Below are 144179 nucleotides of genomic sequence, written 5' to 3' on the forward strand. Positions count from 1 at the left end.
ACATGATTCAGCAATAGGGGAGGAAGGTGAGCTAGCACACTTAGCTCTATTTGCTGAATCTGAATCAATGAGCTTGGAGGAAGCAATGAATGACACAAAGTGGACTGATGCTATGAAAGAAGAGCTGAAAGCTATTGAAAAGAATAATACATGGCAACTTGTGCCTCTGCCTGCTAAGAAAAAACCTATTGCAGTAAAATGGGTTTATAAGGTACAAAAGAATCCGAAAGGAGAGATTTCCAAGTATAAGGCCAGGCTAGTGGCAAAGGGATTCTTGCAAAAGGCTGGCATTGATTTTAAGGAGGTGTTTGCACCTGTTGCAAGAATGGAGACAGTGAGAATTATTACTGCTATAGCAAGTCAAAAAGGGTGGCATATGCACCATATGGATGTGAAATCAACCTTCTTGAATGGTCCTTTAGAAGAGGAGGTTTATGTGAGTCAACCACCTGGGTTTGAAATAAAAGGAAGTGAAGAGAAGGTGTACAGATTGAATAAGGCTTTGTATGGCTTAAAGCAGGCCCCTAGAGCCTGGAACAGGCGCATTGATGGCTTTCTAATGAAGCTTGGATTCCTCAAATGTACAACTGAGCATGGTGTTTATATAAAGGGCAACAATACTACTAACTTGACTTGCTTGTGACAGGAAATAATGAGACTGAAATTGCCAACTTTAAAGGAGAGATGATGAGAGAATTCGAAATGACTGATTTGGACCTTATTTCTTATTTTCTTGGAATTGAATTCAAGAGAACTGATGAGGGAGTGATCATGCATCAAGGGAGGTATGCAAGAGATGTACTGAAGAAGTTCAGAATGGTTGACTGCAATTCTGCAGACACACCCACTGCCACTGGTGTGAACTTGGTGAAAGATCCTAATGAAGAAGAAGTAGATGTAACTTTGTATAGACAAATGGTGGGCTCACTGAGGTATCTTTGTTGTACTAGACCTGACTTATTGTATGCTGTTGGCTTAATTAGTAGATATATGGAGAATCCTAAACTTTCTGACTTCCGTGCTGCCAAGAGAATAATGAGGTATGTGAAAGGTACTCTCGATTATGGTATTCTATTTCCCAGTGCTGCCAAAAAATGTAATGTTCTGGGATATAGTGATTCTGATTGGTGTAGAGATAAGAGTGATAGGAAGAGCACAACAGGTTATGTGTTCTTCTATGGTGATGCCCCAATCTCGTGGAGCTCAAAGAAGGAACAAGTGGTGGCTCTCTCCTCATGTGAGGCAAAATACATTGCAGCTGCTATGGCAGCATGTCAAGCTCAATGGCTTGATAATATTTTTGGTGAACTTAAGATGAAGGAAAATGGTGCTATTACACTGATGGTGGACAACAAATCTGCCATCAATCTAGCTAAACACCCAGTTGCTCATGGGAGGAGCAAACACATTGAAACACGATTTCATTTCCTTAGAGAGCAAGTGACAAAAGGCAAGCTAAGTGTTAAGTATTGTCCAACTACCGTGCAAGTAGCAGACATATTCACTAAACCATTGAAGATTGATCGGTTCAAAGAGTTAAGGAGCAGATTGGGAGTGATTGAAGTGCAGTGAAGATCTCTGTTAAGTGCTGTGAGAGTGTTGTATCTGTGATTTGTTGTTTTTTTATACTGTTATTGTAATGTTGAGTTTAAAGGATAGATACAGAATTAAAGGAGAGTATTAGAGAAAGGGGTAATTCTGTCTTTACTGATATAAGTAGGGGAATAAGTGTAATTTCACAATAAGGGAAGCATTTTTGTTATGAGATAAACACTTTTCCGTTTCTGTAAAGAAAGCAATTTTCGTTATTCTGTTTTTCTTCCATCTCTTTCTTGCTCATCTTCTCCATTTTTCTTGGTGAGTTTCTTGGTGAGTTTGTGTGTGTGATTCAAGTTTCCATTGCTTGATGTGTGCTAGATTAATGTTCTAGATCCAACAAGCTTTAGGTGTGGGGAAGCATTTGGAGTTTGTTTCATGCAGTACAACAATGTAATTATGCTATGCTGCAAGATTGGATGAGAAACTTTGAAATGAGGATTCCTCTTCTTGAGGATGGAATCAAGTTGCTTGTGTATGTAGGGGAAAAAGATCTCATATGCAATTGGCTTGGTGAATCTACTAATTTATTTATTTGAAACAAAATGGTTTTAGTGTTGGAAAAGCTATATGTGATTATAAATTAGGAGGAATGCTAGTAATTCTCTTTTGACACTCTCTTTCTTTCTATTACTGTTTACTATTGACCAAAATTTACTGAAAATAAATAATTTTGATTAGTATCAGTTCTAAATTGGAAAGAAAGGTCATTAAATGGAAAATGAAATTCATTAAAATTAATAATTTTCAATAAATTTTAACTAATCATAAAAATAGTAGTGTTTGAAAGAAAGTGTCAAGGAAAAGTATCGTTTACATTCATCATAAATCATATGTTAGATTGAATTTATGATGTGATTCATTTGATAAGGAATTCAAGGTGGGTACATGCAATGAAGTGGTCAGGCCAAAAGGCCTTTCGAACATCTCCTACAATGAAATTTGTAGTTGATGGTGCAGAAGCAGGGTCTCTTAATAGCTATGGACCTCTCTCTTTCCTCAAGGTTTGTGTTCTGGTTGTATTCTTGAGTTTTCTTATCGGTGTAAATAAGAAATAATGTCAAAGTTTATAATAATTCACGCAAGCACTGATTGCATTCTTGAGTGTGACGTGTTATTTTTACTTTTGGTGACTTTGTTTATGTTTATGTGATACTTTAACAGGTACATAAGGCTGGGCACTTGGTCCCTATGGATCAACCTAATGCTGCACTTCAGATGTTGAAAAGCTCGATGGGAGGGAAACTGAGCGAAACAAAAGTCGATAATTAAAGTTACTCAATTTTATAATTATATATTCATTCATTTCAAAGCCTAAACTAAACATCCCCTGAAATGGATAGTGATCACAATTATTTTTGTGTACAAGACTTCGTGCATATATTTGGAGGATTGAAATTATATTTTTTTTCTGAAACATTTCTGAGATTCCTGATCTTTATACTTGTGTTAACGATTTGTGCAAGGTTCACCATTTTGGTATTTACTTCATACAATAAAATTCCATTCTAGAATAAAAAAATTAAACATATTTAGAATTATCCCAAGTGAATAATGTGAGATTGAATCCTTTGATATTGTAAACAAGAAGTAAAACATCGCCAAAAAATAAAACAGAACATGCCGTTCAATTGAACTGGACCGTAGATAAATCGTGATTTTACCACAAGTGAAGTCATATGTTATTAAGAAATATGGAGCTTTTATTCTTTTTATGATTTATAATGCTCATGCTCCTCATGTTTGAGACTTTCCAATGGTTTCATAAGTTTTTGACTTAAATATAATTTTGGATCTTTTTTTTAAAATTAGTAATTAGTTTTTTCTATTTTAAAGTAAAGATATTTGATTATCATATTTTAAAAAATCTATAATTTTAATTTAATTTTTAATTTTATCAACCTATTTCTTCTCATGTGTTTCTAATGGTATCTCTCTGTCACTTTCTTGTCAAACCAGAAGAATTTATTTCTTATTACATGTGTTTGATATTAAAAATATTCTTAAAACTCATTTGTTTAAGAACAAAATACTATACCTTAATTATTGTTATAATTTTATACATTTTTAAAGTGAAAATAAATTTAGTCAATTAAATTATAAGTATTTTGAATATATATATATATATATATATATATATATATATATATAAAAGTTTATCATTCATACAATATAAATAGTAACATATTTTTATGCAATTTTATTTTAATTTTAAAAATTTTGAAATTGCTTTTAAGTTGAATTATTGTATGAAATTATTTTCTCAATTTGGTTACTCCTTAAATTGTTATTTAACCTGTGTGATTTATGTACTAAATACTTTAGAGGAGTACATACTAGCAACAACTTTTCTAACATTCTATTTATAAGAAATACTTTTTTTATGAGTTACATTTCTCATATTGAGAATCTCTCTTAAATTCGAAAAAATTTACGATTTCTGATAAGTTCTAGCCATAGAAAGAGTATTATATATATAAAAAAGTCTTAAAAAGAGTATTGTTAGCATTCCTGAAATGTGCCTTAAAAAAATCCTGAAATACAAATAATAAATGTACAATGTTATCTTAATTTAAAATCAATATATTTTCAATAATATTTAAAATATATCATTTAAATTAATAATTGGTAATTATATACTTGTGTTGTAAAATAAAAATAAATGTGTAAGATCTCTTAATTTATTATAAAAAATGGAAATATATTAATGGTAACTGGTATCTTAATTTAAAATAATCTTAATTATATTGATTAAAATATATATTTTTGACTGAATATATTGATTAAAATATATATTAGTCACAGACTCGGACATGAGATTTTTTTCACTGTACATGAGATTTTTTGTGTCCTAGAAAACTGAGAAAATGATCTCATAATCATTTAAATATTATCTTTTTAAAAAAAATTCAGCTACCTAATCTCTCTAGGGTGAAGACACTGAATGCTTGTAAGTTATTTATAAATTTTTTACCGAGATCATTACCGATTTAAATCTATCTATATTTTTGTAAGATATGAATTTCATCCTTACTAATTGAAATATCATTTGTTGATTGTCCTTCTTGTTTTTTCATAATAATTTTTTTTTAAAAAGTATTTTTAATAAAAATTAAGATAAGACTATTTAATCTACCTTATGACATATATCACAAATAGAATTTTAACAATTTTAATAGGAATAGTTATATTATTCTATAAATTATAAAGGCATTAAAAAAACAATGAAATGTTCTAAAAAAAATTAATATTATAAAGTTTGACTTTGATTTAATTGTTAAAATGTCTGTAATAACTTTCCATCAAGACCATAATAATTACTAGCATCATATTTTAGATAAGTTTTAAGATGTTGACAATATAATTTCAAGTTCTGATTAGAGAATGATTAAAATCTTTCAACGTTAAACAAAAATGTAAATTTTTTTTCGTATTTGTTATACGGCTCTAATCTTCCTATTAGATGTTCATTATCTTAGAATTATGAGTATTTTTTTTTACTATTACCGGTTCATTTTGTTAAAATTATGTCTATTTTTTTTAAATAAGATAAATTTTAGTTGAAAAATGGAAACATCATTCATTAGTGATGAGTTGACTAATGATCAACGATTATTTTATTTGATATAATAATTTTTTATATAATTTGAGTTTTAATTATATCACTTTTATTTTAATATTTATGAAGTTACATAAAGATACGCCTCTAAAAATGAAATCCTAGGTGGGCAGTGGCGCACCTTGCCGCCCTCAGCGCCGCGTCAGTGTGTGTTACTATGTTGGTTAAGAGTATTTTAAAAATTTCTTAACTGAAAATTTTAAGTTATTTTTCATGGTCTTTTATATTACTTTTTTTTATATTTAAAATATTAATAAAAAATTCATATACAATTTTATTCTAATGATAAAAAAATTTAAATTTTTTTTATTTTTATATTTTTTATTTTCACTTAATTATGGTGTTATTATGCATAAAAAATATTATTTTTAATTGTTAAGAAACAATTTCTTATCTAAAATAGATATCTTATTTTAAAGAAATTCTCCTCAACTGCTCTCCAATAAAAACGAAACTTAAAAAAAACAGTTTTTTAAGAAATCTTTAAGAAAACCATTAGAGATGCTATGCTCTGACATGTTAGTCTGTTAGGTACGTAACATATGTCTGGCAAAATTTTATTAAATTATAACAAAACAAAATTTAAATTAAATAATATATCCGCTATGTCTTTTATGAATCTTTTATATATTTAATTTACAATTTTTTAAAAATATTTAAATATTTGTTCTGATTAATTTATAATAATATTTGTTGGGGGTAAATGTTACTTATTAATTAATTCAATTTTTTTAATTTAATTTATAATAAATTAAAACTATATCAGTCAAAAAATAAATAAATTAAAAACTGTGGTTTATAAAAAATATTAAAACTTTATATATTGTATTAAATTTTAATTATATAATATAATTACGTTGTAAAATGAAAACAACTTTTTAAAACTAAATATGTGACTATAACTTTAAATGAGAATGTATTGGTCATAATTACTAAAATCATATGCGAGATTTCTTATAATTTTCAATGGGATGGAGGGCTATAAATTAATTATTTAGAAACGCAGACATCATGGCATCGTCACCAACCTTCTCCAAAGTCTCTCTGCTCTTGTTGGTGTCACTTTCTTTCTCCTATGCAACTTCTGGCTTCAACCATGAGCATGCTTACCCACCACAATCACAAGCAGAGATGCTCACAAGAAACCTTAACCTATTCCCAAAGGACCCAGTTAACATTATTAAAGGTGATTTTGATAGTTTTGTACCAGGAAAGATAGTGGAGAAGAAGTTCTCGCTTCTTGGTCATTCTGGGCCTTCTATTCAACACCTTGGTCACCATGCTGGCCACTATTCCCTTCCTCATTCCAAAGCTGCAAGGTAATTCCTTTTGAACTACTCATAGTTTTAGGTGAAAAAATAAGAACAAAAAAAAGAAACCAATTTTTTCATAAGTTAAAGTGAGTTTTTTATTTATTTATTATCATTAGTTAATTTGTAGGTATTTTCTCAATCTTTTAAAAAAATTACATGAGAGAACTTCTATAAATTAATTTATGGTGAACTTATTTTAATTTATGAAAAAGCTCATTCTTTTTCTCTTCTTAATTTTCCCTTAGAAGTACTTTAATAAAAAATAAATCCAAACATGTCCTTCTCATCTAATTAATATCATTATCACTTCCTCACCAATGAGAAGTCTGGAATGGCAAAGTGATGTCATTCAGAGTAAATGTCTTGTGATGACTAAAAAAGTGCTTTGCAACTAAGAAAAACTCTTTTTCTTCTTAGTGATATTAAAGTCGGCGATTGTTGCATCGCTTTCTTTTCTTTTTTTTTTTAATGGAAATATTCTGGATTTCGTTGCATCGAAAAATTCTGTACATCAGCATGGAGAAGAATGGTCACTTGGTATGGTGCATCTTCCACCCAGTATTTTTCCAGAAAATCATAAGCCAAATTTGCTAATATATATATATATATATATATATACTATTCCCCGCCCACTTTATAAACATATCAAAAGTTTTAAAATGCTCATTCAACACTGTACAATTCTCCAGAATATCGTGGAAATAAGATCTAGGACGTGTCTTCATCCTCTGCCACTGTTGGCATATCTATTAAGCAATCTGTCTCAATTATTGTTTTTATGGGTGAAATCTGTCTCAATTATAATAGGCAAATACATCTACTTCCATTTTTTTTAAGTACAATTTTTTCTATATATATATATATATTTGATATGACTTAAATGATTTTTTTAAATCTTATTATTCTTTTCACATTGTTCGCATGTTTTTTCTCCATGACAATACACTCCTTCCAAGACAAAACACTCCCCTTTAAAATGCATAGCCCATCTATGCCAAAAAGCCTTAGCTACTATTAATATTGGTTTACTCACCATTATTTTCTTTTGTGTGTATTTTTTTGACAAATTATTTTGTGTACTGTTACTCGATCTTTACATATTCAAAGTCGGTACTGGTCTTTTTTTCAGAAGAAGTCAGTACAGATCTTAAGTAGTCATAAATTGTCCTACAAACAATATGCTTGTAGATATAATTTTGAAAATCTTGATCAATATCACAATATTTTTATATGAAAAAAGTCTTTTATTTTTTTAACTTCTAATGGAATACCTGCAAGTTGATCAACATCCTAATATAATTTTATAAAGGGGTCAAATTAACATACAAGCTAATCAATGTAACTTATAAATTACTAAAATATTTTATCAAACACACTCTTAATATTATATTTGTTGTTGAATTTGGATCTAAATTTAATTATGATTACACACCCATTGTTGGTTTGAAGTTTGTGAATTAATTCAAGTTCTGTATTTTGATTTTGATTTAATTAATATAAAATTTGTCCTTTTAATTACTCGCTAATAGATGATCCTGATTTGAATTGCCATATGCAGAATGTTCTACTTTTTCTTTGAATCACGGAACAATAAGGATGATCCTGTAGTGATATGGTTGACTGGAGGACCAGGGTGTGGAAGTGAATTAGCTTTGTTTTATGAGAATGGTCCTTTTCATATTGCCAATAACTTGTCTCTTACATGGAATGATTACGGCTGGGACCAGGTAAAAATCAATTTTCATGTTTCCTTCAGGGAAAGGGTGACACAAAAATTGCTCTTTTATTCTTATCAAGAAGTTGCTTTTCTCATTTTGCAGGCATCAAATATTTTATTTGTTGACCAACCCACTGGGACAGGGTTTAGTTACTCTTCTGATGATAGTGACATTCGTCATGATGAAGCCAGCATTAGCAACGATTTATATGACTTCTTGCAGGTAATAATTATTTGAATGCAAGATAACATCTTATTGTGTATAATTAAGATTCACTCAACTCAATTAATTTTAATATAATGGCAGGAGTTTTTCAAGGCTCATCCTAAGTTCGTTAAGAATGACTTTTATATTACCGGAGAATCATACGCTGGACACTATATTCCGGCTCTTGCATCCCGGATAATCCAAGGAAATAAAGAAAATCAAGGAATTTATATAAATCTCAAGGTCTTAACACTGTTTCTAATTAATATAATTTATTTATATTATGACCGAGTAAGATTGATTAACTAATTACTTTTTCTTGCTTTTGCTTGTATTGATTCATTTGATAATACAACAGGGTTTAGCCATTGGTAATGGGGCAACAAATCCTGCAATTCAATACCAAGCATATCCAGATTTTGCATTAGACAACAAAATAATTACAAAGGCTAATTACGATGAAATCAACAAGTTAATCCCAGATTGTGAACAAGCCGCTAAAACTTGTGGTACAACTTCCCCCGAGTTCTTTTTCCCTTTTTATTAATTAGTGTATGTTGTTTCACTTTGTGATGTTGTTTATGTATGATTTTTCAGAAACTCAAGGTGGACAAAGTTGCGCGATCGCATTTAATACTTGCCAAAAAATATTCTACCATATCCTGGACTTTGCTCCCGGCATTAACGTAAGCAATCATTTAAAGAACATTACTTTTTTATTACTACTTAACTGTTTGATAAAAATGGTGAAGTTCAGTTTACTTATTGCATTGTGCTGATACACAAAGTGCAGTACTATGACATCAGAAAAAAATGTAAGGGAGATTGGTGCTATGACTTTCGAAACGTGGAGACTCTGTTAAACCTACCGAAAGTAAAGAGTGTTATAGGGGTGTCAAATGACTTGCAGTATGTTTCATGCAGTAAAAGAGTGCATGAGGCTATGATGCAAGACTATATGAGAAACATGGAAGTGGAGATTCCTTCTCTTCTTGAGGACGGAATCAAGTTGCTTGTGTATGTAGGGGAAGAAGATCTCATATGCAATTGGCTTGGTGAGCCTACTAATTCATTTAATTGAAACACAATTGTTTTTGTGTTGGAAAAGCTATATGTAATTATGGATTACAAGATATGCTAGTGACTCTCTAATATTCTCTTCTCTAATGTTGTCTACTATTGACTGAAATTTATTAAAAATAAACAATTTTGATTTGCCTCACTTTTAAATCAGGAGTAAAAGTCATTAAATAAAAAATAAGACTTACCAAAATGGACGATTTTTAATAAATTTCGACTAATCATAAAAAAGGTGCTTGAGAGAGAATGTCAGAGAGAATGCCGCTATCATTTATCATAAATTATGTGTTAGATTGAATTTTTGATGCGGTCCATTTGATAGGGAATTCAAGGTGGGTACATGCAATGAAGTGGTCAGGCAAAAAGGCCTTTGGAAAATCTCCTACAGTGAAATTTGTGGTTGATGGTTCAAAAGCAGGGTCTCTTAATAGCTATGGACCTCTTTCTTTCCTCAAGGTTTGTGTTCAGGCTTGTATTCTTGAGTTGTGTGACACAGTTAATTTCACTTTTGGTGACTTTGTTTATGTGATACTACAACAGGTACATGAGGCTGGACACTTGGTCCCTATGGATCAACCAAAAGCTGCACTTCAGATGTTGCAAAGTTGGATGGCAGGGAAACTGACATAAACAAAAGGAGAGACAATTAATGTCGCTCAAAATTCTATACATTCACCTCAAAACCAAAACCAGACATCCTCTGAACATGGATAGTGATCACAATTATTTTGGCTACATGACTTGGTTTGTTTTTGGAGGGTGGAGTTTATATTTTTTTCTGAACCTTTCTGAAATTCCTGATATTTATACTCAAGTTAACGGTTTGTGCAATGCTCACCATTTTCGTATTTACTTTATACAAGAAAATGTGATCACTTCTAGAATAAACAATTAAACATGTTCATGTTCAGCACTATTACAAGTGAATGATGTGGGATTCAATCCTTTCTGACATCGTAAATTGGCAGTAAAACATGATCAAAAACTAAAACAAAAAAGCTATTCAAATGGACTGGACTGTGGATGAGTTGTGATTCTACCAAAAGTGAAGTCTTATATATTATTCAGAATTAAGTAATATGGAGTTAATATTCGTTTCTGACTAGCCAGCCAAGTCCATAGTTGAGACTTTTTGCCCAACCGTCTGATATTTTTTTATTTGAAGGAAAAAGACTTAGTTCATCTCATTGGTAATTAAGTGACAAATACAAGAAGGAATAATTAAATACGTGGTTATGGAACCGTCTTGATTTTTATTAGTCACAAGAAATATGAGTCTTCTTTAATTTTCATCCATCTCTCTGTTTTGTCTCAACTTTTTTAATTACAAAATTTTTTAATTTAATTTTCATCTATATGGCATCCTCACATCCTATGTTACTCAAAATCTCTATAAACTTAACTAATTAATTTTTCTAAAAATAATATTGGAGACCTAAAATTATTTCATAATATACAGAAAAAATGATATGATTTTTAAGTTGTTTGATAAGAAAAAATAAAAAAAATAAAAAAAATTATTGTTTAATTACGAACAAAAAATTATGTAAAAACTAAAAGAAAAAAAAGTTGTATATAAAGTAACTTAACATGTAACTGCAATGCACAGCTGCACTCAAGAGAAAGAGAATTCATGAGAAAAATTATACATCTCTTTTTTTGTACATCTCTGTCTTTGACAATAAAATTATGGGATTATTCATATCACCCTACATTACCTTTTCTAGGAGGAAAAAAAGAATAGGATTCATTGAAAGCATAGCGCAAATGATTCAAGGCTAAAGAAAGCTTATATCTTCGAGTACATCTAAGGAATTTAATGACAAGGGGCAACACTACGTCATCTTAGGAGAAGTTATATTAATGTTTAGGAGGAACTCTTATATGCACTAGAATTTCTCACATCGTGGATAACTAGGACACATAGTATAATTGGATGAAACAATGCTCAAATTCAAATCAGAATATAATTAACAAACAATCGTGGATAACTAGGACACATAGGTTGTAATTACGTACCTTCACGAATTATAATTGTGTATTTTTATAAATAAACAAACAATTGAATTCCCACAATGGGAAAATATTATAACACAATGTTATATATATATATATATATATATATATATATATATATATATATATATATATATATATATATATATATAAGGTAAATATACTATAAATTATTCGATTATTTAGCATATAAATTTAAATGAGAATATATTGATTATAATCACTTTCATTTAGCATAATCTTAATTATCTCATCGAGTGAAACATATAGCATGAGAACTTGGTGGAAAGGCTTTGCATTGCACGTCACGTACTATATATTCACAGTCATTGCCTAAGCCTTTTCAACAAATGCAAACGACATGGCATTGGCATCATCACCATCCCTCTCCAAAGTTTATCTGTTTCTTGTGTTGCTTTTGTTCATGTCAGTTTCTTCTTCTTATGCAACTTCTCGCTTCACCCATAAGCGTGACTACCCAACACAATCACAAGCAGAAAAACTCATAAGAAGCCTTAACCTATTACCAAAGGACTCAGTTAACATTGTAAAAGGTGACCATGTTGGTTTTGTCCCAGGAAAGATCGTGGAGAAGAAGTTCTCGCTATTTTGTGATTCTGGGCCTTCTATTGAAGACCTTGGTCACCATGCTGGCTACTATTCACTTCCTCATTCCAAAGCTGCTAGGTAAAATATCACATCCTTCTTATATTCATTATATCATTTTCTTCATTCCAATGATGAGTTTGTAAATGGTATCAAAGTTCTATGCAAGACCGGTCTGATCGATCGAAAATGAGACCTAAAACAAAAATTGTTAGACATTTTTTTTTACTTCGATCAAAGAGAAAAAAGTGATAGTCTAATATTTAAGTTTGAGTTGTCTTATCCTTGGGTCGATCTGATGCTAGAGAAAGTGTGATCATGTGATTAGTCAAAAGTGTTTTGCAAAAAAAGAAAAAGAAAAACTCTTTTTCTTCAATCATGCTATGACAAAGTTCAGTGTTATTTTTTTGTTGTTGATAAAAAAAATTGATGCATAAGAAAATATGTTGTTGATAAATTTGAGGTCAACGATCTTGTTTTATCAGCCGAGGTCAACGATCTTGTTGCACTGGTTTTCCTCGTAGCTACCATCATATTGGTTTACTCACCGTTATTTGTTCGATCGTGAAATAGTGAGTACATAGCTTAAGGAATCACAAATTGTCCTACGAGCAATATTCTTGTGGATATATAATTTAATTTTTCCGTACACGTAATATCATTATATCACATAACTTATATAATTTTATAAGGTTTTCTCATTGAAATTATCCGTGAATTTGGAAATAATTATAAATTTAATTATTAATACGCTTCCATTATTGATTTGGAATTGGGTTAATTAATTCAAGTTCTATATTTTTATTTAAATTAATCAATTCATTTAAATTTTGTCTTTTTAATTACTCGCTAATATGTGGCCCTGATATGAATTGCCATGCCATCTACTATACATGAAATGCAGGATGTTCTACTTTTTCTTTGATTTAATGTATTTTGATTTTGATTTAATTAATATAAAATTTGTCCTTTTAATTACTCGCTAATAGGTGATCCTGATTTGAATTGCCATATGCAGAATGTTCTACTTTTTCTTTGAATCACGGAACAATAAGGATGATCCTGTAGTGATATGGTTGACTGGAGGACCAGGGTGTGGAAGTGAATTAGCTTTGTTTTATGAGAATGGTCCTTTTCATATTGCCAATAACTTGTCTCTTACATGGAATGATTACGGCTGGGACCAGGTAAAAATTTTCATGTTTCCTTTATGGAAAGGGTGACACCAAAATTGTTTTCTTATTCGTTTCAACAATTTTTTTTTTCTTATTTTGCAGGCATCAAATATTTTATTTGTTGACCAACCTACGGGTACAGGTTTCAGTTACTCTTCTGAGGAAAGTGACATTCGTCATGATGAAACAGGAATTAGCAATGACTTATATGACTTCTTGCAGGTAACAATTAATTATAATCTACTAATCTCCCTTCTCAATTTCATCTCATTTATCCGAATACAAGATAATTAATATCTTGTTGTGTATAAAATAAGATCCAATAAATTAATTTGATTTACTACTAATGGCAGGAGTTTTTCAAGGCGCATCCTGAGTTTGTTAAGAATGATTTTTATATTACTGGAGAATCATACGCTGGGCACTATGTTCCGGCACTTGCATCCCGGGTTAACCAAGGAAATAAACAAAATCAAGGAATCCATATAAACCTCAAGGTCTTACACTATTTATATAATGACACATTATAGTTGATTAATTAATGGTTTTTCTTGCTTTTCCTTGTATTAATTCATATGATATAACAACAGGGTTTTGCTATTGGTAATGGATTAACAAATCCTGCAATTCAATACCAAGCTTACCCAGATTTTGCATTAGACAATGGAATAATTACAAATGCTGAGTACGATAACATCAGCAAGTTAATCCCAGGGTGTGAACAAGCTGCTAAAACTTGCGGTACAAGTTTCCCCTTTTCACTTACGCACACCCCTTTTTTGTTAATGTATTTGGTTTCACTTTGTCATATTCTTTGTGTTTGATTTTTTAGAAAATCAAGGTGGACAAAGTTGCGCGACTGCGTTATATATTTGTCAAAACATATTTAGTCTTATCCTGGATTATGCTGGCAACATTAATGTAAGTAATAATGAAAGAACAATACATTTTTTTATTCCTACTTATTAAGTGTTGGATAAAAATGGTGAAGTTCAGTTTACTAATTGCACTGTGCTGATACACAAAGTGCAGTACTATGACATCAGAAAGAAGTGTGTGGGAGAATTGTGCTATGACTTCGGTAACGTGGAGGAGTTTTTAAACCAGAAGAAAGTGAAGAGTGCTTTAGGTGTGAGGGATGACTTGCAGTATGTTTTATGCAGTACAACAGTTCATGCTGCTATGCTTCAAGATTGGATGAGAAACATGGAAGTGGGGATTCCTTCTCTTCTTGAGGATGGAATCAAGTTGCTTGTGTATGCAGGGGAAGAAGATCTCATATGCAATTGGCTTGGTGAGCCTACTACTTAATTTATTTGGAAAATTGGAACATAATTGTTTTTTGTGTTGAAAAAACTATCTAGTATATGTTAGATTTAATTTTTGATGTGGTTTTCGTTTGGCAGGGAATTCAAGGTGGGCTCATGCCATGGAGTGGTCAGGCCAAAAGGCCTTTGGAACATCTTCTACAGTGAAATTTGTGGTTGATGGTGTAGAAGCAGGGTCTCTTAATAGCTATGGACCTCTCTCTTTTCTCAAGGTTTGTGTTATTGTGCTCAGGGTTGTATTCTTGAGTGTCATGGCGTCTGACACTGTTAATATTTCTTTTGGTAACTCTTTGATGGGGTAATGGTACATGAACACTTTATTACTTTTAGATTAGATAAGATAACTCATTAATAGTTTTATTTTTTTATCTACCTCTTCTTATCACATCATATCATTTATCATGGTATCATACTTTGTTTCTTTTCCCTTTTTATCTCTCATGTCAACTATAGTGTGATTTATCCATCATTCTCCATTTTTATGTGCTACTACAAACAGGTGCATGGGGCTGGGCACATGGTCCCTATGGATCAACCAAAAGTTGCACTTCAAATGTTGAAAAGCTGGATGGGAGGGAAATTGAATGCCTCCTTCTATTAGTTTTGTGGAATTATTATATTATTAAATTGTAATATTTTGTAAAATTATTATATTATTAAGTTGTAATATTGATAGACCAATTTAATATTCAATTATATCATTAAATAACTAATTTGACATTAGTTATAAAGTTAATGTATCGATTTTTCATTAAGTTGTATGCGAGATATAATAGTTTTATTTTATTTTTATATATTTAGAGATTAAATTTTAATTTTAATTTTTTTTAAAATTAAATTATTATCAATTTACATATTCAGGAATTAAAATAATCATTTATTCAATTCACACCTATGAAATGAGCTGTAAATTTCACACAATAAAAAAGATCATGTAAATTTAGTCTAATTGTTTGTACAATGATGTGGCTTACATGTGTACATGAGAAGTGTCATATATATGCAAAATGCGTCATGTAAGCAAACATATTAAGTTTAACAGAAACAATTTAACAGTGGGATGAAATTGATAAACATTTTTCACTTCTCTCTGAGCCAATTTTTTTAATTTTATTATTTTTAGGGATTAAATTTACATTTTTTTTATTTTGATAAACAAATTCGCTATTTACAAAAAAAAAAATATGAAAGATAAGAATAAGGATCAGAGGAGGAAAATAAATAATAAAAAAAATACACATCAAACCGCATGAGTTTAAAGTTTAATAAAGTTTTAGCAGACACTCCCATCTAACCTTTGGCTGATCCGAAGTTGAAGATATTCTCCACCTGGGTGTCTGCTGTGTGCTGTTACTGTAGCTCCTATTCAATCTCTCTTAGTTCAACCTTCCTGTTGCATGGTTCACTTTCCCATTTCAATCTCGTTTTTCCTTATATATAAATATTTTTATTCTTTTCCATTCACTTTCACTTCAATTTTTTCTCCATGAAAAAGAAAAACAATATTGTAAATATTATCAATTGGATAAAAGTGACTGAAAATAATGGAATTCAACTTCTTTCACTGATTTGAACAGGCTACGGTTTTGGTTGGGAAAGTTATTCGGAGTTAAATTCGTTGTCATTAGCATATTGCGTGAGTTTTATCGTTGCCCCCTTCCAAGCGTGTTCGTTTCTCTGCGTAGTTAATAAAGTTTCAATTTTTTTCTCCCGTTTACTTTACCAGTGATTTAGCTTAGCGAATGACCTTGGGTGGGAGATAGGTCTTCTAGATTCGTCTTTCGTATTAAGGATTTTTCTCTGAAGGCTGTGATCTTATGGAGCCTGACAGGTATGCATTCCTTCTTAATCAGTTATGTATATGTTCTTTCTTAAAAAAATTGCATCTTTCCACGCAAATTATAATATAACATTATGTGAACTTTTGTATATTTGCATCAGTAGTTTTTATCGTTGTTGTTGGTATTGCCAATGCTATTTTGTGTGCAGTAAATTATCTTTAGGTATGAAGTTATAACCTGTTTGCTTTTCTTCAACTTCTCATTCAAGAATAAATTGCAATGTTCATGGAGCCATGGATTTGTTTTCTAATGTAATAAGGCTTTAAGAGATGTGTGGTAACATTTATTGATTGAAAGATTAACTTGGTAGTCTTTTTTTCTGAATAAAAACTTGAAGCTATCTCTGCTATTTGGTTGTTGCTTGCTATTCCACCCTTTTCATTAAATTGAGATGTGCAACTTTGACTTTCACTTGTTATGAATTGGTGGAAATTATACCTAGTGACCACATAAGATTAGGTATTCCCTGCCTTTTGTCATGCCCCCATCATGTTATTAAGTCGATAATTGGATACAACAATCTCAAAAACACAGTTAAGAACACACTTTTTTCTGTTTAGAAAATAACATGTTGCGCATGCACAACCTATAACGGTTGAGACAATTGAATGACTCTTCTTAAGCATGATTTGTTTCGTATTATAAATACTTGTTTCATTATACTCATGATTGTTTACCAGGTTAAATTCCCCAACCACATTTGAGATGCCATTGGAGGTTATGGGCCATGAGTTGCAGTTTTCTCAGGTATTATACTGTTTTTAAAACGTGTTTTGAGGAGGGTGTTCTTTTCTGCAATAGGCCAATTGAACTTTAGTTTTGTTATCTTTTTGCACATCCAAAAAACTGTCTCCTTTTAGAAAATTCTAGGTGGGTAAGCATCTTTTAGGAAGTGGAGAGCCCAACCCAAAAAACTAGTTCATTAGGTGGGAGAACCTCAAGGCTTGAGTACTACATCAAGTAGTTTATTCTACTCAATGTGGAACTTCAAACATTGCCACCCCCTTTAAGGGCTGACTCAGTATTTGGTTTGCACCTTAATCCAGCCTATAGGTAGGCCTTTCCGTGGCCTGATTCTCAACAAGAGCACCAATTATTAGGACTTAAGCACAAGAGGAGAGCCCAACCCAAAAGACTAATTCATTAGATGGAAGAACCTCAAGGCTTAAGTACCACATCAAGTAGTTTATCCTACTCAATGTGAGACTCCTAATAGCATCACAAAGAGTGGATAATTTCAGTATGATGATGATAGTTCACTGGTGCACCAAGGACATTCAATGTGCATTACAGACTTGAACTTTCTGTTTATTAGCAAGTATTCCCAAAATATTTGTGAGAAAGAAGAACCAGTCAGATAAAGGGCAAACGCAATGGCAATATGCAGTAGAGATGATGAACTGTGTTAGAAATTTTTGAAATCATGACTGACCAATGTGCCTACAAATTATTATATGTTGACTGAGATCTTCTCTTATTGCTCAGCTTCTAGACATTGGCTTGACTATGATTTATTGAAGACTAATACTTTCTGATATTTTTAATGTTTGCTGTCTTTTCTTTCTTACATATGTTTATATCAAATCTCTGGCAATTCAATTTTTGTTTTCTATAGGATCCCAATTCCAAGCACTTAGGGACTACAGTATGGGATGCATCACTTGTGTTTGCCAAGTTTCTTGTAAGTTGTGTGCTCCTCACAATCACATGCTCTGGAATGTCCTGTTACTCTTTTCATGAATGAGAAAGTTTATTAGACCCTAAGTGTATTTTTACGCAAATGTAGAATTTAACAGATTTATTCAATTATTCCTTAGATTCTCAATTATTAAAGCATAGATGATGTGTACCTTGTAATTTTTGCAGTGTACATGAAAACTAGATGTCCAGACAGATAAACCTTGGACTTGAACTTACTCTTGAAACTGTGCATGAATAAAATTTGACATGAATGCATATAAATCACCTTTATTGCCATAGCTCTTTGCTTTCAAAAAGTAATGGGAAGAGAAAACTTAAATGACATGAATGAAAACAAGTCACATTTTCTCTCTTTGTTGGGGACATGATCTTAAGCTTAGGTTAGATCCTTTGAAGATGAACTAGGACATGAAATTCTTTATCTTGTAATATTCTAAATTCACATTATCTTGATTTCTTAGGGTGCATCTTATATTGTTTCAGGAACGGAATTGCAGAAAGGGAAGGTTTTCCCCAGCTAAACTTAAAGGAAAACGTGTAATTGAACTAGGAGCTGGTTGTGGTGTTTCTGGTATTGGTGAGTTTTAAAACTAGTGTTAACATTTTGTTTATTGAATCAATTTACTTTTCCTATATGCACTTCTTGTTGAAATTGGTCTATTTTTACCCCACTTTCAGTACTTAAGTTGGGGGGTGATGCCTAGTCTGATTTACAGTTCCATTGCAGGCATGGCTTTGCTGGGGTGTGATGTTATAGTGACAGACCAAAAGGAGGTTTTGCCATTGTTACAGAGAAATGTTGAGCGTAATATTTCACGGATCATGCAAAAGAATCCTGGTTTGATTTGAAACTTTTGAGCCATCCTCAATTCCTCATTGACATTTGTTATATATATTTTATTTATTTATTTATTTTAAATTCTTTCTATATTTTTTAATTGTCATTGTACTTATATTTGGTGATTCTGTCTGGATTTGAATGATAGTAAATGGTATCTTACTTGGAAATCAATTGTTTTTAGATTCATTTGGTTCGATCAAGGTGGCTGAGCTTCAGTGGGGAGATGAGAGTCATATTAAGGCAGTTGGTCCTCCATTTGACTACATCATTGGCACTGATGTTGTAAGTGTAGAACAGGCGTTTCTGCAAACAATGTGAAGTGAATGTCACTGAACAGTTAACTCTTTAAAAAAAATAACTCATTAACAACGTACCAATTTAATTCCTAAAATTACAAGCACCAAGCAATTTAGTCTTTGAAATTACAAAAACGTGATTTTAATCTCTGAAATTTTCAAACATTGGTTATTTTAGCCCTTAGTCAATTTAATCCTTCAAATTCAAAAAATATCATTTTGGTTTTAAAATTACTAAACAACGGTCATTTTAGTACTTATTGTACTTGCAGGGACCTAAATGATCACCATTTGGTAATTTTAAGTATTGAAATGATATTTTTGTAATTTCGAGGACTAAATTGACTAGTGCCCATACCTTTCTAGGGACTATTTTGTTATATTACTCACAAATTGATTGTCATTCTGTCCTCAGTGGAACATTATGTTACTATTTGTTGTGCTGTATTTCTTTGAAGGTTTATGTAGAGCATCTATTGGAGCCTCTATTACAGACAATTCTTGCTTTATCTGGACCAAGGACTACAACTATGGTACCTTGTTCAACTTTTCTATTAAATTATGCACTGATTTTTCATAGTAAAGTTGGATAATTTCACTTATTTCCTATTTTATTTTGAATTTATAAATGAAGTTGGGGTATGAGATCCGCTCCACGAGTGTCCATGAGAAGATGCTTCAGATGTGGAAAAGAAACTTTGACGTCAAGACTGTTGCGAAGTCCAAGGTAAGCTATTCTTAGGGGTTGTGGCTATCACTGATATAAGTCTTGGATTAGCATTTAGCAATATTATTTTCGGTTATGTTAACAAATAGGTGAGTTTGGTTAACTAGTTGGAATCACACTGAAGGCTTCACTTTATGCAGATGGATGAAACATTTCAACATCCAAGTATTCAACTCTTCATTATGGGATTTAAACAATCAGCCGAGTGCACAGAGAACCCAGGTCAGGCAACTGTTGAAAAAGTTGATGTGGAAACTGTTGTGGAGGATGAAAGCAGTGAGGGAAATGTTGTAGTAGAAGGATCTGGTCTCGTTGAAGAAAATGTGGGGGATCACAGTAAGCCAATCTCTCAAAATGCAAAGCTTAGTGAGTGGGAAGCCAGAAGGTATGGAGCAATGGCTGCTAGGGTTTTGAAAGATGTAAAAATATCTTGATTTTGAGAGTTGGTCTGGGAGATATATTGTCATAGTAAATACATCATGATATATTAGCCACATGTTTTTTTTCGTATTGGTTTTAACAATCTTTAAAGAGAGAATTATGCGTAGGTTACACTTTAGTGAGCTTTTAATGAGCGTTAAACCTTTTTCTTAATACAAATTTCTTGAGCATGGATTTCAGAACCCCTGACAGATTAAGAGCTAGATGTAACACTGGAACGAAGTTAGAATCATATTATCGGTTACAATAAATGTTTCTGCATCAAATGGCACATTGTAAGTCCGTTTGCTTGTGGTAGTTTTTTTTTCCCATGATAACATTGATGCAAAGTATTTACTAGTTTTATTAATATCTAATTTTTACTAGTTTTGCTAATAGCTAATTTTTGCCAATGAGGTAGTTTAACACCTTATAACATAGGTCATATATGGCCTAGAGCAACTTTATTAGTTAAAATAATATAAATTGTCATTGATTTAAAGTTCTAAGCACCAAAATGATCATTTATTGTTGGCATATGTGAAATCCTCAAATGTAATAGGAAAGTTCTCTAATAAAAAGTTCTCATAAAAAACTTTCTCATAGTCACAGTAGGAGACACTATATGGCGGAGACAGTGTTCGCAATTTTTAGATGTAACATGAAGAGAAAAAAAGTATAAATAAGTGTAATAAAATATAAAATATGATGTTAGTTGCTTAAAAAAGTTGTACAAACTATTACAGCTCTCTGATTTAATAGATCTTTTAATCAAGATATGTTTGGATAAGCAGGAAAATAATTGCCACGTAAAATTTTGTTTTTGCCCTCTTCTGATAGTTATTCCATGGGCTTCGATAGCTAGGAGCTATTATTCTTGTTTTTCTCTCCACAGGCAATAGCATCCAAAAATGAATGATGCATTAGGTTAGGTAGCTTAAATATAATTTTTGTTTCTGTAAAGGACAATTATATGTGTACATCTCTAACAGAAATCCTCTATTAATACCTAATATTTTTTTTTTTATCTTTCTTTTCATATTATATCATCTATCATACTACTTAGTATGTTGATTTAAGAAAGAAAGTGAAAAAGGTGAAATAAAGGAAAGGAAAAGAAAAAGAGTAGAAAATGAATAAAAAGTAAAATGATTTTTATTTTGTTTATTAGGAAAGAAAGAAAACAAGTATGTGAATAAAATGATATAAATACCATAACAAAAAATAAGAAGTAAAGTAAATAGGAGTATTGTTGCAATTGTATAAAAAAAGTTTCTTTCTCCTTTTTCCACCCAAATTGGGTGGACAACTTCCTACCCTTTAATTACTGCTCCAAACAAAGTATCAAGTGAGTTTTTATGTTCTTTTCAATTCAGTCGCTCCACTTTTATGCCAACCAAACAAAGGCTTACAAATTTGTACGAGGCAGTCTCATGCTATACTTTAACTATTTTTTATTTATTTTAATAGTTTCTTTAAGAAATTAGTTTAAAAGTACATTATTAAAAAAAAATTACACAACTACACGAATCGAGATACTTAAATTTAGAAACTAAATTTAAATGTTAAAATTCTTCAATCTCATAAGTTTAAACGAAAGTTAATAAGGTGCAATAGTTTAATCTCACAAGTCTAAACTAAATTCAATATACTAAAATATTTCAATTCTATATATTTAAACAAGGGCATTTGAGTAATATTATTATAATGGATACCACAAGACGGGTACTTTGATACATGTTTCATCCACGTTTAGTAACAAGTATAAAAATATCTGTTTAAATTATCCGTAGATTTAATTATCCATATTTTATCTAATTTTATCTGTGGCCCGTAGATACTCATTTAATATATCTGCGAGTGTGAATATTTTTATCATCCTAGCCATACTATCCAAAGAAATTTGTCTAATGGTCACCAAATTAGTCTGCAAGATAAGAATGTGTACAAAAATACTCTCAAGTGATATATCTTACTTTGAATCCAATGAAAAAATCATGGAAAGAAGTATGATTTAATTTTTTTGAGGAAAAATTGTATGATTCAGAGTAAAATACTTAGAACTCCTTGGAGTTTGTTCTTATTATACTTAATATATCTGTATCTTATCACATTACTTTGAGCCGTGGAAGGGGAGTCAGATGTAACATGTTTTACGTCTAAAATAATTAGAATTTTTTTTTTGTAGGATTAAAAAACAGACAAATGTTGTATATAATACGAGCAAACCTCGTAAGGATCCATGTAATTTATTCTATAATTTATACTACATTTTTTCTTTTTTTGGCAATACATTCTACTGATTGTTTTAATTTATGAAACAAAAAGTGAATTTTGTTAATACACAATTAAAATAAGCTAATCAAATAATGAACCTTATTTTTTAAAACCAAATAATGAACCAGCCTATTTAAAAATATTTATTATTATAACTTTTCAAAATAAAATATTTATTCCAAAAGTAATTTTTGTGAAGTTTTCGAAACACCTCGTTTTCCATAACTAGTCAGACTTAGGCAGTTTGAATCAACGAAACTGATTGTTCTGACAGAAAACAAGGCATAAAAAGATAGATGGGTGATTATGAATTGCAGTGCATTTGGCAATAGCTGATGAACCGGGGGGTCCAATCATAAGATTAACGTGATAGACCAGACAACAGATATATAATATAACTGTTAACTTATCAATCAAGGCAAAGGAAGGAAGAAGTGAAGAAGGACCATGAAATTGCTGTCAAAATTAAGTGTCAACAGCACCAAATCATTACCCTTTTTCTTTGATTCTTGCGTCTGTTTGTTAGCGATGCCTTGTCTTCTTTATACCACTCCATTGCCCACCTAGTTTCAAAATTTTCAAAGTAGGAAACCAATCTCCACCAACCTCATCAAACAAATGGAAAATTTGTAATCCAATGGTAAATAATAAAGGGTCTGACACTTTGACTAACTCATGTCCTTAAAATATTAATTAAAAAAATATTTTAAAAATCATATGAAAGTGTAAATAATATTATAATTTTACGTATTTTAATGAAAAAAAAATATTTTTTTAATTTCTTAATAAAGCTTCAAATGTATTGCTTAGCACTTGCCAATAATAATTGTAGTTAATTTCATTGTTTAATCTCTCACAAGTAAGAGAAACAAAAGATAGGTCAACGGTTATAATGAACATGGAAATTAAACCTAGCTAGCTAGCAGTTTTCAATTTGTTATCTACTTGAAGTGACTGATTCAGGATTGGTTACTGTTAATGGAGTGTGCGTGCATGCACGTGTGAATGAGTGAGTCTGAGCCATCAGCAACCCTTGTCCCGAGAAACTCGTCCACGGGCTCAAAAAACAAAAGTTGTAATGTTAATGAAAATGAGAGAATATTAATTATAATTAAGGGGAGATTAAAATAATATGTAATGTTAAGTAACAATAAAAAATAAATTATTGACACTAATAATACAAAGATTTAGTTAAGATATTGGGATAATTTTGTCCTCTTTCAATCGACATGGGATATCTTTGTCCATCGTATCTCAGTGTAGTTACTAGTTAGGACCCTTTTTGACTTTTTCTCTCCTGTTCTTTTCTTTCTATTTCACTTTCACAAAACCTCATCTTCATTTTCTATTCCACAGTGCACTTCGCCCCATAACTCTAAATTAAATTAATCTCTCCCTGATTGGATTGAGAGACATGTCTAATCTTTGATTTAGAATAAAAAAAATTATAATAAAACTATAAATTAAAGAATTGCACAATAGTTTTTTTTTTCTTTTTAATTATGTTATTGATACGAAATATTTATTTACTTTATTGATGATTAATTTTTATTAAAAAAATTGCATGACCTTTAGTGAATTTTTCTTTTTTAATCATATTTTTTCCTATTCACAACATACTAATTTTTCACAACATACTAATTCTTAAGATGATTGAGTCCAATGTCACTCAAACCAACCACTTGGTACAAACCTTTGGTTTTATATATAAGGCTCTAACACAACTTTTAAGTTTTCATGTTGCTATATTGTAAGTTTAATTGGCTAATTAATTAGTAGAATGAAATATAATTTCCATCCCCCTATTTTCTTAAATATGTGATCTTAGTTTTTCTTATCTTTTAATTTAATTGAGACATTTTATTTTTCACTTTTAAAAAGTTGTAATTTTAATCTCCAATTTTAATCCTTATAACTGATTTCAAACATTGATATGTATATTCTGTAAATATTATTGACACAAATCTATTTATTATCCAGGTGACAAATGTTTTCTTTAAATTATTTAATTTCTAACAAACTTAATTTATTAAAAAAATAGTTTAAAAAAGTACATAGTTAAGTCTTAAATTGAAAAAAAAGACTAAAATTTTAGATTTTTTAAAAAAATGGGAGACGAAATTTTTCAATTAAAAATAAAGAGATTAAAATTATGAATTTTTAAAAAATAAAGAGATTAAAATTATGAATTTTTAAAAAATAAGTGACATAATATCTCAATATAAAAATAGAATAACTAAAATGATCAATTTAAAAAAAATAAAAATTGCATTTTATTCTTATTAGTAGAAGTGTCACTCATAATTAAACGCAAAAACTGCTCATCATAAAACCGCGGCTAAACCGAGTTGTGTAAGAGAACGAAATTGATACTACAAATTATTTGGAAAACGTTAATAGGGGTTGATGTTATTATCTGCTTGCATCATGTTTTCTATGGAGACTATTCAAACAAGTCGTGTATTTTGGAAGAATTGATGGAACATTAGAACTTTCCGTCATTATAATATACCCGCATCTACTTGGTGCTATAGACATACAATACATTTGTGAAAAAAGATTGTATGACAAAGAGAGAGATAAGATAAGAGGGACAAGTGTATAAAATAAATGATATGATGAAAAGAAATAAAAAATATTATATAATAAGAATTTAATACTCTTACTAACACTATAACATACTCTTACATCATCATCCAATTACAAATTATCGATAATATATCTTTTATAAGAATTATCATAAAAATTAACAATCTTATTATATAAGATAAAATATGATTAGACGATGGTGTAAAAAATTTTACACTTATATCACCCTTTTTCTCATATAATAATATATGTAATTTTTTTAAAGATTATATATTATCATATGCTTAATGAATTAAACGTCATATACTTACGTTATCATCAAATCATAAATTATTGTTTAAATTACTTTAAAATAATTATTTGAAAAATTAACAAATTTATCACATATGATAAATTATAATTAAATGATTCTGTAAATTTTTTTACACAGTCTATATATAACTTTTTTTTACACGTTTAATTTCTATTATATCTTATTTTTACTCTTTTTTCTTATTTATCACCTTTTTTCTTTTACTTTTTTTTCTCTCTTTCTTTATTTTCTTTTCAATTGTATACCCAAAAATAAAATAGATCATGTATGCCTTTAACATTTTTTAAATTTGTATGTTGCACATGCATTTGAGCAGTACAGAGCAGGGAAGGGAAGAGGCTTGCAGAGTCCAGACACTAAATAGAATATATATATATATATATAATCCTTGTCACATCATCCATCATAATTAGCACAAAAAAAGAAAGCATATACATCATAATCATATACCAACCAAACTTGGTGAACTAAAAACTTGCCTACCTCCGTGGCTCCTTCTATAATTTGATTACTTGATTCTTCCAAATATTCATCCTACAAAGTTCAACCCATGCGATGCATCGAACGTCTTTGTACTGAGCAATTGTTGGTCAAGTATGATCTATATTATCATAAGCACATGCGTGTATTCATGATAGTCATACAATGTTTGTTTGACGCATTTTAAATAATAAGTGAGTGCTATATATAAAACTGACATAATATATAGTTCCTCATCGAGAAAGACCTTTTTTTTTTATACTCTACATTTAATAAATTTCTGTCTCTCAGAAAAGAAAACTAATTAAACAAGCTAAACAAATAAATTGTTAGTGTGAGTAATATTAAATTTGATTACTTTAAATAAGATTTTGAATTCGAATGAATGAAAAAAATATGAATAAAAAGAAAAAAATTCATTAAAAAAAACCAATCAGATTTTTTTATCGAATATCAGCTATTAATAAAGTCGATCAATATTTCGTACTAATGATAACAAAAAATAGATATTTTACGTGTTTATTATAACTTTATATAATATTATCAATTATTTTACTTTCGTTTTAGTTTATATTATATTATCGATCAGCACCAAGCAGGAGGGGATTTAAAAATTAGGGCACGGGTACAAACAAGTGCAAACGAAAAGGTACTAAATTAATAAAGCTACACTGCTTGATCGATTTCATTTTCACTTTAGTCAAATTAATGAATGGATATATTATGCGAGACGATTACAGCTTACACAAAATTTTCCAGCTCAGTTTGCCAACAACGTTGAAAAAGGAGAAGTATCATTTGCTGTTTTAGAGTCAATTTAAGCAAGACCATGACACTTGTTCTTTCAATTGACTTCAAAGCATCCCTTGCCCAATTATCAATATAAAAGAGCAGCACAAGTAATGTCATATTTCAGTGTTTGAAATCTCGGTGGTTCAAAGCATCCATTGTCAACAAAGATACAATGATTCTACACAATTCTTTACACCCGTAATGATTTTTAGATCACACTACATTCAATTGTATATATAAGACCATTTACATTATTTCACAAGAATTAATAATTTTAGCTAGAAATATTAAATTTATCAACAATTTATAAAATTTTAACAATTATTTTTTTATTTCTCATATGTATTCTCCTTCAAAGACAATTTTACTTAAAGCATGGTCAAATGAGTACCTCTATTGAACTGAACCCTCATTGATCTAAAATAACCTTTAAAACCACTAAAATTCTTTTTTTTTTTTTTTTTTTTGCATGTACAATGGTTGTAATTAAGTTCGAACCTATGATCTGAATCTTACATACTACTCCAACCCCCCACAACTAGGTATGGGTTCACTACTAGAAAGAACAACTTTAACATTGTTAACTTAACATCGGTTTTTAATAAAATTGATGTTAAAAAAAGAACGGTTGCAAACTCATAAATAACATGAGGTCATTAACATTGATTTTCCAAAATTGATGTTGTGTTTTAACCCAAATAAATTAAAACCCTAAACTCTTTTCACGCTCTTTGTTCAATCCCCAAACCCTTCACTGGAGCTCACCACTCTGTTAGACAAGTGGCCTCAGAAATTTTAAGAAGGGGGGGTTGAATTAAGATTTTGTTGACTTTTCCTAATTGAAAATTTCCCTTTCTTAGATATTTCCTAGATTCAATTATTTCTTTAATTGTAAGTTACTCGAATAACAAATAAGGAGAAGTAAACTTAAAGAAATATAAACACAACAGAAAGTAAAAGAGATTAAGGAAAGAGAGAATGCAAAACCGGATTTATACTGGTTCGGCCATAATCCGTGCCTACGTCCAGTCCCCAAGCAACCCGCTTGAGATTTTCACTATCCTTGTAAAATCCTTTACAAGCAATGAACCACAAAGGACTTCCCTCCTTTGTGTTTAGTGATTACAACCAAAAAGTTATTCTCACTTCTTGCAATGAACCCCAAGGAATGTTGGTCCCTTGTGTCCAGTGATAACAACCAAGAAGTTATACCCACTTCTTGCAATGAACCCAAAAGACGTTGGTCTTTTGTGTCCAGTACAACCAAGAAGCAAATCCTGCTTCTTGCAATGAATCCAAGGAACGTTGGTCCCTTGTGTTCAGTGTTTGCAACCAAGAAGACCTTCTCTTGAAAATAATCACCAATAGTAGGTCTCTTGAAAAGCTTTTTGTAAGAATGGAGGAGAAGAAGAAAATAGAATAGAATAACACAAGTTTTTTCCCAATGAACTTTTCTTGACAAAACAAGTATTGAACAAAAACTCTTAGAAAGATATTGAGAATAATCATTATGAAATTCGTGTGATGGTCACATATTTATAGCCATTTGATGGCTCTTGGAGAAACCATGTTAAAAGTTGTGACTCTTGACAATTTCTTCAAAACTAGTCACTTTAAAAGTTGTGACTCTCTTCAAAACTAGTCATTTTAAAAGTTGTGATTCTTGGCAAATTCTTCAAAAACCAGTCACTGATAATCGATTACCATTATAGGATTACACACCAACAGTTGTGACTCTTCATGTTTAGATTTGAAAACCAACGTTTAGAAATACTGGTAATCGATTACAAATGTTGTGTAATCGATTACACAAGTTTGAAAATGTTTAATCATAAGTTGTGACTTTTGAGATTTGAAATTTAACGTTCAAAAACATTGGTAATCGATTACATGTCCATGGTAATCGATAACTACTTTGTAAAACAGTTATAAAACTGTTTTGGACTTCTGGTAGTCGATTACTGCCTTATGGTAATCGATTACCAGAGAGTAAAAACTCTGGTAAAAAAATTTTCTTTAAAAAATTCTTTTGGACAAATTGTGCTATTCAATCTTTTCTTTGAAAAATTCTTTTTATACTTATCTTGATGCTTTTCTTGAGGTTCTTGCATATCTTGAGTCTTCTCTTGAATCTTCTTAATTCTTTAATCTTGTTTGAATGGATCTTTAATAATCTTTGACATCATCAAAATAATCTTGGAAGCTTTGCTTCTACACACTCTCATCATTGTACTCTCACTCGCGACGCTCCTTAGCCTCACCACTATCACTAGCGATGATCCTTAGCCCTAACTCCCTTGCCCACTGCGCTGCCATAGCTGCGAGGAATTGTCCACCATTTTGTTATATCTTTCTCGCCACATTACCCGCTGTTCTGTTCTTTCTTTCTCGCTGCTCACTGTTGCTCAAGTTCCTTTTTTTTTTCATTCACGGCTGCCTTTGCTCTTTATTTTGTTCATTCTGTAGATTGTTATGTCCCTAGTGTTCACAAGTCCTCCTTTGCTTCTTGTTGTGGTAAAAAGGAGGAACTCAGAGCAGAGCAAGCACAAAGGCACGTTTCGAGTTCGAAAAGTGAGGAGCAAGCACTTAGTGTTCACGAGTTCTTTTGATTTGAGGTATATTTGTTTGATGGTGCTCTGTGGTTGTGAGTGTGATTTTTATGTGTTACTGTTGATGAATGTCATTCTTGTATGACTATGGCTATAGCTTTTTCGATTCTACATGTACTCCAAAGGCTAAACTTGTAAATCATGAAGATTTTGATGATATAAAAAAGATCAAGCCTTGGATAATGCTTGTCATCATCAAAAGGGGGGAGAATGTAAATCATGCAGGTTTTGATGATATCAAAAAGAATTTACTTGACAAAGGGGGAGAATGTGAATCTTGCAAGCTTTGATGATGTCGAGAAGAAATCACATGTTTGTCATCATCAAAAAGGGGGAGAATGTGAATGTATGTATACATGATTTTGATGATGCCAAAGAAGAATCAAACAAGGCTGCTTCAAATGATAAGCATTTGCTTCAAGAATAATTCAAGAGTGCTTCAACAAGCAAAGCCATGTTTCAAGATTCATTAAAGACCAAGCCTTGCCTTAAAACAAAGTGCTTTCAAGACATTCAAGGCTCTGGTAATCGATTACCAGGAAGTGTAATCGATTACCAGAAGACAGGGTTGAGAAATAGCTGTTGAAAAATGTTTTGAATTTGAATTTTCAACATGTAATCGATTACCATATGTCTGTAATCGATTACCAGCAACGAAACTTTGGAAATTCAAATTCAAAAGTCATAACCCTTCAAATTATAACTGTGTAATCGATTACACAAACATTGTAATCGATTACCAGTGGAAATTTTTCAGAAAATCTGCCAACAGTCACATCTTTTCATTAGATTTGTGAATGGCCATCAAAGGCCTATAAATAGGTGACTTGGGCACGAATTTTATGCAGAGAGTTTTGCTTGGCAAAAATGTCTTATCCTTTCAAAAGACAATGAGAGAGATTCCAAAAGAACTTCATTGTCAAATGCTCTCTCAAAATAAATCCTTGGCCAAACACTTGCAAAATCTATAAGGATTCCTACATGATCTTTATTGTAATATTCTTCTCTTGAAGAGAGAATTATTCTTCCATTCTTTTTATTCAATGAGATTGGTTAAGAGACTGTGAGTCTCTTGTTGTAAAGGATTCCTGAACACAAGGGATGGGTTATCCCTGTGTGGTTCAGACTTTGTAATGGATTTTACAAAGATAGTGGAAATCTCAAGTGGGTTGCTTGAGTACTGGACGTAGGCACGGGAAGTGGTCGGACCAGTATAAAATTGTGTTTGCATTCTCTCTTCCCTTATCTCATTTATGTTATTGCAATCAATTTTGCCTTGCATGTTTATAGAACATTATTAAATTGATTGTTGTTGCTTCTTCTGCATTCTAAGCATATCCCTCTTAAGATTATTGAGGCCACAAGTCCAACAGCTGGTGGAATTCATCTCATCGCTTTCATGTGATGTACTTGAAGATCAATGCGAAATACTGCCGAAATTTCATCAAATCTAAGAAAAGAAAGTTCACCTTTTACATATGAATGTACTATAAAAAAATTTCTTCCTGAATGGGATAGGGCCACATCTTTAATGAAAAAGTAAGGTTTTCATGCATCTAATAAACTTTGTGAGTATCATATAGTTATTAGATGGATTGAAGTTGGATGAATGCAAGTCCCATAAGCCCTATGTATGAGGAAGGCATTGAACAGTTCTTGGAATTCACCTCTAAAAGAATTCGACTAGATGAGGATGGAAAATATTTTTGTTCTTGTATAAACTATTTGAATGAGAGACAACAAGTACTCAACAACATACGAGAACATCTACTATATGCTGGGATTAAAAAGAATTATACAACATGAATATGACATGGTGAATTGATAGACATGTTGAGGGGATCACTTAGAGGAAATGATTTGTGATCTTGGACAAGAGTCTTTTCAGCAAGCACATGCCCCTATGTATGATACATTGGAAAGTGATTCCAAAAGGCCTTTGTATCTGAGGTGCAAGAATTCATTGACATTGTTGTTAGCGGTGTTAAGTCTGGTTAATGTGAAAGCCAGATATAGGTGAGGGGGACAAAAGTTTCACTTCACTGTTTCAGGCACTACAAGACATGCTTCCAAAGGAAAACACGATGCCAAAAAGTTACTATTAGGCGAAGAAGATATTATGTATGATGGGTATGAAGTATCAGAAAACACATGCATGCCCTAATGATTGCATACTCTTTGGTTGTGCATGAAACAAAAATACATGATGTTGTCTATGATGATATCCAACCCAAGATAGCCAGGAAATGACATCGATGTTTATCTCAGTTCAGTGATTGAAGACATGAAAATTTTGTAGGACGAAGGGGTTGTTATGTATGATGGATATCGAAATGAGACATTCAAGTTGCGTGCAATGCTATTTTGTACCATTAATGAATTTTCAACATATGGGAATTTGAGTGGATATAGTGTTAAGGGGCATCGTGTTAGATCAAGTGGCCTCGGAATAATTAAGAAGGGGGAGTTGAATTAATTATTAATGTGTCTTGGCTAATTAAAAATTTATCCTTCTTAATGTTACTAGATTCAACTAGGCTTTACTACTAAGTTAAGAAAGTAAAGAACAAAACCAATAACTTAACCAAAAGTAAAAGCGGCAATTAAAAGTACACAGTGAAAATTAAAAAGTGTAGGAAGAAGAAGACAAACACAAGATTTATACTGGTTCAGCCACAACCCGTGCCTACATCCAGTCCCTAAGAAACCAACGGTTCTTGAGATTTCTTTCAACCTTGTAAAATCCTTTACAAGCCAAAGATCCACAAGGGATGTACCCTCCCTTGTTCTCTTTGAACAACCAAGTGGATGTACCCTTCACTTGAACTGACCCACAAGAGATGTACTCTCTCTTGTTCTCAGTATAACAACCCAAGTAGATGTACCCTCTACTTGTACCACAAAGGATGTATCCTCCAATGTGTTAGGACAAATAATTGTTAGGCGATTAGTCCCTTGAATTCTCTGTGAGTGGGATACAAAAGATATCTCAGGCAGTTAGTCCTTCGAAATCTTTTGTATAAAAGGAAAGGGAAAAAGATATCTCAGGCGGTTAGTCCTTTGAAATCTTTTGTCAAGAGGGAGAAGTGAATGAAGAAAAAGAATAACACAAGTTTTTGGTCAATGAACTTTTCTTGAAAGAGAAAGTATTGAACAAAAAATCTTGGAAAGATGAAGAGAAATGAATGAAAGAAATCAGTCTTAGTTGTATTTGAAATTCGTGCCACGGTCACATATTTATAATCATTTGATGACTCAAGTTAAAGTTTGTGACTCTTGGCAATTTCTTTAAAACTAGTCACCTTTTAAAAATTGTGACTCTTTTGAAAACTAGTCACTTAAAAAGTTGTGACTTTTGAAAAAATCTTCAGAAACAAGTCACTTTAAGAATTGTGACTTTTGGAAATTTATTTTTCAAAATCAGTCGCTGGTAATCGATTACCATTAAGAATAGTGTAATCGATTACACATCAAAAGATGTGACTCTTCATGTTTAAATTTGAAAATCAAAACGTTTAGAAACACTGGTAATCGATTACAAATATTGTGTAATCGATTACACAAGTTTAAAATGATTTGAAAATGTTTTATCACTAGTTGTGACTCTTGAAATTTGAAATCTAACGTTTTAAAACATTGATAATCGATTACATGATTATGATAATCGATTACAGCTTTGTAAATCGGTTTTGAAAACAATGCTAGCTACTGGTAATCGATTACTACCTTCTGGTAATCGATTATCATAGAGTAAAACTCTTTGGTAAAAGATTTTGTGAAAAATTCTTGTGCTACTCAATGTTTTGAAAAACTTTTTTAGTACTTATCTTTATTGAGTCTTCTCTTGATTCTTGAATCTTGAGTCTTAAATCTTGATTCTTGAAACTTGATTATTCTTGAATCTTGATTCTTTGAAACTTGATTCTTGAAGCTTTTTGACACCTGATTCTTTGAAACTTGCTTAACTCTTGATTCTTTGGCATCATCAAAATAATCTTGGAAGTCATTGCTTCCACACATCGTGCATGCCCTATTTGTGAAGAAGACATAAGTTACACACAACTGAAACATGGCAGAAAAACACTATACACTCGACATCGACATTTTCTGAAACCTTTTTATCATTCCCGGTGATTGAAAAAGCTTTTAATGAAAGTTAAGAGTATGAAATTGTGCCACTACCATTAACTAGTCAACAGGTTCTTGGGCGGGTTGAGGATATCAATACTATATTTGGAAAGACCCAAAAGAAGGGAAAAAGTAAAACTTGCATATGGAAGAAGAGGTCGATATTGTTTGATCTTCCATGCTGGTCTAATCTAGATGTCATACATTCTATTAAATGTTATGCATGTCGAGAAAAATGTGTGTGATAGTGTCATCGAAACATTTTTTAAGATTCAAGGCAAGACAAATGATGATTTGAATACTCATCAAGATCTAGCTGAGATGGGTATACGAGACCAGTTTCATCCAAGGTCCGATGGTAAGAAAATATACTTGCCTCCAGCATGTCATACTTTGTCAAGAAAGGAGAAGATAAGCTTTTGTCAATGTTTGCACAATGTCAAAGTGCCACAGGGATTCTCTTCAATTATTAAGAGTCTTGTACAGTTGAAAGATCTAAAGTTAGTTGGCTTAAAGTCTCATGATTCACATCTCGATGCAACAACTGTTAGCCATGGCGATACGAGAAATTTTACATAACAAAGTCAAGCATGCTATAACTCGCCTGTGCTTTTTCTTCAATGTCATATGTAGCAAAATCATTTATGCTCTTAAGTTAGATGAGCTGGAAAACAATGCCGCTATTATCTTGTGTTAGTTAGAGATGTATTTTCCTCCTTCATTTTTTGACATCATGGTTCACTTAATTGTTCATCTGGTGAGGGAAATAAAATGTTGTGGTCCTGTTTATTTGTAGTGAATGTACTCGGTTGAACAATACATGAAGATCTTAAAAGGGTATACACTTAAGTATCTATTGTTGAAAGGTACATTGCAGAAGAAGCTATTGAGTTTTGTTCAGAGTACATTGAAAAGGCAAAACCTGTTGGGCTTCCCAAGTCTCGACATGACAAAAGAGTGAGAGGTAAGGGTTCAAGAGGACTGTATGGTATCACTCCAAGTCTAAAAGAATTGCAATAAGCTCATTTGTATATACTGAATAACAGTAATTAAGTTATGCCATACATAGTCCGTCATGAAGCTTTAGTCAAGGAAAGTAACCTAAAAATGACCAAGAATAGGATGTTGAAAGAGCATAACAAGACTTTCCTAAATTGGTTTAAAGATGCAATCTTTGGTTACAATAATGCTTCAGAAACATTAAGGAAGTTAACAGATAGACCTAAAAGAAATGTTATAACTTGGGAAGGATATGATATCAACAAGTATTTGTTCTACACGAAATTACAAGACGATGAGAGTACAATGCAAAACAGTGGGGTTAGTCTAAGGGCTGAATCTCAACACTTTACTACTGTTCATGATGACAATCTTCATGTAGCTTCCATGCATTACTTTAGAGTCATTGATGAAATCTGGGAGCTTAATTATGTAAAATTCATTGTTTGTGATTTCAAGTGTAAGTGGATTTAACAATATCGGTGTGCGAACCAATGATTTTGGATTTACTTTGGTAGATTTGAAGAAATTCGCTTATCAGAATGAGCCTTTCATCATGGCAGAACAAGCTAAATATGTGTTTTATGTTCAAGATCCTTGTAATGAAAGATGGTCAGTGGTTCTACATGAAAAAATAATTGGTGTTAATGTTGAAGATGATGATTCAATTACATCGTATATTGTAATTTGTTTTATATTTACTTACTTTCATAATTTCAATTACATAACTTAATATACTTTTGAGTTGACTTTAATTAATGTTATTTTTTAACAGGCACTTGGCTACACCACCCAACTCCCCTCCTTGTCCTCTTGAGTCAGCAACACCTTCATTGTCTACGTCATAGAAGAGAAGAAAAGCAATACAACTTAGATCATTGGCTACTAGACTAGTTTGGGGCGGAGAGACCAGTGATTCATGTGGATCCTGCCACTGGGAAAGCCGATGGTCCTCGTAAAAAGAAATTACGAATGTATTTGGGGATCATCGCTCGCGATAAGGTGGATGTTACAATTGATAATTGGAAACAAGTCCATGTAGCTCAAAAGGATTTGATTTGGGAGGATATTCAGGTATTTCAACTAAATGGTAAATGTTAAATGTTGTTGTAATTGGTTGTACTAAAAATCTTAAATTGTAATTGACTGACTATAAAATGTATTTATTGTATCGTAGGCTGAATTTGATATTCCTGAAGCATCCGATTTGAGAACAAAGAAAAAAATACTTCAAACTGTAGGAAAGTAGAGGAGGCAATTTAAGTCAAATTTGACCTCCAAATCGGCTCTGACAATTGATAAGGAGGGCAAGGATGATAAAGTTTGTGAAAGTATGACATAAGCAAAGAGAAGTGGAACCAGTTTTGTCAAAGTCGTAGAGACCCGTCATGGGAGGTTAGTTGATTTTCATTGTTTTTTAAACTTCATATTTACGCATTATTGTCAAGCCTATTAAGTTAGCCTTATTTTTAATTGTTACAGGATGTTCGAAAGAAGGCACAGACCATTCAGAAACAAAACACTGCCTTTCACGTGTTGTCCTATGTGGGTTATTATTTTCTAGAAGAAAAGTTTATGGAGGACAAGAAAAAGAAACAATTGGAGGAAATAGCACAATTTGGGATCACGAACACTATCATTGATCCTTCATCTGCCATTAGACGACACATGAAGTGAAATATGACTTGCACGAAAAAATCTAGTCAAATGATGTCTAAGGCAACAAAGGAAATTGCAGATAGCATTGTAAGTGACTTTCCTTTTTCAGTGGTCATTTTTTATAATAATTCTTGGATCAGTAAACCAAATTTGTTTCATCTATTGACTACAGGATTCCCTAGAAAAGCAGGTCTCACAGGGAAGCTTTGTTGCCCATGGATAACAAGATGTACTGACTGTTGCCATTGGGTGACCACAACACCTTGGTCGTGTCCATGTCACGATTAAACAATACTTTGGACTGACTTCAAGGAGCTCCCGCACGTTTATGTCCATGGCTCCTGAAGACCTGGAGTAATTGACACAAAAAATCAGGGACTAACTAGAAGAGTTGATCACAAAAAAAGTGACTTGACAACTAATGTTGTCCTTCAGCCAGATGGAGTCGCAAATATAATCGCAGGGACTCACGCTACCTCCTAAGCCTGAGGTTGGTCCTTCTGTTACTCGTGTCAACACAAAGGAAAGTTGTGTCAATCCCTCAGGACAGGACCTAGACACGGGTGACTCAAAGAAATGTGGGTTATATGTCGATGAGAATCCTCTCGATCTGGTTTCCCTTGGAAGAGTTTATGAGGGGTTGACAATTGTCCACAACATCCCTTTATGCAATGATCAAGTGAAGGTCGGTGTTGAGGAAGTTCAAGATGCTGATGATCGTGTTCCTGTACCCACTCAAGAGTTTCAATTAGTGGGGCATGCACTTAACACCTCTCTTGCTTGGGCGACACATCTTGTAAAGTCTTTTTTAGAACATGTATTTCATTTTGTTGTTTTTAATAATTATTAAAAAATAATTTGTTTCAAATAAAGTGTTCACTATCATTCAATTATGTTTATTAACTGTGTAAGATAAATAGAGAGCTGAGGGACCAACGAAACTATAGATAGGTTGATCCTGATGTTGATCCTCTATACCTAATGACATTGACACTCTCGCAGCTTTTTCTCAAGTCGTTGCAAGTGTCATGGGATGCTACCGTGTTTGGGATGTATAATGATAACTTTCCCTTGTACATAAAGCCTAAAGATCTTTCTGAAATAACACACGGTGGTCAATGTCTTAGCATCTCTGTTATACAATTGTAGATTCTTTAAGTCACTTTATATTACTGTATATTAGCTAACTGATTATTTTAAATTCATATACAATTTACTTTATTTTAACCACAATGGGAATCTAATTGAGACAAATGTGCGAGCGGGGAATGCCTCTGTGTATTGATTCCTTGAGCCACAATTCATACAGAGATTTGGGCAATCACAATTTGAATTAGAAGATTATATTAAGAAATTGATGCAGAATTCACAGAGAGATATTTACCTAGGAGCTTACTTGAATGGGTAAGTTAAATTGAAAAAATTAATTTAAATAATGTATGCACTATAATAAATTAATGCTCTCCAATGCAATGCACATTGGCAAATGATGGTTATATGTTCTAAGGACAATGTTGTCATCTGGTTTTATTCTTTGCACAGTAGGTTCGACAACTATTTGAAATGAATTATTAATAGGTCAGTTGTATTTTGTAATACATTTACTTTATGATTAGTATTTGACATCAATATTTTAGTTGTACAATACGCATGTATGTTTCTCTTAATCAGTGCTTTGAAGAGATTCAATGATAGTCAAGGAAGTAAATCCAAGGCTGTTGCTAGATGAATTGTAGTTAAAGTAAGTCATTTAAATAATGTTTAATGCCTTAAAAATTAAATTTATTATTTTGTACACTAATTTTTGGTTAACTTTGAATATCTAAATATTCTATTCAATTTAGTGTAATAAGCAAAAAGGAAACACTGAGTGCGAGGACTAAGTAATGCATTGGATGTCAACGATAGTCCTAGAAGGTTTCAACGATAATTTGGAAACGGTAATTGTTTGCTTCAAAACTAATTCAATTTGTTATAATTGTTATAATTTATACTTATTAACTTATGTTTTATTATATCATGCAATATTTTACTGATCCAAGACCATTAAAACTAGAAAGAATGAAGGCAATTCACATTTAGTGGGCAAGATATTATTTAAAAGTTAAAAATGAAATACTAGGTGTTTAAGTAATTTTAGAATTGTAGAGTTATGTTAATTTAGATCAGATTACAAGTGATTTTATGTATTGACTTTCATTACTTTAACTATTTCTTTTAATTGATACTAAATATTCAATTATTATGGATAAAATTTGAACTGCATGATAAAAACTATTTAAAAAATGTCTGGAGTGGTTATATTTTTCAATATACAGACTAATTTGGGGTAAGTTATTTTTATGAAGATGATAATGATTAATATTTGTTTGATATATAGTGTAAGTGTGCGAAATTAATTTGAATAAGATGGATAAAAGTCAATTTTACCCTTTTGTTGTTTTCTTACCTGTGATCCACAAACCATTTGTCTAAGGTATTAGTGTCATTTTATAACTATATTAATTTTTTTTCTCATTTCATTCCTACCAAATAATTTAATAATATTATGTTTTATTTTATTTATAATCTATTTCTTGTAAACCAAAAAACTTAATATTTTATTTTATATTTACTCTATTTTTTTCAGATTATATCTTCTATTTGTATCTACTTTATTTATCTTCTAAAAAAACCTTTATCTCTCTTACTTGATTAATTAACGTGTATCTATTTAAGGATATTTTTATAAGAAAAACAACTAATGCAATAAATAATTTTTAAGAAGCCTTGTAAAAACTAAACTATTTTTTTAAAGATTATCATAAAAAGAACCACGGGTATAATATATAAATTATACCTAATCATCGAAGCAAATAACATGACACTTTCCACGTGATGAATTGTTAATTACTCTTTGGATAAACAATTCATATGTCTCTCCATAATTGAATCGTGAGATGATCATATGGCCCATTAATATTAAAAAAATTCACGGGGGAGGGAAAAAGACAAAGGAAAGAGATTTTGCTTGACGGGAACAGTAGGAAATATGAGCAAAATAATCCTTGTATTTATCTTTAGATGTCAAATCGTATAGTCCTTACTAATTAAATGTTTTTAGCGTGGAAAAGAGAAAAAAGGATTTAGGGTCGATCGTTTTTCATTATCAGTAAATAAATATATTTAGGGTCGATCGTAGCATGCTTGTGCCTGTGTGTGCACAATAATATTTATGGGTGTATAAACTACAACATTTGTTTATTATTATTTTAGGCAACAATAAAAAAAAAAAAACGAACAGAGATGAAAAAATTGTTTAAATCGTGAATTGACCATGATTTTTCAAGTGCCTTTTTAGTAGTTGTAGCTTATTCTAATGTACCACAATTTTTTTTAAGCCAGTATGGAGTATTTTAGACCATAAATTATTTTTTTTTCATTGTGGACAAACAGAATGAGCTTGTGATGATTAGAAATAGTAATGTAACCATTGCCTGAACGTTTAAGTTATGATTTTTTAGATGTTATCAAACACGTGATATGCTTAAACCATGGTTATAAAAGTGCGACCATATTATTAGATTATATCACAGGATCACTGAAACATTTTTGGGTACAGAAGCAAGAGACTAATTCATAGCCGACATGCCTATATGTTCTACTAAATAAATCTATTGTGTTTTCAGCTTGGAAAGCTAGAAGAAAATTGAGTATAGTTAACCGTGATAAAAAAAAGAAGAAGAAGAAGAAGAAGAAATTGGATCGGTGGGTGCAAGCATGATGAATTGACTTTATGCAGGTTCATTATGATCTGGGGATGATTATATTTAGAAGGTGAAAAGTTTCATTTCTATTGATATGAAGACAATGATTGCCTTATAATTGTTAGATATAAGTCAACGATTTTTGTTACTGTGAAGAAGCACTATATAAAGTAATATATAATATATATAGCTAGAAGTGAGAATAAAATGCAGGCATTATATGAGGATAATAAGTTAGTTACTAAAAGAGATGGGAAACTTTAAAGCCAGCATATATATCTTCCTAAATCCCTGTCTGCCAACGGAGATTATTGTGTTGCTTTAAATCATTTAATATGTTTACTTTATGGCAGCCACTGAGACACTTTCTTCTTGTCTACATTCAATGATTCAAGTAAAATCAATTGGCAAATTAAAAAGCAGTCATGCAACCTACCAACAATATTTTGACAAAAAATATATAGTATACCTTTTTTATAGATAAAAATATATAGTATACTATGTTTAATATAAATAATTAATTACAATAATCTTCTTCTCGAAATATGGAGGAAAGTTTCATTTCCAATTTTTTTAACTGACTTAATTTGTTATGCTTCATAAAATGAAGAGAAATACCAATCTTCAGCACGAATTTATTGTACAAAAATTACCAACCAAGAAAACTCGGCATATGACTACTCCAAATCAGCATTAATTGGGTAGCTTTATTCTTTTTTTAAATAAAAAAAACACGCATTTAATCGTGTTAAAAATACATGAATCTTGGTGGGTTGGAGTGTTTTTATTGTTTTAGATGTTGGATTGTGTAAGAAAACATATTTTCAAAGCTTGAAATAGTCGTTCAGGACAGATTCCGCCAAAGAGATACAAATTCTGATCGTTTTCTAAATGAATGATTAAATTAAATAAAAATCTAAAGAATTAAATTGAAACCTAAATTACAGTTTTTAATTGGCAAAAAGGTTTTTTTAATAAAAAGGAACTCACTAATTTGCACAATATATGTCAATTAGGAGATAAAAAATTAATTTAATGATAAAGAAAAAAGAAAATGAGAGATTGTGTTCCCACTAACAAAGTAACAATTAACATTTGTCATACAAAAATAAAATATGCCAAAGAAACCTAAATTAAAGCTAGAGAATGAAATAATCCAAATTCATTTAATTAAAATGTATAAACTCTTGAATTTTTTTTTTCATCTAAAGACGGATGAAAACTTAATGTGTTTTAAAAAAATTATAATTAAATTTTATTTAAATATGATTTTAAATATCAAGTCATAGTTGAAATAAAAATAAAAATATTTTTTATTAAATCAATTAAGTAATTCATTTTAATATTATAAATTTGACTCTTCATTCTTGAATGGGAGTATTCTCACTCAAAAATTCGTTTTTTTATTAAGTCATGTGACTTCTCAAACATTTAATATTTAATTTTATTATTTATTTGTATTTTTCTTTTTAAATACTTTATGTAATTGTAATTTGATTTAAACTTTAAATCTTGATGCATTCTATCAAATGAAAGATATTTTCATTTTTAGATAGACTAAATTTTAAATTTTTTATAATAATTATAACTTTTTTACGCATTATAATATTATATCTTGAAATATGACGTTTCTTAATTCAAATATTTTTTTTCATCATTTTTAATTTTTAAAAATATAATTGCTTTAATTTATTATTATAACTTGCTCATTATTAATAGCAAAATTTTATTATTCTTATGAATTTATTTTTTAAGTTTTATTTAAATCAAAATATCAGTATAATACAGAAAAACTTCATATTGATTGACTAACCCAAAATGGTATGTGAGATTATGACAGAGTGCATTTGCTTCGATTCTGATGGATAGAGGGTGCAGAAAACATACATATCTCTATATGAATCATGCATATTTAATTGATATGCATGATCATAACAATTTTCAAAATAATTAATCAAGGACATGCAGAGTACTTCTGAACTTTTTACCCAAAAAATAAAAAAAATAAAAAATTACCTAAATAATATAATCCAAAAATTATGTCCTACAATGGTCTTCTAGTGATTGTGGTATGAGTTCTACTAGGAGAGTCAGCATGTGTTCTTTTAACCATTTTAGTTTAAGTGTTGATCCCACCAATGTATTCTTTAGAGGAACAACACTTATATATTATGCGCACATCTTTTCCCAATCATATTATGTTGGGGTAATAATTGGTCTACCACCAACGCATATATCCAATTGAAGAGTAACATCTTCCTAGGTGATTGTGCATTCACCAACAGGAAGATGAAATGTGTGTGACTCGGGTCTTCACCTTTCAACCAAAGCAGTCACTAAAGCGTCATCAATTTTAACTTGCTCGAGCTTTGCAACATTTGAAAACTAAGTTTGAACCAAGAAAGGTTAAATTCTGGGATCTGGAGAGGGCATTGCCTAAGCATATGACTGGATTGCATCGTTTGTTACCTAAAGAAATCAAAATAATAACAACATCATTATTTCTGAATCATAACATAATTAACATTCAATTAAACATAATGCATTACATACTTCTCCATATCTATGAAGGTGTTGTTTCAAAAGAAGAGGAGCAGTTGTAGATGTCATGGTTTAGGCTTTGGTGTTAACGTCAAGAAGTTAAAGAGGGATATATGAGAATGACAAAAAGTGAGTCTATGAGTTAGTGTATATGATGAAAATACATGCATTGTATTTATAGAAAAAGTTTAGCAGTAACACAGCTCATTCAGTGATATCTAGGCTGTTTATTTTGTCGGTGGGATCTAGGTTGTTAAACGTGTGTTGCTCCAATTGGTGATATCTACACAGTTCATTTTGTTAGTGGGATCTTGGCCGCTTAACATGCATTGCTCCAATTGGTGATATCTAGGTCGTTGATTTTGTTGGTGGGATCTAGACTGTTTAACATTCGTTGCTCCAATCGATGATACCTAGGTCGTTGATTTTGTCGGTGGGATGTTGGCCATTCAACATTCGTTTCTCAAATCGGTGATGTCTAGGCTGTTGATTTTATAGGTGGGATCTTGGCCATTCTTTTTCAACTGTATTTGACAAGTCATTAAACATTATAAATGTGGTCTGCAGTAAGATAGTTTGATCCATCACCTCAATCATAAACCTTTATGCAACCCTAAACCCTAAACCATGGCTTCATCAATAGTCAATGCAATTATGTATTATGATGGTGTCATCATAACAACTAAACATAGTTCAACGTTTTTAAGCGGTTCACCAAAGATCGTTCAACTTGACAACAAAATATCATTTGATGCCTTGAAGCAAGCTGTTGGAAATAGGATTAGTCTACCAAATCGTCAAGTGGTCAAGGATATACATTTTCGATTATCTGTATCATTTGTGGATGATTGAATGAACAATAAACCCTCTGACCCTGGACTTAAGAGGAGACAAAACATCTTTTCTCTTATGTTACATGTTTTCTTCTTTTTCTCTCACTCTCAGGTCCAACTTATTTCAAACCCTCATCTATTCACGTCAGGGAATCCAATTTATTTCATAACCTCATCTATTCATATCAAGGAATCCAATGCTTCAGAGCCTCATCTACTCATGTCAGGGAATCCAATGCTTTAGACAATCATCTATTCACATCAAGGAATCTAATGCTCCAAGCCCTAACCCTTACCCTGACCCTAGGTTATAATCCCTTAACCCTAACCCTTATATACAAAACTCATATCCACCTTCGCTTAACACATCTACACAACACTTCCTTGTTCTATTACTTTCTTCCAAGTTTGCAAACACAAAACCTCTATCAAATTTATTTCTTTGTTCTTTGTCTATTACACAATAAGTCTTCCTCATTTGTCAAATGGTTAGTACACTACGATGGTCAAATAATCAAAACAGATGAAAGGGATATGTTTCAAAGCTCTCACCCATTGTTCTTTGAAACAAAGCAATGCCTCACACTTGAGGCCTTGAAAATAAAAATCCACGAAAGGCTCTATCTTCAACCATAGGACAAAGTATGCAATATTTCATTCTGATACCCACAAGTAGTAGGGCACAAAATGCTAAAATTTATAGCAGTACAACTTGTTGACAACGAAGACATGAAAGGTATGATTTCAGTTATTCGCCAAATTAAGATTCTTCAATATTGTGAATTATATGCAAATGTCGAGCACAATACAGTTCCCACCCCAAAACCTAAACTAGTATCTCATCAACCACAATATTATCCTCAGTTCCATTATTCACACACATCCGATGCAACCTAAGGCACTTTTACTTTAACCCAACCAAAACAAAATATATTTGAACCAAACACATCTTCTTTTACCCAATTTCTTTTTGCACCATTTCCAACAATTTTTTTGACTCACAACCATTTTATGCTACTGAGGATCAACTGCACTCACACTTCAGTAAAGCCTTTCTCATCAACCCGACCAAACAAGCCTGAGTTTACAACAGAGCCAGGCTTACCTAACAAAGAACTCTGTCCATTTAGTGAGGATGAAGACGAAGTTCTACATAATCAAACCCAGGAGGACGATGATGAGGAAGAAGTCGATCCTGTTTCACCAACACATTCGTATCACCATGCTACATACCACCACACATGCAAAATTTTGAAGAATCTAATTTTCAAGATTTTGAATATGGTCATAGCTTGGATCGCGAAGAAGTCCAACATCTAGTGGGGACTCTCTTTGAATGGATGTGTTTCCTAACAAAACAAGAAGTATAACATGCTTTGCAACAGTGTCGTGTGAGCAAAGGAGCTAACTATAAGACACAACTATCAAACCAAACAAAGCTAATTGTCATTTGTGCTTGGAGGTGCAGAGCCTCATACATTCTTGCAAGTAAGCAGTGGGAAATAAGAAAGCTATGTGAACCCCATACATGTTCAAATCCTTCAATCTCACAAGATCATGCAAAGCTATCGTATTTGCTCATCAATAAAAGCATTCATGACTTGATTGAAAATGAACCATCAACTTCAGTGCTAGCCTTGATAGCACACACCAAAAGCATTGAACAATACACCACCACATACTGCAAAGCATGGTTGGCAAAGTAAAAGGCTATTGAAAACATTTACATCAACTAGGAAAGATCCTATCATGATCTACCGAGATTGTTGTAAGCTATGTAGCCATTTTTTCCTGGCATGGTGGTGGAGAAGGAAACATCGCCAATGTCAGCAGAAGGAGGTCAACCAGTAGAAGTTTTTGTCATGTTCTATCGTCTTTTTTGAAGTTTCAGACCGTGTATCAGTGGATTTCAATATTGCAATCCCATAGTTCAGGTCGATGGAATATGGTTGTACGATAAGTACAAGGGGACCTTACTTGTGGCAGTTGCATAAGATATCAACAATAAAATTCTTCCAATAGCCTTTGTTGTTCTTGAGAATGAATTAATGGGAGCATGGTTATTCTTCCTCCAAAATCTAAAAAGGCATGTCACCCCACAACATGGTTTGTGTTTGATTTCAGTCAGACACGAGTCAATCAAAAATGCCTATTCAAGATGTGATAGTGGATGGACGACACAAAATTCTATGTATGTGTTCTGTATTCGACACATTGCACAAAATTACATAGAGAGGTACAAGAACAACCCCATCAAGAAATTAATTATCAATATGGGTGAGTGTCAAATTTATTTCTCTTCATATTAAATATCACTTCATTTTGTATTTTTCACAATATTGTAATTGTATGTTTATAACTACTCAACATATGCAAGGATGGAGCATGCGTTCAATCACTAATACAACATTTTAAGGGAGGAAACAAATGTTGACCGAGCAATTAATTGGCTCAGCGAGATTCCGCAAGAAAAATGGACTCTCGCATGGGATGATGGCCGACGATGGAGGCACATGACCACCAATCTTATTGAGTCGATTCATTTGGTACTCAAGAAATCTGCTAAGAGGCGCGCTAGTAAAATCAACATATGTAAGGTGCATGTAATGCATTATTTAACAAAAAAGGAGGGAAGCCACAACAATGCTTGCATCTGACCAAGTTTATACGAAAGTAATAAACAAGGTCATCGAAGACGCACAGAGAAAGGAAAACACTCACACTGTTCTTGAGATCGATCGACGCGACACACGATTCTTGACCCATGAGACAAAAAACCCGAGAGAGGTTCGATTTGCTGGAGATTTCACAGTTAGGCTAGATGAAAGGTGGTGTGAATGTGGCAAATTCCAAAAATTACACATACCTTGTTCTTATGTTGTTGCTGCTTGTAAGCACGCTCATCATGAGTACAAAAACTACATACATCTTGTGTATGCATTGGAAAGTGTCTCCAACTTATATAGATGATTGTTTGGAGAATTGCGCAACAAAACCTATTGGCCATAGTGTCACGAGTCAATGATTTCCCCCAACCTAGAAAAGAAAAGAAGTACTAAGGGTCGTCATATCTCCTCTCGTATGCACACCGAAATGGATATCCAAGAACCGAGTCAACAAAGCAATTTTCCATGTGTCGCATCCCAGGTCATTCAAAGAAAAATTACCCTCACAGTGTAAGTTCAAGCCAACAACGTTCAATGTATGTCATATTGTTTGTATTTTTTAAATTTTGTTGTATTAATTCAAATTTAAATATTTTAGTTCAATTTAACTTGTTTCTATATTTTTAATCTTCTTTATTGCTCGTTTGCTACATTTTCTTTTTATTTTTATTATCATTTATATTTTTTCCACTTATTTTTAATAAGCTAAATGTTTTTATTAAATTAAAATTTTAAAATAAAATAAAATTTATTTTATCATTGACTTAAATAGTTTTCTAATTTAAAAAGTAACTTTTAAAATTCTATTAAATGTTAGTCTCTTTTCAGTAATTCAAAACATTTGATATGTAAAATATGATAAGTGATATCATTTGATAGGAAAAAATATTTAATGAACATTTACAATGTTATCATTACACATCTGGGGAGAGAGAAAAATAATTATAAAAAAATATAACTTTTATAGGATTTATGATATGATAACCAAGGAAACACGTAAAAAAATAAAATATGTTAATAAATAAGTAAAAAATGTAAGGATTGAGTTTAGTCTATTATGAGTTATAGATTTTATTTTTAGCATTGATTTAATTTATTTAAAAGTTTAACTTGGTCTATTAATCAATTTAAAGATGTACATTCAAGGTTTTACATAAGCCTAGATAAATTATATTTTTTTTATAAATTAATATGTATAAATTAGTAAGCTAAACAAATTAAAACACTATTTTTTTTATAAAAAAATTGTAACAAAAAATATATTTTTTTTAAAAAAACGAAAACAAAGAGTTAATTTTTTAAAATGTAACAAAAAATTGGAAAACTATTTAAAAAAAAAACAAAATAAAAAAAAACTGAAATAAGTAACAAAGAAAACACATTTTCAATTATTTTTTAAAAAAACCCTTACGATATGGGTTCCAGATATAATAAAGTTGTTTTAGAAAGAAAAAAAAAACATGTGAAATCGTTTCCTTTCACAATGAAAAAAAAAAATAGAACGAAAGTAAGAAACCAGCTTGGGAAACTAATTTCTCACTTTGTATAATAATTTGTATGTAAATAATTTTTAGATTGTATTATTTAAATAATTTTATTATTATTGGGATGAAAAATTCGAGAACTCCTTGCTATAACTGTTACAATATATACGTCGGCAATGACACAACTGAACAGTTCATTAAATAAATAAATAAAAATACTGTAAAGCGGAAAGCTTCTACTGTCATCTTAATAATGTGACTTCTAGAATCTTTGAGGGTGTCGAAGTAATTATATTTCATAAAAAAATAAACCAAAAAGTAGTACTACGTACTATATGTCTAAGCAATATCCATAAGAATCCAAGCAAGTTTAGATGAAATTATTTCTAAAAATTATAATCTAATCAATATAAAAATTTTATTGTTACTATTTAAATGTATTTAGTAATCTAAATTGTAATTAAAAATCGTAACACCAAGTACAAAAGAAATAATATTTGCATGATAAATAAAATTGAGACTGTTATTGCCAAATAGTGATCGGACACTAGATGATATGTGTTTGAATAATTTACTTTTATACTTTGATATAAAATAAATGATGAAAAATTGAGTAAAACAGCAAGAAATTATGTATGTTAATTCATCACTAGGATGTAGGCTCGTGAATATGAAGCATCTCAGGGTCTACGAAATCCAAATGTGTAGGGTCTTACCTCGATGTCCTTAGGTCTCTATTCCTATGTGTCGCAAAGCAACGCGAGGCTCCCCAGTAGTAATGATACAATGTGGCAGGACGTATCCGAGAGAATTGTTTTGCCTAATTTTCACAATATTGGCTAGCTAGGTAGCAATATGAATATGATGTATCATTACTAAAAAATATGGTGTACATGCTACCATTGTGTTGATTAGTCAATCCCAGATACCTGATCAAATGAATCTAACGGCAAAGAATCTGATTCATTGGGCCCATGCAACTCTGAAAGGTTATGACCATCCTCATCTATGACATTTAACATCGATCATGCAACAGTACACCATCTTAGATGCTCAACAGTTAACACTGCTTTCTTCTCCAACACCAATTGATATGATTAACTAAGAGTGCAACCAGATACATTTATTTATATTTTACCAAATTATTAATGTCAAATTGCCGTGCCCAATTCTTTTTTTTCTTCATTCTATTGTGCAGAGGGATAAAGTTTTGTAATGCACACAATGCATTGGTTGCACTTGTGCATACTACTAAATACCCCATGTGATGTACATTAAATATATATAAATGCAGAATGGAAAATTTAGGAATTGTTATATTATCTTTTAATAAATTTTTTTAAAATAATTTACTTAAGATATTTGTTTTCTATTTTTAGGAAACTTATTTGTGATTTGTCCTTAAAATATGTTATCATGAAATATTCTTTGTTTAATTTGTCTTGATTATGATTTCATAATTGGCGTCGGATTAGGATTTTACATTTAATAAAGATTTATTTATAATTTTTATTATATTTGGAAATATAAATACTCTTTATAACCTTCTAAGTTCTGGCTCAACTTAATTAGAGTATATTTATAAAATCCTAGCTAGAGGAAATACTCTTCTATAAAAGTAATAATTGTCCTAGATAGTTCTTTTGAATCAGCAATTGCCTTAGTATTCTAACTGATACTAAGAGGGTCTAACTTTTTTTTTTTTAAAGAAAAGGATCTAACTAAATTGATTAAATAAGATGTATGGATTGGGGGTTATATAAACTCTTAATATCTGTTTTTTGTTTTTATGGATATATAATAAAAAAGTATTCTAAGTGAGAAATTGTTAAGTTTATTGTTTACCAACCATCCACACAAGAATCTCATTTACGTACATAATAATAAGTGTAGGAATTTTCTATTAAAAAAAAGTGTAGGAATTGAGGGTAATAAATAAACGAAAACCTCACTCCCAAATTCCAAATTTTAAAATTTAAATCGGTGTAAATTGAGATGGTGGGATATCTTTTCTATGCTGTTTTTTTAGTGTATCCTTCGATGGGTTTGGATCCTTTTCAGCACCTTTTTCCTTCATTCCTCTCCATCCTTTTTTTTTCTCTTCTTTGTTTTTCCTTTTAACTTTAATCCCACACTTTTTATTTATTTTCTTTATTTTTTGGCTGCTGCACAAGTGGGAGCGAGAGAGAATAATCCAATTTGATCCTTCCATGCACTCAATAGTCTAGAGGCTAATTTTTCATAATACAACATTACTAAAAGTGATAATTATTTTTATTAATATTGTTTTTTTGTATACACATAAATCTTAATATCAAACTCAAACATCGTGTTTTAAAGGGTCCAAATTCCTTTTATTCAACCAACTCATGTTGATATTATTCAAACCCATTAATTTTATGAATATTCAGGTGCGCCCTTTATTCAACGCATCCTTCAGCTAGATATATGGATTTAGTGAATGAGGTTTGATCTTTTAGTTAATTTATATAAATTTGTTTGTAGGTCTTTAGCTATATATATACACTTTATTGATAGTCTAGCTAAATACACCTGGCCTTTTACTTTTTGCAATGTGTCAATGCATAATATGCATTAATTACCAAATAATACTAACAATTAAATAGTTAAATAATAAAAGCAGAAGAAAACTAGGCCAATCGTGATATTGGTCCTAGTGTTTGGAAAGTGTCACAATTCTGATAGCTGTACCCATCAATTCATTAGTCCTGTTGTGTGTTGTCTTTCTTTCTGTATTGCATACATTGGATGCTTTCTCTTTAGAGAAGAGGAAGAAGAGATTCAGAGAATGAGTGAGTCTTCAACGTTGAAGATTAGAAAGTTCTCTCTGACTCTTAGTACCCTTCTTAAATATACTTAATTTTTAACAGTGCGTTGAAATGTAAACAAAATTTTGTACTACTATATTTTAATTTAATTTTCTGTCCATATGCTTTCATTTGACTTGTGTGCATGGCTCTCTCTCTGTCTCCTAAATGATAAAAGTAATATTTTTTTAACTGTCCAAAAACCGGGGTCCTTATTTATAAGGCACAAGCGCTACCCACCAAAGCTTCATTCAGATTAGAAAGTGAGAGTTTGGATTCTCAAAGACAGATTGAGATTTTACACAGAGAGAGAGAGAGAGAGAGAGAGAGAGAGAGAGAGAGAGAGAGAGAGAGATGGGAAGAGCTCCATGTTGTGACAAGGCAAGTGTTAAGAGAGGGCCATGGTCACCAGAAGAAGACACAAAGCTGAAGGAGTACATAGAGAAGCATGGAACTGGAGGGAACTGGATTGCTCTTCCTCAGAAAGCTGGTAATTAAGCTAATGTTATGATTTTATTAAAAAAGAATGCTTAAATGTGCTTTTGTGAGATCTCTTATATATGTGTAAATGTTTATGATCAGGACTTAAGAGATGTGGAAAAAGTTGTAGATTGAGATGGCTCAACTATCTCAGGCCTAACATTAAGCATGGAGATTTCTCAGATGAGGAAGACAGAATAATTTGCAGCCTTTATGTGAATATTGGAAGCAGGTATAATAGTTACCAACATTTAATGCAACAACACTATTAATAGTGCTGAACAATTATTTTTAGCATTTTCTCACCAATCTAAGCATAGAGATTTTCCTAGCCTCTTTTTTTTTTCTCCTTTAATCGCCATCAAACACTTGCTCCGGAGAAACACTGATAAAGTTTCTATTAGTGTAGCTAAAAGAGGTAAATAATAATAATAAATGAGAGAAAAAGAGCAATAAAAACTAGTCCTTTTTTATAAAAAAAAATACCCCTTTTTTCAAATAAAAAACCTTGATTGTTGTTCAGAATCTGCCTAGCACTTCCTCATGCATGCCAAGTTGATCCAACACCAGTATCCACTATCTCTAATTAAGATATTGAGTAAATAACTTTTGTTAGTTGGAAGCTTAATTAATAACATAACCCATTAGGATATACCTAGTGATATGAAATGTTTGAATAACTTATACAGCTTACACAAGGTCTTAAGTTCAAACTATGTACAGAAAAAAACTGAACTAACTTTCATGTATTTATTAACAGGTGGTCAATTATAGCTGCTCAGTTACCAGGAAGGACAGACAATGATATCAAGAACTACTGGAACACAAAGTTGAAGAAAAAACTCATGGGTTTGCTTCCTCTTTCTCATCACAGAAAACAACCTTCATTTCCATCCTCTTTTACCCTTCAAAACCCTCCACTCTCTCCTTCAGCTCACCAACTGTACGGAGAGTACTGCACCTACACCCCAACAACAACCACATCTTTCACAAGTAATATTGAACCACCCTTTTCCCTTCCTTCAAGTAACTATGCAAGCACAAGTGACATAACTACCTCAGTTTCTCACCCCTTTTACCAAAACCAAGACTCCATGCAATGCTATTACCCAATTATGAGAGACAACAGCAGCAACAACAACAACAACATGCTTATGTTTGGAAGCGAAGGAAGTTGCAGTACTTCCTCTGATGGAAGCTGCACTAATCAAGGCAGAGAAATTATCAAGCAAGAAGAAAGAATTGGCTGCCACAGCTACAACAATAATAATGATAACTTTATGCTTAGTCACAGCAACAACATTAATGATGGAGAAAAGTCATGTGCTGCTGGTGAGTGGTTTAGCCAAACACTACTAGCACCGTTGGGTTATGATATTGAGGATATTAAGCAATTGATTAGTAGCAGCAGTAGCACTACTATCTTCAATAATGTTGATGAAAACAAGACAGAAGAGAAGGCCATGTACTACTACTACTACTAGTGACTGCAAACTGATTATGATGATGATGATGACTGAATCTGACTACTGGTAAAAAAATATGATGATGGAGAAAGGGTATGTTGATGTTGGTGTGGCAAAGATTCAGAAGAAAAAAAAATTGATGAGATTTTTCTGGGGTTCTGCGTTCTTTGATGAAACATTTCTTGTTTTGACAGTACATGGTAAAAGCTTCTTTATATTTTGTATATATCTTCTCGGAAAGGGTGATGATGATTATGATGACGACGAAGAACATGATGTTAGATTATTTTTTTGTTAATTAAGTATTCTCTCCAATCAGATATTAATGTTGTGAAAAACAGCCAATGTCAATTCAAATTATTTTATATTAGGGATTATATATATATATATATATATATATATATATATATGTATATATATATGTATATATATAACATAGTTTAGTGTGTTAAGTACTACTACTACGCATTGTTATAAATTAATCTATATCTTCTTGATATGTATTATGTAATTATATATGAGAATTTGTGAATTTGTTATCTGTCAGAGACTGCATTATTGAGATGAGCAGTCCGTTGAAGAATCATTTGCAAAGAGTGATGAAGATGGCTACGTTTGCAATGAAAACCTCAATTTTTCTTAGCACTAATAATAAATGGAAAGCTATGATATATGGCCAACAAAAGAAAGAGACTATGATGCTAGGGAAATTTTGTTGTCTTGTGTGGAAGTCTGGGTGCTCACTAACTTGAAATTATGTAATAAATTATTAGCCGTTTTGAACAAGTTTCTTTTGATTAGTGTGTCTGACGACAACAAAGGCGGCAAAAACCATGAAAACTTGTTTCCTTTAGTTCCTGCGAAATAGAAGCCATTGTTGACAATTTCACCCAGATTTTTCACTTTAGTTTATCTAAAAATTAAAAATAAAAGGAAAAAAAAAGCATATACCCTTAGAGTGCACAATAATTGTATAGTACTGTCATTTAATAAAAACATACCATAAATATTTGTTAATTTTAATAATAATAAAAAAAAAACTTCATAGCCCATTGCTGAGAGGCTCTTCGCTATGCGAAGGTATGGGGGAGGGATATATTGTACGCCTTACCCTTGCATATGCAAAGAGGCTGTTTCCGAATTCGAAACCATGACCAACAAGTCACGAAGGCACAACTTTAACGTTGCACCAGGGCTCGCCCTCATTAATTTTAATCATAGTTAATTAAATAAATCATACTAATAATAATTTATATATGATTAAATGATTTGGTGTAAAATTATTTTTCATCATTAATATATAATCATTAAATTCTGAAAACAAATATTAAGTTTTCTTCTTTCTTTTTTTTTTTTCTTTATTAAAAAGTAAAGAGAACATGTATTCACAGTATAAAGAATTTTTACATCTCCAATTAATCATATATCATGCACCATGATAAATTTGTTGTATGTCTTTTACATCAACTAATTTAAAATTTATACTCAACGTAATTTTTTATTAATTGACAGTAATGTAAAAAAATTATACTATAATACATAGAAAATAAACTTTTTTAAATTAGTTATGCGTTTTTCTCATAGAAAGATTTTAAAATTTTACTTGAATTTGATGGTTAAACTGTGCTTTTAATCTTTACAACTGATATTCAGCTTTAATTTAGTTCTTATATAAAATATTGTTAATTAGCCAGGTTCAATTTATAATTATTTTAAATCAACCCACTATCTTATATTATATATAAAATTGTTTGTTTACCAACATTACATTGGTTCAAGTAGAATTATGTTGGGGTCCTTTAAACAAAATTTTGATTCGGGTCTTGTAAATAAAAAATATAATAATAATCAAAACGGATGATTGAATAAATTTTCCAATAAAGAAATAAGCAGTAGATATTTTGCAAATTAAACAAAAAAATTGTTTATTTAATGTTTAATACATTAAAGCATATGGATCACATAAAAAATGTGTAACATACATAAAGATTAGAAACAATGTAATTCTGGTCCATGATATTTTTGCTTTTGTTTCCATGTTTTACGTAAACTATATGTCAATTAATTTTATGATATATTAGCAATAGATGATAGGGAGGAAATTGATTAAAAAACGATAATACAAACAAACAAGAACTTAATTGAAAAACATTTTTTTTATAAACGATTAAATTAAAGAAATGAAAAATTGCATAAAGAGAGGCATAATATATTTTAATTGAATTTAATAATATAATTAATTATTTTTTTATCAACAAATATAAATTATTAGTTTTTATTAGCACATTTAAATCACATATAGTGGCAAAAAATAACGTATTAAATCTAAATGGACCCCATGTATATACATGAACCCTCCCCTAGTTGGTGCTATTCCTTTTGTTTTTTTTTTAAATGAAAGAAATGCAAGATTATTAAATAACAAAATCAAGCTCCACAAAAGTACTTATATTTATATATCTTATTATATCATCTTTATAGGTTATTTATCACTCTCAATATATAGTATAATATTTTTTATTATCATATTATTGATATTTTCAGTAAAATTATGATTAATTTATTGAACATCTTTGATATGATTTTATTCTTTTAATGATGTTTTTTTTTAATGTAAGACTCTAATTTGAAATCTTAGATAAGGAGATCAAATGCAGTGATGATTCTCGACAATTGCACACATGTGCAGTTGTGCGTCAATTAGAAACAAATATACAAGTATAACACTAATTAAAGTTAATTATAATGATCTAATTATTAATTAATATTTGTGTATGGTTTCATTTAAGAAAAATAATAATTAATAAAGCATGAAGCGTGCAATTGGCAAATCATGTACAGGAACAAGATTGACGATAATATGTTGGCTTGTTTCGAAGGCATTGGGGATTGGGAACGTATATAGTACAGAACAGGAACAGCATACGTTTGTAGAAGCGACAAAATTTAATTTTTATAGAATTTGTTTTTTAGTTTAAATAATACTACTGTAAACTTTTCCTTTAAATCTGTAAATTAGTTCATTAAAGAGCCTTAATTACTTTTTTTTTTATCATAGATTACACCACATTGACTCAAAAAAAAAAAAAAAGATTACACTGCATTGACCTTCTATTTTGTTTTATATGGGAACGCATACAAATTAAATTATGATGTCAGAGAAGAGTCACAATACCGACATCAAAATTCAAAACTCAAATTCTACATGTGAACCGTAAATTCGACCTCGATATGTATTAAGTGATTAACATATTCCATTTTAAATTCAATCAATTAATTAATTAATAGTAATGAATTATTAAGAAGTTATTAGTTGTCAACCAACGAAAATGATTTACATAACAGAATAGCCGTTTTAGGTCTTAAACATCCAGCTGGTGGACTTTGATTGGCTATTGTCTGCAACCAAGATAGAAGAACAGTCACCACAATCACATTATTTGAGCTATTTTATTTTATTCATTGGACTTATATATTTTTCACTTGAATTGTTTCTACCTGTTCATGGAATATTTTCCACAAACCATAATTTGAATAAGGAACAAAGTGGAAAATAATGTAAAGCCATAATAGACTGTGTAATGTAAACCAAGAGACATTTTAAGGATTCTTATTCAAATAAAATTATATGTTCATACGTATTAGTTAAAAAGCAAACCAAGCACAATTTGACTAATTAATCGTTTCATATTTCTGTGACGATCGACGACTTTATCGAAGTCTAGAATGTTAAAAGAAATCTCTCGTTGAGTATTGGAAATAGACAGACATTATATTATCTGCATTTTTTCTTTCTTCACTAAAGCTAGGTTTTAATATTAATTGTTATGGTAATGCAGAAAGGATAAGGAATTTTAATATTAGAAAACCAATATTAAAACTACATTACTAGACGTCAAGTTAGGGGAAACTATTTTGGACTCAACTCGAGATCTAGGCCTAAAGGTAGCCCAACCCGCGCAAAGGGCCCAATTCAAGAATATTATTCGTTCTGGTTTGACTACAAATTTTTCATTCTTCACGGTAAGCATGAAAAATACTATTACATATTATATATAATATATTTTCATATAATATGTCCTATATATATATATATATATATATATATATATATATATATAAAGAATCACAGCATGATCCTTTTTATTCACTCTGGTTTTACTACAAATTTTGCGTTCTTCACGGGAAGCTACATCAGTGGAGAGATGAAAATGTATCACAGAAGAGCCGGGCCAGCAACAAAAAAAATAAGAGAAGATTTCATAGCAGAAAGCATGTAGCAACAGTGCAACATTATATATAGAACAGCCATGGACCAGAGTACCAATAGGGAAGACAAAAACCAAATTGTATTCCAAAAAAATTTAGCAGTGAAGAGACCCCTTTGAAGATGCCAGCAATACAGCAATATGCTACAACCAGCTTCACCAAAGAGTTGCAAACAGAGATGACAATTGGAAGGATCTGAATAGGATCCTATAGTACCGTCTTCATATTTACATTAAAAAATAATATCAGTACCCTCCCATACTCGCACAGATAATATATTAATTACTATTTTGTAACATATATTAATTATATATGATATGTGCAACCCGTACTGGTACCCACTACCCACATCCATATTCACATAAATTTGTGTGTATATATTTATCTCATACTTAGCTTCAATATTATAGATAATTATCTGTTCCGTTCAGCTTGTAAATATTTTTGTAGATGTCTGCGGAATCTAGATACATTTTGTCATCTCTAGTTGCAAACAAGTGTTTACATGGAAAAGGATTATTCTAAAGTGAGCTTGCTTCTAATTCTAAAGTAAGCAAGTGTGTAAGACTTTATGTGTAATCATACATCTATTGTTAATAAAGTGCAACACGATCTTAATCCACTATGATGTGTTTGGGAATTGGATTTTGGATGGAAATAGAGAGGAGGACAAGTTTTTCGTATTTCTAATAATTCTCTAACTTAATAATTTTTCTAATAAAATAATAAATTAGCATAAACTTAATGTGCTAGTTTTTTGTTTATTTTTATAAACATTGCATGATCAAAGGGGTGTACGATTTACCTTTAGAATAAACTCACTTTAAAGGAACTTCTTGCGTTTGCATCCTCGTTTTTACTAAGTGGAGTGACACGCCAATTTACTCACTTAAAATCTTCATAAAAGGATTGCTCCAAAGAATAGTCAACTATACAGAATCAAGTGGTTTATTGTTTCTGAATTAGATATGCACATAGCACACATTTGGAGAACTAGCAATTTGACACAGATATGCATAATTTAGCACGTCGAAGCAAATTTTGATATCCATGTAACATGGTTCTTAATTCTAATATCATATAGAATATTTTGGGAGGACAACATTAGATTCAGGAGGTAAAACATATATAAGTAAACAAAGGCAAAGGAATTGAAAACCAGAATGTTCACCTGACGGTGTTATCTTTAAGCATGAGCAGCAGCTTGTTCACCTCCTAATATTTTTAGATCAAAGAGTTCAATCCAGTATCCATCAGGATCCTTAATAAATGCTAAACCTTTTATTTCCCCTGCAGAAAATAACTCCAAAATAAAGAAAACTTGAAAGTAATGTTTGAAGCAGTAATGCTGGGAAAAAAACCCTGCGATGGAATCAGCAGGGTTCAGACATTTACCATTACCATTGACATTTAACATTTGTGCATCACGAGTTACTAAAAATTTGCAGCCAACAATTGAGAGCCCAAATGCCAGATAGTTGTGCAACTATAATATGCTATAATTTCTATAATGCACAGGAACAATACAAACCCAAAATAAATATAATTTCCATGAAGGGAACAAAAGCAGTTCACATAGTTATCTATTGTACAACAGACCTAAAACGCAAACCATTTATAGCTGTTAAAAAATGGCAATGATGAACTTGCAGCACTAGAAAGAATTGAGAACTAAGACAGATTGTTACCATCATCTGGTTTCGTAACAAACTCAACTCCCAGATTCTGAAATCTTTCACATGCCTTGTATGTGTCATCAACAGCTATGCCAATGTGTCCTGTAAAGGCAACTTATTATTAGAATTTGATATCCTATTTATCCAATAAGGCAAAGAACACTATAAGTAAATCTAGTAAATAGTCATGGAAACAAATAATTAATTACAGCCATGTTAATGACATGAAAGCTAGCACAAAATATATCCAGTAAACAAAAATAATTACATACATGTCAATGACTGGAAAATTGTCACCAGAGTGACCAGGAAAAAAATTAACTTCTTCAAATAAGGACCTTAACATTGCAAAAAGGAGGCAAGAATAATAGTAAGCAATTCAGCATTTTTTTTAGGATAACAAGCTCAAAAGCGTAACCAGAAAATCAAGAAAAGACCAAGGCGGTAAAGTCAAAATATTTACCAAGTTAAATGAAATGAAATATGATACCATAGCCAAGAGGTTCAGAATTGCCATTGTGGTACCCTTTGAACTCTGGATCATTTTCAGTACCCCAATTACTGTACATTATGTTATTGTTAGATAAGAGACACTGGGATAAAGAAATATGACATATTTACGTTCCTTACTCTGTTAGTTCCATTGTAGCCTTCTGAGAAAAGGTCCAAACCGTTCTTTCAACTGGATTACTTGGAGCTTTTGTCGTATCCTAGACAACAAAGTTATGTAAGAAAAAAAGATGAAATAAAGGGCATATCAATGAAAATTAGAAAAACTCTGTAGAGAGATAGTTGATATTTAAGAATTATTTAGAAAAAAATATTATTGCCATCACAACATATGCATAATCCACATCCAGTAATTAATCCAATTCACGCAACTTAATTTTCACTAGCAAACAGGTACGACAATATATATCATAATTACGACTTTACCTAAAAAATAGCATAATTACCTCGTAGCCCATAAAGTATAGGCTGAACTTCATCTCCAGAAAATCCAATCTCTTAAGCAAACTAAACCAACAAACAAACTGTTGTCATCATTCAAAGCATTAACAACCAAAGACGAAACTCAAAATAATTAAATTTCGCAGCTACACATATAATATTCGTGAACATATATATATATATATATATAGAGAGAGAGAGAGAGAGACCAATGCAATGGTCTCTAATTAAGTGTTACACTAGACACAATATATTAAATTCACCAAAAAAAAAAAAGACAAAATATATTAGTTCGAATTTAACTTTAATATACTGTCATTGTAAAGATTTTTAGGATGTCAATCATAAAATATTTTATGTATGACTTTTTAAATAATTATTATAAAAACTAAAACTTGCCATATATGTCGATCTTAGATTAAATGATCGTGTCTCATTCTAATTAAATTCTATCAGTTTTGTTAAAGGTTAAGTCCATTTTGAAGCACAAACAAATAAATAATCAATACAAAAATTGTTACATCTAAAAGAAAAACTTACTACGTGCCCAAGACACGAGAATAAAAATCAAGGCTCACTTTGGGGTCCTTGATTCGAAACATCTGCAAGTCAAATAACAGTTAAAGAGTCAATCAAACACCTATAACAAACAATAACAGTAATATAAGTAGAGATTAATGTTCATACAGTTACGGTATAAAGCAATTTTATATTATCAATTAAATATAAATGAGATAAATTTTTTTACAATATTTATTATAAAAGTTAATAAATTTATCATATGATAATTTTATTATTAAAAGAGGGTCTTTACTGTGTGCGTGCATGACCTATCTTTTCATATAAGCTCACAGTTTGTTGCGTAAAGTAAGCCTTAGTAGCTTGATCAGGAGTTGTATGGAGACCGGGGTTGTTGGAAGGTGATTCCTTCGGTTCAGAACAATCGCAATTGATTCGGTTACTGTGTCCATACAAGTCTAGTTGTGCTCTTAGTAGATTTGTTGTTTATAAGAGTGATTGCAGAGAGAGAACGTACCTTGACCTTGTGATCTTGAATGCAGAGAGACAAGAAGATGACGAATGTTATGTGTGATTGACAAAATTAGAGCAATTTTAGAATATATGAAACTGGTATTTTGAAACATGTTATTTAAACCGTTGATCACATTATATAGGGAGTTCAATAAGTCAAAATTGAAGTGAGAGTCTATGCGGGATGCGAAAGAGACTCACCAACTAACAAGTTCTACGTGGTATGTATCCCAAGGGAGTTCTCACTTCTCACTTCTCAGTTAAACAAAAATTAAAAAAACTTCTTCTCATTGAATGCACCATTGCTGATGATGAGTCCTTCATGCCCAGGCCATTGTCATGCGTCCTTTCTCACTTAATTCTCTTTTGCCCTATTAAGAAATCTAGATATAGCTTGCATGTTGTTGTAGATCTCCTAACTTTATATATCAAGTTTTCCATTCATTAATTAATGGCTCAATTATACAAATCATCCTTTCATTATAATTAAAAAATGAATTGAGTTTCTCAATTATTGAATAGTTCAATCAAAATATATAATTATTTTAAAACACTTTCATTGAGTAACTCAATTGGTCCTCTAATTGTTTAAAAATACTACAATTATATCATTTTTATCAACTTCTTTAGTGTGATCAATAAAAATTGTATATAAACATTTTTATATCAATTGTATTAACAACAAATATAAAAATATATATATTTATATTGGGGACAGATCTTAACAATAACTATTTTTACATAAATTGCATTGGAAATTAATGTAAAAATTTCTTATTTTATGTTGATTGTATGAAAAAAAAGGATACAGTTGTAATATTTTTAAACAAGTGGAGGACCTAATTGAATTTTTAATAATTAAAGGATTCAATTAAACTTTTAATTAAAATTAAGACACAAATTATATAATTAAAACTGCAAAAAAGAATAGAAAGTTCTTCACCCCTAGTTTTTGGCATGCTTCCTTTCTCACCTATGTCGCGTTTGTCCTTTTAAGAAATCTAGTTAGGGCATGTTTGGAGTACCATTGCATCCTCTCAAATGCAGTTTGCCCACGGCACCTCCCTTATATCTTTTCCATTTAGATGCATAGGAATTCATGGAGCCAAAGTTTCAACGGGTAAACAAACATGCACTTAGGTTGCATACTTGTATAGCATGTTTGAAAAGGACATGGTTTTCCGCATCTAAATAAATGCTATTATCTTTTTATTGGGAGAAATCAAATTCATGTACTAGGTGATTTATAATAAGATTAAGCAACTAAATTAGATCCCATTATCTAAATATATGCTACTAGTTGTGGCTTTTGGAATTTTTATGCATGGAACATGAATTTGGGGTTCCAAATCGTATAGTTAGATCTCCTTGCATTATAAAACTATGTCCATATACAATTTCCGATGACTCAAGTTTTTTTACTAGTTAAAAAAATTGTTTAACTTTATTAATAATATACAGAAAATCATATAATAAAATGAAAAAAAAAAAAAAACATATACGACATAATTTTATCCTTTCCAACAAAAAATTTTATCCTTTTACCATAAACAGTGAATGCCCTAGTTAGCATTTGCCTCTCACGTATTATTACTGTTCTAGAGTCCTGCATATGATTATGTTAGAGTGTCTTTAGAAGTACTCATTCGTATCACAGATCCAATGCAAGAGTAGACTCAAGTCACCAGTTTCGATATTGGCTAGGTTTTTGAAATTAAAGAAAAAAAAAATACAAGATTCACAACACAATCTTGTTTTTCGTTCTGGTTTGACAACAAATTATTCATTCAGGTGAAGCTCGAAAAATCCTACATACTCCACATACGAGCAAAAGACCCAATTAAATCAGAGATAAGAACATATCACAGAAAAGCCGGGCCTGCAACAAAAAAATAAAACATAACATGGTTCTTATTATCTTATACCAGACAGAAAATTTTGTGAGGACATTAGATTCAGGAGGTAAAACATATAAATAAATAAAGGCAAAGCAATAGAAAACCATAGTATCTACCTTAAGGTGTTATCTTAAGCCTAAGCAGCAGTTTGTGTTACATTTCCTATTGTTTTCCGATCAAAGATTTCAATCCAGTATCCATCAGGATCTTTAATAAATGCTATACCTTTCATTTTCCCTGCAGAAAATTATTCAAAAATAAAGAAAACTTGAAAGAAATGTTTGAAGCAGTAATGCAGGGAAGAATCTGTGATGGAATCAGCAAAATTCAGACATTTACCAATTCCGTTAACATTCAACATTTGTGCATCACAAGTTACTCAAAAATTGCAGCCAACAATTAGCATCCAACAGATGGATAGCTGCGCAACTAAAATATGCTTAATTTTCTTTAATCATTGTACTACCACAAACATCAGATGACAATAGCAACCAGCATCCATACAGAAGGCAAGTTTTGGTGTGGCGTGGTTCCAATTGTTACACAGCATTATAATTGCGTTAAATTAATCAGACAGCCTATCAGAATTACTACGTGTCTATGACCACACCCCATCTCTTGCACTTCATAGTTAAATATAACAAGATGAGAAGGCCTAAATAGAACAAGAAAAATAACATCTAGCCTATTTAATTCAAACCCTTGCTTTTAAAATAGATTTCACCCCCAATTTTCTGACTATTTTAATATTTCACAGTAAAGTTATCCCTTAACATCTCTATATTTATTTAAACATAGACGCCTTCATGCACAGGAATAATGCAAACCCAAACAAAAAAAACTTCGTACCCCATTGCCCAGAGGCTCTTCGCTATGCAAAGGTATGGGGGAGGGATATTGTACGCAGCCTTACCCTTGCATATGCAAAGAGGCTGTTTCCGGATTCGAACCCATGACCAACAAGTCACCAAGGCACAACTTTACCGCTGCACCAGGGCTCGCCCTCAAACAAAATTCAATAATAAATTGTCATGTAGAGAACAGAAACAATTAACATAGTTATCTATTGTACAGCAGACCTACAACACAAACAATTCATAGCTGTTAAAAAATACAATGATATATTCACAACAGTATATGGGCAGTGGGCACCACTAGAATGAATTGAAAACTAAAGAAAAATTGTTACCATCTTCTGGTTTCTTAACAAACTCAACTCCCAGATTCTGAAATCTTTCACATGCCTTGTATGTGTCATCAACAGTTACACCAATGTGTCCTGTATACAGAAAGACAACTTGGTGAACTCACTATTAGAATTCAATCTCCTATTTATCCAATAAGTCAAAGAATACTATAAATAAATCTAGTAAATAGCCGTGGAAATAAATAATTAATTACAGCCATGTTAATGAATAAAAACTAGCAGAAAATAGAACCTGTAAGTAGCAGTAAAAAAAATTACAGACATGTGAGTGATGTGAAAACTAGGTCACTGATAGCCTTGAATCTGAAAAGAATACAAAGCATATAACCTAAACAAATTCAGGAAATGCATCCCATTTACTCTTTTGACAGATAGGAAGGTATAGAGGGAGGAAACGGAATGAATAAGAATAAGAATAGAGCATTAGAGCCTAAGTATTATATGACTGATATTGACTTGATATGATGTGATGTATTACAATGTGATGATATGATCATAAAACCAAAAGCACTAACCTTTTTATACTAATCATAATCCTAACTAGAAAGGAAACAAAGCATGAGATATGGAAATATGGTAGCCAATCCTATAACAAGGAAATGAAGAAAATAATCCTAAAGGATAATTTAAGATATTCTAAGGTATGCTCAAGATAATATAGGATATTTTCACATGATCTAGCATTGTTTAGTTACTCCAAATATTTCAAAAATTACCACCTGCTAAGTTCATCATTTAATGAAATCAATGCCTCTCTTGACATTTCCTGTTTAAAGGAAGCAAACACACAACTGTGCCACAGTGTAAAAGAGAAAATTTTAACAATAGGTGTTTACAGCTAAATGTAATTCATGAAACATGTTAACTCAAAGCATCAAATAAGGACCTAAACACTGCAACATACGGAGGCAAGAATAATGGCCAGCCATTCAGCATATTTTTAGGATAACAAACATAAAGTGTAACCAGTGAATCAAGATTAGAGTCAAAATCTGTACCAAATTAAATTAAATGAAACATCACATACCAAAGCCACGAGGTTCAGAATTGCCATTGTGGTACCCTTTGAACTCTGGATCGCTTTCAGTACCCCAATTACTGTACATTATCTTACTGTTAGATAAGAGACACAAGGATAAGAAATATAACATATTTATATTCCTTACTGTGTCAGTTCAATTGTAGCCTTCTGAGAAAAGGTCCAAACCACTTTATCAATTGGATTACTTGGAGCTTCTGCCGTATTCTAAACAACAACAAACAATGTCAGAAAAAGATCAAAGGTTAAGAACTATTTAGAAAAGATTTAATATTGCCATCACAGCATATATATAATCCAATTCAATTTTCACCACCAAAATTATTGATCATACCTCATAGCCCATGAAGTACAGGCTGAACTTCATCTCCGGAAAATCCAATCTCTTAAGCAAACTAAACCAACCAACAAACTGCCATCAGCATTCATAGCATCCACAGCGAGGAAGAAATTCAAAAATAAAAAAGAATTTGTAGCTAGACATAAATATATTAGTTCAAATTTAATTTTAATAGACTGCCAGTGTAGATATTTTAACATATCCAAATATGACTTCTAAAATAGTTATTATAAAATTATTATAAAAATTAAAAACTTACAACTATACATGCCAATCCTAGATGGGATGATAGTGTCATATTCTAATTAAATTCCATTACTTTTATAGAAGGTCAAGTGATCAAGTCCATTTTCAAGCACTAACAAATAAATAAATAAATAACCAACACAAAAGAAAAATGTTGTATTGTATCTAAAAGAAGAAAAAAAAAAAAACTTACGACATGCCCAAGACTCGAGAATAAAAATCGAGGCTCACTTTGGGGTCTTTGATTCTAAACATCTGTAATTGAAATCACAGTTAAATAGTCAGAAATCAAACTCCTGAAATACACAATAACAATAATATATAATAGTAAATTAGAAAAAGCTAGCTTACAGTTTGTTGCATGATGTAACCCTTGGTGGCTTCGTCAGGAGTTGTATGGAGACCGGGGTTGTTGGAAGGCGATTCCTTGGGTTCCGCAGCCATTGAGAGGAATCGGAATCGATTCGCTTTCTGCGAAGAAAAATAGAGAACGTTGACAACATAAGAATATAAGAATGAGAATGAAAGAAAGCACGAAATTGGAACCTTGGTTTTGGGGGTGAGAGAGAAATGGGAGGGGATTGAATGAGGAGATAGGAAAGGTTGGGGTTTGGCGATGAATCGGAGACGAGAAAGACGGTGTAAGGAAGCGGTGACTGTCATTAGTGGATTTGGTATTTATATGAGTGATTGAAAAACAGAGAGAGAACGTTACCTTTACCTTAAGATGTTGAAGTAGAAGTGGATCAGAGTGAGGGAGAAACAGAGAGAGATCAGTAATGCAGACAGACTAAGATCACCATTCTTGTTCTTATCTTTTTTATTAATATTAATTATTAATTATTATTGAAAACAAATTATTAACAAATTTAAAGGTTAAAGAGTCATTTTATTTTAGCTTGGATAGAATACTGATAAATTCTTTTTCAAAAGATAAAAAAATCAAATATAATTTAATCTTAATATTTTTCTTTTTTTAATCACATAACATTACAATAAATACATAAAAAAAAATAAAAAAAAATAATCATAAGGTAAAACAAACATATAATAAATTAACTCATGAATAGATTTGTTATATTTTTTTTACTTTTGGAATTCATTTGAATTTTTATCTTTTGGAATGAAATTTATCAACATTCTACACATCAGGATGAAAATGATTATTTATCTAAATTTAAAATATAAATATTTTTATTAGATGAAAAAAATTATGTTGCATATAATTTTATTTTATTTTATTGATTTTTAAATAAATATTTTTTAAAAAAATTAACCAATGATGTAATAGACACTTACTGAATTCATCTTAGATTTTAATTAACCAGACGAAATGTGATTATGCAAGAAATTTAACCAATGGTTTTCAGATTAAATTATTTTGGGAATCAACTTAAGCTTGTTTTAACTTAATTAATTAGCAATATAATTTATAAAAAAAATGTTTTGTGAAGATTAATTTTGTTAATTCATTCTTAATTATGAATTGAACATTCTAAAAAAATTGTTAAAAAATATTATTGTTTTGAACAAATAGAAGATTAAATAAGATTAAAATAAAATAAGTCATGCTTTACTCTTTTCTTTTCTCTTTTTTTTCTTTTGTCACCTTGTACCAAAAGGAAATACGTAGGTAGACACATATATCACGTTTTGTACATAAACAATCAAGTAATTTCAGCACGTAAAAATAAAATAAAAAAAAATATTAATTGCAACTATTAAGTAGCAAAAAGGACATGTTGTTAAAGAAAAAAAAATAGATTTTGATAAGTTGGTTGGCAACTTTTTTAGAGTAATAATTTATGAATTTTTTACTTTAAATATTTCATTAACATTAATCACCTCAATTTTAATTGGACGGAAATAACTTAATTGAAGCATTAAATTCTTATTGGAGTTTTTTAAAACATCCAGACCTAATATTGAACACTTTATAAATGTGTCTTCTTTCTAGTCTCCCTTTAAGGTGTTTCAAATTCAACTACAAAACAAGTTAATGTTCATTAATCTTGTCACTATAGAAATGTCCGAGCAGCATCAATATTTAATGGTTATACACAACATGAGGTAATTTATCTCTATGTTGTGGTTTGTTACACTACTTTATGTCTTCATGTGAAGGAAACTAGTTTCCCAAAAATGGGTTTTGTTCTAACTAGCTTGTGACTCTCTTTCTCTCTGAGTGTATGGGTTCCTTTAATGATGGTGAGATTAAATACTCCTGTGTAAAAAGCAAGGCTAAGCTCGGGCGTAGTAATCATCCATGACGTACCAGGTCATAGAGGTCACTTACTACCATGTTTGAGCTACCAGACCGCAAGGAACATACCAGACTGATGTCATCTGCTGCAAAACAAATAAAAAGCAAAAGGTGTCACCTATGATGACACTTTCTACTTCCTACGTCACAAAAATCACTCATTTCCATATATACTTTTTTGACCAATCCATAATGATAATTAATTTTTGTTTTAAATCCATTTTCGTAAAACAAAAACCTTTAATAGACCATGCATGCTCCATCTAATGGGGCAAGTTGACAGTACTCATAAACATTACATCAGTAATTATGAAAAATCCCAGTCTCATAATTTTACACTATAGTATAATCCATTCTGAAAAATTAATTTTAATTTAAAATATTAGATTATGTGATTTATTATTTAATTTATAGTTAATTTGTTAGTAAAAAATAAATTTAAACAAATTTACCCTATAACTTATTCTAAGAGTAAGTGTTTAAAGTTATTCTTGATCCCGTTCATTTATTTTGCTTAAATCTAGCCGCTGTAATATTTCATTAAAATCGGTCACGTGAGATAAAGTTAAGTGACTTAATTATCTTCTATACTCCTACATGAATGAAACAAAAGGATATAAGATGTAAATAGACAAATTATTTGTGTGTTTTGGAACTTTCGATTAGCTGTGCTAAAAGAGGAAACCTCCCTCATGTAGAAGAATAGCGTTTAAGGTTTATGTCTTTTTTAGTCAAATTTTTCATTTGAACTATTATATATTAGTAGCATGAAAAATATAAATTTCTAATATTTTCTTCATTGCAAATACAAATGGGTATGCTATTTCGCAGTGCAGATTGTTTCAAGAAATGTTATTGTTAAGGATCATTTCAAGAGCCAATTAAGTGAGTGACTTGCAAGTTGCAATTTTTTTCCACTATTTCTATTAAATCTTTGTGGAAACGAGCCTAGAGTGACCTTATGACAAATTATATCCTCTGTCATAGCTGCTTTTGTGGTCCTGGTAAATACAACCAGTTGGTGTGCATATTGTTACGTGTGAATCGGTGTGATCACTATATCTGATAAGACTGATATGGTTTTCAGATTTGGTTTTGAAATGTTTGATTTGTTGGTGTTGCAACTAAGAATCCATTGAAGAATATTTTGAGATGCTTGAGAGAATCTTGGTTTGATTTGGTTTGCTCTTTCCTTGATAATTGTCATGCTTGCTAACCTTTGTAATCTCTAAGTGCATTCTTTGTAAGATTCCATCATGTAAACCATAGCAAGTGTGAACTTAAGGAATGGAAATTCAAATTGTTTTGAAAAATATGCAATTATCTCAACTTTTGTGATTTTAGTATTGATTTATTTTTACTTGAAGACAAATAAAACTTTAAATTTGGGGGATGTTTGATAAGTGTTATGCATACGTCATTTGTACATTTAAAATACATAATAATGATCTAATTTATGCTTTTTTAATATTTCTTTTGATCTTAAAAGATACGAATTTAACTTTTTTTGAGTTTCAATCCAGAGAATGTTAAAGTTAATGAATTGACAATGTTTTGGTTCTATTTTTTGTAGAGTTTAACACAACAATAAAGATCTAGAAAATGTCGAAGAATTGGAGTAGCGCACTCAACATGTTAGTGCACGCTCCGTGCAAAAAGTCAAGCTAAAAACCAGTTGGATCGTGTATGTGCGCTAAACGCACATTTGAAGACTTAGTGCATGGTCACTTTAGCGAGTCATACTTTACATGTGCATTCATCACGCACATGCAGGCTTAATGCACAATCAATCTTGAAAAACATGTTTTTGAAAAACAAAAAAAATATAAAAATAATGAGAAAAATAGCCACACGGACATCCATGACCTTGATTTTGTACCCTATGCCTCAATTTACGACAGGTGGGTGGGAACTTCTAGCTTTTGTCAAAGTGAACCGACTTAGCAGTGGTTACAAACTTTGCTTTGCATCTCGAACTTGGATTGATGATTGAGTGATGAGAACCAGGACAAATAAAAGCTTGGTCCTTCAAGCTTTCTGGGAGTATTATATCATCACAAGCTCGAATACCCCATAAACGACATCATGCTACATTCGTAACACCAGAAATTCAGGCGACAGCATCATTTGCCGAATGAGTTTATTGTGAAGAAATTGGAGGCGGTAATGGATGAATCAAATTAGGAACCACAACGAGATCTCTACCCAAAACTAATATTGCCCCAGCATTATTTGCCGTACCTATTCAAATAATAAAGTGCCAAAATTTAGAAGGGAGAATTATCTGTGGAGGAAAGTGGCATGTAGAAGCTAGTAACAAATACGACAGCAGTTTGTAGCAGAGAAAAGTGTGATCGAATGTCCCTGGGCAAAACGCTCAAAGCCATCCATCACACATTCATGTGCACGAACAATCAGCCGAAGATCATTGTTGTTGCAAAATTCCATTACACGATCAGGCTGCAACAGTAAGACCAATTAAAGATGAGCATAATAGTACATATATATGTACCTAAAGTAACACTAAGAGAAGCCTAAAAATTAAGAAAGCACAGACCATCATCCAAGGCAAGTGCCCTATAAAAGTAAAAATAACAGCCATTATAAAAAGTAATTCTTCAAATTAGATGAAATATCAAAAGTTGGGATTAACAATAACGTAAGCAAATCGGAAGGGAATAGATGAGATTTGAAATGTGCAGTACAGCAAATCAAAATCATGGCACTAACAAAATGAAAGTAATGAGTTTTGGAGTTAGGATCAGATGGTCCCACACCAAGACACCGAATCTATAATATAAACAAAAAACGGGTATAAAAACTGCCAAATTCAGAAACCATTATCCCATTTACATCATCATATAGTACACCATACAAAATGCGTCAAGAATTAGACATTAGGGCTCTTAATAGAAATGGAATCTATTCTAGAGTGCCAAGCCTTTCATAGAATAGATGCCATTTGTCACTTCCACATCTAGCATTGTGAGAAAACATCAGAAACTGGACTTAATACAATGTAGTGCCCAGTGTTTAGTTCTGACACGGCATTGGATGATAAGTATGAAATTTTCTACGTCAATCAAATGTCAAACTCAATTTTTCATGCAATGAACTTCTAAAACTATAAAATATAGTATATAAAAAATATATATTTTTTATTTATTTATAAAAATTAAATAATTTATTTTTACAACATTCACATACCATATATAATCAAATATCTTTTTTGAGTTTCGGCAGCAAGAATATTTGACAAATAAAATTATGTGCCTTTTAGAGTTTTAATTAAGATTAAAACATCATTAGTGAGTGATTTAAGTGAGGAAAATTTGAAGTTTTAGTATTGTATATAACAAAAAATAACGTTGAGTTAGCATACACAAAAAGTCAAAAATCTCATATTGCGGATGATTTATCGTTAGACTGCAAGCAGGATTTTACATATTTTTATGCACCTAAAACAAAAACAATACACTTGAAACTTAGAAAAATCTGGTTAATTATAAAAGATAACCCAAACACACTTATAGTCATTAAGAGAAAGCCAATTAACATTTTCTATGCTCAAAGTCACCTAATATTGTCAGAGAAAAAGGTAAAACTTTCTCTTTATTTTCTCTCCAAACAAAAAGAGAAAAATATACCATATTTGTCAGTTTGAGAATCCCGTACGGCTTTACCCAGACCATTTTTTCCCGATTTCATCCCGCGAAACGGAAAAGCGACCCATTGTATTTTTGTTAATTAAGAGAATTGTCATGTGCTTTTGAACAAAAGAAAAGAAAATTCAAATTCCACTTCTCCGGGTTCTAATCGCTTAGGCTGTGCTCGTTAGACATAGAAAAATAAATGACAAAAGATAGAAATGAAGGTGAAATTTGATACGAGAGAGTAAAGTTACAAGTGGTGGGATGGATGGATGGATTCATAGTTTAAAATTCTCATCTTTCCTTCTACAGTAAAATCAATTTTTAAAGCAAAAAATTAGATTTTTTACAACAACAAAATCCATTTTCTTTGCTTTTTAGACAAAAGATCGACTTTTTTTTTGGATATTTTAGGTATAAAAGATTGATTTTCTTTAACACAAAAATATTATTTCTCACCTACTTATCTAGTAAAACAACATAATATATCATTTTATTTTGACTCTATTTTTCTTTTTCAAATTACTTATTTTCTATTTTCATCCATCTTATTTGTCTCCTCTACACCAAAACCCTGAGTTTCCAAAGTTACATGAGGTCTGCTGTTTATTATTTTAACCTTGAAAAAGTCATATATCACCATCATCTTAGTTGTGAATTGTGATCCAATTTAAATGCAAGAACAAGGCATATTGTCGACAATTAATGTCTGGCTATCATCTTATCCACGACTATGGGTGTCAATAAACAAACCAGGTGAATTTCCAAATTGCCAAATTCATTCAGAACCCAAAATCCCTTGATTTCCTTCCTTCACCGCACCCACTTATATCTCTTAAATTAGTTTTCCAATGCAGAAAGCAGGGTACGGTGGCGATGGAATATACAGGTCTCTAAGGCCTTGTTTGGTTCTCCCAAATGACCCCAACCTCTCCCTCGTCTCATTCCTCTTCCAAAGCGTTTCCTCTTTCCCATCCAAAATCGCCCTCGTCGATTCCCACTCTTCCCAAACACTTACCTTGGCGCACCTCAAATCACAGGTCGCCAAACTTGCCCACGGTTTCCTCAAACTAGGCATAAACAAAAACGACGTCGTCCTACTGCTCGCTCCCAACAGCATCCACTACCCTATATGCTTCCTCGCTGCCACCGCCATCGGCGCCGTCGTCTCCACCGCCAATCCCATTTACACAGTCAACGAAATCTCGAAGCAAGTCGACGACTCCAACCCCAAACTCCTCATCACCGTCCCAGAATTATGGGACAAAGTCAAGAACCTCAACCTCCCCGCCGTAATTATCGATACGGAAACAGCTCAAGGGTAAGTATTTTATGCTCTAATTTATTTCTTATAAATTGGAACGAGATAATATTGTTAATTGTCCAAAAGGTCTCATATAATAAAAATTTATTTTAGTTCTCACTTATTTTTCGCTCGGTCCAGACTCGTGAGTTTCGAAGCTGGCAACGAGGTGTCGAGAATAACGAGTCTTGACGCGGTGATGGAGATGGCTGGACCGGCGACGGAGCTGCCGGAGAGCGGCGTGAAGCAGGGGGACACGGCGGCGCTTCTGTACTCCTCGGGAACGACGGGGTTGAGCAAGGGCGTGGTTCTGACGCACCGGAACTTCATAGCGGCGTCGGTGATGATCGGAATGGACGACGACCTCGCCGGGGAGCAAGACGACGTGTACCTGTGCGTTCTGCCGATGTTTCACGTGTTCGGGCTGGCGGTGGTGACGTACGCGGCGCTGCGGCGAGGGAGCGCGGTGGTGGTGATGGAGAGGTTCGAGCTGGAGGCGCTGCTGAAGGCTATTGAGAAGCAGAGGGTGACGAAGCTGTGGGTGGTGCCTCCGATCCTGCTTGGTCTGGCGAAACAGAGCGTGGTTGGAAACTACGATCTTTCCTCGTTGAGGCGTATAGGTTCGGGTGCTGCTCCTCTCGGGAAAGACTTGATGGAAGAGTGTGGCAGGCGTTTTCCTCATGTTGCCATTTGTCAGGTAAGAATATGGAACCAAATCAAAAGTATATTTTAGGTCGGATCAATACGGATTTCAAATTTTCATGGTTATCTTCAACTTTGTTGGGTTTTATCATATTCAACTATAGTTATCGGTATTCCATTACACTATCTTTTTATAAAAAATTTATTTTATTTATATATATTTTAAGTAAATTATATATTATGTTTTTAATTGTATTTTAATTCAAACAATATATATAATAGAGAAATTAAAATAAAAAATTAAGAATTTAATTATATTTTAAAGTTTTTTTTATTTAATTATTTAACTAAGTTAATTTATTTATATTTTCAAAAATTATAACAATAAAATCTTTAATATTATATACATATATGTGTTGTGACAAAATAATTTTTTTAAAAAAATATAATAGCAGATACGTGTATGGTGTAATTTGGCACTCATCATCTTCATTCACATCCTCGTTTAAATAGTTGGAGCCATACTCATATCTGTATCCATATTCGGTCAAAACATGTATTTTCTGTCAAAGAGGTATTTGCCTATACATGATTTTTTGTCATGTCTAATTTAAAGTATATCTATACTTACTAATGTGTATGCCAATGGGATTGATGGGATTGAGTCTACTAGAAGGTCTTTCCCAACAACATGAGAATCAAGATTTGAATTTCCACTTAAAGAGCACACACATTTAATGTTTGACATTGTCTCGAACAAAACTATACAGAAAAAAAAATACTTACTATTGTTATAAAATTAAATTTTATTTTTTAAAAAATAAAGTATATATTTACGTACACTTTTAGCATAATTATTATAAAATTAATAAATCACTCATTTTAATTAGACATCAGTTTAAATAACTTTTACATTGTTATGCATATATTATTTCTCATGATATTATTTAACAAACTTATCATCTACTATTTTTTTGCCTCCATTAGTCATAAAAAATAAGTAATTATATTTATACATTTACTTTCTCTTCAATTTCATTTTCAACTCATTTTTTTATGTATTTTTTTTTTATTTTTCACCATATATACATCATACTTGTTACTTTCTCTTCATCTCTCTTGTGTACACTCATTTTTACTTAAACATATGGGATATAGGTTCATCATTTTCCAAAAGAACGTAACGTATTCAAATTTTCTTGTTTTAATAATAAAACTATATAATGTAGTTAATTCATTAATTACCACTGGATGAGGGTCACATGACTCATGATGACAAGGACAAAGAAACAAAAATAAGAATTGTAACCTTATGATAATTACGTAAAACAATTAAGAATGTTATCCAACCCAACAACGGATCAAGTCTAAAGTTCGGTATATAATGTAATTGTCATTCAGAAGAAAAAAAAGATTGTGCTGTAATTGTCATTCAGACAAATAAAATGTAATGTAATTGTCAACTTTCTTAACACACCTTTAGCTCCTGAGGTGCAATTTTACTTTATTTCATTTAAAGTCTCTTATTCACCAAAAAAAAAAAAGAGTTAAAGTCTCTCAGAACATCGTGAAGTTTGCTACTATTTTAGACATGTTAAGTTCACCAATCTTAAGACTGGTGCTGACCGAATAAACTCTTGACAGTTTGACAATTTTTTTTTCTTTGGTAATATTTATGTAGTATTTTTCTTGTGTTGTCAGGGTTATGGTATGACAGAAACTTGTGGCATTGTTTCTGTGGAGAATCCAAGAGTAGGGGTTCGTCATACTGGCTCAACGGGAACGCTAGTTTCAGGAGTCGAAGCTCAAATAGTGAGTGTGGATACACAGAAGCCTCTCCCTCCTAGACAGTTGGGAGAGATATGGGTGCGGGGACCTAACATGATGCAAGGTAGAGTGCATACCATGGAGCATTCATGCTTATGCATAAAATTCTCAATCTCTAATATTTACTATTGAGAAATGCTACACTCCTTAATATTCTTTTGAACACAAATTTTGTTGGACTCTACTTATTTAATGAGTTTGTATCCCGATTTTGTACTTTTTAGTTGACCAACAATAGATTGTGTGCAGTTATTAGTTCGAGTGGTATTAGACTGAGTTCTTTTAAGTAAGGTCTCGGATTTAAGCCTTGTAATTATGGATGAAAAAAGTATAGTTGGGAGGGGAGAACCCTACTAAAGATAGCTAGTCAAATTTCTCAACGAAAATTAGTCATCAGGGAAGTTAGTAGATATTCCGTACCAATAACATGATTACAATAAAAATAATAGATTGTGTGTTAGAAATAATTTATTAGATAGTGTATTGCTGACACTTCTCTTTGTCATATTACAGAGTCGCGTAACCCTTTACTTCTCTTAGTCAGTGGGGGGATGTTTTTTGCTTTATACAGAGTAATATAACCCTTTACTGAAATATGACAAAGGTCAGCAGCACTCAGCACCATGGTGTCGCATTTTATTGGACTTTGGATCTTTTTTATAAAAAAAAAATGGCTAGAAGCAGTCATGGTAAGGATAAGCACCCCATAATATTGGACTTTGGATCTCAAAACAATTAACCATGGTAAGTTGATAGCTGAATTTCCTAGGCCAGACAGGTTAAGCACACCACTGTCGACTGTATGATAGTTTGGTCTGAATCTGCCAGTTCGGTTCACTTTGTACCTGACACAGCTTGACCATGTCTAGTCTCAGTTCATACAATTGGACACTTATCTTCTCCCTGCTCCCCTTCTGTTCTTTCTAGTTTAGAAAAAAAAAAAAAAAAAAAGATGTGTGACAAATGCTTTTCTTAAACAAAAGACGTGGTCGGGTTAGATTCTTAAAAAAACATGAGTCCTTTTCCAACATTAATACCATCATATGGTAATGTTCTTGTTATGCTTCTAGGAATATAGTAAGAAAGGGACTTTTGTGGTTATTAGAGCATAAACTGTCTGATGCCCCCTCAAATCTTTTTAGTCAAGACTTTAGTTTATTTGTAAATCCTCTGCCAATGTAAGTGCTCCCCCATGAGTTAATAATCTGATTGAAACAACATCTTCATGCACTGTTAATGTTCCTTCTTCATGCTTTTAAATAATTTTGTGAGCATAATTCATCTTATGACTAATTTGTAAAGGGCATTATAAACTGTGGTGGCTTGGTTTATATTCTCATACAACTATACAAGTCTGACTTTCTAATTGGAGACTGTAATTCAGATTCTTCATTCACTCCATGTTTTCTGCTGGAATGTGGGGGATTAACATGTTTTTTACTCTATATGGAGTTTGGTATTAATTTGTTCTGTAGGCTTTTCCTATATAAAACTTAGAGCAAATGTCACAAAAAATTTCAGGCTATCACAACAATCCAGAGGCCACGAGATTGACTATAGATAAAAAAGGGTGGGTACATACAGGAGATCTTGGATATTTTGATGAAGATGGACAACTTTATGTGGTTGACCGTATCAAAGAACTGATCAAGTACAAAGGTTTCCAGGTATGTAGTGCAAATACCATGTCAATAATGAAAATGATTTTTTCTGCTATGCAGTACATTGCATGATTATACATCTGAAATCTTAACCAAATCCTTGTGAGTCTCGGTTTACTTGATTATCAGAAGGATAGTGGGGTGTTGAAGTACATTAATTAAACAAATGCTCCATGTCCCAACTTATAAATGTGTCAATTGTAGTAATTTAAGTTCACAATAATGCATGTGCTGCTCTGTTTGTGTAATTATTTGTTTATATTACTATAACCCTTCAGGTTATCCGGGACAATAAATGAGTTTTTTTGCCTCCTTGTAACTAGGTTGCACCAGCAGAACTTGAAGGGCTTCTCGTTTCTCACCCTGAAATACTAGAGGCTGTTGTTGTGCCGTAAGTATCACAAATTATCTGAAGGTTAACTTTACACGTATTTTGTTATCTATTATTAGGAATTCACACTTGAGTTACTTCCTTTGCAATAGATATCCTGATGATGAGGCTGGTGAGGTTCCAATTGCCTATGTTGTTCGCTCACCCAATAGTTCACTGACTGAAGAAGAAATTCAGAAGTTTATTGCTAAGCAGGTAAGAGAAAGATAAAGAATAAAGAATGAGCTTGATCTTTGATTGCATCTGAATTATTAGTCTATGTGCATTTTTGGTAGCTGTTACACATTTTTACACTTGTTTACAGGTTGCACCTTTCAAAAAATTGCGAAGGGTAACATTCATCAACAATGTTCCTAAGACAGCTTCAGGAAAAATTCTCAGAAGAGAGCTTACTGCAAAAGCACGATCCAAAATATAATATATTACATTCTTTTTGGACAAACAATTTCTGAGATATATTGAAAATTAGGAGTGCGCGCATCAGTGCATCCTGCAAGATTAATCTATATACCCAATCAAGTTTAAAATTAAAACCATGCAATAATCCCTCCATAGTCCAGATTATACTAGCATTCCTTTGCATCTGGTGTTTGTGAACTAAATTTTCTTCTTTTGAAGTTAGAAAAAATGTTAAAATAAGAAACAAAAATTTTACAAGTTAAATTTCCATATATACACTATAGTGTATCATAGTAGTATGATTTTTGAGATGATTGTTGTAATAGCCAACAAACTTAATATTTATATCAAGTTATGATTGAGTGATAATATATTTTTTTTTTTTTACATTATAAGAGCATGTACTATTTTTTTCAATTTATTATTCATCGCTAGTTTGAATTAAGGTTCTTTTAAAGCTTAATTTACTAGTTTCAGTAAAACAAATAACTAACAAATGTTTGGGAAAAAAAAAATATGAGTATAATATTTATAAGACCTGTTCTAGCCCAAGTGCAGTAAGGCCTAATAGACTCATTTGATAATAAGTGAATAGTCTAATCTGATAGGCCCAATATGGAGCTACCCAGAGGCAGACTAACGTATTGGGGAGGCGAGTATTGGCCCCTGATTTTTTTTAATTTTATTTTTTTAATATATATATATATATATATATATAAATAAATAAATCAAATATTAAGTTGTACACTATTAAATTGTTGGTCTAAATAGTAGTGATCTCATTCAAGATCTTAGATTTCAGCCTTAAATGAAAAAATATATATAATTAAGAAGGGAGACTCAATAAAGACAAAAGGTATTTCATACCAATAATATAATATAAAAAAAATATTAAGTTATATAAGGCATTCATTGAAATTTATTTTAATAGATTTTGGATATTTTTTCTTATAAATAAATAATTAATGTAGATTCTTATTATAAAATTATGGTCAAATGACTTATTCGATCTTTTATCTTTTTTTTGTTTAGATTAATTTTTATCTTTTAAAAAGTTTAATTTGGTCATTTCTTTTATTTTATGTTCATTTTACTCCTTGACTTTTAAAAAATTCATTTTGGTCCTTTTATCTTATTAATTTTTTTAGTTTATTCATTTATCTTTTAAAAAGTTTATTTTGATCATTTATCTTTTTTTTTTTCAATTCAATCCTTCAATTCATTTAAGATTGATGTTGTTAATCATTTAAGAATGGACTTTTTAATTAAAAATGAAGTGGAAGGAAAGGAAAAAAAAACTGAACAAAAATGATTCATTTTTAAAGGATTAACAATGTCAATTTTAAATATACTAAAGCATTAAACTGAACAAAAACAAAATTAAGATAATGGACTAAATTGAACTAAAAAAATAAGATAAAAAATTAAATTGAACCTTTAAAAATATAAATGACTAAATTGAACAAAAAGATAAGATAAATGATCAAATTAATTTTTTTAAAAAATAAAAGATAAAATTGAATAAAAAAATAAGATAAATAACTAAACAAATCATTTACCCTAAAATTATCTAGGTTATATTTGGTCCCCGCCCTTAAATTATTTTGTTGGGTCCACCCCTAGAGCTACTAATGCAATTAGAGAACAATTCAAAATTCTTACTACCCACCAAAAAATAATTATTGGATAAAATATATTTTTAATTTCTGTATTTTAATTTTGATTATTTGGTTTCTAAAATTTTAAAAAAATAATAGATTTTGTCTCCTATTATAGACAATTTTCATCATGAGCAACAAAAAATACTATTTTTTATAAAATTCAGAGATTAAATTGATCATAATTAAAGTTTGGAAACTAAAATCGTATTTTACTAAAAATATAACAACTAAAACACATTCCCATAATTAAAGTTTGGAAACTAAAATCATATTTTACTAAAAATATAACAACTAAAACACATTCCCATAATTATTCTACCATAAGTAAGATAATCACTTCATCTTATCTTATAAAAAAGGAGCCTATCAAAGCTAATAGAACTCCACATCATGCTACATCTTCTATCTTAGCCTCCTATACCTCTAACTTTGACTTAAGTATTTAAAGAAAAGTATTAGAGTTCTTGCAAATGATCTCTCCATGTGCTCTTTCGGCATTTTGATCTAACTGGGTCACTTTTACAAATTTATTCTCAATATAGGTTTCTTTTTAAACTATTTCAAAGATGGGTCTATTTTTTGCGTAGCCATGCAAAGCCATGTAAGTGTATCGCCAGTATGAATGGCGAAATCTGCAAGCCGTTGACACGTGAAATGATACCGCCAGTGGAATCGGCGATATCGGTGTAGATTTTGCTGTGGCAAGTTCTCGCCACTCTGAATAGCGACTTGGCCTTGCGCTCGTGCTTCGAGGGGACAGCTGAGGAACGCAGGCTATGCACAGGAAGGTCTCGCCAATGTGTGTTGGGAGATGAACATACCTAACATTTGTAAAATTATTACAATACCTAAAACTATTATTACAAACTATATAAAATTAACGTACCTAAAATTATTACAATACCATAACAAAATATATAAAATTATTACAAACTAAATTAACGTATCAATATTAACTTCTAATACTTAAAACTAAAACCAATTTAACATATAAAACTAACAACTTAAAATATCTAAAACTAAAATTAAAACTAACAACTTAAAATACCTACAACTAAATCTAACAACTTCAAATACCTAAAATTAAAACTACCGTAATTTATAAAACAAAAACTAACACTAACATACAAAAATAAAAACTTAGGATACCTACAAGTAAAACTAACAACTTAAAATACTTAAAACTAAAACTAACGAAATAAAAAAACTATCATTTGTAAAACTAACGTATTAAAACTAACACACAGAACTAAAAAATTAGGATATCCCAAACTAAAACTAAAATTAAGTACCATAAAAAATTATAACTAAAACTAACCTCTAATTAAAACTTACAAATAATATTAACATAAAAACTAAAATTAATTTACAATATAAACTTATAATATCTAACATAAATAATATTAATATCTAAAGTAATTATAACGTAAAAAATATTAATTAACTTACTTGGTTTGACACACTGAAAAAATGGAAGATGGACAACAATAGCAACCACACCCAGCAGCACAAGCACTAACACGAAGAATGCATGAAGAGGTGAGATGAAAGTGTGCCATGTTTGGTTCAGGGAAGCATTTTATAAAGCAGACGTGAATCTCGCCATTGCAACCAGCGAGATACTGCAGCAAGAAATAGTGCACCTCACTTCGTCTTCTTCCACGGGTCTCGCTGCTACGACTGACGACTTCCATGGGCGTCTCGCTACCTCGACTGGCGGCATCCAACTGGCAGCTGTCTCGCCATTCATCCTGGCGGCTTCATCCACGTGTCGCCACGCCAGTGATACCGCCATGCAGGCTAGCGGGATAGGCTGGGGTTTACATAGAAAAACAGACCCAACTTGAAAATAGTTTAAGAACATACCTATATTGGGAATAAGTTTGTGAAAGTAACCCAGTTAGGTCAAAATGTCGTGCTCTTTCCCTAGGATTCAGCCTATCTAAGCATTCAACTAAGTTCCAACTTTCCATCAAGGTCTAGTTTGAAGGCATGCGGAGCACGTGTAGGCAAGTCATTGGCCAAACACTAAATTTGTTTATGGGAACAAGTGGTTCTTATTCTTGATAAATCTAGAACAACCTAGATTGATTTTGTTCCATATATTAGGTTAGTGCTTGTGATGCCTAAGAATGAATATCATGGTGGAGAAATAAACAAATTATTATAATTGCTCGCGAATTATTTAGGACTTGTGCAAAAAGGATAATTGTCTTGGTGAGAGCATTCTGAAAAAAAAAAAATCCGAGTTCACGCTCATTTAAGATGAAAATGTCATAACTGACCGTAGATTAAAAAGAATGACGGAGATCATGCCACGTGTCCCTCATCTTTTTGGCATCTCTCTTCACTGTTCCTTCACTCACCATGTCCTCTCCAACTTCTTGTTCAAGTTTTTCATATTCTCACCCACCGCCTAGAATTAGAATCACAGCTAATTTTTTTTTTATGACGCACATTTTAATGTGGTTTTTTAGAATCATCTTAGAATATGTCTTGATGTCTTGATGACAAGTCAACAACGAAGATTATTTTTGTTTGCATTGTTCATACCAGCAATTTCTCTTGCTTTTCTTATATTTAATTTTTTACACTACAAGTGGAGGCTAGTTGTAATTCGGATCCATAATTTTTCTTGTGTCGCATTTGAACCATATTATTTTAATTGGACCTCCAGTTGGCCCCTTTAGTGGGAGAGGATTCGGATCCATAATTTTTCTGCTTCCCATAAGTGCATTTGCAGTCTGAAGGTTTAATTTTTATTTTATAAATTTAGCTTAAATAATTACTTTTTGTTATATCATTATAAATTTTTATATTTTTTTAATAATCTCTCCAATATTTTTTAATTGTAAAATAAAAATTAAGTATTTTTATTTTATGAAAGTCCATTTGTATTTAATATTTAATATTATTAGTGTCATTGAAAATAAATGATCAATCTAAAAGGAAAATTTTACTATTACTTTTATTTATTTTTTAATTTTTAAAAACAGAGCTTCATAGTATACATGCAGTAAATTTTTGGCTGCATAATACTAATGGTTTTTATAAGAAAAATAATTGTTTATTGAAATAGTTCATCAAAACATGCTCATTTTTTTTATATAGTACAGATCAAATTGGTGGAACAGAATGAATGACTTGTTGTAAAAAATATTATATTATTTTCGATTTTCACATATTAAAAAGAACATCGTCATTTTTTTTAATATTCATTTCCAAGATTAAATTAATACACGTCTTTTTCTCGGTGTCAAGGAATCTTGTCATAGTATAATCATCATTTACTACTAAACGCATGCATTAACTCACATAGTCGTTTCAAATTATTAAATAGTCTCAAATTTAAATCTTAAATAGGTAATTAAATAATTTTTTAAAAAAAATTATCATTCATTATCTTACTGGTATCAGATAAAAAAATTTGGTAGAAGAATTATCAGTGTCATTGTCCCAGCAACTGAACTATAATCTTATCTGATGCATTTCAATATGTCATGGTTGTAATTTGAATTAAAAAAGAAGAAAAAAGATTGCAGTTTCAACTTTCAAGTTTTAACCATAATCTAATCCACTCGCAGAAGTGACATCCCTCATATATATACAACGAATGAAAAAACAAAACAAAACCAACAGTCTCAATCCCTTAAATTTCTACTGATATAAGTCACATTCCTCGCCTAATGTGCTCACATAATTCACATCACTCCGATGATGATGTATCTCTAAAGTTATATTTTTTTTCTTCAAATTAACGTTATTTTGTTATTAATATGATGATAAAATGTATAAAAATTAAAATTTTAAATAGTAAAATTTGTAAAAAATAAACTTAAATGATGAAATTTATAAAAATTAAAAATTTTAAATAGTAAAATTTGTAAAAAATAAACTTAAATGATGAAATTTATAAAAATTAAAAACTTTAGTAATAAAATTGTAAAAAAAAACTTAAATAATAAAATTCATATAAAGAATGATAATTAGATAGTAAAATGTGAAGTCCATTATAAGTATAGATTCTTATTATAATGGATAACTAATTATAATTGATTGTATAACTTTAGTTTTATCCTTTTTACACTTTTTTCACCTCACTTTTTATCCTTTTAAAGATTTGAAGTAATTTCTTAAAGTTGATTAAAAAATTGATATATCTACTCAAAGTTGATATTTATCGTCAAATTATTGGAGCAAATAACATCAAATATCAACAATGATTCAATAGATAAGTCATCTTATTTATTGATCAAGAGTCAAATGTTAAAATTGTTCAATTACAAAACTTTGATAAATCATGATTTCAAACTAAAAAAGGTAGAAGATTATAATGTGAAAATTGATGATTTATATTAAGTTTCTATACAAAATTTTTCTTATGCCCTAAAACCTATAATATAACAAGCCCTTCTTGATAATGTTCGGGATAATAGAAGTAACAAGCTTTTATGATTTTAAACCAAGACAAATAAGATGAAAAAGGGTTTCAAAAACTAGGTAAACTTGCAATTAGTAATTGAAACAATTTTTTTAAATTAATGTTTTAAATAAAAAAATGAATAAATAAAGTAAACATCAATTAATTAGTGGATAAAATATATAACAGCTCGCTTGACTCAATTTCATGCATTTGAGCCCATATCGTAATTTCTTTAAAAATTCTAAGCAAAACTTGATATTTGTACAATTGAAAGTATGTAAAACCAAGTAACATGGGATATGAACCTTTTAAAATATTATGTAAACAACAAAAAAATTCAATGCCTAGAAAGTGAAAAGAGAAAAATATTAGATATGATAAATGATACAATGTGATAAAAAAATATTAATAAAGTATTTAAATATATACAAGTGTCTATATATCATCATTTTTCAATTTTTCATTCACTTTCGATTTCTACAATAGATTTATATTGGTAACAGAAATATATATATATATATATATATATATATATATATATATATATATATATATATATATATATATATATATATATATATATATATATATATATATATATATATATATATATATATATATATATATATATATATATATATATATATATATATATATATATATCATTGCCAACGAATAATGTATGCAATGTATTATACAAGTTTATTATCAAGGATCCTTATAATTATAAAAAAAAAAAAAAGTATTTGATATGTCAAAAATCAACTAAAAAAATTAGCACTTCTTTTCTTCGTTATACCTTTATGTTCCTTTGGCTCCCCGTGGTTCAAGCTCCATGTTTGAAAACATGAAACTGTGTTTAAACCGAAGCATCTCACTCGGTCACTTATTCAGGTTTTAAATTATTTTATTTCAGCTAACTTTTTTGCGTCAAATTATAAATAGAAAAGAGAAGGGGGAATTTTATATATATATATATATATAAAAATTTAAATTTATCAATCTCTCTTTTTTTACGTCTTAAGTTTCACACCTACCTTACATATATTTTTTATATAATATTAGCTATCATATTTATCATTTTTCTCCTTTTTCTTTCTGCTCTCTCTCGATATGTGCACTCTAAAAGTTTGTGTATTCTATTTTTTTTAATAAGTGACTGTAAAAAAAAAAAAAAAAAGTGATAATCAGGATTCATTCAAGATGTTTGCACTATACCCAAAACGCGTGTACAGCGCGTTTCTCGTTCTTCGATCGTCAATATTACAATTAGAATTAGTAAATATCAATCTGTTTGTGTGTATGTTGTTCTGCAGGTTAACAAATGAAAATGAGATAATCATACAATATCAGTATATTAATTGAATCACAGGCTAGGGCATAGTTATTTCTAGCTCATAGATATTCTTTCGTTATGTCAATATATCACAAATTAACTATGAACCAGAAGAACTTGATCATGTTAATAGCCCAGAGGTTCATTGCATAAACTATCGGCTAAGAAGCAATTTGGTTTCACCATCGTTTTCATGATATGAGCCCCATAGAATCATGGATCGAAAGGAAAGGCAAAACAAAAGCAAAGAAAAATTATTAACTCCCATCTCTTTCTCAAGATGAATTCTAGTTAATTAGAAAGGGAAATCAAGCCAGTGTGGTCAATTTCTTAGACTCGAGGCCATTTTAGTATCAACATTTTCATCATGAAAACAAGGCTTAAAATTCCTTAGAACCATGTGAATGATTCCATACACCCTCAGACTAAATAAACAATATTCCTGAGACATATACTATCTCAGGTAAGAATTTGATAATTAAGCTCTTCAAAACTATCCATTGTTTCAAAAGGGTGGCTAGAATTTATATATAGACCATGCACTCAAATTGAACCTTTTTTTAAACAAAACTTGAACATCGAATAAATAAAGGATGACTTCACTCCCATATTCAGATCTAGATCTGCACAAGTACGTACGGTAAGTAACAACATATCATGCTAGGAAATGTAGAGAGGAAAGGGAATCTACAAGAACCAAAAAGCTACAGTGATTTTACCCTTCTTTCCATTTTTTTCAGGGTGAACCTGCACTGAGTATCCTTAGCCGAGAACTAAAGACTTATTTTTGTAAATTAATACTGAGATCTATTTTCTGGTAACGAATATTCTTTCATACCCACAAACTTAAAAGTCGAACCTGGTAACATACTTAAGAAACATAATTATTGATCAACCATTGTATACCATGTTGATTAATCTTTCTTACCCTTCTTTTTCATCAGGAGCAACCCACACAAAATAAAAGTTGGTGAATTGTTGATATATATAAGCCAAGATGTCATTCACCTGCAGATGCACCTGCACCTCGTGCTTGGTTTCTCGTCCATTAATTCACACACATACTACGTAATCTTTTTATTCCTTCTCCATTGACATGCTTTTGTGGTAGTACGTCTTAGTAGTTGAACAGAGAAAACCAAGTAAAGTGCAGGTGCAAATGCAGGCAAAGGCAGCATATTGGAACGAAAACAATGGCCTTCTATTCTTTCTACATGGGGTTGAGTATTTAGTACTCGTAGCCATCATTTTATGTTGAGGATTTAAAGGGAGAGGGAGAGAGAGAGAAATGGGAAGGGGTAACATAATAAGAGAGTTAATTTAAGAGCTGTTGAGTGAAAATGTACATAGACCAAATTTGACAAGAGATATTGAATTATGGATGTAGCTTAGTTAGACAAACACTTTGGGGAGAAAATAAGAGTTTGATTTCTGTAGAAGACATTTAAAAAAAAATTAAATGTAACTAAGTATCAAATAAAAAAAATTAATCATATAATCGAAAAAGAAATTGACAAGACATGATGCATCCAAATTATGCTAATAAAGGGTTTTGTGGGAGTGTGAAGCCAATGAAAAGAGTGATTATTCGTTTGATTATAAAGGGATAAGGATTTGATGAAGATCTCCATGATATGTTTTTGTTCTGATGTCCAAAGTAAGAAAGAGCCGTGCACCCGCATGTCTGCCACACAACAAGCTGGTCTTACATCACGTGAAGTAAACCATGAGACCCACGTGGGATTTGATTCCTGGCCAATGTTGCACTGCCACATCAGCAATGGGACTCACGCTTCACTCCATTTAACTGTATCACTAACACTATGGCTACTTTGTTCAGGGTAAGCATATACAACAACAACAACAACAACGCCTTATCCCACTAGGTGGGGTCGACTACATGGATCAACTTCCGTCATAATGTTCTATCAAGTACCATACTTCGATCCAAACCATTAATTTCGAGATCCTTTTTGATAACCTCTCTTATAGTCTTTTTGGGTCTTTCTCTGCCTCGAATTGTTTGTCTTCTCTCCATCTGGTCTACTCTCCTCACTACAGAGTCTACCGGTCTTCTCTCTACATGCCCAAACCACCTAAGTCTATTTTCCACCATCTTCTCTACAATAGGCGCTACTCCAACCCTCTCTCTAATAGCTTCGTTTCTAATTTTATCCTGTCGAGTCTTACCACACATCCACCGCAACATCCTCATCTCCGCTACACCTACTTTATTCTCATGTTGGCTCTTGACCGCCCAACATTCTGTTCCGTACAAAATCGCCGGTCTTACCGCAGTCCGATAAAACTTTCCCTTTAGCTTGATCGGTACCTTTGCATCACATAACACCCCCGATGCTTTTCTCCATTTCATCCATCCTGCTTGAATGCGATGATTCACATCCCCTTCAATTTCCCATCATCCTGTATTACAGACCCAGATATTTAAACCGTATGACTTGAGGGATAATATGGTCTCCTATTTTCACCTCTGAGTTAGAAATCCTCCTTCTTTTGTTGAACTTACATTCCATATACTCCGATTTGCTTCTGCTTAGGCGAAAGCCATGTGTTTCTAGAGCTCGTCTCCAAGTTTCCAACCTCTCATTCAACTCCTCCCTCGACTCTCCAAGGAGGACTATGTCATCTGCAAAAAGCATGCATCTCGGCGCTATCTCTTGGATTTGTTCCGTGAGGACATCCAGAATTAAGGTAAAAAGGTAGGGGCTAAGGGTTGACCCTTGATGTAAACCAATTGTGATGGGAAAATCATCTGACTCTCCACCCTGTGTCCTAACACTAGTCGATACCCTATCATACATATCTTGGATAGCTCGAATATATGCAACCCTAACCCCTTTCTTCTCTAGAGCTTTCCACAAAATCTCTCTAGGCACTCTATCATACGCTTTCTCCAAGTCAATAAAAATCAAGTGCAAGTCTTGTTGGCCATGCGATATTGCTCCATCACCCGCCGTAATAAATAAATCGCTTCCATGGTCGACCTTCCCGGCATGAAACCAAATTGATTCTCAGTAACTTGAGTCTCCTTTCTTAATCTCTGTTCGATCACTCTTTCCCATAATTTCATGGTATGACTCATGAGCTTGATTCCCCTATAATTTGCACAATTTTGTATATCCCCCTTGTTCTTATAGATTGGCACTAACGTGCTTCTCCTCCATTCCTCCGGCATGCGTTTTGACCTCATAATTTCGTTAAAGAGTTCGGTGAGCCACTCAAGACCTCTATCTCCAAGAGTTTTCCACACTTCAATAGGTATGTTGTCTGGCCCCACCGCCTTACCATTACTCATTCTTTTCAACGCTTCCTTTACTTCCTGTTTCTGAATCCGACGATAGTACTTATAGTTCCGGTCCTCTTCTCTTGTGTCTAGACTGCTAGAGTCATATCCATATCCATCATTAAATAAGTTGTGGAAATACGCCTTCCACCTTTCCTTGATATCTTTTTCATGCACTAAGACTTTGCCTTCTTCATCCTTAACACACTTTACTTGATCCAAATCTCTAGTCTTCCTCTCTCTACCCTTAGCAAGCCTATATATAGATCTTTCTCCGTCCCTGGTTCCTAGAGCTTGGTATAGTCCGTCAAAAGCTTGGGCTCTTGCCTCACTCACCGCCTTTTTGATTTCATTTCTAGCTATCTTATACTTATCCCAAGTTTCAGAATTTCTACACCTAGACCACTCCTTGAAACACTCCTTTTTTACTCTAACTTTGCTCTGAACATTTCATTCCACCACCACGATTCTTTACCCCTAGGTCCAAAACCTCTAGATTCACCCAACGTCTCTTTAGCCACTTTAATAATCTCTTGGGACATCTTGTTCCACATATCATTTGCACTTCCTTGTGATTGTCCACACCACCCTCCCATATCTTTTGTTGGAAGATTCCTTGTTTCTCACCCTTCAAGTGCCACCATTTGATCCTTGGTGCTACCAGAGGACTTCTTCTCTTTGCCCTATCTCTAATTCTTACATCCATAACCAAAACTCTATGTTGGGTAGTCAAGCTCTCTCCCGGGATAACTTTACAGTTCAAGCAATACTTCCTATCAGACTTCCTGATAAGGAAGAAATCTATCTGAGAACATGTCCCTCCACTTTTGTAAGTGATAAGATGTTCCTCTCTTTTCTTAAACCATGTATTGGCTATAGAAAGATCCAAAGCCTCCGAAAACTCCAAGATGGATTTACCCTCCCCATTCATCTCCCCTAGGCCAAAACCCCCATGCACCCCCTCAAAACCTCTAGCCACGCTACCTACATGTCCATTGAGATCCCCTCCTAGGAAAACTTTCTCTCCTTGGGGTATATCCTGAAGTACCCCTTCTAGATCCTCCCAAAATTTTACCTTAAAGTGTTCTGCTAACCCAACCTGAGGTGCGTACCCACTAATAACATTAAAGGTGTCATGTCCCACTACCAATTTTAAGACTATGATACGATCTCCTACTCTTCTTACATCCACGACATCCTTCTTCCACTCCTTGTCCACAATAATCCCTACCCCATTTCTTGATCTAATTTTTCCCGTATACCACAGCTTAAATCCCGAGTTGTCTAATTCTTTCGCTTTTTCACCTGTCCACTTAGTTTCTTGTAGGCACATAAAATTGATCTTCCTCCTCACCATAACATCCATATTTCCATAGATTTTCCAGTAAGTGTGCCTATATTCCATGTACCAAAGCGAATCCTCCTGTCATGAACTAGCTTCTTTACCCACACCCGTTCACGAAAATGTGGGAACCCTTGCTTACTTTTCACTACATCCGGGCGGCGATGCAGCGACCCTTGCTCTTTTGACACTGTACTCGAGCCATACAGCGCGTTGCTTCCGGGCAACGACCTAGCATTCACATTATTACGTAATTGATCCATGTCATAGAGATTCGACAAAGTTTAACGTTGGCTGTCGAAAGCCTAACACAACCCTCTCCTTTTATCCGGACTTGGGACCGGCTAAGAATAGCAAAGCTACCTTAGGCAGGATTGTTCAAGATAAGCATATAAAAAATGAAAATGAAGTGATAATATTGTACAAAATTATCATGGGAAGGCATATAAAAAATGAAAATGAAGTGATAATATTGTACAAAATTATCATGGGAAGGTGGAGGGGACTGGGGGCCAATGGCGAAACAATGTGTCTCTCTTCGATCAAAACATGGCATACGGCACACCAGATGATGCGTGTCAAAAGGGATCATTCTCATCTCTAAGGGATGCTGATTGCTCAACGTGTAAATTTTTAAGTTGCTTTGCACTCTCCACTCCTTAATCAATCCTAAATCCTTCAATTTCTAAGTATCGTCCTTAATTTAACCAATTACGTCCAACACATTTATTAGAAAACTGAATTTTCTAAGTATATTGTAGGGCTTCTTTGTCAGACCCTATGTATAGGGAAAAAAACTGGGTTGTGAGTAATAAAACATTAAAACCTGTTGGACAAGATAACTGGGTTGTGAGTCATAAAGCCTATCTTGGATAAAATATTTTAACTAATTTTTTTAATTTTTTTTATTAATTGAAAAGTTCGTTTGATAAATATTGTTTTTTTAATAATTTTTTAATATTTGTTAACGTTTTTGAAAATGCTAGTTGAAGTAAAATTTTCTTCTTATTTCTAACTTCTGCCTGTATGTATTTTCTTCTTATTATTTTATTATTTTTTTTATCATTTTATATTTTTCAGTTATTTCAAAAATTAATTGTATCCATCACTTATAATTTAATAAATTAGTTTTTTAACTTTCAATTTTTAACAATCAGGTAATTTTTTCAATTTTAATTAGTTTTTCAGTTTTTTTACCAAACATACCCAAAATCTACTTCAGTGTCTCAAAAAATTAATTTTTTATACCATTGAAAAAATATAGAACTTCAGTTAATAACAAAGACTTCAAAGCAAAGGGGACACAAAAAGACAAAGTCGTATAGGATATGTTGAAGATGAACCCTTCCTAGAAAGTCAAACTGCACATTGATTGACTTTTCTAAAAAAAAAAAAATTGTCTTCAGCCATCGGTTGAGATATATCTGCAAAAAGTGTTTGGTTGAAGAATTAAAAAAAATGAATGAGAATAAATGAAAAATAGATTAAAAATAACTACTGGACTCCACTCTTATTTCCACTTTATTTCTATAATACTAAATAACCAACATTATTTCTATCACCCTTATTTCACTTTCAATAATTGTGTTTTGATTTATTATTTGATTGAAGCAAACATGATATTTTTTATAACCACCGTTACTAGTGTCATTGTTTCTTGGTGGGATCCCGATTAGGGACGGAGGCACCTGGCACGTAAGAGGTGGGGGGCCTATATATATATATATATATATTTGAGTGATTATTTTAAATTTTGGGTTTAAATAATAATATTTATTGTGAAGATAATTATATATTTTTATTTTTAGATAAATATATTGGTTTTCTTATTGTATTTATTGTAGAGATATACAATTGTATTTTTTTCTCTTTTTAGATAAAATATCTGAATATCATTTTTTAATATATTTTTCTTTTATCACCTATTCAACATCACCTATTTCAACACACACACACACAATCTGATTTGTTTAACCCTGGCTCTGTCATATGTTCACATAAGCTTTGACTTTTCAGTTTTGGGATTTAATTTTAGGATGAGTTTGATTATGTGAAAGAGAAAATAATGAAAGAAAAAAAAAAGTATGAGACTCACATTATGTTAAAAATTTCTCTCAAATTTTTTCACAATCAAACACACTGTTAAAGTTTTTCATCTTTTCTCAATAAAAGATATTTTCAAAAAATTAAATATTAAGTTTTTTTCACAAACTCAAAATATGTTATGAAGTGAGCAAACTGATTAACTAACATGATATAAATGTGTTACTAAGTCGAAGGGGTCTTTTCGACCGTAAATGAGTTACAATACTCTTAATGTCATCTGACAACACCTCATCTTCTAAGCAAAACTTGGAATCAAATTGAATCGGAGGGTAAAGTCTCATGCTTTCATATGTGGCAGCTTGTAAATAGTTCAGTTGGTGAAGCTCTTCATAGCTTGTAAGGTCTTTGTTATAGTCTGATCCAATTACTCACTATGCTTCTAGAATAATTTGGGATTCCCCTTCTGGGTATTTTGCTAAGAGCTAAAAGAAGCTTGTTAGAGCGGAAGCCACAGAGTCATGACCAGCTAGCAAGAAACTTACTATAATATCTTTTAAGAATGTGTCATCAGTGACGATTCTCATGAACCGTGACAACAACAAGTGGTCCTTGTGAGGTGAAATTGATGAAAATTTCATTTTTCTTCTTTGCCTTATGACCTCTTTGACTAAGATGTCAATCATTTTAATCTTTTCTCTCGACTTCTTCTTGGAGCCCACGTTGAGGAACCGTTTGATCTTCCAGATTAGAAGGGATGCTGGCAATGCTCTCTCCGCATACAATTTTGATCCTAAAGATGTGCACACAAGGTCTCCCTAAACATTAAATCTTAAACCCACAAGATTTGGATGGAGTGAAAAATATTTTTTAATGAGTAACCTTCAACCAATTTTGATCCTTAATTTTTTTTAGTAATGACACATTGAAATTCAATTTCACCAAATGAGATTTTGGGGTATTATAAGACAGGCACATTACGAAAGATGTCTGAGTTTGGTACCTTAGAATCCGTCTACTTATGGTCTGTTTGGATAAGCTTCTTTAGAAGCATTTCTAAAAGAAGAAAATAAGAAGAAAAAAGATGAGATGAGCTTTTCCTTAAACAAAAATAAGTTCTTCATGAGTTAATTTTTAGAAGCTCACCAATATAGCTTCTAGAGAAGCTTACACCCAAACGGACCCTAAATCAGTCATATTTTGGTCGAGCTGTGATGGGGCTGGCTTAAATATGTAGGGTCCACGTGAATTTCTTCCCCTAAATGGCATAAAGTGAAGAAAAAGTTAAGTACGTCTATCTTCTCGATGCGAGTCCCAGGAAAGGCGTGAAGCGACGGAGCGCACTACCTCGGAGATGAAATATGGTGCAATGATAATAAGATTTGTTATGATTGATAATTCGAAATACGTGGTTAGAGAGATTTCTTTTTCAAATTTGTATTATGATTAGTAACATAATCCAGTTAGTTTCTAATTAAAAAATTTATTTAATTGTTCGATTAACAACATTTTTTTAATAATTTTTAATATTTTTTAAAATATTATTTGAAGTTATATTTTTTAAAATATTAATTTCTATTTTTTATATTTTTTTATCTTTAATATATATTCAAATTTTTACTTATTTTTTTAAAATAAATTATAATTTTTTTATTTTATACTGTTACTTTAAAAATTAATTTTATTAAAAATTTATAATTTAGTAAGTTAATATTTGTATCTTTCAACTATCAACTTTTCGTTACTAAAAATATATCCACAGGATTTTTTTGAAGAAATTTTTAATTAAAGAAATTGTTTCTTACTGTTTCTCCCTATTGAAACAATTCTATCTGATAAAAAAAAAATCTTAAAAATAAAGTTGGTATCTTATGCAAAAATTTATTTCTTAATAATAAAAAATACTATTTACCTGACATATAACAATATTGTAATTAAGTGAAAATAAGAAAAATATAACAAAAGTGAAAATAAGAAAAATATAAAAGCGAGTTTCTTCAAATTTCTTATCATTAGCAAAAAAAGTTATCTTTGAATTTCTTACAATGTAAAAATCACAAAAGAACTGTGAAAAATATAAAAAAATAACTTAAAAAACTTAGTTAAGAAATTCTTATTAGAGATACTTTAATTAATTTTTCAACTAATTTTACTATATTTATCTTATGTGTAGATATGAAAGAAAAAAAAAACAAGAAAATATCACTTTCTCAAAACAGTAGATTTTTTATTTTTAATAAAGAGAATAATTTGTATTTTCTTTAAACATTTCTGACTTAGATTTTAAATTATGTTAAACTAAAATAACTTTATATTAATTTGCTCAGTTACGGTGAATATCACTAGTTTCTACTCGTGTCTATGATTCTCCTTGTTAACACTTCTTCTCAACCAATGTATATCGAATTGTTGGAGAATATTCTGACTAATTAATGATGATTTTTTGGGCATCGTCTACTTTGTTTTAAGTTACGTGTTAGAAGATGTTTATCAATAACGCGAATGGAAGGTTTTTCCGAGTAGGTTTTTTAAAAGAAGTTTTATGTGGGAATGGGATTCCCATCCCAGCACTAAAAAAAATGCCACAAATTTCTCATCTTTTATTTTCTTTTCTCTTCTATATATTAAAAAGTTAATAAAATATAAGAAAAAAAAACAAATAAACTATTGGATTTTGAATGTAGCCGTAGGATCCTTCTTCGGTCATTAACTAAAGTAACTACGGGTAATCCATTCTAGATACCTTTTATGTGTGTTTTTTTCCCAAGAAATTTTTTTTGTGGAAAATTGAAATAAAAAGTAGAATCCTAGAATTAACTCTAAGATAAATATTAATTTTATTATTTTAAGTGTCGGTAATTTAGGAAAAAAACTATTTTTTTAAATAATTATTACAAAATAGTGATTTTATCATAAATGCATGACATTGCATAATTATAGATGAAAGTGTAAATAAAATGTTTACATTGCCAATAAATTAATTATTAATTCTATTCTTTTAAAAGTTTAAGATAATATTAATTTTTATTAAAATATTTTTACTTTCGTCTAATTTTTAATTATTTGAAACATTTCTTAACAAATTAAAAGAACAAAGAAATGAAGAATAATAAGAATGTGTTTTTCTAAACAATTTAATTCATTACAAGAAACTTTGCAATTACTAATGACCACATTGGTGCTGACATTTGGAGGATTACAATTTCATCAGATTGAACCTACGTACAACCAAATCAACCTACGTTCAACCTAATCAATCACTCACATTACTTTTCTATTTATTCATTAGAAAGTGCAAAATTTTTGTTCTACGCTATTTTAACGAATTTTCAAACACACCTTTAGCCTAGCGATCACTAAGTTGTTTCATACTAGACAATTAATTAACTAAGTGGATCTAATTCACTTAATTAAATACTTTTATTATAAATACTGATACATATATTTAATTTTTATGGGTAAAAAAATACTAAATAATCAGATGTGACATTTATGAACAGTCAAACCATTTAAATGTTTAAAATTCTCGTAGGTATTTAAGTGTTTTAGGCGTTGGTAACAAATGGGAAATTTGTAACCATAGTTATACCTGCCACATGACTTTTAGTAATCATTAATTTATTATTTTCATATAATTGTTTAAATAATTATTAATTAAAATTTAAATTAATAAGAAAATATTTTTTTTTATTAAAATAAATCAAATTTAATTAAATAACAATAAAGAACCTCATACATAGTGACTGTTTAGAATCTATAATTCATTCATCTAATGGCTTATTAGCATTAAGTAATATTTTATAGAACTTTTGAATTTTCTTGTTAGACAACCTTTCAAAATAAGTGATATTCCCACAACTCTACTCATGCATCATAAGAGTGTCACGTGCATATGCACAAAAAATATGCATCAAGAGAGTGTCATATATTAAGCATATGCACATTAGAAAATTGAGAAAAATTTGTGAGTTACTTCAAGTTGATGAGCTAAAAATTATAGAGCTCATAGAATAAAAGATAACTTCCATAAAAATATTTCATTGGATTGATTGATATGATAAAAGATAGAGTATATAGTCATTTTGGTCCTTAAATTTGTGGGAGTGTTAGTGTTATTACATTAGTCCTTAATCTTTTTTTGGAAACACAATAATTCTAATTAAATTGAAGGAATTTATTTTTTTTAAAAAGAACTCACTCAAGATGTAAATCTACAATTACATTAGTATAAAATTAAAAAAAAAACGTGTGAATAAAGTGATTATATTAACATATACTAGTATTTAGAAACTAAAATGTTAGTAAGTAATAAAGTTTATAAACTTATTTCTTAAAAAAAAATTATGAATTTATTTGACATTTTTTAAGACAACTTATTTAACATCTTGTTAGTTTCAGGAACTAATGTGATAATATCTATCATTTTTAAGAACTAAATTGATTATTTATTCATAAAAAATACAATAAGACCGTATATGTATTAGACCTAATAATTTTTTCTAGCAAACTATTAACAACAAGTTAACATTTCTATTAAATTAGCTACTCTTAACACATTATAACACAACTAGCTTGACTAACAAACAGCTAGAAAAATAACATGTCGAGAATAATGCCTTTTGTTCTGCCCATTGTAAGATGAGACAAAAATAAAGGGAAAAAAAAAACATGGCCCAAATTGGCCACTAATGGGAAGCCTAGAGCAAAAGAATAATGGGCTACGATAATTTTCAAGATGTTGCTTCCTGCACTCCCATCATTACTTTCTGCTATGTTTTATTATATTTCCAAAAGTCCAATCCAAAATACAATATGTGAATAAGGGGGGAATTCAAAACAAGTGGACGGTGACCTACGCAAAACACACCAAAGAGAGACGCAATGCACGACCTCCTTCCTTTTTCTACGACTGTTCGCAGAGGTATTGCGTGAACTATGATTAAATAATTATTGTTATGTTAATATATAAATAGCGATTACATGATCAATGTCTATGTATTCTTCTTTTTCTTTTGTAAGAGCTTTTATGCATAGTTACATAAATCATTCTTTATATTAATCTTGTGAATTTTATAATTTCATATAAATTTAAATATTTTATATAAAAATTCATTACAATGTTAAGATTATTAAAGTAAGTTTTTAACTTAAATTTTTTTGAGTCATACAATACTTAAAAAATATATTATTTATGGTATAAATATTTTAAATAACAATTGCTTATAAAAATAACTTGATGTCATATACTTAAATGAATAAAAAAGTTAAACGTTACTTAAAATTAAACAACTCATATAAGCATTCTTATTAGAAATGCTCTAAAGGTGAACCAAAATTAATAATCAATTTTTGTTTAAATTGGAGTAGTTTGCTAATTTTTTTTTAATTTAACTATCCTGTATAATTCATATCCTATGCAAAACAAAAGCTTATACTACTCACTATTTATTTTAATTGTTATTTTTTAGGGAAAATAATTAAAAATGGTTTAGAGACCAGACTAAGTTGAGCCTTATCAAAGCAGTAGAGAGGGAAAATGGGATAATGTAATTGGGCTAACAACTCTACACCAACCACCAAGCACTGGTCCAAGCAAAATCAACTTAAATGTTTCTGTATTTACACGTACGGCCAATGAAAAACATTATATATACTAGTAAATATTATAAAATGCACATGAATGAAAATAAAAAAGAAAAATATATTTATGAAAAAAAATAAGTTGAATAGTTTCTTGTTGAAAAGTAGATTAATTAATTATGTTTTTTCTAAAAATAATTTTATTTGGATGCGTGTATTATTCTATAATAATTTTATTTGTCAAAAAATAAAGTTTTTTTTTCTGGTACAGACAATATTTAGAAAGTTTAGTGTGTTTATTACATGGAATGAAAATTATACATGCAAACATCTCAATTCAATACTTAAAGTTGTATATGAAAATAATTTTTGAAGATAATACATATTAAAAGTAATAGAATTTATTTATTTATTACTTTAAGATTTATATGACATTCATTGAACTTTTCTATTTATATTGAATCTTTTTAATATACTTTTATAACAATATAAATTGATGTTAATGAGAAATTTATTTATTTAAATATATTACATCTATTAAAAGTTATTTTTTTTATTAAAATGTTTCATAACATACTGTATGTTTACGGTAAAAAAAACTTAGTTTTGTTAACCACTTTTACAATATATGCAATCTAAATCATTGTTCTATTCTTTTTATTTTTATGAATATCATGTTATATTCTACTATATTATATATCCCATATATCTATCACATACTGAAAATCTTTGCACAAGTGTAATCAAAAAGGGATCTAATTGTTTCATGTTATTAAATATGATGCACACCCTTACAAGTAAAGCCCCGGGTAGCCAAGGAAAGTAGGTCTAATATTAATAAGAATATGACTCGTATTTCATAAGTACTTAGGTTAAAATTTTGCTGCAGATGTTAAGTGTTTGTTGATTAATAATGTATAAATATTTTAAAATCATAAAGAATATTTAGAAAGAGAATTTTATTGTTTGTAATAAATGAATGATTTTATCAAACTAAAATAAAATAAGTATATGGTTAGATTAAAGTTTGTAAAAATTGCTCACGTCTTCCTTCTATAAAATTAAGTTTTTAAGACAAATTTTTTATATGTAAACATACTTTGAAGGGTAACAAAACATAACATGTCACCAAAATGAATTTAATCTCAAACATAGTTTAACACTGTCTATGGTAGAAAATATTTGTAGTTTCTAACAAAAAAAAAATCAAGAAGTCTATCTGATATTGATTAAGGAATTTTAAAAAAAAAACATTTACCAAAATTTAATATTTTTTTATGCATAAGAATAAAAAAAAAAATAGTGTAAAAAAGGTTTATAACAACAACTGAGGCATCCACAAAGAAAAGCCAAAGCTATAAATGGATGAATAAATTAAGGTCCCAGCTGGTGGATAAAGCAAACATTAACAGTGTGCATTAAGGGAGGCCCAATCCAATTGAAGAAGGATGGTGAAACCACGACACCCATTTGCCTCCCAAGAGGCAATAAGTTTCTTCTTTCTTGCTCCAACTCAGTCAATACAATTAAATAACATGTTACGCGCAGCCTGGGCCCCACTCACCTACGCCATAAACACGCACCATGTGCCTTATTGTTTCCCTGCTATATATACCCACATTTCGCCATAATGTTTCACACTTACCACTACTACCAATACTCCTCGCACAACACAACCACAATGGCCGCGGTAACTCTCTCTCTTTCACTCACTCACTCACTCACTACTTTGATTTTGTTCTTCACATGTTAGTACTTAATTTGTTAAAGTGTGTGTTGTGTTGTGTTGATGATGTTGCAGAAGAAGAAGAATGGCGGCGGAAACGGCAACAACAAGGAGAACGAAGACAGCACCATCACCGTCGTCTTGAAGGTCGAAATGCACTGCGACGGTTGCGCTTCCAAAATCATCAAACACCTCCGCTGTTTCCAAGGTTATACTTGCTTCCACACACTCATGAAACTCATTTCATTTTCACCAGTACTATTTATGGATCTATCTGGCATTTAATCTCTGTATTTTTATAGCAAAATGCTAACCGTCAAAAGTGTTACCAGTATTGATTATTTAATTTTACTGTGTTTTGTAATGCACCTTGAATTTAATTTATTATTATTTATTACTGTGTTTGAATTTGAGAGTTGAGATTGGACTTTTTGTTGTTGAAGGTGTGGAAACGGTGAAGGCTGATAGCGACGCCGGGAAGGTGACCGTGACCGGAAAAGTGGACCCCACGAAAGTGAGGGATAACCTGGCGGAGAAGATAAGGAAGAAGGTGGAACTGGTGTCTCCGCAGCCCAAGAAGGAGCAGGAGAACGAGAAAGAGAACAAGGATGCTAAGGCAAACAACAAATCCGAGAATAACAAAACCCAGGACAAAAAAACCAAGGACAAAGAGGTTGGTTCATCACTGGTCCCCAACCTTTGCCCCCTTTGTTTATTTAATTTATTTTACTTTCTCTGCCACTGCCAGTCTGGGATTTTTTTTTTTTTCTAATTGGTTTCTGGTGACCTCTGTTAATTTTTTCAAAATTTATTTGTCGCTTATTGTTTAATTATGCTTAATTTAATTATCAGGTGGTAACCACCGCTGTTCTGAAGCTGGCATTGCATTGCCAGGGTTGCCTAGACAGGATTGGCAAAACTGTGTTGAAAACCAAAGGTTAGTTAATTAATTATTATTATTATTATTTAGTTTGTCTCTTGGTTTGGCTAATTGGGCATGAACTTGGACATGATGATGCAGGAGTGCAAGAAATGGCCATTGACAAGGAAAAGGAAATGGTGACTGTGAAAGGGACAATGGATGTTAAGGCTCTGGCAGAGAATCTCATGGAGAAGCTGAAGAGGAGGGTTGAGGTGGTTCCTCCAAAGAAAGACAAGGAAGGTGGTGGTGGTGATGATGAGAAGGAAGTATCAGGGAAGAAGAAGAACAAGGGTGGTGGTGGAGGAGACAAGAATGAGAATATTGAAGATGGAATAGAGAAAATAGAGTATAACAGAATGGAGTATTTGGCACCACCTGCTTTTGGCTTTGGTTATGGACCTTATGGTGGTGGTTATGGACATGGACATGGGCATGGGCATGGCAACATTGGTGGGTATAGCTATGTGCCAGTGTACCCGGAGCAGATGCACTTTCACTTGCATGCACCACCACCACAAATTTTCAGTGATGAAAACCCGAATGCTTGTTCTGTCATGTGAGTGAGGTTGTTTCTTTCCATTTAACTGGGTGATGGATGGTGATAATGATGGTGTGCTTAGAGAACTAGATACTAGAGTCTAGAGTGTTTCTTTCCATTCTTTTTTTTTTTTCTTTCAATTTTTGGTTCTTAGAATTCCACGGGAACTTTTGAGATGTTTTTGTGTTTAGGGAAGAAAAGGGGGGTTTTGAATTTTGATGTGATTAGATAACCAATACCGCTGATATATTATTATTAAATGGGAATGCCAATTTCAGAATTTGTTATTACTAGTTGATGCATAATGTAAATGATGGAGTAATATGGAGTTGGAAATGGAATAGATCTCAATTCTGACACACCTTGGTCCAATTTGTTTTTGTTCTATATGCTGTGTTGTGTTGTGGAACGAAGAAGTTGCTGCCAATTTTCCCGATAATTTAATGATTGTGTATGGATTTTGATTTTTGAGGGATGGACAGAAAAGGGCGCTGGCATGAACATGTCCTTATTAGGTGTCCTGTGTCCCCCAGAGAAGGGTGTTTGGTGCACTCATTAGTTATGACGCTTATTCCTACAAGTTTCTTGTGTGTCCTTTCCTTTCTCCCTTTATAACTTGTCCACTACTACTCGTATAGTACTACACCTTAGGCCACGCCATTTGCCTCGAAGTAGGGTTCGTTAGTGGGTTTAAACTCTGTCCTTTTCTCACCTTTATCATTTGTCCCATATGTTAAACTGCTCTTTTCCATATACGCTTTCCAATTTGGCTCTTTCGTTGTTTCCAATGCTCCCACGAATTAAAATGCTGCTCAGCTCTCAGCTCTAATACAAATATATAATCGGGTTTAATTCAAGATGTTTTTCATAGAAGTGGGATTATCCATTTGTATTTTGATGGATCTTATTCTTCCCCGCTACTTGAGTAATAACTAAGTGGGATTATCCATTTTGAGTGTCTTCAAATCCCTTAAAAGAAAATTATTTTGGTGAATAATTGAGTTTCAATCATTTCTAGGTTAAAATTAATTCTTTATTAATCAATTATTAGTTAATTAATAGATTTTTTATTTTTTTAGAGAAATTATATGAAAAAATGTGTACAAATTAATTAATTTTAATTTATGAAAAAATTTATTTTTTTATTCTTATTTTCTTCTCTTAAAATATTTCTAAAGAAACTTATTCAAAAGACCCTATTTATATATTTGAATTATATATACAAAATCAACCATTTATGCGTGTTTACATGTGACTCAGTTTTCATAAAAAAAGAAAATAACCATAATCATTAGTGTTATGTGATGATTATTTACTTCTATTAATTACTGCAAAATACTGTTTTATATAATGATTATTATGAATGACTTGTGGATTCTCTTTATGATCACTTAATGCCTATGCATTTATTTGTGCACAAAAGTTGTTACATCCCCTGTAACAACTGAGCTACAGTATTTGGGTTGCATGTGCTACATGACCCTAAGAACAAACGTGAGGGATCATGATGACAATGCATCGGGTTTTATGCATGGCATATTTCTTTGGCGACGATGATGCTATGCATAACCACTGACCACGCTACCGTGCACTCAATGCCCCCTTGATTTTTGCTGCCTTTGGCAAAAGAAACAAGAACCTTTGTAAAAGGATGTGAAAAGCCAAAAACCAGTGGGTTCAGGAACACTTTTAAACAATGTTTTCAAATCAAATTCGTCTTCTAATTAGTGATCAGTGAAGATTTAAATTTATGATTCATTAGTTTGACTGGTTAAATTGATGATAATTAAATATAAATTTAATTGTATCTTTGGTTCTTAAACTTAACTTGTATGTGATCACTAGTACTAGAAACACTCTTCACAGTAGAAATTTACAATTGTTCTAGAAAATTGATGTAGTACATAAAAATTCAATTAAAATACGACGATAATGCAAAAAAAAAATATTATATTATCATTCAATTTTTTTAGGAGATATTATCACTCAATTATGGATTACTATGTATGGTTAACAATTTTAGTTTTGTAATAAATATTTTACAAGTGACACTTAGAGTGGTTTTTAATTGGTTAAAAAGGAAAGATATTTTATAATCATAATTAAATTCATATTATAATATGAGTAATAAATAACATAAGATAATAAAAGAATAAATAAAATAATATTTACTAACATGAAAAGATCATAATTGTTTTTAATAAATAAACTAACAGATAAAAAGTGGCTTTTTTGTGTGTGATAAAAAAAAGTGGCATAGCCATTGCACTCCTTTTCCCTTTCCCTTTTATATACTTTGATGTTAATTCTTTAATCTAGTTTTTTTTAATAATACAAGAATATTCTGCCTACTTACATAGCGAGGAGTGATTGACCTTTTTTGGGTCATTTTTACAAACTTTTTATTAAAATGAGTTACAAATTATTGACATGAGTTTGTTTTAACTAAAATTCAGGGTCAAACTGAGAATTGAAGAACTTGACAATTGAGTCAGCAAAAAAGATGAAACAATAATTTTAAATAATTATTTCACCCTTAATCGTTTTAAAGGAAGTAACAATTTCGAATTGTTACTTTGTCACATCAAAACAAAGTAGTAATTCAATTTTGATGGTTTGTCATGTTAGTGTTCAACAATTTGAAATTGTTGGTTTGTTGATATAGCTACTCGCAGGTGCTGCTTTGTATACGTGCGGCTTGAGTCCACAATAAAAAAATTGTAAAATATACGAATCAACATTGATTCAAGGTATACGTGAAAACAACACTATACTTAGCATCGAAACAACAATTTGTATTACATGGGTCCTTTGTTTCCCTAATTATAAATATGTTGATTTTTGCTCTTATAATTTTTCCTTCCATAACCCTTTTTTGCATATATAATTCAAATATCAAGACCCACTTAATCTAGCTGTTATTGTTCAAAATGGAGTTAAGGATAATGTTGTTTTGATGTTAAGCATAATGTTATTTATACGTGTACTTAAATCAATGTTGATTCATGTATTTTACCATTTTTTATTACAGACTCGAGTTGCACACATATGAACCAGCGGTTGTGGATAACAATATCATCAAACCAACAATTTTAAATTGCTGAATGCTGACGTGACAAAGTAACAATTCAAAATTACTGGTTTGTCATGTTAACGTTAAACAATTTGAAATTGTTAGTTCATCCTTTTTACTTACTAAACTATTAGATTCTCAAATTATCAGTTTGATCTTGGACGTACTTTGATCAAAACATACTCATGCCAATAATTTATTTTAAAAAAACCCATTTTAGTAAAAAGGTTTGTAAAAATGACCTAAAAGGGTCAATCACTCCAAAGCCAAGGTCAACCAAACCAAACATGAAATACTTTTCGGCTTTTTTTCTTTTAATAATTGTTTTAATGAAGTGTATTCACAAGTAGGTATGCTTTCCTGTATATTCACAAAAACAAAACATTATTCATTTTAAAGATTCCGTATCCACATGGCTAAAGGTCTTCTATTTTTATAGACTTTTCCATTAGGCTAGCTCTAAGACGGTGAGTGGTGACCAGGGAAATGCAGATGATCAATATAATTGAGTTTAGCAAAATTAGACAAATAAATAAAGGTATTTGTCTATACATATGGCAATTGAGCTATGTATAATACAAGATTTTGCTAAGGTCAAATTATTGTTTTTTAGTATAAGGGTATTAATAAACCACAATAAAAAAATATTTTAAGATACAATAAAAGTGTACATTGTTAATACATTTATACTATAAAAATAATGCTGCATACAGTTATCCAAATCCGTACAATAAATTATTCATTTATTTGAAAGTCATAAATTCAATTACTATTATTTTCAATTGGTGGTGTGTTTATATTTGGTTGAACAATAATTCACACGTTGCTCACAGAGTCACAGTGGTGGCTAGGTTGAAGCTTAGGAAGGCATTTCACACACAGGCAACACAGGTTGGTGCCTAAATTCTACGTACTAACGTATATTAATGAAAATAAAATAAAATAAAGTGAGCTTTATTCAGAGTTGAATTTTTCCCAAATGGGGCCACACACGTAAAGGGTAAGGCACAGCACTAAAGGACCTTAAATATTCTTTTCCAGACATAAGTTTGAGAAGGAAAAGGTTAAGGGTTGCAAAAATTTATTCAGCTAGCTGATGCCTTCTTGGCATTTGGCAATACGCTTTATGCAAAGATTACTGCCAAACGTTCTCTATGGAAGCTCCTTGTTTTGTGCATAAAGCAAAAGCAAAAAATCAGAGTTCTTGCTCTTACTTTTAATTAAGTGATTCCCTGTAATTTACAAACACTATTTATCCAAGTTAATTATAATTTGGCCAGTGTAGCTAGCTATATTCACGTTCCATTAAAGATCCCAATCATTTAAATCTTCTAAAAATGTATTGATTGCTTCGTTTCTTGTTTCAGGTGAATGGAAACATGAAAATATCATATGTGAGTTTACAAAATACTCCTATAATTAACCATGCTATTATACAGTGTGTTTGGAAACATGTTGAGAAATAAAAAAATCATGTTTGAGATGTGGAAGTTATGATTATTAACTTTTTTAAAATCATACTTGGATTTGGAAAATCACATCCAAGGATGGAAGCAAACCAATTTTAGTATGAATTCTTTGTGTATTAAACATTACTTCTTTTAAAATGGAGTATACGATAGTGATTATTAATAAATAAAAATATCATATAGTTTTCCTTTTCCTTGAAGAAGCCAAAATAATAAGTATATACACAATGGAGTATATGATATAATAAATATGACAACCAAGCAGATGTGCCAAGGCTAGAGGGTAGAGAAGGAATTTTTTGTACCACATAGTAAAATATAAAAAAATATCTGATTGTAAAATTTCATTCAATAATTTTACAGTTCAAAAATTAGGAAAGTAAAATAAAATAAATTTTGATAATTTATATTAAATTATAAATTAAACATAAAATTTAGCAAAAGCCCCAAAGCTTTTAGATACAATCCTCGATCGCGATGAGTATGTACAGAGCCAAGCTCTGAAAACTTGACCTAACAATGCAAGCTATATGACCAAATATCAGCTTGTGCTTATCCTTCAACTCTTCCTTTTGATCATTGAAGAAACACAATTAATGGCCGAATATGACAATTGGTAACAAAAATCATTGGTCAAAAAGTCTTCTCGTCTTTCTTAAAAAATAGAAGATCTCAAGGGTTAATGGTTATAATTAGTTTGTAAATAATTGAAGTTTAGATGGATATGCAACTGAGCAACTTGCAGTAGGGTTTGTCGCTCAGTTGAGTCGAAAAGCTATGCTATATGTTGAATTTAGTGGGGTCTCGAATGAACATTTTCCAAAATTTATTATACCCTTTTCTTATCCATGGTATCATGGGCCATGACCCCAAAAGTCATTTCATGTAGAGTATGCCTTTTAAGACTTTAAGTCAATGGATTTTAGAGGCTTTCGAACATGAAAATAAAAAACAAATTTAGTAGGGTATCGAACGAGCAATTTCCAAAATTTAGTGTCCTCTTTTCTTCTCCATGGTATCATGCATGGGCCATGACCCAAAAAGTTCTTTCATGTGTATCTTTAATTTAAGACTTAAAGTCAATGAATTTGAGAGGATTTCGAACATGGAAAAGAACAACAACAAATAATTTTAGAGGCGTACGTGACTTTTTCTTCGAGGTTAGACGATGCAAAGCAAACACATAAATGAAAAGTATTCATAATTATGAGTGACTATTTACGCTGGAATTTGGTAAACAACCGCTAGTCTAAGTTAATTGCTTGCGAGACCAACTAGTGAATCTCAGGAGCATGTCATTTATGTGTTTGCTTTAAATGTAAAGCCTTTAATGTTCATCATTGCAACAAACATTCACTGGTTTGAGACTTACAGGAAGTAAAATTCTTTGAAAGAATCGAAATGCTGGAAGTAAATTGACAAGGGAAAGGTAAATTGCAGAATTAAAAGGCTCAACGAGTTCATTCGATCGAATGAACCATTTAAAAGACAGAAATTATAAAGTGAAGCGTAAATTGCATTGCATTCGAAATGTAATGTTTACAGAAACTTAAAATGGTTCACAAACATACATTCTCCTTGCGTACTCGTTTCTCTCTGCGCTGGATACTTTGAGTATATAAGGTTTTTGTAGAAATGATTTGCGACCCTGAAATCTGACTAAAAAACTGCTATATATAGACATTCGAAAATAAACTGCCCTAACGGTCGAACACTATCCTAATGCCAAGTGTCCTGCTACGTACACCTTGCATGCACATAACTGCTCCTTAGAACGGTTATCCACATTGCTCGAAGTCGAACTGATTTTGTGAAGTTTTGTCAGAAATTGCGCTAAGTCTAGAAATCTTGCTGCCTCGACTTCGACTCAACCATACGCCAGCTCGATTCGCCCAATGATTCGAAGCCCTCTTTCTTGTCTTAGCCTTATACTTAGTAAATATTTCCTTGAACCTGTGAATCCCTTTCAATAGACTCTTTTTTCCCTTTGATTCGAACAGAATCTGGCAAAATTCGTATTTAGAGCATATTTTTAGCTCATAAAAAATATGGGCTAACAAATTGCCCCCAAAAAATGTCTACTTCGATTCGAGATCGAAGGAAGATGAGAAGTTGACGTTTTTTCTCTTCTTCTACCAGTTTTCCTGAAACGGCGACATGATGACACTTTTACTGGTAACCGTCGCCTCGATCTCCCACTACCCATCATTAATTCCGCCTTTCTAGGCAGAGTGGGACACGTGTCACGCTGGGGAGTCGGAAGGAAAATCTGATGTGATTGATTTTTGACCATTGATTTTTCCCCTTTTTAAAGTGAAACTTTATAAATAGCGCCAGAACTTCCAGAAAAACCCCTTCAGCTTCTTCCAAAACCTTTCTTCTTCTTTGCTTCCGAAACCTTTTCTTCTTCTTTGCTTCCATTATTTCCGGCGAAACTTTCTTATTTCCAGATACTCGTTATTCCTTTTATCACCAACCTCACCGCATTTCCGAACTTCGCCACTGTTCTTCATGAATCCAAACTCTTACTCACTGATTCCAACAACTACCAAACCCTTCGCGAGAAAACCATCCCTTTTCAGATTTCTCATAATGTCGCAAGGACAAGCAGTTCCGTTTGCTGGGAAATGACACCATTTTACAGTCAGGACTGATGGAGAAAAGGTGGTTCCAGAACCACATGGTGACGCCGAACATACAGAAACCTGGGAATCGGAGGTGATGATCCCTTTCGCAGTGGAAAGAACAGTTTACGCTTTCGGTGGACCCCTGCCAGACCAAGCATCACTTTCGAGTAAAATGAACAAGGTATTTCCCTGCTACCCAACTTGCGAACCTAGGATTTTTGATAGTGAGCCTTACAACTTTAATTGTTTAAGCAAACCCCACAAACTCTTTCGATCCGCCCCGTCAATAGCCCATAGGGATTACCTACCTTGGCTTGATCGAGTCGAACAAGCGTATGAGGATTTCTGGAAGACATATGGCATCTTTGATCTGATACAATTCTCTCGATCTGGTCCTGAATATCGACTAGAAATGCTGATAGCAGCTATTCACTTTTTCGAGTCTTCTACCAACACCTTTCAGTTTAAATGTGGTATGATGACCCCCACTCTCTTAGACGTAGCCGCCCTCACAGGCCTTAGGCCTAACGGAGAAACTTATGACCCCACTAAATCTAGTGATAATATCAAGCTAGTATATAAGGAGAATACCTTTTCCAAATATATAGCTGAACACAAAGGACCCGTCGAAGAGGAGGTTTCTGATGAAGAGCACGTAGCCTTCTTAACCCTGTGGCTATCCCACTATGTCTTCTGCACGAAATCCTTGCAAGTAGCCAAAAGATTTATTCCAATGGCATTACAAATTCATGAAGGTCAGAACTTTGGATTTGGACGCCTCTTGTTAGCAGTGTTATACGAATCGCTTGGTGAGGCATGCGATGATCTGAAGAAATCGAAGGATGGGTCTTCCTTCTTAGTGTCTGGGCCTATGTGGCTTCTCCAATTGTGGCTTAATTCCACTTTCGAACAAGAAATGGGATTAATAATCCCACAAGATTATGCTGAAGAAGTTGCAAATCGCTCGATCGAAGGCCAGAGAGCACTTCGATTAACACCCAATACCTTAGATCAAAACTCGGAAAAGCTGTTCCTAAAGTACATGAGGATTTTTCTGAGCTTTGACAAGTTTCTTCCCCAACATGCTCCATTCATTAGTCGAGAGGTTGGCCCGGCTTGGTTCACTGACTATTTTCCTGCTGTCGATCCGGACAATGAAGAAGAAGTGAACGAAATATGGTCATTTTATTTGAATCCACAGATCCTGTCTTGTCGTACAGGTATTCAATCGAACTATTTAGGCCTGGTTGGATACCAGCCTAATTTAGTTTCAAGACAATTTGGCCTCTCGCAAATCCGTCCTAAAAGCTTGTTCGAAGATCCTCGAGACGTCATAAGAGGGGCCAATCTTTCGGAAAAAACTTTCAAGAAGTTTTTGAAGATTTCTCTTGATGAAAACTATAACCTGCATCCTTTTGAGTTCAACCATTCCCACTTCTGCACCATGGGGTTTGTTACCTGGTGGGAGAAATATTATTCGACCCGTTCAGTTGGAGACACTACTATCATGATCTCCAGACTTGAGAGTGGTTTTACACAACCAACGGTCGAGAATATCCGCTCAAACCTTCAAGCTCGAGGTATAAAATTACTTTTGACTTTCTAAATTGATATGTATTTTTGCCTTTTCTAATATTCTTACTTTCAGGCAAAACAATCATGACGAAGAAAAGTGCTGAAACGTCTCGAGCTGATGTGAGACCCAAAAAACCCACTGGGGTGAAGATCCAAGAAGGGAAACAAGAAGAGAAGGTAACTCTTCTGAACTTATCTTTTACTCTTAACGTCTTGCCTCATATTTCTTTATTTTTTCAGAGTCAAAAGAAAGATGATAGCATTGACACTACCACGACTTCAAAACGCTCGAAGCATGCGGTCGTCGAATTAGACGAAGAGAAAGATGCAAGTTTTATTTCTAATGTCAATATTATAGCTTTCTTTCAAGTCTATATTCTGACAATTCTTTACCCTCGTAATGCAAGAAGAAGAGGAAAGACCTCTTATAAGAAAAAGAAAGTTACCTGCGACTTCGACCAAGTCTGCTGAACAAACAGAGGCAGGCAATTTCCAGGCTCAAATGCCTAAGAAGAAAAAGAAAATGAAGCAGGTCGAGCCTGAACCTTCTGTGGCTGTTGAGGGTGGTGAGCCAATCAAGAAGAAAAAGAAAAAGACCAAGCCTTCAAAAGAACAAGGTGACAATCAACCTGTTGACGTCCAACCACCTTCGACCGATATTGACGGCACTGAAGTAGAGGCTACTCCTTCTATTGCTGAGATGGGCAACCCTGTCGATCAACCGGACTCACCACAAGAACAACCTGCCGTCGAGGTATTATCCTCTTAATGTGTTTTAAATCATAGCTTATACGAAACTATTTGTTAACCTTTTTCCATGATAATTCGAATCAGGTACAACAAAATGTTTCTGTAGAAGAAATACCCTCACATGCTCGAACATCTCCCGCTCCTGAGACGGATGCAGTGAATGTTGAGGAACAGGGTGAAGGTCAAGGCATTGGATCCAGCAGTCCTCATGGATCGAGTCAGAAAAGTTCATCCGAAGAAAACTTTTTCGATGAAGAGGCCATAAAAGAGGCTGAAGCTGGAGGTTCGGACATTTACCCGGCGTCTTCAACATCTAAGCTTTCCGCTAGCATAGGGATCGCAGAAGATACATTCATCCAAATGCAAGACGAAGACCCTGCTGCAGCCCTTCGACTCCTGCTGAACACAAGTCAAGCCAACACCTCAAGTGAAAAGGTTCCTGGTGCTTCATCCTCATCTGATGCCGAAATAAACTCTTTAGTACGCCAAGATTCTCTGCTCTTGAAGTTATCCATGGAATACGCACGGGAAGATGTGCTTAAATCCATTGAAGAGAACCCCTCTGCTGCCTTTGGGCACCTGAATTTTTTTGAAGAAATTGCACAACCCCCTCACCTCTGATGAGATTCTAGGCAAAGTTATCCAAATCGAGGCCATCATTGACCAATTTGCAAGTACTGTGCAGAAAAAACGTGAAAATAGCGCCAGACTGGATGCCCAGAAACAGGCACATATCCTTCTGCTCGAGAAAGCCCGAGCTGCTCAACATGAAGTCGAACGTCTCACCAAAGAGGCGAAAGAAGGATCTTCTGAAATCAAAGCCTGTGATGATAACATCTCCTCCTGGGAGGCAACTATTACGAATTTGCTGTCTCAGGTCGATGATCTAAGGCAGAAAATTGTAACAGAGCAGGCCAAACGCAAAGAACTCCAGGAGAAGGCCGCTAACTCGATTCAGAAACTGGTTGCTGAAAAAGGGAGGGAAGGCCTGAAGGCCTTTAGCGCATCTCAAGCTGTAGCAGATGAGGCAAGGATTATGGAGAGTGCTGACCAAGTCTTAACTAAAGAGATGACCACCTTGAAAAAGCTGTATGAGGATTTGGTCATGACTTAGTAGAACTTATGATTTCTTTATTTCGAATTCTGTATTTCGATTCTACTTTTCGATGTAATATTGACACATGCCCTTTCGTGGCAATTTACTGTTATCGCCATTTTTATGTTTCCCGTATTTCTCTTATTCTATGCTTATTTTAACTTCGAGCAGTGTTGGTTTATATTTTTTCAAATACTTACCATTTATGCTCAAAGTACGTTTCTGAGGGGTTAGCTCCTCTAACTCATAAGCACCATTCGAATAGATCTGAATTATTTTAAACGGTCCTTCCCAATTTGGGGACCATTTGCCCAAGGCTCGATCCTTACTATCTATGGGCAGGATAACCTTCCAAACTAAATCTCCAACACTAAAAGTTTTTGACTTCACTTTCTTATTATAAGCTTTAGCAACTCTTTCTTTTTGTTTAGTCAAAACTTCTAATGCTCTTAATCTCTCCTCATCTAAATCAACTAACTCATCTGACATCATTTTCCAATAATGGTCGATTGGAATGTCCATTTGTTTTTGTACCCTGGCTGATTGCAAATGTATTTCGACCGGAAGTACAGCATCGTGCCCATAAGTCAGTCGAAATGGGGTAGTATTAGTTGATTCCTTAGGAGAATTTCTACATGCCCATAAAACTTGATCTAACGTTTTATTCCAATTTCTTGGCTTTTGGGCAATGTGTTTTTTAATCAAGTTAATTACAATCTTATTGGCTGCTTCGACCTGACCATTTGCTTGCGCGTAATATGGTGTTGAGGTTAATAATCGAAAGCCAGTTTTTTGGGCAAATTCTTTCATTTTTCGTCCAGTAAAAACTGAACCTTGATCAGTGGTAATTGTTTCGGGAATACCAAACCTATAAATAATATAATTTTGAATGAAACTAATTACCGCTTCCTGATCAACATTTGGCAAAGGGACTGCTTCGATCCATTTTGTAAAGTAATCGACACCAACTATGATATAACGCTGGTTCTTAGAAGAAGCAGGCTTGATTTCACCAATTAAGTCCAAAGCCCATCCTCTGAAAGGCCAAGGTTTGATTATGGAGTGTAACTCACTAGCAGGTACATGCTGTATCCCTGCATGCTTTTGGCATTCCTGACAGCCTTTAGCAAATTCTATACAGTCTTTTAACATCGAAGGCCAATACAAACCTTGTCGAAATAAAAGCCATTTCATTTTATGGCCTGCTTGATGTGATCCACAAGCCCCACTGTGAACATGGGAAACTGCCAAGTATGCTTCTGATTCACTTAGACATTTTAACAACACTCCTTCTGCAGTCTTTTTAAACAAATCATTTCCCACAATCACGTAATTTAAAGCCCTATATTTGATCTTTCGAGCCACATTACCTATTGGATTTTCCAAATATTCAACAATGGACTTTCTCCAATCATTATCTAACATATTGTCAATGGCCAAAATTTGAATTTTTCCCTGGAGATCATCATCTTCATTACTTTGTGGTGTAATTGCCCCCACAAGTTTTGGCATTGGCAATTTAGTACTTAATGGCTCTGGTATCACCAGTTTATCTTTTATTTCGATCAACTGAGTTAATTTTTCCTTCGACATTTTGTACCCTGAAGCTATTTGGGCTAAATCATTTGCTTCTTGGTTTTCTTGTCGCGGTATATGCTCAATGTTAATGTAATCGAAATGATTCAGAAGAGAACTCGTCATAACAAAATATTTTGCTAAGTGTTCATTAACACACTTGTATTCTTGTGTTAATTGCTTCAATACTAATTCTGAATCACCCCTTATGTTAACATTTCTTGCCCCCAGGCTAATTAAAATTTCAAGGCCTGTAATTAGAGCTTCATACTCAGCCTCATTATTAGAACAAAGCCCTTTAATTTTATATTTGAACTTAGTTGGAACTTTATTGGGGGATATTATTAAAACTCCAATTCCAGTTCCATGTTTGTGTTTCGATCCATCGAAATACAAAATCCAAGGCTCTGTATCGACATAGTCTTGCGGCATCTCGATCACTGAGTGATCTACAATAAAATCTGCCACAATTTGACCCTTAACAGATTTCAAAGGCTTGTACGTTAAAGAATATTCTGTTAATGCTAAAGCCCATTTTCCAATTCTACTGTGTAAAATAGGTTTTGACAACATGTGCTTAATAATATCATAATGAGAATACACATAAACATCAACAGGCTTTATATATTGCTTAAGTTTTGCACAAGAGAAATACAGACAAAGACAAAGTTTTTCTATGGCAGTATATCTAGTTTCTGCATCATTTAGTACACGACTAAGATAATAAATTGCATGTTCTATGCCATCATCATCTTCCTGAGCCAACATGCTACCAATGGTCTTGTCAGACGCAGCAATATACAACTTCATAGTCTTGTTTCGACTAGGAGGCATTAACACAGGAGGCTTGATCAGATATTCTTTAATTTCATCGAAAGCCTTTTGATGCTCTTCATTCCATTTGAATGGTTCATCTTTCTTAAGTCGAAGTAATGGCGAAAAAATTTGAGCTTTGCCACTTAGATTCGAAATGAATCGCCTCAAGAAGTTGATTTTTCCTAGCAAAGACTGAAGTTGTTTTTTGGTCGAAGGAGGCTTCGTCTCAAGAATAGCCTTTGTCTTATTTTGATTTATCTCAATGCCTTTTTTATGCACCACAAAACCAAGGAAATCTCCTGCACGCACACAAAAAGCACACTTTAATGGATTCATTTTTAATCCATGTTTCCTCATTCGTTCGAAAGATTGCCTAAGATAATCCAAATGGCTATCTTCTGAGGAGGATTTGATGATTATATCATCAATATAAATTTGCATAAATGTGTCAATAAAATCATGAAACATGGAATTCATGGCCCTTTGATAAGTGGCCCCAGCATTTTTCAACCCAAAGGGCATAACCACCCATTCATAAGTGCCTAAAGCACCAGGGCATCGAAATGCTGTTTTCGACACATCACTTTCAGCAATAAATATTTGGTTATAACCAGAATAACCATCTAACATGCTTAAAAATTCGAAGCCAGCTGCCGAATCTACCAACATTTCCGCTACTGGCATAGCATATTCATCTAGGTGTAGCATTATTTAAATCCCTAAAATCTATGCATACTCTAAGAGTTCCATTCTTTTTAATGACAGGGACTATATTTGCTAACCATTCGACATACCTGGCAGATCTGATGAATTTACACCTTAGCAGCCTTTCGATCTCTTCCTTAATTTTGGACATGATTTCTGGTGCGAATCTTCTTGGTAGTTGTTTTACTGGTCTTTTTCCCTCCTTAATCGGTAATTTCATTTCGACCATTTCTCTGCTTAACCCAGGCATTTCGTGGTAATCCCAAGCAAAACAGTCTTTAAATTCTCTAAGAAGAAGCACCAGTTTTTCTTTTAGACTTGAGGTGATATTGGCACTGATATAGGTTGGCCTTTTTATCGAGCCATCTCCAATGTCGATTTCCTCCAAAGGATCTTGAGCCTGCATCTTTGGCACCTCACTTATGGGATTTTTCTCAAAACCCAGCGGCTCATCATCATAAATACAATCAAGTCTTCGATCCTTTGTTTCTTTGTTTTCGTGATCTTCGATCTTGGCTTCAACTGCCATATTTTGTTGAGATTCAGCCTCAAAGGCCGTATTTAGTCTATTTTCGGCCATATAAGCCGTAATTCTGGCCCATGCAGTGGCCTCAGTCATATTAATCTTCATATATATTCCACCCAGTTGGTGGAATGACTCCATCTTCAGAGGGAACAGCATCAATTTCCTCCCTCTCCCATATAAACCCATAGGTAGGATGGAGTTTGACAGAGTGGATAACATTGTCACTTGATTCGACAACAGCCTCCTTGTCACCACAAGGTGCTATGTTAGCCAACTTTTTGTCAAAGGTTCGTGCAGTAACATTATCAACCTCTGACTTATAGAAGCTTTGATCTGCCTCTATATTTTCAACAATCCCATCCTCCCTCCAGATAATGAGTTTCTGGTGGAGGGTAGATGGCACAGCCCCAACTCCATGAATCCATTCCCTTCCTAATAGCAAGTTAAAATTAGCCTTAGACTGTATCACCAGGAATAGAGTTGGTCGAACTATACTGCCTACAGCAACATCTACTTGAATGGCTCCCAAAGAATAGCCAGTTTTACCCTCATAATTCGAAAGCACAATGTTGTGGGCAGATAGATCAGTGTCATGTTTCCCGATCTTGTGGAGCATAGATCGAGGCATTAAGTTAACAGCCGCTCCTCCATCTATGAGCACTTTGTTGATTCCAATATTCTCAACTTTTGCTCTGATGAAAAGAGGTTTGAGATGACTTTTCATCTGAAAATCTGGCTTTTCGAAATAAGCTAATTGTTCTTCCACACAGCCATTGTTCATAACATAGTAACATACTGGCTTTGGGTCAGCCATATCAAAATGATCGAACTCACTTTCGATCTCAGTAACTTCAGACTGGACATCATATTCAGATGGCAAGATAGATACCACACAAATGACATCAAAGTCTGGTTCAGAACCCAGTAAATCCTCATCCTCCATCTTATCTTCATCCACTGGAGGCAGGAGTCTCTCTTTTACTGGCCTCCTAGATACTTCTTTATACTGGCCCTTTTGCAGATTCTGTTGGGCCAATTTTTTCTGACGCTGGAACCTACGCCATTGGGTCCTCGTCATAGGATTCTTTCCTCTGTAATTGTTCCTATAAGAGTATCTATTAGCCTCCTGTGGGCCAATTTGCTTCGTTCCACTCGAACCACCTACTTCCATGGCCCCTTTGTTGAACCTTATGAGTCCCTGGTGCATCCATTTTTCGACCGGAACTGAACCAGGAGGAGCGAAAGTATTCCTTCGACCAGACTTCTGATTAGTGTTCGACTGCACCATAACTCTTTTGCCTTTATCGAAACGTTGGTTCTGCATTGCCCCCTTGTTAACAACTTGGTATTTTTTGAGGCCCTCAGTAGCCTCCCTATCACATACTGCACTGCAGCGAGGGCAGAGCATCACATTCTTGTTTTCGAGTTTGCATCTGTTCAAGAAATCAATTAAATCCTCCTCAGCCTGAGGATACACAACCTTCATTTGTTCGTTGTAATCCTCTTCAGATATGCCCTGAACTTGCACCTGAGACAACTCCATTGTTTCGACCATCATTATTTCTTGGGGTTCTGCATAGAGAGTTTCAGCTGCCTTGGATGTTTCAGCATTTGCCTGAACAACCTTTGGTTTCTCACCAAATTTGAGCCTCCCTTCGTCGAGAGCCTTTTGAACCAAATCCCTGAAAAGAACACAACGTGAGGTTTTATGGCCAAGGAAATTATGAAATTTACAATAACCCCTTTTCTTCTGTTGTTCGACTGGGGGTACTTTCAAGCCCTTAGGAACAACAATCTGGCCATCTGTGACTAATAAATCAAATATTTCATCACATTTAGTTATATCAAATGTATAAGTTTTAGACACAAATTTATCATTTTTAGGTTCAACAGGATTTTTTCCATTGGAAGGTTTAAGGAATTTACAAACATAAGGAGGTCCAGGTTTTAATTCGGCTACATCAACCTCATTGTCTTCGATATCTTCATAAATAATATCGAACTCCTGGTCACTGTCATTGGTTTCGACGTATGCAACCTTTTCCCTCTTGTGGAACTTAGAATTTCTAGCCTTTTCAGCCTTCAATCGTTCGAGTTGTCGAACTCTATCAGCCAATTGAGCCATATCCCTTAAATACTGGGTATCTAATTTCTTTCTAATCGAATAGTCTAGGCCACCAGCAGCCATTTCGACTAATTCATGTTCAGGGACTTGGGTGAAACACCTTGCCTTTAAGAGTCTGAATCTGTTCAAATAATCATCAATCGATTCGGGTGCCTTACGCCGAACGCTGGCTAACTCTTTCAGGCTTATCTTTGACTGTCCCATATAGAATTGCTCATGGAAAATCCTCTCCAATTGGTTCCAATTATGTATGGAATGAGGATGAAGGGTTGTAAACCAGGTGAAAGCATTTTTAGTTAAGGAATTAGGGAAATATTTCATTCTTAAATTTTCATTATTAGCCAAGTCCCCTGCCTCGACCAAATATCTAGCAATGTGTTCGACAGTGGACTCATTTGTCTCTCCTGCAAACTTAGTAAACTTAGGGATTTTCACACCCCTTGGTAACTCTGTCTGTAACACAAACTCAGATAATGGAGACACAAAATTGGGCCTGTGTAAACCCAAGTTCAAACCATTCTGTACTAAAATTGTTTCAACCATTTGGGCCAGGTTATTCTGCCTATCGAAACGGTTTTGTTGAATATTCCCTATTACTTCATCAGCATTTTGGTTTCTATTTACCAATACTATACCAGGGTTTGGTTCGACCTGTTGGGCTGGTGGCTCTATGCGTGCCACTGGTTGTGGTGTTTGAGCCATTTGCATCCCTGGATTGTTAGGCATCTGTATCTCTTGGACAGGCGCCTGTATTTGGATCTGTCGAATTGGTGGTTGCTGTATGGGAGGTGCCCCAAAAAAGTCAGCAATTCGACTTATTTGATTTGTTAACATTTGGTAACTATCATTTGTATTTTGAATTAAGGGGTTGATGACAGTTCCTATTTGTTGTGTTAACATGTTAACCATATCATGGTTACTTTCATCCATTTGTTGTCTGAGTGACAAAACAGATGTATTGGTTAAATGTTGAGGAATTACCCTACCTTGATTGCCCGCTACAGACCCTGATGGAGAAGACATATTAAGATTCTCTATATTTGGTTGAGAGTTTTGCAACCCTGCCATCAAAGATGTAGGCATGCCATATAGAGGGTTTTGAAGCGGTCGAAAGGGACTTCCACTGGGATTCCCTGAACTAGGGTTATTCCATGGGGCAAAAGCAGACGCTGACGTGGTCGAACTTGCCAACGTCATGTTGGTCATGGGAGAAGTTACCCCTGTCTGATTCATAACCGTCGAAGCGGTCGAACTTATCGTGCCAACAGTTTGTTCAGGAATTGCTCCTATGCCAGAATTTATATTGGCATTACTGACAGATGTCTGCGTTGGTTGCCCCTCCATATTTGGAAGGTCATTGTTTCGATTACTTGGGGGTGGTCTAGCCATCCTTGCACGAGTTTTAAATTCTGTTAAGTGTGGAACAGATTTCCCACTTCTTAAATGCATACAAGATCAAAACAATTAAGAGTGCAATAAATCAACAGCACTGAATAAAACTTTAATAATAATTTAAAGCAGAAACACACAATTGACCGGTCCCACTGGGCGTGCCAATTTGTTTACGCTGTAATTTGGTAAACAACCGCTAGTCTAAGTTAATTGCTTGCGAGACCAACTAGTGAATCTCAGGAGCATGTCATTTATGTGTTTGCTTTAAATGTAAAGCCTTTAATGTTCATCATTGCAACAAACATTCACTGGTTTGAGACTTACAGGAAGTAAAATTCTTTGAAAGAATCGAAATGCTGGAAGTAAATTGACAAGGGAAAGGTAAATTGCAGAATTAAAAGGCTCAACGAGTTCATTCGATCGAATGAACCATTTAAAAGACAGAAATTATAAAGTGAAGCGTAAATTGCATTGCATTCGAAATGTAATGTTTACAGAAACTTAAAATGGTTCACAAACATACATTCTCCTTGCGTACTCGTTTCTCTCTGCGCTGGATACTTTGAGTATATAAGGTTTTTGTAGAAATGATTTGCGACCCTGAAATCTGACTAAAAAACTGCTATATATAGACATTCGAAAATAAACTGTCCTAACGGTCGAACACTATCCTAATGCCAAGTGTCCTGCTACGTACACCTTGCATGCACATAACTGCTCCTTAGAACGGTTATCCACATTGCTCGAACTCGAACTGATTTTGTGAAGTTTTGTCAGAAATTGCGCTAAGTCTAGAAATCTTGCTGCCTCGACTTCGACTCAACCATACGCCAGCTCGATTCGCCCAATGATTCGAAGCCCTCTTTCTTGTCTTAGCCTTATACTTAGTAAATATTTCCTTGAACCTGTGAATCCCTTTCAATAGACTCTTTTTTCCCTTTGATTCGAACAGAATCTGGCAAAATTCGTATTTAGAGCATATTTTTAGCTCATAAAAAATATGGGCTAACAGTGACTGAACAGGTAAAATGACCTTTTCAAAGAAATAAAAGTAAAATAAAAAACATATTACAGTGATAAGCAGTACTGGGACGTGCAATGGTACTCTTTATGCAAAGAAAGTTAGTAAGAATGGGATTTGGGCGTGAGTTTGAATTTTCTTATTGATATAAGAATTTGTATGTGAATAATTTGAATCTACGAGTATAATTTTTAGTCTCATCAACAAATGCAAATACATAGTCAAATATCATAATACAATCATATGAGATTTTTTTTAGCAATTGAGGTATCATCGACAATATTTGTCCTGTCATTTGAATTTCTAGACGGAGACATTCACTGTGTAATTAGTTAATTTGTTTTGCATGCAAGTAGGATTATCTAAGACAAAAACAGTTCACCAAAAAAAATAAAATCTAAGACAGAAACAATGACGAAGATCGTAATAAAGCTAAGGTTAATAGTTATCTATAGCTAAAGCAAAAAATGAAAAGTGCATTGGAACCAAAAGTTAAAGTAGATGAGATAATAAAAACAAAACTCAAATATATGAACAATGCTTAGTCAGTTGAAGAATGGCCGTAAATTAATAAATAATAAAAGCATAAAAGATTTCTGAAGCAAATAAAGTTCCACGAAATCATGACAAAACAGTACTGCCAATGCACAAGAGTCTCCAAGGAAGGAAAGAATCAAACTAACATGAAGCTAAGTGTCAAGAAGAACAATGGAAGATAACATTAACAATGAAGCGCGTGCATATATAATATACATTTTTTTTCTTCTTTAAATCATGTTTTCAAATGAAAAATCTATACAAATTGAAGATTGTATTTACGTCTGTCCTGTCCATACAATTATAAGCTTATATTATTATTCCTTAATATATATATTGCCTATCAAAAAAAAATTATAAGCTTCTATGCTGCTATAAAGAGAACTGCACATTTAACATGTAATTGCTAGTGCTATCATGTGAGTTTATCTTCTAATTAAAAACATACTCCCTGCAGAAGAAGCAAATGACCATAATTGAATTTTTCTTCTTTGGGCATTGCACTACAAAAGAAATATTTTACCCAATTTCTTCAAATGATATATACCTGCAAGATTTTCATAGAAATGATGTTTTGCATCTGCCATATATACTCCCTTCACCGTCTAGCATGATTTTACAATCTAGTGATGAACCCAAAAAGAGAATGTAATAAAAAATATTGTTGAAGTAACAAGCAAGACTATAGATAGCAGTACCCCGTGGACTCAAAAGTATTGGAAAGTCTGATATATCCCAAGTAATTGTTGTATAAAATTCTATATTACTGATAAATTAATAATTATTAATCAGAAAATATTTATTTTTGAGATTTCTTTACCAGAGAATAGACTTTATATTGTGACCACTGAATAATGGTGGTTAAAAATCCTTTATATTGTAGTTACAAAGGTCTTGTTGGGCATCTTTAGGAATCTAGCAAGTAGCAAATTAAACTAGCAACCTTTCTAAAATGTCATTTTCTTTCGTCTAATCTTGCTCTATTCCTTCTTCTTTTTTCCCCTGAATTCAGTGGGAACAAAATATGGTAGCAAAGATTCTGATTTTTGGAGAAAATAAGAAAAAAATATTTTGTAAACGTTTAAACTGTTATTTAATACAATAGTTATGTGAGTATTTAATGGTGATCAAATAAGAAGAAGAAAAATCAAATCAAGTTATTATTTTATTATTTAAATATTTTTAAAATGAAATAAAATTTTATCTCATACCTCAGATTGAAAACAAAAAATGAAAAAGATATTGAATAGAACAAAATAAAATAGATTTCATCAAATTATATTTTATTTATTCTCAAATAATAACTTTTAATATCATTTTGTTTTATTTCACTTTAATTTATTCAATCACTTTTCATCTCTCCAAACATAATTTTTAAGGTTTACCCTGATATTAACAAGAGCAACAATACAAATCTTATAGTCTTCTAGTACTAATAAAAAAAATACAAATCTTCTAGTTGGCGATTTGGGTTTGGTAATTTATCGGATTCTCATTAGGCTTAACAACCCTATTTGATATTTTAAACAGTGAAATTGATATTGGCCCAATACTATTGTTAATGGTTCCACGACATCATAGTTCCGTTTGTATAAACGTTTTCATTGTAGTGTAAGGGCGACATCATAGTTCCGTTTGTATAAACGTCTTCATTGTAGTGTAAGGGCGCGAGTAAAATATAAAACATAAACATATTTTTGTTTTAGATTTGGTAGGAAAACATGCTTTTGTATTATATTTTGTATGCACCCCTTGTATTATAATGAAAATGTTTTTTTTCATATAAAGTGTGTATAAAATACTTAATAAAAATATGTCTCTGTTAAAGTATTTATTTTGACTTAAAAAAACATAATGCAATCACAACAATTCTGTGTGCCCTAACACAATGGAATTATGATATGGTTGTAACCGAAAACATGGGAAGTGAGGGAAAATTAGAAGAGGCAGTTCATCCCATTTTTAAAAAGTGATAGGGCCAATAGTAATGTAATAGTGACCAATATCAATTCCCTTTAAATAGCCTCAGTAGGATCCAAAAGTATCTCCAATACATTTTGTTATTCACCAAAAACAAAAATATAGCCTCTTGTTTACTATACTTCGACAAACAGATCAATGTTTTTGGGTTTGCCAACATGGATCAGCTATTTTTTTGGTCAAAACAAAATCAGACTTGTTTTAGGGTCGAAATTTGTAGCCCTTTCTTTTCTACACCTATATTTTCTATTCACACCCTATCTTTTTCTATTTGTTTTTTTCTAATATTTCCAGAATACCATTGTCCCTCTTTCCTTCTCATAGAAAATACCTCCTTAACTCTCCCTATCCATTTTATTTCTCTCAATACTCTTGAGGAGTGCTAAGAACACACTATTTAAGACATTCTTTTAAACACTTTCATTCTAATATATATTTAACTGGTTAAGATTTATTCAAAATAGTAAAATCAGGAGATAATCATTAAATATGATTTGAGATCCATAAAATTTTATCATTTTAATGAATTTCAACCAATAAAAAGTGGATGTGTTCAAAAAAGTGTTTCTAAGAGTGTGCTCTTAGCATTTCTCATTTCCTCTTTCATCTCCTTTTCTCTCCCTCACAACCTTCTGTTTCACTAGTGCAATTGTCTTTTTTTCTCTCACACAAATGTTAGAATTTTTTAATATATAAAAAGAACTTTATTACAAAATTATTTTGTATATATTATGAAACTAATTTACTTGATTTAGTTACTTTTTATTCATTTGTAGTGTATAAAAAATTAACTGCTTTACAAAAATTAGTTTCCTCATCACAATTTTTCAATAATAAATCCCCTAGTTTGTTTATGCCGATAACACACGGGGCCGGTTTTGGTCTTTAAACGAACATGAGCATTGTAGGTACTTCCTGCACTCACTCTAGAATATGTTTTACCTTCCGGTTAGGTAATTCTGGAAGACAAAAAAGAGGTGCATTCCGGAAGTCATAAAGGAAGTGCAGAAAGCAATAGCCGCATTGTAGAAAGGTTTGGGCTTATTAGCCCATCAAAAGAACGGGCTAGGAAGCCTATAAGGAGCAGCTTCAGTGGTATTTATCACTTTACATAAAATCAGAGAGACCTCACACAGAGTACCACTTGTTGGTGTAGTGCTATGCCAACACAAATTTTATAATTTTGACTTTACTTACTCCAACACGCAACCAAAGCGCAAGAAGCCCACACCCCCCCTCTCCCTCTCTATAAATATCCCAAACTTTCCCCACACACCCTCCACATCTAACTACCCTCCTTCAAAACTCATCTCGAAACCCTAAGCACTCGCTCGGGTTCGTGTAGTGCCAAACCCTAGGGCTCATTTTCCAGATCTATTCAGTTTTTCTCTCCTCTCTTTTCCGATCCACCGTTGGAGATCGAAGATGGTGTCCGACGCCAGCAAGAAGAAGGCCGCACAGAAGAAGGCCGCCGCCGCCGCCAAGAGAGGTGGCAAAGCTGCCGCCGCTGCCGTTATGGCCGCCACCTCTTCCAAAGCCGCCGACAAGGTCGCCAACGGAATCGCCGATATTCAGATTTCGGATCGGACCTGCACCGGCGTCCTCTGTTCGCATCCTCTCTCCAGAGATATTCGAGTAAGTAACCCTAACCGTAAATTGGGAATTATCGAATAATATACGATTCGTTTTTAAATAATTAAAAACAATTAAAAATAAATAGTTTATTTAAGATGAATCGTGTATCCGATAGAGATAGAGACATTTAACTTTTGCCATATTTTTTTTTAAAATGTTCTGTTAATGATTGAAAATATCTTGCCAGACAGTATAACGTTTTAGCAATTTAGCTAAATGATTTTCCTTCTTCTGTTTTTTCTATCTAAGAGAAATTTTGCCTTAGTTTCTCAATTGAAAATTGAAAGGCTTGCTTGCTTTGCAAGGTCATAGCAGATATTTTTCTCGCTTTTTAAGAAGAAAGCATTGGATATTCTATAATTAATTATTAATCCGGTTTAGCGTATAAGTTCTTTAGAACCGAGTTCGTTGCAGATATATAAGTTTATTGACTCACTTGTTTGCTTTGCATCCTCATAGAAGACATAATTTGTTTTGATAATGTGTGAGTTTTCTAGAATGTGGTAGACATTCCCGGTTTAGTGAGTCTTACTTGTAGCTTATTGTTGCTAGCGTGCGTGCGCGCCTAGCCGGGCAGCTGGGTCTGTAGCATGGCCATTCTTCCTTGTTGCTAAGGTCACATATATTGGTTCTCCTTTGTGAATGTAACCAAATAAGGTAGGTGATATTGTAATGTTGCGCATCAAAAGGACATTTCTGCCATATTAATTATGACTGTTTGTTAATGCTGAAAATGATCTGTTTGTATTGATGCATTGGTGTATTCTTACAGATAGAGTCTCTATCCGTCACATTCCATGGACATGATCTCATTGTTGATTCTGAATTGGAGCTGAATTATGGAAGGTTTGTTGTCATTACCCCGTTGGTCCAGATAGGATGTTATAAATCATAATTGGAAGTTTTACTATTGATTGTGGTGGTTGCTTTTAATTTCTTTCAGGCGTTATGGCTTACTCGGATTAAATGGTTGTGGAAAATCTACACTGCTTACAGCCATCGGTTGTCGGGAACTTCCAATTCCCGACCACATGGACATATATCATCTAACCAGGGAGATTGATGCCTCTGATATGTCTGCATTGGAAGCTGTCATAAGCTGTGACGAAGAAAGATTGAAATTGGAGAAAGAAGCAGAAGCTTTAGCTGCACAGGTTTGTTTAAGTTTATGCATCTAGATTTTGCCCCTTTGTTTTACAATTTTGTATGGCTTGCTAACTTTGAATGAGTGATTATGGTTCCAGGATGATGGAGGTGGTGAATCCCTTGAACGCATTTATGAACGATTGGATGCCCTAGATGCAGCCACTGCAGAAAAGCGTGCTGCTGAAATCTTACATGGTCTTGGCTTTGACAAGCAAATGCAGGCAAAGAAGACACGTGATTTTTCCGGTGGCTGGAGAATGAGGATTGCATTAGCGCGAGCTCTATTTATGAACCCAACCATTCTTCTACTTGATGAACCAACCAATCACCTTGGTATACTCTCTGCCCTGGAAAGAGTTCCTCTTGTTTTTGTAAATAATTTTTATATGTCTTATGCATTAGTTGGTTGGGGTGGTAATTTGTTGGATAACCTGATATTTTATTATAGGTCCTGACGATGCTTTATTTAGTTATTTGATTGAGTTATGTCTCAAATAAATGCAATGATCATATCAAATGCTTTCTAATCATTGGATAGGATTGTAGATGTTGCCTTGGTTGGATTGCTTCCAGTTTGGATAGTATAGTGGATGTGTCATATCAACATGTTTGATATGTGATCAGAATGCCAGACCCAATCATTTGCATCCTATCATTGTTTATTACTTGTGCTCCCTTGTTATATTATGAAAAAAAATTCAACCCTCCCCTCTTGTCTATCATTTTGTTTTATTGCCTTGTCTTACTTTCAAATTAAATGACATGCATTTTGTTCCACTTTTTCATTATGAGAAATTCCCATCTACATCTTTGTTCCCTGGAATAACTTTGTACATATATTAATTTTTAAAATCTGTTTGCAGATTTGGAAGCTTGTGTGTGGCTGGAGGAGAGTTTGAAGAAGTTTGAACGTATTCTGGTTGTGATTTCACACTCTCAGGACTTTCTTAATGGTGTCTGCACAAATATTATCCACATGCAAAGCAAAAAACTGAAGCTCTACACTGGTAATTATGATCAATATGTTCAGACACGTTCTGAGCTAGAAGAGAACCAGATGAAACAGTACAAGTGGGAGCAGGAGCAGATTGCCTCAATGAAGGAATACATTGCCCGATTTGGCCATGGTTCGGCTAAACTAGCTCGCCAGGCACAGAGTAAGGAGAAAACACTGGCAAAAATGGAACGTGGTGGACTTGCAGAGAAGGTGGTCAGAGACAAAGTTTTGGTATTTCGTTTTACTGATGTTGGGAAACTTCCCCCTCCAGTTCTCCAGTTTGTTGAGGTGTCATTTGGTTATACTCCTGATAATCTCATCTACAAGAACATTGACTTTGGGGTTGATTTAGATTCTCGGGTTGCGCTGGTTGGGCCCAATGGTGCTGGGAAGAGTACACTACTGAAGCTAATGACAGGTGACTTGATGCCTAGTGATGGCATGGTCCGACGTCATAATCATCTTCGAATTGCACAATATCACCAGCATTTGGCCGAAAAGCTAGACATGGAAATGTCTGCTCTCCAGTTTATGATTAAAGAATACCCTGGAAACGAGGAAGAGAAGATGAGGGCGGCGATTGGGAAGTTTGGGCTGTCAGGTAAAGCGCAGGTGATGCCAATGAAGAACTTGTCAGATGGACAGAGGAGCCGAGTGATATTTGCTTGGTTAGCTTGGAGACAGCCTCAGATGCTTCTTTTGGATGAGCCAACTAATCATTTGGATATTGAGACAATTGACTCGTTGGCCGAGGCATTGAATGAATGGGACGGTGGCTTGGTGCTTGTCAGCCATGATTTTAGGCTCATAAATCAGGTGGCGCATGAGATATGGGTATGTGCTAATCAATCTGTGACCAGATGGGAGGGTGACATTATGGAATTCAAGGCGCATCTAAAGTCGAAGGCGGGTTTATCTGACTGAAACAATACGAGTGTGGATGCTGCCGGTGTGTAGTAGTATTACATTAAAAGGTTATGATTTTTGTTCGAGCAGAGATCCGTAATAATTTTTTTTAGTTACTATTTCTTGTGCTTATCATTTATTTGCCTGGTTGTTAACAAGCGTGGATGAATGGGATTTCACCTTGAGGAAACGAAGCTTATTCTACAAATGAACTATTTCAACCGAGAATATTATTATTTGTGGTATTATAATTACGTTAATTCCTCTCTGTTACCTTTTCATTTCCTTTATATCTCTTCTCACTCCACAACCAGTGAAACCGTATTTGCTCTTTTTGATACATGAGAAAGAGAAAGAGAAAGAAAGGCACAAAAAAAACGAAAGCTGAAACAGCTAGATCTAATATGCATGACTCCCATTATGTCTGCAAGCATAAAGGAGAAATCTGTGTGGAACAGTTTGTCCAGTTTGAGGAAGACATCTTCATGAGTTGTTTCATACTTGGCTAACTAATATGCGCAGGCATTAGCTTCCTTGAGAGTGTGTTGCAATCGAACTTTCTAATCCATATTCATAAGCTCACGAATCAGCTTAATCAAAGTAGAGTGTCGGAGAAAAATGTCACGATGCTTTTGAATAAAGCTCCAACGCCATAGCTGAATCAGAGTCACAAAATCCATCTTTCCAAGCTTTTTGAAGACCATGGTAAATTGCCAAAAGTAACCTTGAATGCCCAGCGCTGCCAGCAGGGGCCGAGGTAGCTTAAATTTTATGAGGGGGCCACATATAAATTAAATAAAATATAATTTTAAATAACATTAAAAAAAAATTGGTTTTTTTATTCTTTCCTTTTTCTAAATAAATTAAGTGATAGAGGGGCAATATAAGAAGGAAAATGTTAAAACACATTCTCTAACACTAATTTATTTGATAATAAATTTTTTGGGGTAGTCAATTATGTGATTAGGGGAGCAAATTAAGAAAATATATACACATTTTTATGATGTAATTTTTTTTCGGGGTAGCCATCACTCCAAGAGGAACCGTGGCAGGAGGTTCCATCCATGTTGTCTAGCATGTGCCATACATAATATTAGAGTAGAGAGATCTGACTTGATTAGTTACATGCAACATGCTGACCTTGGACATTATCAACCTGCCAATCAAAGAAATTTGTTGTGTAAAACGATGTGTTCGCGTTCAGCGCCATATGAAGTCAGTTTTATTTTTTTATACAAAAAAAATCTATTAAATTTAATTTTAAAATAAATGTTTTAAAAATCAATAATAGAAACTAGATATTTTTGTTGCTTCTGTGCTCGCATGCATATATGAATTTGTCGTTAGTTATACTGATAGCCTTGCTTGCTCTCGTAATTCATGGTCTATTCTTCATGTTCCAGTCATATATATAACACGCCTCATTACTCATTAGTCGGTGTGCCATGCCCATGCATGCTGCAGGCATGGATTCATCCCTTCATTTCGCACATGGGATCGAGATCTCAAAAAAGGAACCTTACAAAAATCAAAATCTAACTCTCTGTTCATGTACTAAACAAGTTTTTTTCCCCAAAATTTAAAATAGTTTTTCAAAATAAAAACCAAACACATTTAAAAACCCGTTTTTCTTATATATTCTCTAGCGGGGAACATGCCTAGTAATAATTTTTTTTACATACAAATCTCATCATATAATCTGTTACGATCACATCATTTCCTTTTTTCTGATTAGCAATAAATGTACCTCTTGGCCAATACATTAGCATTTGTATTATAATGGCTATAAAACATGCATGGTATCTTAAATCTTAATAGAGTACCTATATATCTTTTCATCCTCAACTAATAAAAAACAATTATTTATACATTAAAATCATATAATAAATTAGTCAGTATTTAATAATTTTAAGATTGTATTAAATTTTATAATTGCAAAAAATTAATTTTATGAAGATTTATATATTTTTTTAAAAATAAATATATTGAAGATAAAATATATATATATATATATATATATATATATATATATATATATATATATATATATATATATATATAAATAGAATGGGTAACAAAATATAAATAACAAGATCTTAATCAATAAGTCATATGTTGTGAGTTTCATATAACTTATAAAGTGAATATTATACATACATGTGTATAATTTATTGATTTACTTATGGAATTGGTATTAGTACCTTTTGAAATGCACATAGTTTGTACTTATACGAATAAACATTTCCTAATATTAAAGGGTTGACACATTTGATCGAGTCTTGTGTTCATCTTAGATGTGAGTTGAATTTGATTCCACCATACATAAATCCTCGTTGAGACTGATCCTCTTTCCTAATTTAATTTGCAGGGACGTGTCTTCCTCTGAACCAATCTTTTTAATGAAAAAAAAAACATATCCTAATAAGATCTTATTTTTTTTAGTAATAGGCTCATATCATATATATCAGTAGCTTTGTTTTTTTCTTTTAGTCCCGGCAATAGATAGATATCAGTAGTTTGCAGCCACGGTTTTGTTGCAGGAGTTTCAGAAGAATCTCCCTCTTTCTTTCCATTGCTGTGCCAATAACAACCTCTCAAGTTCACTTGGCCTGCAAGGAATGGTTAGTGCACCATGTTGATCAAAGCCATACTCTTGTGCTGCTTTCTCCAATAGACTCAAGAATGTTGAGTTGTTTAAACAGCTCAATGGCACCAAGAATCTCTTTGTGATCTCCTCTTCATGCTCAGCAATCACTGCAAAATGTCCTTCTTGCACACACACTGTGTTATGATCTCCTTCTTCATAATCATATTCTCCACAATAGGAACAACTTGATTTATTATTTCTGCGAAATAAGATACTCTTTTGTAGCTTTTCCAACACACCCTTCAACTTCAAAATACCACCTAAAACCCTCCTTTTGCTGCTGCTGCTTCTTACATTAAGCTCCGCCATCGCGATTTTATGTACTACTACTGGATTTTTGGTGTTTTTTCTTCTTTTTTTTGAGCAATTTGATATAGGTGACTCAAGTTATATTTATAGTGTGTGTGCATGGTGGTGGAAGAAGAACTTGGAGGAGGAGGAAAAGACTAATATTGGACGGCAGATACATCATGTTGAACACATACCAAACACGAAAGAGAGATGTGGTAGAAAGAAGTCACTGATTCGTGGTTAAAAAATCTTCATGCATGAGATGAGACTAGTGCATGCATGCATGTGCGGGCGCAGAGTGCAGTGTTGTCGAACTTTAATTTACTAAGAAACGTCTCTTGTGGATGTCATGTCATGTCATGTATCTGCCTGTTCCTAATTATTTATTGATTAACCAACTCTTTACAAAATATCTTTAGAGTAATGATTAAAAAATTATTTTATTTATTTATTAAAATACATAAAATTATATTGTATATGATTTTTACACTCTTTTATTATCTTTACATTAAATATTTTTCTTTTAATTTCTTAAATAATATTCTAAAGAGATATTAATTGGTCAACAAAATCCTTCTTTATGACTTTTTTTTTTCCTATATAATGCCAATCCTTCACGAGTGTCGTGGTCCTCTATTGCTCTCTACGACTTTCTTTAATGATTCAAGATTATGGAGCATGTAGGACCGTGTCTATGAAAATAATCCGTGGGGCAGGTACATTTTACTTATATATTAGGCAGAAAGTATATATAGGTGCGTTTTAACGTGAAGTTGTGAATTGTTCTACCTATAGTTTATAGCAGGTTTCAAACAAGTTTTTAAAATTTATTGGATAATGGCAAGAATACATGGCCCTCCACCCGCTAACTAGAAAGTATATGTATGTTTTTGGAACAATTAGATACATGTTTGGATTGCAATTGAAATTATTACGTGCACATTCCAATCCAATATAAATTTAATTGATCAAAGAAAAATGAACAACAAAATAAAAATCTTGATCTATTGACCAAATAACTTTTGTCTCAAACATAATTTTTGAAAAGGAAAAACAAAATACATTATATATCTAGTTTTATTAATTTTGTCTCGTAAATTTAACACTCCATCGTATGTTAAGTAAAAATTGACCGAAATTATGAATAAGTAAGGACTTCAATAAGTACAATAGTTTCTTCCCCATCAACTTGTCACTTTCCCATGTTAGATGAACATTCAACTCAGAGGGAAAAATAAACAATGCCCAACATAAACGTAAAATTTGAATATAAGAAATAAAAATAGGTAAATTTTGATTTAGATCTTTTAATTTTTGGTTAAAAATAGTCTTAATTCATATATTTTGAAAACAATAATTTGTTCATCATATTTTTTATAATTGGTAAATCTCATCTCTCACCCTAATATCCTAAGTTCTATAAATTAAGTGATACAAAATTCACCAATTATAAAAAAAAAGAGAGATTAAAACCATTTTTTTAAAGTTTAGAGAATGAGACATTATTTATTGTGTCTTGCAGTAAAAAAAAAAAGTTTAGAGAATAAGACTGATTTTAACCAAAAATTAAAAGAGGTGACACACATTTTAGCCAATAAAGATTCAAGACATACACAGGAAATATTTAAGAAAAGTCAAACCACATGAAGGGAGTTTAATTATCTTGACCATTTATTACTATAAAAAACTTTCAATAATGTTTTAGAAGGATTTTAACGATAATTTTTAACCGTTGATGAACTAGTATCCACTTTCAACCACGAATGTTAAACGTCTCAAGATTTTAATTTTTACTTATTCACTAAATCGTTGTAGATAATATGCTCAAGATACTTATATGACATGATTAAGTGACTAAAAATGATGATAAATGTTAAACTTCTTACATGACTAATGATATGAGCAAAGGTAATTAAGCAAGATTGGAGACGAAATCATGAATCATCACTTACTACCCGAGGACGTGCAAATATAATTAAGCATTAGTTGTGATTATAATTTGCAAATAACAATACTATGGCACATGAACTTTGTATTAATCTATTCAGGTCTCGTTGGACCATCGTGGGACATTTCTTAAGTGAATCATGTCACACGCTATCCCGAAAAAATATCTCAAAAGTACAGATATTTTTAACGATGCTAGCCGTATTTTTCATGCGTGAATCGTGATATAACTATATGAAAATAAATATGTCGATTAAAAAGATAATATATCTTTTGAAATAATTTTTATCTAGACATATTATTTTTTAATTTATAAATAAAATTTTATTATTAAAATGCATCTTTGATCATTAAAAGACATGTAAACGGACAGTTAGAAATTAAAAGTTAAAATAAATATTAAAATTTTAAAACCAACAAAAAAGAACTTGTTAATGATTCCTTTTATGAAAAATGATTGTCTGGGGAAAACGGAAAAGATGATATGGAAGAGTGTTATTTTTTCTTCCTGAAATATTTAGTGACCCTTAATAAAAATAGTTTAACATATGAAAATGACATTTTTAATTACAAACCATTATTTATGTTCTATTAGTTTTCTTCTCTAAATATATTTTAGAATAATTATCTAGATATAAGCAAAAATTAGTTTGTTACAATAATGAAATTGAAATATATATAATGTTAAAGATTATATCTGTATACTTTTTTTTCACCCAAAAAAAAAGTATCTGTATACTTTGATAAAGGAATTCCCTTATATATAACTTGAAATAATATAATTATAATAAATATAACATATGATTTGACAGATTTAGTGCTAAGTGCCATTCAGCAAAAAAGACAGATGATAATGACTAGGCACACACTTTTAGCCAGAGATCATTATAATTATTATAATTAATCGACTATAAAATGGTAGAAGTTTATTAATTGTGGTCAGAATTCGATGCTTAACAATACTCAGTGATTAAATATGAAAAGTGGTTTGATAGTTGGTGGATTAAACAAGTCTCTCATAATCCATAAGTGATTGGTCTACTCGATTTTTTTTTATAAAATATTAAGTTCAAGTCTGTCTTCTGAATTAAATATATATATATATATATAATTAATAGAATTTTTTTATTAAAATTAGTCAATTAAACTCTTTAAAAAAATTTAAAATTAATAAAATTGATAAGTATTTCATGCCTATATTATCAATAACAAAAATAAAAACAAGTCTCTCATATATTTATAGTCAACCACCAATTAAAAAGGATTGTGGCAGAACTTTATTGTGGTCGGAGTTTTGAACCTATCTACAATAGTACAATTCGTGATTTTAATATGAAAAGTTGTTTGATAGCTGATCAATCAAACTAATCTCTCTGATGAAACTGATCATAAATGTTGATGAGTAATTAAGTATAAATAGATTGTCGGTTAAATATAAGTATCATAGCTGGTCAGTAGGATGTAGAGTGATGAAAGGCTATTGATATTTTGTTTTCCTGTAACATAAATTGTGGGAAAAATATTCATTTTCATGTAATTTTGTTATAAATATTTTTACATCATTAAGCAATTTGAAATTAATTTAATGATTCTTAAAAACAGTTGTCGCAAAAATGAATAATATTATCATACATGATAATATTAAATTCAAATATTTAAATTATCTCATCCTTGTCTATTTTTCATTTTGTTTATAAAATAAACCAAATTGAAAAACGATTAAGATGTGTATTTCTTACATCAAAATTTAAATTTTAAAAAGTAATGACTGAAGTAATATAATACTCATAGTTATTAAAAAGTTTAAGTTTAATTATGTAATAATAATATGTTGAGGAAAAATATATCAAGTGAAGAAGATTGTTTAACGGTCCTTAAAATGTATCAAATTGATTGACGAAATAATATAATACTCATAGTTATTATAGTATAACATTAATTATCAAGTAAGAAGGGGCAGAACAATATTTTCCTATTTTTATAAGTTTATTATCTTATTTTTTCATTATTTTCACTTATTTCTCTTCCATCAAAGTATCAAACAATTCAACATTTAACTTTGTTTCTGTTATATTTCTTTCTTTTAAAATTAATATTCTTTTATTTTATTCCACTTTAATTCTCTCCTCACAAGCAATCAGAACATAAAGATAGAAACAATATAAAGGGTGAATTAAGGTTATGTTGAAGCGAATGGATTTCTAGACACATACTTGCTGTGATAGCAATTGATCCAAAAGATGCAACATCGTATCTTTAACAAACAGATACATCCACAATGATGCACCCAACATTATATCCAAAATTTGTGTTGAGCAATACAACTGAAAATTATATAATTCATCTCATTTTTTGGTTGGTGCACCTCATAAATTTTATTATTCCATAAATATTCTTGTTTATTATAACTTTATGGTATGTAATCACTATGTTGCAGGCTTATTATTTTTTATAATATTTTTCTTGAATTTTAGTTACAGATTGACCGATCCATAACAACATATACATCACAGATTAATCATTCCGTAATTGTTTTAGATGAATTACGTATAGATCATCATTTTAAAATTTGTAAATATAATTATGGAATGACTAATTCATAATTCATCTAATATAATTAAAGATTGATCAATCTTTATCAACATATAACTATGGATTTACCAATATGTAATAAAATATAACTATAGATTCATCAATATGTCTTTTCTCCAACACAACCTAACATCATCTCCTTCCTGTTCTCCTCGCCACCTTCACCCAAACCCATTTGCACCAAACCCACCAAGCCCAAAAACACCCTGCAATGCCTCTAGGTTGCCCACAAAAGAAAAGTTGAATCTTCATGTAAATCAGAACAAGCGACAACACTAGAGGAGAAAAGGGATTCAAGATAAATCATAACAACCCCCGTTGTCATTGCTGGTTTGGGTGATTCGATTTGGGTTTGGAGGTTAGTGATTTTGACTATGTTGTTGGGTTTGTGTTTGGTTTGCCAGGTGATTTGTAGGGGTGCTCAAAACTGAACAAAACCGAGTGTAAAACCAAAATTTGGCCTGAAAAACTGCAAACCACAAAACAATTGAAGGCATCAGTTAGGTTTGGTTTTTGTTTTTCCCAACCCATGCAATTCGGTTAGGTTTGGTTTTCAATTTGGCACGCGGAAACTAAACCAAACTGCACTCATTAGTTTAATATAAGACTCGTATAGTCATATACATAAATGACAATGTAATTTTAAGCTTATGTGAAACGAAAATAATTACACTCAATTTAAATCTAAGACTAAAATGTTTAACTTCCAATCTCTCACTCTCTTCTTTTGTGAAATCCTAAACTAAAAGCCTGAAATTAGTCTCCATGCGGTCCTCTCTATGTTTGTGGCGACATCTCTCTTCGGCAATAACACTTACTATTTTTTTAAGTTTAGTCATTAGAACTTAGAAACAAGTATTACATATTGTTTTTACTTTTAAGTTTAATGGTTTATTATTTAAGTTGAATGGTTAATTTTAAGTTGAATGAATATTATTCAATTTTTGAAAGTTTAAGTTGATCATTTATACCGTTGATTGTTGAACTAGTTATTATTCAAGTTTTGTCCAACTATAATAAACTTTTTAAGCATTTTTCAATACTCACTAGCAGAATTTTCAAACTGCAAAAACTGAACTGAACCAAACTACATCACACTTAATTTTCTTTTCTTGTTTGATTTAGACTAATTTTAAGCCAAAATTGTACCAAACCACACCACTAATACCCCTAGTGATTTGAGGTTTGAAAGGGTCGATTAAGTTAATGGGGTTCAAGCGATGAGGTGAGTGGGGTGTTACGGAGGAGAGTGGCGGTGAGGTGGCTGCAGAATTCCAATTGTGAGAGTAGGGAAGAGGTGAAGGGCATTTCTGTCCGTTTAGGATAACAATCTTTAGTGTGAAAGATGTACCAAGTAGAAATGAGGTGTGTTAAATAATTGTCCAATACAGTGCATATAATGAGCTTAACCCCCAAGTCATAGAAGCACTACAAGTCCAATAACCATTATTCTATGCTATTGGAACCCTTTTCACGCATGGGTTCATGAAGGGCCCCGTGGCTCGGTTTTGTAGAAATTGCTAATGGCCTTTTGCTTAGCAAAGTGGATTTTAGGGAAATTCTATTTGTATCTCTCTTTTCTCTCTTCACCTTCGTGTTTTTTTATTTATTTTAGAAACTAAGTTCCGAAATATAAAAGTTAATTCTCATAATTTTGAAAATTATTTTTTGGAAGACAAAAAAAATAAAATTGAGAAGCTCGAAAATAATCTCCTTGAATTTTATGAGGTGCTTAGGCCTGATGTGTCATTGGACTTAAGAAAGTGGTTAGTGATCGTGGGATGATACGTTGGTTTGAGGCAGTAGTGTTTGCAATTTTGTTTGAGGGAAAAGTCTTTTTTTTGTGCAAAAAATGAAATTTTTAAGGCAAAAGGTCATTTGATTCAAATATAAAAATAAGATGTTATTTGGTTCAAATGTCGATCAAAATAAATCGACTTTTTTAGTTCAAATTTGTTAATTTTTTTTAATTTGATAGTTAATAAAATAAAACAAAATTTAATAATTAATTGAGTCATGATCAATCCGTAAAAATGCCATTTATATAACCAAAAGAAATAAATCAATAAAAGACAACACATGATAATCATAAGGTCATTTTGAATGTTGTTGCTGAGAAGGATTTCTTTAAGATGAACAACATTACTCAACAAAATTTACTTTTAGAGAGCATGATGTGGCATTCCAGTAGACTTGTTTGAAAATTGTTAAGGTTAAAAGATATGATTTTTTGTTTTAAATTAATGGATTGTAGGACACAATAAATTAAGTACTCACTTTATCAACATTAATATAAGAATGAATTTTTGTATAAAGTAGTTAAATTTATAATGTTATAAGATTCATAAAATTGAATAAATAATTCATTTAAATAATTATACATTATTTGTAGTGGTCTAATTTGTTACTTAAATTATGTTTTCTGATTGAAAGATAATATTGGATTTGATAAAAAATTGATTCGTAATTCCCAATACAAAAGCTATAAGAAGAGACTCACATGCCCATTCACCACTGCACTTCTCTGCGTTTTGCTTTCGTTTCAATTTCATCATCGTGAAGTTCTTTGATCTTCCATTCAAGCAATGTCTCACCAAGCCGAATCCTCCGACTCGTGAGTCAACTCGTTAACTTTCTTCTTCTTTCCCCCCTAAAATGCTGAATACCCATACGATAAAGTTTGAATTTGGTTCTTTTTTTATGAATTTCAGGAAATCTTGGAAGAAGGATTTTTCCACTGCGATTCTTGAACGGAAGAAATCGCCGAATCGGTTAGTCGTGGACGAAGCGGTTAACGATGACAATTCGGTGGTTGCCATGCACCCTCAAACGTTGGAAAAACTCCAACTTTTTCGGGGAGACACCATCCTCATCAAGGTTTCACTCAATTCCAAAAATTCTAGGTTTTTATTTATTTATTAATATTAATGTTGTTGTTGTTATGGGATTTGTGATGCAGGGGAAGAAACGGAAGGACACGGTTTGCATAGCTCTTGCAGACGATAATTGTGAAGAATCGAAGATAAGAATGAATAAAGTTGTTAGGTCGAATTTGAGGGTTCGTCTTGGAGATGTTGTTTCTGTGCATGCGTGCCCTGATGTCAAGTATGGGAAGCGCGTCCACATTCTTCCCATTGATGATACCATCGAAGGTGTCACTGGCAATCTCTTTGATGCTTACTTGAAACGTGAGTGAATAATCCCTCTTTATTAAAACGTTGAGTGTGCTTAATGATTATTAATATGTAATACTTTATTGCAAGATTTTGTTTTTTAGTTGTTGTACATTACTTAAAATTCGTGTTGATGTTATAAAGAAGTTTTATTGTCTACTATGAGTGCGTCTGGGTAAAAAGCAATGATTTAGCACCTGTCGTGTAAGTGCTTATGTATAAGTTGTTTTTATAATTGGAGAGGGAATAAGATTAAATTGATTTCATATGTTGAGTTGTTTTCATAAGTTATTTTGAAGAAATTATTAGAATAAGCTAAAATCAGAGTGCAAATTCAAATGAGCTCTTCCAATCATAATACCATTATGTTTTTTCCACATTAATTGCTTTTGGCTGTTTTTATTGGAACAGATGGTATGGGGTTATTAATGTTCCAGGAATTTGATTCTGGCGCCTCCTCACTGAATATTTCTGTGTTGTTTAAGGTTTTAACTCTTTTTTTTTAAAATAATTTGCAGCATATTTCTTGGAGGCTTATCGTCCTGTCAGAAAGGGGGATTTATTTCTTGTCCGAGGAGGAATGAGAGGAGTAGAGTTCAAAGTCATTGAAACTGATCCTGGGGAGTATTGTGTGGTTGCTCCAGACACTGAAATATTCTGTGAGGGGGAACCTGTGAAAAGAGAGGACGAAGAAAGGCTAGATGAGGTTGGCTATGATGATGTGGGCGGTGTCAGGAAGCAAATGGCACAGATTCGTGAGTTGGTAGAGCTTCCACTGAGACACCCACAACTTTTTAAATCAATTGGTGTGAAACCACCCAAAGGAATTTTGCTGTATGGACCCCCAGGCTCTGGTAAGACATTGATAGCTAGAGCTGTTGCTAATGAAACTGGAGCATTCTTCTTTTGTATTAATGGCCCAGAAATTATGTCTAAACTGGCTGGAGAGAGTGAAAGTAATCTCAGGAAGGCATTTGAAGAAGCTGAAAAGAATGCTCCCTCCATCATCTTTATTGATGAGATTGATTCTATTGCACCCAAGCGGGAGAAGACACATGGTGAAGTCGAAAGGAGAATTGTTTCACAGCTTTTGACTCTTATGGATGGATTGAAATCTCGTGCTCATGTTATTGTTATTGGAGCTACAAATCGACCAAATAGCATTGACCCTGCATTGAGAAGGTTTGGTAGATTTGATAGGGAAATTGATATTGGTGTTCCTGATGAAGTTGGAAGACTTGAAGTCCTTCGCGTACATACCAAAAACATGAAGCTTTCAGATAATGTAAATTCAGCATGCTTAACTTACATTTCTGTTGGTGGATTTTTGTGATTTTTTCTTTATCATTTTTTGGTATGTCTAACTTACTGTACTGGTTCTCCTACTGTAGGTTGATCTAGAGAGAATTGCAAAAGATACTCATGGATATGTTGGTGCTGACCTTGCTGCCCTTTGCACTGAAGCTGCTCTACAATGCATCAGGGAGAAGATGGATGTCATTGATTTGGAAGATGAGAGTATTGATGCTGAAGTACTGAATTCTATGGCAGTTTCAAATGAGCATTTCCATATTGCTTTGGGAACAAGCAATCCATCTGCTTTACGAGAAACTGTTAGTAGTTTTTTTTATTCTTTTTAATTCTTTTAAATTTAAATTGTTATTTAGCTGGTGAGGCTTTCTGTCTTTGCTGTTCTTTCCCCTAATTAGCAATCTTTGTTGACAGGTTGTTGAGGTGCCTAATGTCAGCTGGGAGGATATTGGAGGCCTTGAGAATGTCAAGCGTGAGCTGCAAGAGGTCTGCTATTCTTGGTTAAACGTTTTTACTTAGTTTTATATCAATTTAATCTGAAAGGATTTTGCATTTCTGGATGTAGACTGTTCAATATCCTGTGGAGCACCCAGAAAAATTTGAGAAGTTTGGTATGTCACCGTCAAAAGGGGTTCTCTTCTATGGTCCTCCAGGATGTGGAAAAACTTTGTTGGCCAAAGCAATTGCTAATGAATGTCAAGCTAACTTCATCAGTGTGAAGGGCCCAGAATTGCTCACTATGTGGTTTGGTGAAAGTGAAGCCAATGTTCGAGAAATTTTTGACAAGGCCAGACAATCAGCTCCATGTGTCCTCTTCTTTGATGAGCTTGACTCCATTGCTACTCAGGTCTATTTTTGTCACATATTTCTAGTTTGTCATATTAATTGATATTAAATTGAGTTATAATTGTATGTGTTTATTATCGCTTACACATTTGTAAAATATTCCAATTATCCCATATGCCAAAGTTATATTTTGAATGTTATTTAATACCTTTATAATTTTGTGTGTGGGGGCACACACACTATCATTGTTGCAGAGAGGAAGTAGTGGTGGAGATGCTGGTGGAGCTGCTGATAGAGTTCTGAATCAACTTCTGACTGAAATGGATGGCATGAACGCCAAAAAGACTGTGTTCATAATTGGGGCCACCAACAGACCTGATATCATTGACTCAGCACTTCTTCGGCCTGGTCGTCTAGATCAACTGATCTACATTCCTCTTCCTGATCAGGAGTCCCGTTATCAAATCTTCAAGGCCTGCATGAAAAAGTCACCTGTCTCAAAAGATGTTAATTTGGGAGCACTAGCTGAGTATACTAAAGGCTTTAGCGGTGCTGATATAACTGAGATATGCCAAAGAGCATGCAAATATGCTATTAGAGAAAACATAGAAAAGGTACGTTTTTTGTTAGGTGAATCGATAAAATTTTCTTTTAGTTCTTAGAACTTTCAAGGATCTATGTTGCCAGTTTACAGCTGTCTAGGAAGTCTTTTAAAACTTAATGAAGGCTTGTTTGCTAGTCTTTCCATTGTTCTTCTGTGTTTTGGTGGTGCTTTCAGTCACTAGTGAAGTACACACTTCAAATTAATCTGTTAAGCATTTTGCTCAGACCAACAATCCCTTTTTAAATTTGTATATTTGTGATAATTGGTCAATTAATATAGGCTTAATCAATCTTCGTTATCCGATGATTGATTCAGAAAATCACATTTTGGATAGGAGGTATAGGCCATGATAGCAATTCATCCTTTTCTTTTGCATTTACTGACAATAGTTAAGTTGTCAATGTATTAATTATCGCAAATCTCCGAAATTTGAGGTCTACTGGATCATATAGTGTGAATGAATTGGTTTGGAATGGAGTGAGGCACACCACTGAGTTGTTTTTCGATTCAAGATTCTGATTCTTTTCTTATTCCTGCTCAACGAGTTTCTTATCATTATGTTTGTGTTTGGTTTCTTTCAGGACATAGAGCATGAGAGGAAGAGAAGAGAAAACCCCGAGGCTATGGATGAAGACATGGAGGGGGAAGATGTTTCAGAGATCAAGGCGGCTCATTTTGAAGAGTCAATGAAGTATGCGCGTAGGAGTGTTAGTGATGCTGATATACGCAAATACCAAGCATTTGCTCAGACTTTACAGCAATCCAGGGGCTTTGGAAGTGACTTTAATTTTCCTGCAGCTGTGAGTAGGACCGCAGGATCTGAACCCTTTGCAACTTCTGCTGGTGGAGCTGATGAAGATGATCTCTATAGTTAGGTTTTGTTTATTTAAAGTTACACACCTAGCTCGGAACTGCGAAGCCTTTTTCAGTTTTTACTTTTCGTACATTAATTAGCCAACATTAGTAGTACTGGATTTTGTATAACACACACACACATGATGGATGAAATTCGGATTATGTTGGAAAATAATTGAGCATGCCTAATCCTGGATTTCAGTACTGTAGTGTGGTGGGTTACTACTTACTAGTATAACGTTAACAACTTAATACAATTTATTGGATGTTATTATGCTTGGTGGATTTCAAAAGCTTATAATAAAGGCTTGACAACTAATCACGATATGAGAGAAGAAAAGAAAATACACCCATAGCAGGTAGCAACTCTCATTTTTTTCATGCCTTATCCCCTTTGTCCATATTGTTTGCACTCCGGTTTGTGGGGTCAACATATCTTTGGGGAGAGATATGAAATGAGTCTGTTTTTAAACTTGGCAAAATATGATAGTTTATTTTTTTGATTTTTCAAATAACCCTTTTAATTAATAAAACACGAAAACTGACGATTTTTGTTTTTATTAACTTATTCAATTTGTCAATTTTTAATTACTTTTTTTCTCTTCTAAAAACAAATTGCCTTAAACAGAGAGTTGCCGTAGGATGGCCATTCAAACTTTCAACTGAAAGTAGATTGAAACAGCCTCCTCGTATACTCCTTGGGATATCTAGTATAATTTTAGTTAAACAATTCATTTGCTCATTATTTTAAGTTTTAGTCCATATAAAATATAACTTTTAGTCTTTGGACAGTTTTTCATAACGATTTATTGCTATCAGAAAGTTTTTGTAATGACTTTGTCAACCAGAAAATTTTCTTTGATATTATCAACAAGAATCAGAACTTAACTTTTTGTATGCATGTGTAGGGATTAAAACTTCCCGTTTTCTTGTGTAGAGACTAAAACTCAGTACAGTAACAACGGTAGAAACCAAGTTAATAAATTTAACTTAATTTAATTAAATGAAGACCAAACACAACAGGAAAAACAAATACAAGGCTAATGTGCCCATCACACTGAATAATATTGGAATACATGAGGACATGTAAAAAAAGACATTACATAGTATATCACATCACCCTATTTGGGTATTACATGGTATATAATATTCCTTTGGCATTATTACATACTTGTGCTTAGCGTAATGCATGGCAAATATGCTGATATGGCTTGGTAAAAACAAAAATATGTTCTCTGTTTCTCATGTTTGGTCAATGTCTTGGCATTGAGCTATACACAACAGGAAAAGAATACCAACATTTTCACCTTGCCTAAGCACATCCTTCAAAATTGTAACATATATCAATCATAAATAAGCAAAAGCAAAAACAACACGATTATCTCATCTTCTCATATCCAGGAAAAAAAAACCATGTACAAACTTCAACACTTGCAATTCTTTTTTTTTTTTTTTTCCATTCAGGAAGACATGAACATGATCATCCTCATGGCTTCTCCGAACGCATTCCGGAACAGCCACTAGAGCCTAGCGTGTCATAGTTCACGAATCTGCTTGGAGCTGAGTTATGCCTATACCCTTTTGGCAAGCAATTCTTGACTTGTCTCCCTTGGAAGACATTTTGTTCGTGACCAAGATGTGGCTTCAAATAAGTTTCAGCTTCTGATAGAAATTGAGGCCTTGTAACTGTGCTAGGAGCACTTTGGGGAATGATCCTTGCAGCCATGGTCATGTGAAGGGAATTTAGAGATAGGATGAGGTAAAGGGACAGAAGGGAGACATGTGTAGTAGTAGACATTTAATTTTTATTTTTTTTGAACTTTGTATAGTCTATGGTTTTAATTTGTGATAGAAAGAAAGGAGGGAGGGGTTTTATGCTAGATTGTTGTAAAGGGCTTAAAACCAAGTGTCTTAAATAGGCTCGTGAATAGCTAGTGAATGCAGTTATGCACAGTTCATAGTACATCATAACTTTGGGGGTGTGGTGGAAGTGAGTTGGCGAGGTGGGTGCTCTTTTTTTTTTTTTGTGTTGTAACTGAGGATGCTCGTGAGTTCATCTTATTGCACTCAAGTCAAATTTGTGCTGTTTTTCTGCCCCTAAATCCAAGCAATATCTTCTTTTTGTTCACGATTAGTCAGCATATATATGATATTACTCATAATGATAATAACACATTCTTTAACATATTATTCATTATTAGTTAAAATTGATTATTTCTTTTTATAGATTTAACTTTTTATTTAATGAATCTATTATAATCTTATAGTTTTTAACAATTTTTAAGTAATAATAGAATGTGTGTTAAGAAGTATATTACTAGATTTATTAGATCAATAGTATGTGATAGAAAGAAAAAAAAAAGTCCAACAGTGTGTCGTGTATTAGTGAAAAAATAATTGAGATATTGCCAACCAATTGGGGAACCATTTAAAGATCATTGTAGGTAGCATAATAGTCCAATTATGAGTGTCTTGTGCCGTTGGTTAGTCATTGTAACAATTCAAGGCAATTAATTAACGAACTCCTATCTGACTATAGTGAACAACTACTATAGTGTTTTACTTCCCATTATATTGGTTGGCCACCTAATAAGCCTAATCAATATTGTTTGGGAGTGGTAGATTTCCCCCCATCCACAAATTTCGAAAAGATCCTCTTAATAACAATAATAATACCCCTCCCCACCCATAAAGTTCCATTCAATACTTTAGTAATTATTGGGCACCAATGTGCTAAGTGATTATAGACTAGATGAGATTAATTTTAAATGATTCAACTACAAGGAGACATGTAAATCTTGTGATGTTTAAAGGGAACCAAAAGAACATCAACCCCTCTGATCTTTTTTCAAAGTTTATGCAAAATGGGAACAATTGGTTAAGTTGGGTCTCAAATTTAATAGACATGGGATGCATAGTGCACCGTAACTACTGACACTAGGCACAGCTACTCACCCAACACATTACTTTACATCACAGTTTTTATCATTTTTATCATAGTAGGCCCCACTATATTTCCTTCACACATAAGCTCTTATTTTGTCACATCACGTAGTCCCCATATATATATATAAAAGGAAACAGGTTCAAGAAAAAAACATTTATGAAACAATTTCACTGACACTAATAATTACAACCTCATACATTGCTGAACCAACATAGTAAAAGGTCATAAAATGTGAAACTCTGCCATTTGATTCACAGACTCAATAAATTTTTCCAGCATTATAAAAAGTGAGTTGGATGATTAAAAGAGAATAAAAAAATCACGGATTTGATTTTTGGACTAACATAAATTATAATTTGTTGATAAAAAAGATGGGTGAAAGAGGAAAGATTCAGTTGTACAAATTTCTCCCCCTAAATTGTAGAATTCTAGCCCATTTCATTTTTTTTTTATTTTGACTTGGGCTGATACAGTAATTGTCTGTCATGGTTTTGATTGTGGATATAAGCATACAGCGGAATATGTCAAGGATCAAGAAATTATTATATGATTCCAGATTATTAGGTGTGTATGATTTCGATGAATCTTTATGAGGTACTTACAGAAAATTCAAGTTTTTTTTTTTTCAATTGAAAAATTCAGCTAATTCATGTAAAGATTGAACTGAGCACATAATAGTACAAATCATACAATAATTTCTCCAAAAAGGATGAGAAGACGCCGCCAAAATTATTTTGCTCACGGGAAGCATGTCACTAGTTGGAGCTGAGTTCCAAGTTCTACCCGCGAAGCTATACTGAAGCTACATTAGACACGGATACGACACAATATAATTATAATATAAGAAAATATAAATAATTTTTTTAGCACAGTATAAATCTCAAATAAAAATGCACAACTAATTATTTAAGAATTAACACGATTAAACAAAATATCATAATTTGTCTCTTATTATGATATTCCTATTTATGTAAGTATACGTTTTGAAAAAATAAGTTAAAATTTATAAAATACAGTTATGAGTATTCGAAA

General features: G+C 32.3%; 12 protein-coding genes, 1 long non-coding RNA gene, 1 other non-coding gene and 1 pseudogene across 20 annotated transcripts; 8 read left to right on the plus strand and 7 right to left on the minus strand.

The window, feature by feature from the left end:
- Nucleotides 1-6203: 6203 nt before the first annotated feature.
- Nucleotides 6204-10364, plus strand: LOC100814845 (serine carboxypeptidase-like; annotated as a pseudogene). The gene is made up of 9 exons (XR_001383573.3): nt 6204-6534; nt 8087-8255; nt 8349-8468; nt 8553-8696; nt 8812-8962; nt 9051-9139; nt 9247-9508; nt 9856-9989; nt 10074-10364. The product of XR_001383573.3 is annotated as a serine carboxypeptidase-like (transcript).
- Nucleotides 10365-13159: 2795 nt separating this feature from the next.
- Nucleotides 13160-15259, plus strand: LOC100806118 (serine carboxypeptidase-like 48). The gene is made up of 8 exons (XM_003539145.2): nt 13160-13342; nt 13433-13552; nt 13684-13827; nt 13921-14071; nt 14163-14251; nt 14363-14624; nt 14737-14870; nt 15158-15259. Exons 1-8 carry the CDS (start codon nt 13175-13177, stop codon nt 15257-15259), a joined length of 1170 nt encoding a protein of 389 aa, XP_003539193.2. The 5' UTR covers nt 13160-13174.
- Nucleotides 15260-15903: 644 nt separating this feature from the next.
- On the plus strand, nt 15904-20675 carry LOC100814314 (protein N-lysine methyltransferase METTL21A). Of its 2 annotated transcripts, XM_003538119.5 has the most exons (11): nt 15904-16058; nt 16236-16294; nt 16385-16489; nt 17180-17246; nt 18115-18180; nt 18684-18777; nt 18928-19038; nt 19223-19323; nt 19796-19870; nt 19972-20064; nt 20205-20675. In XM_003538119.5, the coding sequence occupies exons 3-11, from the start codon at nt 16476-16478 to the stop codon at nt 20496-20498; spliced, it is 915 nt and encodes a 304-aa protein (XP_003538167.1). In that variant the 5' UTR covers nt 15904-16058; nt 16236-16294; nt 16385-16475; the 3' UTR covers nt 20499-20675. The 2 variants fall into 2 exon arrangements, with proteins under 2 accessions (XP_003538167.1, XP_006591116.1); XM_006591053.4 differs by lacking the exon at nt 16236-16294 and having other exon boundaries at nt 15905-16058.
- A 29739-nt stretch (nt 20676-50414) lies between these two features.
- On the plus strand, nt 50415-52906 carry LOC100779186 (transcription factor RAX2). Its single transcript, XM_003538139.5, has 3 exons — nt 50415-50918; nt 51011-51140; nt 51669-52906. The coding sequence occupies exons 1-3, from the start codon at nt 50783-50785 to the stop codon at nt 52390-52392; spliced, it is 990 nt and encodes a 329-aa protein (XP_003538187.1). The 5' UTR covers nt 50415-50782; the 3' UTR covers nt 52393-52906.
- A 3608-nt stretch (nt 52907-56514) lies between these two features.
- Nucleotides 56515-60651, minus strand: GLYI-14 (putative lactoylglutathione lyase). The gene is made up of 8 exons (XM_006591054.4): nt 60307-60651; nt 59811-59872; nt 59276-59336; nt 58950-59029; nt 58810-58880; nt 58332-58421; nt 57815-57933; nt 56515-56862 (listed from the first exon to the last, which is right to left on the minus strand). The coding sequence occupies exons 2-7, from the start codon at nt 59870-59872 to the stop codon at nt 57830-57832; spliced, it is 468 nt and encodes a 155-aa protein (XP_006591117.1). The 5' UTR covers nt 60307-60651; the 3' UTR covers nt 56515-56862; nt 57815-57829.
- Nucleotides 60652-61990: 1339 nt separating this feature from the next.
- GLXI (lactoylglutathione lyase) lies at nt 61991-65846 on the minus strand. Of its 3 annotated transcripts, none has more exons than XM_006590292.4 (9): nt 65748-65846; nt 65384-65503; nt 65226-65287; nt 64781-64841; nt 64574-64653; nt 64435-64505; nt 63390-63479; nt 62317-62437; nt 61991-62181 (listed from the first exon to the last, which is right to left on the minus strand). In XM_006590292.4, the coding sequence occupies exons 2-8, from the start codon at nt 65474-65476 to the stop codon at nt 62337-62339; spliced, it is 558 nt and encodes a 185-aa protein (XP_006590355.1). In that variant the 5' UTR covers nt 65477-65503; nt 65748-65846; the 3' UTR covers nt 61991-62181; nt 62317-62336.
- A 3355-nt stretch (nt 65847-69201) lies between these two features.
- LOC106795200 (uncharacterized) lies at nt 69202-70258 on the minus strand. The gene is made up of 2 exons (XR_001383574.2): nt 69853-70258; nt 69202-69755 (listed from the first exon to the last, which is right to left on the minus strand). It is a non-coding gene; the product is annotated as an uncharacterized lncRNA (long non-coding RNA).
- A 1284-nt stretch (nt 70259-71542) lies between these two features.
- Nucleotides 71543-77534, plus strand: LOC100808944 (4-coumarate--CoA ligase-like 7). Of its 2 annotated transcripts, none has more exons than XM_006591058.4 (8): nt 71543-71701; nt 71790-72266; nt 72363-72945; nt 74592-74781; nt 76239-76384; nt 76702-76769; nt 76862-76964; nt 77074-77534. In XM_006591058.4, exons 1-8 carry the CDS (start codon nt 71679-71681, stop codon nt 77185-77187), a joined length of 1704 nt encoding a protein of 567 aa, XP_006591121.1. In that variant the 5' UTR covers nt 71543-71678; the 3' UTR covers nt 77188-77534. The 2 variants fall into 2 exon arrangements, with proteins under 2 accessions (XP_006591121.1, XP_006591122.1); XM_006591059.4 differs by having other exon boundaries at nt 71545-71701; nt 72390-72945.
- An 8036-nt stretch (nt 77535-85570) lies between these two features.
- Nucleotides 85571-85777, minus strand: MIR530C (microRNA MIR530c). Its single transcript, NR_126650.1, has one exon. It is a non-coding gene; the product is annotated as a microRNA MIR530c (primary transcript).
- A 12717-nt stretch (nt 85778-98494) lies between these two features.
- On the plus strand, nt 98495-100079 carry LOC100820520 (heavy-metal-associated domain-containing protein). Its single transcript, NM_001252912.2, has 5 exons — nt 98495-98547; nt 98659-98791; nt 99027-99256; nt 99436-99520; nt 99605-100079. Exons 1-5 carry the CDS (start codon nt 98539-98541, stop codon nt 100063-100065), a joined length of 918 nt encoding a protein of 305 aa, NP_001239841.2. The 5' UTR covers nt 98495-98538; the 3' UTR covers nt 100066-100079.
- A 10695-nt stretch (nt 100080-110774) lies between these two features.
- LOC106795081 (uncharacterized) lies at nt 110775-113693 on the minus strand. The gene is made up of 2 exons (XM_014763621.1): nt 113576-113693; nt 110775-113323 (listed from the first exon to the last, which is right to left on the minus strand). The coding sequence occupies exons 1-2, from the start codon at nt 113691-113693 to the stop codon at nt 110775-110777; spliced, it is 2667 nt and encodes an 888-aa protein (XP_014619107.1).
- Nucleotides 113694-114349: 656 nt separating this feature from the next.
- LOC112998361 (uncharacterized) lies at nt 114350-117769 on the minus strand. Its single transcript, XM_026124319.1, has one exon. It carries the CDS (start codon nt 117767-117769, stop codon nt 114350-114352), a length of 3420 nt encoding a protein of 1139 aa, XP_025980104.1.
- A 4650-nt stretch (nt 117770-122419) lies between these two features.
- On the plus strand, nt 122420-126184 carry LOC100809491 (ABC transporter F family member 1). The gene is made up of 5 exons (XM_003538110.4): nt 122420-122945; nt 123718-123791; nt 123889-124099; nt 124190-124424; nt 124955-126184. Exons 1-5 carry the CDS (start codon nt 122736-122738, stop codon nt 126010-126012), a joined length of 1788 nt encoding a protein of 595 aa, XP_003538158.1. The 5' UTR covers nt 122420-122735; the 3' UTR covers nt 126013-126184.
- Nucleotides 126185-128095: 1911 nt separating this feature from the next.
- Nucleotides 128096-129029, minus strand: LOC102667608 (auxin-responsive protein SAUR50). Its single transcript, XM_006591060.4, has one exon. The coding sequence runs from the start codon at nt 128948-128950 to the stop codon at nt 128540-128542; it is 411 nt and encodes a 136-aa protein (XP_006591123.1). The 5' UTR covers nt 128951-129029; the 3' UTR covers nt 128096-128539.
- A 4537-nt stretch (nt 129030-133566) lies between these two features.
- On the plus strand, nt 133567-140471 carry LOC100805946 (cell division cycle protein 48 homolog). 2 transcript variants are annotated; one of them, XM_003538103.5, is made up of 10 exons: nt 133567-133829; nt 135954-136085; nt 136183-136348; nt 136431-136659; nt 137163-137929; nt 138036-138257; nt 138370-138441; nt 138521-138802; nt 138996-139355; nt 139927-140471. In XM_003538103.5, the coding sequence occupies exons 2-10, from the start codon at nt 136057-136059 to the stop codon at nt 140218-140220; spliced, it is 2421 nt and encodes an 806-aa protein (XP_003538151.1). In that variant the 5' UTR covers nt 133567-133829; nt 135954-136056; the 3' UTR covers nt 140221-140471. The 2 variants fall into 2 exon arrangements, with proteins under 2 accessions (XP_003538151.1, XP_040862955.1); XM_041007021.1 differs by having other exon boundaries at nt 133567-136085.
- The last annotated feature ends 3708 nt before the right edge of the window (nt 140472-144179 follow it).

Source organism: Glycine max, chromosome 11 (assembly GCF_000004515.6).
Source record: "Glycine max cultivar Williams 82 chromosome 11, Glycine_max_v4.0, whole genome shotgun sequence".
Classification (NCBI taxonomy): domain Eukaryota; kingdom Viridiplantae; phylum Streptophyta; class Magnoliopsida; order Fabales; family Fabaceae; genus Glycine; species Glycine max.

Bases quoted from the DNA above. Each gene is read 5' to 3' on its own strand.
- LOC100806118 (XM_003539145.2), top strand. From the start codon at position 13,175: ATGTTCTACTTTTTCTTTGAATCACGGAACAATAAGGATGATCCTGTA. The intron at 13,553-13,683 runs GTAACAATTAAT...TACTAATGGCAG, and splicing joins ACTTATATGACTTCTTGCAG to GAGTTTTTCAAGGCGCATCC. The intron at 14,625-14,736 runs GTGAGCCTACTA...TTCGTTTGGCAG, and splicing joins TCTCATATGCAATTGGCTTG to GGAATTCAAGGTGGGCTCAT.
- LOC100814314 (XM_003538119.5), top strand. The intron at 18,778-18,927 runs GTGAGTTTTAAA...GTTCCATTGCAG, and splicing joins TTGTGGTGTTTCTGGTATTG to GCATGGCTTTGCTGGGGTGT. The intron at 19,871-19,971 runs GTACCTTGTTCA...TTATAAATGAAG, and splicing joins GACCAAGGACTACAACTATG to TTGGGGTATGAGATCCGCTC.
- LOC100779186 (XM_003538139.5), top strand. From the start codon at position 50,783: ATGGGAAGAGCTCCATGTTGTGACAAGGCAAGTGTTAAGAGAGGGCCA. The intron at 50,919-51,010 runs GTAATTAAGCTA...GTTTATGATCAG, and splicing joins TGCTCTTCCTCAGAAAGCTG to GACTTAAGAGATGTGGAAAA. The intron at 51,141-51,668 runs GTATAATAGTTA...ATTTATTAACAG, and splicing joins TATGTGAATATTGGAAGCAG to GTGGTCAATTATAGCTGCTC.
- GLYI-14 (XM_006591054.4), bottom strand. From the start codon at position 59,872: ATGTTTCGAATCAAGGACCCCAAAGTGAGCCTTGATTTTTATTCTCGT. The intron at 59,337-59,810 runs GTAAGTTTTTCT...TTGTTGGTTTAG, and splicing joins TCTCGTGTCTTGGGCACGTA to TTTGCTTAAGAGATTGGATT. The intron at 58,422-58,809 runs GTATCATATTTC...TTGCCTTTACAG, and splicing joins TTCTGAACCTCTTGGCTATG to GACACATTGGCATAGCTGTT.
- GLXI (XM_006590291.3), bottom strand. From the start codon at position 65,695: ATGACAGTCACCGCTTCCTTACACCGTCTTTCTCGTCTCCGATTCATC. The intron at 65,288-65,383 runs GTAAGCTAGCTT...TTTCAATTACAG, and splicing joins GTTACATCATGCAACAAACT to ATGTTTAGAATCAAAGACCC. The intron at 62,438-63,389 runs GTAACAATTTTT...AATTTTCTGCAG, and splicing joins TGTTAAGAAACCAGAAGATG to GGAAAATGAAAGGTATAGCA.
- LOC100808944 (XM_006591058.4), top strand. From the start codon at position 71,679: ATGGGTGTCAATAAACAAACCAG. The intron at 71,702-71,789 runs GTGAATTTCCAA...CTCTTAAATTAG, and splicing joins GGTGTCAATAAACAAACCAG to TTTTCCAATGCAGAAAGCAG. The intron at 72,267-72,362 runs GTAAGTATTTTA...AATTTATTTTAG, and splicing joins GATACGGAAACAGCTCAAGG to TTCTCACTTATTTTTCGCTC.
- LOC100820520 (NM_001252912.2), top strand. The intron at 98,792-99,026 runs GTTATACTTGCT...TTGTTGTTGAAG, and splicing joins ACACCTCCGCTGTTTCCAAG to GTGTGGAAACGGTGAAGGCT. The intron at 99,521-99,604 runs GTTAGTTAATTA...ATGATGATGCAG, and splicing joins AACTGTGTTGAAAACCAAAG to GAGTGCAAGAAATGGCCATT.
- LOC106795081 (XM_014763621.1), bottom strand. From the start codon at position 113,693: ATGTTGGTAGATTCGGCAGCTGGCTTCGAATTTTTAAGCATGTTAGAT. The intron at 113,324-113,575 runs GTGCTTTAGGCA...GTGTGCGTGCAG, and splicing joins AACAGCATTTCGATGCCCTG to GAGATTTCCTTGGTTTTGTG.
- LOC112998361 (XM_026124319.1), bottom strand. From the start codon at position 117,769: ATGGCTAGACCACCCCCAAGTAATCGAAACAATGACCTTCCAAATATG.
- LOC100809491 (XM_003538110.4), top strand. From the start codon at position 122,736: ATGGTGTCCGACGCCAGCAAGAAGAAGGCCGCACAGAAGAAGGCCGCC. The intron at 122,946-123,717 runs GTAAGTAACCCT...GTATTCTTACAG, and splicing joins CTCTCTCCAGAGATATTCGA to ATAGAGTCTCTATCCGTCAC. The intron at 124,100-124,189 runs GTTTGTTTAAGT...TTATGGTTCCAG, and splicing joins CAGAAGCTTTAGCTGCACAG to GATGATGGAGGTGGTGAATC.
- LOC102667608 (XM_006591060.4), bottom strand. From the start codon at position 128,950: ATGGCGGAGCTTAATGTAAGAAGCAGCAGCAGCAAAAGGAGGGTTTTA.
- LOC100805946 (XM_041007021.1), top strand. From the start codon at position 136,057: ATGTCTCACCAAGCCGAATCCTCCGACTC. The intron at 136,086-136,182 runs GTGAGTCAACTC...TATGAATTTCAG, and splicing joins CAAGCCGAATCCTCCGACTC to GAAATCTTGGAAGAAGGATT. The intron at 139,356-139,926 runs GTACGTTTTTTG...GGTTTCTTTCAG, and splicing joins TTAGAGAAAACATAGAAAAG to GACATAGAGCATGAGAGGAA.